This window comes from Ranitomeya variabilis, chromosome 1 (genome assembly GCF_051348905.1).
Source record: "Ranitomeya variabilis isolate aRanVar5 chromosome 1, aRanVar5.hap1, whole genome shotgun sequence".
Lineage (NCBI taxonomy): Eukaryota > Metazoa > Chordata > Amphibia > Anura > Dendrobatidae > Ranitomeya > Ranitomeya variabilis.
Genome location: NC_135232.1, coordinates 274,369,085 through 274,513,263, shown reverse-complemented (window position 1 = coordinate 274,513,263; position 144,179 = coordinate 274,369,085). Strand labels below are relative to the sequence as shown.

The 144,179-nt window shown below is 45.1% G+C and overlaps 2 protein-coding genes across 2 annotated transcripts; one reads left to right on the top strand and one right to left on the bottom strand.

The window, feature by feature from the left end:
* Positions 1-39,116: 39,116 nt before the first annotated feature.
* COQ5 (coenzyme Q5, methyltransferase) lies at positions 39,117-99,316 on the bottom strand. The gene is made up of 7 exons (XM_077294617.1): positions 99,074-99,316; positions 75,667-75,816; positions 65,941-66,165; positions 65,183-65,289; positions 61,399-61,487; positions 39,973-40,084; positions 39,117-39,358 (listed from the first exon to the last, which is right to left on the bottom strand). Exons 1-7 carry the CDS (start codon positions 99,225-99,227, stop codon positions 39,257-39,259), a joined length of 939 nt encoding a protein of 312 aa, XP_077150732.1. The 5' UTR covers positions 99,228-99,316; the 3' UTR covers positions 39,117-39,256.
* A 34-nt stretch (positions 99,317-99,350) lies between these two features.
* RNF10 (ring finger protein 10) lies at positions 99,351-137,047 on the top strand. The gene is made up of 17 exons (XM_077294605.1): positions 99,351-99,901; positions 102,973-103,157; positions 104,044-104,240; positions 105,841-105,931; positions 106,656-106,840; positions 116,397-116,533; positions 116,891-117,051; positions 124,352-124,468; positions 124,995-125,208; positions 125,282-125,415; positions 125,501-125,618; positions 125,761-125,862; positions 134,864-135,025; positions 135,129-135,214; positions 135,971-136,028; positions 136,226-136,378; positions 136,458-137,047. Exons 1-17 carry the CDS (start codon positions 99,793-99,795, stop codon positions 136,529-136,531), a joined length of 2,283 nt encoding a protein of 760 aa, XP_077150720.1. The 5' UTR covers positions 99,351-99,792; the 3' UTR covers positions 136,532-137,047.
* The last annotated feature ends 7,132 nt before the right edge of the window (positions 137,048-144,179 follow it).

Sequence of the window (144,179 nt, the reverse complement as noted above, 5' to 3'; positions counted from 1 at the left end):
GGGGTCCTCCCTGTGATGATGTCCTTCTGGGATCTGTGTCTGATGTTCTCCTGCTGAGCCTGTGCTACACCTGAGAGACCGTCCTAGTATGCCCGTGTCAGATGACCCTGGACTACATCACTCCTGCTGACATCTGTCTAAGGTGTCCAGCCTGTGTCCTGATGACCCCTGATGTCCTGATGTCCAGCCTGTCTCCGATGTCCTGATATCTAGCCTGTGACCCGATGTTCCCCGGGGTCCACCCAGTGACGACGTCCTTCCGGGATCGGTGTCTGTTCTCCTGCTGAGCCTGTGCTACGCCTGAGGGCTGAGAGGCCATCCTAGTAGGCCCGTGCCAGATGATCCTGGACTGCATCAACCCGTGATGACTCCTGCCATCATCTGACGTCTGTCCGAGGTCAGTGACTGATGCCCGTGCCAGATAACCTGGGACTGCATCAACCCGTGATGTTCTCCTGCCTTTGTCTGCTATCCTGAGATGTGTACCCTTCCTTGACGTGTGGAATCGGGATCCTGATATCATTATTTGTTATGTACTGTGCTTTCATTTGAGTAAACTCTGTTTCTTAATACCTGAAGTTGTGCGGCGTAATCTAGTTCTGCATAGCGCCATCTTGTTCACAAGCTCAGCTGCCACAGACCCTGCTCGCTGCCCTTCCCTAGTCTGGGTAGGTCCAGGTTACTCTGTGGTCCAGTGGGTCTACATTGCGTTCCTACTTGGGACGCTCGCCCATGTCGTCATGGTCAGGTGACACAGAGGCGTCGGCTCGGCCGCGTCTGCGGTCGTAGCCGTAACAGCGGTCATACCGCTGCTGTGTCCTGTCATTGGTGCGATCAATGATGACATCGATCGCACCAATCAGAGTTGGCCCTGGTGACACTGGCGTTGCCAGAGCACACCGTGGCTATCAGAGTGGGTTCAGCGATGCCTGGATCTGCCAGTCAGCAGCCTATGATCGTTGCTCTTGGAGCACTGATCATAGACTGGGACATCAGCTTTTCAGCCAATCTGATTGCCTGAAACACTGAGAAATGCTGCTATTGGCTGTCCAGAATTGAACAGCCAATGACAGCGATTGTGGTTGCGGGAGGGTGGCGACAACCCTCAGGATGATGACACCGTCTATCCAGAGATAAGATGGTGCCAGAATTTTAATGCGATCACCGCGACTTGTGTCGCATTAAAAAAAGATGTAAAATTCCGTCCATGGTCAAATAGGCCTAGGTGACATGGACGGAATATTACGTCCGATGTCAGAAAGGGGTTATAAAGTGCTGCAGAATATGTTGGCGCTATATAAATTATTAGGTGTCCTGCTTTCACCATGTATTTGGCAGGGCTGAGAAGTCTGGGGGATTGGCTTACAATTTCCCTGACTTCCGACTCCACAGCACTGCTTCACTTCTGAGCATGTACATAAAGTGCAACACAGATTCATCTCAATTAAAAGTCCCAAATGCTTATGAAAAAGTTTACAGTACATCCATCCTGCATTGAACTATATTTTCAGAGTCTATCCATTTTATATAGTAGTAGAGATTCACCGCACACTCTCTTTGATAATTATCAAGTGTATTCACACGATTTATTCCAAAGATAATATCATAAAAAAATTTTTTTACAAGCCACAAGCAGTGCAGAAGTATAGTCTTAATTCAAAACCCAACGTTTCGACCCTCCTGGGTCTTAGTCATGGGATTACTTGGTTTCAAGTATGAGAGTGGAGGATATATAGAGGGACCCTTAGTGTCTAGGATCCAGAGGCTGCTCCTGATGTTGTGACTAGGGTTGAGCGAAACGGATCGTTCATTTTCATAAGTCGCCGACTTTTGGCAAAGTCGGCGTCTCATGAAACCGAGCCGATCCTTGTGTGTGGTCTGCCATGCGGTACGCGACTTTCGCGCCAAAGTCGCGTTTCAATGACGCTAAAAGCGCCATTTCTCAGCCAATGAAGGTGGACGCAGAGTGTGGGCAGCGTGATGACATAGATCTCAGTCCCCACCATCTTAGAGAAGGGCATTGCAGTGATTGGCTTGCTTTCTGCGGCGTCACAGGGGCTATAAAGGGGCGGTTCCCGCTGACCGCCATCTTACTGCTGCTGATCTGAGCGTAGGGAGAGGTTGCTGCAGCTTCTTCGGAAGCAGGGATAGTGATAGGCAGGGTACATAAAGCTACAAACCGCTTGTGCTGTAGCGATTTCCACTGTCCAACACCACCTTTTGATTGCAGGGACAGTGGAAGCTACATTTTTTTTTCCTCAGCGCTGTAGCTCATTGGGCTGCACTAGAAGGCTCCCTGACCCTGATAGCTGCGTTGCTGTGCCTGTGTGTACGCCGCTGTGCAAACCAACTGCTTTTTTCAAAGCACAAATCCTGTTTTTCCTTCCTTTCTGCACAGCTATCTTGTGTTTGTCCACACTTTTGTGTGCAGCAGTCCTTTTTATAGCTGCCTGCCATACTTTTCTGAGATAACTGCAGGGAGATAAATATTGGCAAGTCTGCCTCCGTGCCATTGCTGTGTGTGGCATCTGTCTCTCATTGTGTGGCACCGAAAACACTGTGTAATACTTGGCCATTTTTTTTTTTTTTTTGTGTACATTCTCCCTTTTCCAAAAAAAAAATTAGTGGGAGATAAATATTGGCAAGTCTGCCTCCGTGCCATTGCTGTGTGTGGCATCTGTCTCTCATTGTGTGGCACCGAAAACACTGTAATACTTGGCCATTTTTTTTTTTTTGGGGGGTACATTCTCCCTTTTCCAAAAAAAAAAATTAGTGGGAGATAAATATTGGCAAGTCTGCCTCCGTGCCATTGCTGTGTGTGGCATCTGTCTCTCATTGTGTGGCACCGAAAACACTGTGTAATACTTGGCCATTTTTTTTTTTTTGGGCACATTCTCCCTTTTCCAAAAAAAAAATTAGTGGGAGATAAATATTGGCAAGTCTGCCTCCGTGCCATTGCTGTGTGTGGCATCTGTCTCTCATTGTGTGCCACCGAAAACACTGTGTAATACTTGGCCTTTTTTTGGGGGGGGTAAATTCTCCCTTTTCAAAAAAAAAAATTAGTGGGAGATAAATATTGGCAAGTCTGCCTCCGTGCCATTGGTGTGTGTGGTATCTGTCTCTCATTGTGTGCCACCGAAAACACTGTGTAATACTTGGCCATTTTTTTTTTTTTCGGGTACATTCTCCCTTTTCCAAAAAAAAAAATTAGTGGGAGATAAATATTGGCAAGTCTGCCTCCGTGCCATTGCTGTGTGTGGCATCTGTCTCTCATTGTGTGCCACCGAAAACACTGTGTAATACTTGGCCTTTTTTGGGGGGGGGTAAATTCTCCCTTTTCAAAAAAAAAAATTAGTGGGAGATAAATATTGGCAAGTCTGCCTCCGTGCCATTGCTGTGTGTGGTATCTGTCTCTCATTGTGTGCCACCGAAAACACTGTGTAATACTTGGCCTTTTTTTTTTTAGGGTAAATTCTCCCAGAAAAAAAAAAAAAATAGTGGGAGATTAAGATTGGCATTTCTGCTTGAGTGCTGGTCCTGTGTGTGCCATCTGTCTCAAATTATTGGGGCACAGAAAACCTAGTGTGTAACATTGGGCCTGATTTTCCTTTCAGTGTCAGGCACCTATAAAGGTATATATAAATCCTACAGAAGTTTGAGTTCACCTGATAAGTTGTTTTACAGTAACAAATAGCGTTACTTTGGTTACGTTTTGCAAACAATGAGGAAGTCTAGTGGAAGAGGTCGTGGCCGTGGGCGGTCATTGTCAGCTGGTAATGATGGTAGTGGTGGTGGAGCATCAGGTGGTCGTGGTAAAAGCAGTACAGCACCTAAGTCTCGAGTTGTTGAGCCAGGTTCGTTGTCTGGCTACACAAGGCCTCGAACGCTCTCTTTTCTAGGAGTAGGAAAACCACTTTTGAAGCCGGAGCAGGAGGAACAAGTATTGGCTTTCATTGCTGACTCTGCCTCTAACTCTTTCGCCTCCTCCTCGGAAAGTGCCAAATGTCAGAGCAGTGCATCGTCAGTGGATGCTCCCGGTCAGGAACAAGTCGCTTCCTTGTGTCCTTCACTAAAAACAACAGTTAAGGATGCGTCAGTCGACACAACAGGTTACTCCATGGAGCTCTTTACACATACCGTTCGTGGGTTAGACAGTGAAACAGTTAACAGGCCATGCCCATTAGAAGTTGAATCGGACATGGAGTGCACAGATGCACAGCCACAGCCAGATTACTATGCTGTTCCTTTGACTCAGACCAGAACATTGCCCTCGCAGTGTACTGAGGCAGAATCAAACCCAGCGGAGACTATGGTGCCCCGTCACGAAGGCTATACCACCGGCTTACACGGTGACAGACGAAATTGCACACGACATAGAAGAGGAGGTCATAGATGACCCAGTTGTGGACCCCGATTGGCAGCCATTGGGGGAACAGGGTGCAGGCGGCAGTAGTTCTGAAGCGGAGGAGGAGCCGCAGCAGGCATCAACATCACAACAGGTTCCATCTACCGGGCCCGTATCTGGCCAAAAACGCGTGGCAAAAACAAAACCAGTTGGAGGACAGCGTGGCCATCCGGTTAAAGAAGCTCAGTCTGCAATGCCTGAAAAGGTATCCGATAGTAGAAAGAGTGCAGTCTGGCATTTTTTTAAACAACATCCAAATGATCAGCGCAAAGTCATCTGTCAAAAATGTTCAACTACCTTAAGCAGAGGTCAGAATCTTAAAAGTCTAAATACAAGTTGCATGCATAGACATTTATCCACCATGCATTTTCAAGCCTGGACTAACTACCAAACGTCCCTAAAGGTTGCAGCACCCTCGGCCAATGAAGCTAGTCAGCAACGCTACATCCCTTCCCTCCCTGTAAGCCCACCATTTCCCGCGCCACCTGCAGTATCTGTGCAGCTTTCGTCGCCTGGCCAAAGCAGTCAGGGAATCACCAGGTTAGTAGTAGGAAACACTGCATGTAGGGCACCGGCAAGAATACCATCTCCAACCCTCTCTCACTCACCCATGTCCACCGGCACCACCGCTAGTTCCACGATCTCCAGCTCTCCAGTCCAGCTCACCCTACATGAGACTCTTGTTAGGAAAAGGAAGTACTCATCCTCGCATCCACGTACACAGGGTTTAGTCTAGCAATGTGGGCGTTCAATCTCATTAGAGATGATGCCCTACCTTGTTAGTTGAAAGCGAAGCTTTCAAAGCGCTGATGGACTACGCTGTACCACGCTACGAGCTACCCAGTCGGCACTTCTTTTCTAGAAAAGCCATCCCAGCCCTCCAACAGCATGTTAAAGACCGCATCGTCCATGCACTCAGGCAGTCTGTGACTACAAAGGTGCACCTAACAGATGCATGGACCAGTAGGCATGGCCAGGGACGTTACGTGTCCATCACGGCACACTGGGTGAATGTGGTAGATGCAGGGTCCACAGGGGACAGCAATATTGGGACAGTTCTGCCTAGCCCACGGTCAAGGAAAGAGTTGGCTGTAGGCGTTCGCCCCCCCTCCTCCTCTTCCTCCTGCAGAAGCGAGAGCTTGTCCACAGACCGCAGTCGCACATCCACTCCATCCGCAGCTGCCACTGTTGCACACCAGGTGTGCCATTATGGGACAGCTAGTGGCAAGCGTCAGCAGGCTGTATTGGCAATGAAGTGTTTGGGCGACAACAGACACACCGCGGAAGTTCTGTCCGAGTTCTTGCAGAAAGAAACTCAGTCATGGCTGGGCACTGTACATCTTGAGGCAGGCAAGGTAGTGAGTGATAACAGAAGGAATTTCATGGCTGCCATAGCCCTTTCCCAACTGAAACACATTCCTTGCCTGGCTCACACCTTAAACCTGGTGGTGCAGTGCTTCCTGAAAAGTTATCCGGGGTTACCCGACCTGCTCCTCAAAGTGCGCAGACTTTGCTCGCATATCCGCCGTTCGCCTGTACACTCCAGCCGTATGCAGAACTATCAGCATTCTTTGAACCTTCCTCAGCATCGCCTAATCATCGACGTTGCAACAAGGTGGAACTCCACACTGCACATGCTTCAGAGAGTGTGCGAACAGAGGCGTGCTGTTATGTATTTGTGGGAGGATACACAGGCAGGCAGTTGGATGGCAGACATGGAGTTGTCAGGTGTGCAGTGGTCGAAGCTACAAGACCTGTCAAGTCCTTCAGTGTTTTGAGGAATGCACACGGCTGGTTAGTGCAGACAACGCCATAATAAGCATGAGCATCCCCCTAATGCGTCTGCTGATGCAAAGTTTGACGCACATAAAGGAGCAGGCGTCTGCAGCCGAGGAAGAGGAAAGCCTTGATGACAGTCAGCCATTGTCTGGTCAGGGCCGTGTAGAGGACGCTGTAGCGGGCGAAGAGGAGGAGGACGAGGAGGATGATGGGGATGAGTACTTTTTTAATGAGGAAGCTTCTCCTGGGTCAACAGAAATTAGTGGCGTTGCAAGGCCGGGTTCTGTTTTTGTAAGGGAGACAAGTGACGTAGATTTGCCTGTAACTGCCCCTCAAACCAGCACAACCGCAGATTTGCCAACTGGAACTTTGGCCCACATGGCGGATTATGCCTTACGTATCCTCAAAAAGGACCCACGCATTATTAAAATGATGAGCGATGACGATTACTGGTTGGCCTGCATCCTTGACCCTCGCTATAAAGGCAAATTGCAAAATATTATGCCACATGAGAACCTCGAACAAATATTAGCAACCAAACAAGCTACTCTTGTAGACCGTTTGATTCAGGCATTCCCAGCACACAGCGCCGGTGATGGTTCTCACACGAGCTGCAGGGGGCTACAGGGCAGAGGTGTTAGAGGTGCACAGATCAGAAGTGGCGTTGGACAGAGGGGTTTTCTGACCAGGTTGTGGAGTGATTTCGCAATGACCGCAGACAGGACAGGTACTGCAGCATCTATTCAAAGTGACAGGAGACAACATTTGTCCAGTATGGTTACTAACTATTTTTCAGCCCTTATTGATGTTCTCCCTCAACCGTCATTCCCATTTGATTACTGGGCATCCAAATTAGACACCTGGCCTGAATTGGCAGAATATGCGTTGCAGGAGCTTGCTTGCCCAGCAGCTAGTGTGCTATCAGAAAGAGTATTCAGTGCTGCTGGTTCAATATTAACCGAAAAAAGGACTCGTCTGTCTACCCAAAATGTGGATGATCTCACCTTCATTAAAATGAACCACTCCTGGATTTCAAATTATTTTGCCCCACCTTTCCCGGCTGACACCTAGCTTTCCTATAAAAAGGTCTTGCTTGTTGACTGGTCTTACTGAGTGTTCAAATCTCTTAATTTGCAGCAGCTGTTTGACCAGCATACGACATGTTTACACATCCCCCAATGGGAAAACTCCCCCCATGGGGCCGTTGTCTCACTCTCGACACTTGGCGCAAGCACCCGTTAGTTACAGTGCTGTTTGTCAGAAGAGGCGGGTGTGCTCGCTTTTGGTCGACGGCACTGCCACTGGGTCCCTCATAGTACAATGTAGTGTCTCTGGCGGTGGTGGTGCGCACCCAACGTCAGACACACCGTTGTAACATGAGGGGCCCTGGGGCGGTACCGCCGGCCACAAGAGAGTTCCCCCCCCCCCCCAGCTCAAACTGTGCTCTACCACGTGCAAAATTATCTCGCACAGCTCCACCAATGTTTAGTCTATGCGCTGACATCATTCAATGCCTGGCACTGACAAACAATACCAATTTGTTGACATCTATGATGCTAGTTAAAGTAGTCTGGGTCAGTGTCCTATATTGACACCAGTAAATACTAATTTACTGCCAAATTACTTTGTCATAAACTCTGCAGATGAGCCCACCCCTGTACCTAAGCATGCCACCCTTTTTTTATTTATAGTTGTTTTGCGAGACATTAACATCTATTTATTTTTTGGGAGTACTAACTGTGTCAGACACTTCTTGCAATACTCCTCCACTGACCACAATGCTGCCTGCCTGTGTATCCATGTAACCGATTTAAAACTGCCATGCCTGCCTATTGTTTGTTATTTTAGGCCTTTGATAGCCTGTCTGCGGCCCCTACTTGCAATACTCCTCCACTGACCACAATGCTGCCTGGAGTGCCTGCCTGTGTATCCATGTAACCGATTTAAAACTGCCATGCCTGCCTATTGTTTGTTATTTTAGGCCTTTGTTAGCCTGTCTGCGGCCCCTACTTGCAATACTCCTCCACTGACCACAATGCTGCCTGCCTGTGTATCTATGTAACCGATTTAAAACTGCCATGCCTGCCTATTGTTTGTTATTTTAAGCCTTTGATAGCCTGTCTGCGGCCCCTACTTGCAATACTCCTCCACTGACCACAATGCTGCCTGCCTGTGTATCCATGTAACCGATTTAAAACTGCCATGCCTGCCTATTGTTTGTTATTTTAGGCCTTTGATAGCCTGTCTGCGGCCCTTACTTGCAATACTCCTCCACTGACCACAATGCTGCCTGCCTGTGTATCCATGTAACCGATTTAAAACTGCCATGCCTGCCTATTGTTTGTTATTTTAGGCCTTTGATAGCCTGTCTGCGGCCCCTACTTGCAATACTCCTCCACTGACCACACCAATGCTGCCCGTGTACCCCTGGAACCTATTTAAAAGTTCATAGAGCCTAGTTATATATTTTATTTACTATTAATAAGGCCATGATGGACTACGCTGTACCACGCTACAAGCTAACCAGTCGACACTTCTTTTGCGAGAAAAGCCATCCCAACCCTCCACCAGCATGTAAAAGACCGCATTGTCCATGCACTCTGGCAATCTGTGAGTACAAAGGTGCACCTGACAACAGACGCATGGACCTGTAGGCATGGCCACGGAAGATTACGTGTCCATTACGGCGCAATGGGTTAATGTGGTGGATGCATGGTCCACAGGGGACAGCCTACTAAGTCTGTCTGCAGTCCCTAATTCAAATTGTCCTCCAATGTCTAAATCGGAGCTTCCACCTTCTGGCTTTCAGCCTATAGTATAGTATAGTATCAGATATTAAACTGCATTTGGCCTTCAACTTTGGTTATGGCCTACTAACGGTGTCTGCCCCTGCCTGGTGTTTTCCCTCAACTGAATAAAGCTGAGCTTCCACCTTCTGGCTTTCGGCCTATAGTATCAGATATTAAACTGCATTTGGCCTTCAACTTTGGTTACGGCCTACTAACTGTGTCTGCCCCTGCCTGGTGTTTTTCCTCAACTGAATAAAGCTGAGCTTCAACCTTCTGGCTCTCATTAAGTGCTGTGTTTTTAAAAATTGGTGGTTAGGGCCTACTAACGGTGTCTGCCCCTCCCTGGTGTTTGCCCTCAACTGAATAAAGCTGAGCTTCAGTCTTTAGGCTTTTGGCCTAAAGTATCAGATATTAAACTGCATTTGGCCTATTAGTGTGTTTGGGCCCTTAAAACAGTGTCTGCTGCTCCTGGGTTTGCTACTCCACTGAACAAAGCAATGCCGCCTGTTTAGTCTTGTTACCAATTTTGAACTGCATTTAGCCTACTTTATTCTTTGGCCCTATATCTGTTTCCTCCTCATCCTGCCCATTGCCCAGCCACTGCTAGATGAGTCTGTTTTTGGCATTAAAATGGGCACTGTAGGTGTTTTCCTGGCCTCCACTCACTGCCGACTATGCTTCCCCATTGACTTGCATTGGGTTTCGTGTTTCGGTCGATCCCTGAATTTTAGCGATAATCGGCCGACTGCACTCGACTCGACTCTGGACAAAGTCGGGTTTCACAAAACCCGACTCGATCTTTAAAAAATGAAAGTCGCTCAACCCTAGTTGTGACTGGTTGAGGCTGATAAGCAGCGCTCCCGCGCCCTGCTGGGTGTGTGGCTGCTTGGCATTGGACTATCATAGTCCGTTCCACCTGCACCTCATACTATAGACCAGAGTGCACACCATCTTCTCCTCATCGATTATCCATTTTATATAGACACTAATTCCACTAGTCTTTGGTGTTGAAAGCTTGGCCCAAGAGCCCCCTTTTAGCAGGGTTTATCATTGGAGGCTGCATGCCTCTAAGTTTCTTTGCTGGAGTCGGCAATATTGGGAGCTTCATGGCTCAGTTCCTGGTTTTACAGATTTGAGGTCCAAAAATACTTATTTGGCTCCATGTTTGAAGGGAACATTTTTTTCTGTAGCATCTAAACAAAATGAAGGATGCTGCAGTAATAAAGAGGGCACAGAATCTCAAACACTAGATGCTTTCAACTATTTAGCAATCCTGGAAGTTAAAAAAACAAATTCTCATGTTCCTGCAGAGGAGAGGAAAATCTCTCCTAATCCTCCTTTTGTTTATGCCAAAGCCTCTGCTGTGCCCACCCCACCCCACGCCTGTGCAGTAATCTACTTCCAGGTCCTCCACCACATGAAAGTGCTCCTTACCCTACACTCTCAAAATATTTGGTTGATGCATGTTCCTCCTGCTACTTAGAAGAGCTTTCACCAATTTTAGCATGTTAATTAACCGCATTCTCGGACCATAGCTGAGTAAAACATGGGTTTTATTTAATTTCTCTCAGTAGCGGAGGTATTTGCTTGTAAAGTTTAGAATATTTATGTCCAAGGAAGCATATGGTTCTCCAAATGCATGAGATTGACCTATCAACGAGGTTGCGGCATATCGATGTGTGGACTCTGGTTGAAAAGGGAACAGTTCTTACAATCACATTTGTGCAGAGCACTGAATAGACTTTAGTATCCACAGATGTTACAATTTTTATGTTTATTGGCGATGAGCGAATAGTGAAATATTCGGATTTGTGAAAATTGGCACGAATAATTTCTAATATCCATGTATTTGCACCGAATAATAAATCCAATGCAAGTTAATGGGAAAGCCGAATATTTTTCTGCTAGACCAAATAAACAGGTCTAGGGAACGGAGAAAAAGGCTGAAATGGATGGGAAAGTGGTAAAACTAAATGGGAACAGCATGGAGAAGATGCCTGCTTGCCTTTCTGACTCACATATGGTGGTATCTGGGAATAAATGTCAGACTATTGCATCGGCTTTACAGATTTATAAGAAGACCTACCAAACCTAAAATAATGTTTAAATGGAAAAATGCTACACATTTTTTCCTTCATAATTACATGTACAGTTGTGGCCAAAAGTATTGACACCCCTGCAATTCTGTCAGACAATACTCAGTTTCTTCCTGAAAATGATTGCAATCACAAATTCTTTGGTATCATTATCTTCATTTAATTTGTCTTAATTGAAAAAACACAAAAGAGAATGAAGCAAAAAATTGATCATTTCACACAAAACTCCAAAAATGGGCAAGACAAAAGTATTGGCACCCTCAGCCTAATACTTGGTTGCACAACCTTTAGCCAAAATAACTGCGACAACCCGTCCGGGAACAATCAATGAGTTTCTTACAATGCTCTGCTGGAATTTTAGACCATTCTTCTTTGGCAAACTGCTCCAGGTCCCTGAGTCCCTGATATCTGAAGGGTGCCTTCTCCAAACTGCCATTTTTAGACCTTTCCACAGGTGTTCTATGGGATTCAGGTCTGGACTCATTGCTGGCCACCTTAGAAGTCTCCAGTGCTTTCTCTCAAACCATTTTCTAGTGCTTTTTGAAGTGTGTTTTGGGTCATTGTCCTGCTGGAAGACCCATGACCTCTGAGGGAGACCCAGCTTTCTCACACTGGGCCCTACATTATGCTGCAAAATTTGTTGGTAGTCTTCAGACTTCATAATGCCATGCACATGGTCAAGCAGTCCAGTGCCAGAGGCAGCAAAGCAACCCCAAAACATCAGGGAACCTCCGCCATGTTTGACTGTAGGGACCGTGTTCTTTTCTTTGAATGCCTCTTTTTTTTCTATAAACTCTATGTTGATGCCTTTGCCCAAAAAGCTCTACTTTTGTCTCATCTGACCAGAGAACATTCTTCAAAAACGTTTTAGGCTTTTTCAGGTAAGTTTTGGCAAACTCCAGCCTGGCTTTTTTATGTCTCGGGGTAAGGCTACGTTCACACTAGCGTTAACTGCATTACGTCTCAAAACGTCTTTTTTTTTTAAAAAACGCATCCAGCAAAAGTTTTTGCTGGATGCGTTTTTTCCCCATAGACTTGTATTGGCAATACGTCGTCGGCAAAAAACGTTGCTTGTAGCGTTTTTTGTGTCCGCCTAAAAAACGTGTCGCGACGCATCCTGCGGCATGCGTCGTTTTCTACAATGGAAGCCTATGAGCGACGGATGCGCCGGGACACGTCGTACGACGCAATGCAGCGCTGCAATACGTTTTTTTACACTGAGCATGCTCAGAAGCTGGATTTTGTTGCCAATTGGCCAGACACCCCCAAATCTATATAAACCTGGCCTGGGCCTTCAACCCCACATATATGGCCACGTATATACGTGGCACTTATATACGTGGCACTTATATAGGTGCCACGTATATAAGTGCCACGTATATAAGTGCCACGTATTTACGTGCCACGTATTTACGTGCCACGTATATAAGTGCCACGTATATAAGTGCCACGTATATAAGTGCCACGTACTATAAATACTATAACTACGTGGTTATACGTGGCACTGAAATATCGTGGCACTTAAATACGTGGCACTTAAATACGTGGCACTTAAATACGTGGCACTTATATACGCGGCACTTATATACGTGGCACTTAAATGCGTGGCACTTATATGCGTGGCACTTATATACGTGGCACTTATATACGTGGCACTTATATACGTGGCACTTATATACGTGGCACTTAAATACGTGGCACTTATATACGTGCCACGTATTTAAGTGCCACGATATTTCAGTGCCACGTATAACCACGTAGTTATAGTATTTATAGTACGTGGCACTGAAATACGTGGCACTATGACTGTCAGAAAATGTTCATTAAACGGTTAGGTGTGAGGTTAGGGGTAGGGTTAGGGTTTGGATCCCTTTATCATCATCCGTAGTTCATTAATCGGATGTATCCAGAGTCGCCTCCGTCTCCGTTGCTGCAGAAGCATCCTACGTCTTTCCGCTGCCGCCTCCTTCTCCCGCACTATGATATCCAGGCGATTCGTCTCAAAGATAACGTCGGTAACCAAACTAGCAATCCTCCCAAGAACACCTTCCATCGCTGCCACAAAACTAAAACCCTCAAAGATGGGCTGTAAAAACAGTAACTATATAGTTTTCCATATTTTCCAGTAGCCAATCAAATTTGGGAGCCTCCCATTTTAAAAACGGATCCGTCGTAAAAACGGATGCAACGGATGGTAAAAACGGATGCAACGTATGCAACGCATCCAGTATTTTCGACGGAAACGTTTAGCGGATTTGCGACGGATCCGTCGAAATGCTGTATGCGTTGCATACGTTTTTCACTTTTTTTGACGCATCCGTTTTTTCGGCAAAAAACGGATTTGCGACGTAATGCAGTTAACGCTAGTGTGAAAGTAGCCTTAGAAGTGGGGTCTTCCTGGGTCTCCTACCATACAGTCCCTTTTCATTCAGACGCCGACGGATAGTACGGGTTGACACTGTTGTACCCTCGGACTGCAGGGCAGCTTAAACTTGTTTGGATGTTAGTCGAGGTTCTTTATCCAACATCCGCACAATCTTGCGTTGAAGTCTCTTGTCAATTTTTCTTTTCCGTCCACATCTAGGGAGGTTAGCCACAGTGCCATGGGCTTTACACTTCTTGATGACACTGCGCACGGTAGACACAGGAACATTCAGGTCTTTGGAGATAGACTTGTAGCCTTGAGATTGCTCATGCTTCCTCACAATTTGGTTTCTCAAGTCCTCAGACAGTTCTTTGGTCTTCTTTCTTTTCTCCATGCTCAATGTGGTACACACAAGGACACAGGACAGAGGTTGAGTCAACTTTAATCCATGTCAACTGGCTGCAAGTGTGATTTAGTTATTGCCAACACCTGTTAGGTGCCACAGGTAAGTTACTGTTAATTACACTAATTAGAGAAGCATCACATGATTTTTCGAACAGTGCCAATACTTTTGTCCACCCCCTTTTTTATGTTTGGTGTGGAATTATATCCAATTTGGCTTTAGGACAATTCTTTTTGTGTTTTTTCATTTAAGACAAATTAAATGAAGATAATAATACCAAAGAATTTGTGATTGCAATCATTTTCAGGAAGAAACTGAGTATTATCTGACAGAATTGCAGGGGTGTCAATACTTTTGGCCACAACTGTATATAACACAACATAAAAAATGCATACCTCTCCTTTAGCATATGTTCACACACAGCGTTTTGGCTTTGCTTTTCCTTTAACACTCCTACATTTGGGGGGTCCCCCATTATTCCAAATTGTTAGCTAGCTACATACAGCTGCTTCTCACAAAACTAGAATATCATCAAAAAGTTAATTTATTTAATTTCTTCAATACAAAAAGTGAAACTCATATATTATATAGAATCATTACAAACAGAGTGATCTATTTCAAGTGTTTATTTCTGTTAATGTTGATGATTATGGCTTACAGCCAATGAAAACCCAAAAGTCATTATCTCAGTAAATTAGAATACTTTATATCACCAGCTTGAAAAATGATTTTAAAATCCGAAATGTTGGCCTCCTGAAATCTATGTTCAGAAACAACTGCAAAGGCGTTTAAACAGGTCCCTAAAGCTATGTGCACACGTTGTGGATTTGTTGCGTTTCCGCAGTGTTTTTTCCGAAAGGAAATGTTATAAATCCGCACTGGATTATTAAAGCAATGTTAATCAATGGCATTCCTGAATTGTTGTGCACATGCTGTGGAAATTTCTGTCTTTATTCTCAGTGTTTTATTTTCCGCAGAATGTCAATTCTTTTTGCAGATCTGCACCTATTGACTTTCATTGAGTCAGTCAAATAAGCAGCAAAACCGCAAGTGTAAAAAGGTATGCGAATTCGCTGCTGATGTGCTGGCAAAAATGCTGCAGAAAAGGAAATTATGTCAGAAGGAGAAAGAGTGTGTGAGCGGAGATTATGTGCGTCTCTGTCTGCGGGTGTCTGTGTGTGGGTGTCTGCGGTAACGCTACTGCTGGTACTGTCGGTCACAGCGCTGCGGAATCATGGTGGCAGATGTCAGCGTGATTCCGCAGCTGACTGTGACCCGCAGCGGTGACCTGCAGTAAAAAAGCAGGCGTGGGCCGATGAGACTACTGCTCCGATCCGGCTATGTCTGCTGTCACTAGTAAAAGTGACAGCAGGTACCGCTGATGGGAGAGTAGTATCATCTGCCGGCGCCTGTGCTCACAGTTTAAAAAAATAAAAAGTAAAATTACATACAGTACAGACCAAAAGTTTGGACACACCTTCTCATTTACAGATTTTTCTGTATTTTCATGACTATGTAAATTCTACATTCACACTGAAGGCATAAAAACTATGAATTAACACATGTGGAATTATATACTTAACAAAAAAGTGTGAAACAATTGAAATTATGTCTTATATTCTAGGTTCTTCAAAGTAGCCACCTTTTGCTTTGATGACTGCTTTGCACACTCTTGGCATTCTCTTGATGAGCTCCAAGAGGTAGTCACCAGGAATGGTCTTCCAACAATCTTGAAGGAGTTCCCAGAGATGCTTAGCACTTGTTGGCCCTTTGGCCTTCACTCTGTGGTCCAGCTCACCCCAAACCATCTTGATTGGGATCAGGTCTGGTGACTGGAGGCCAGGTCATCTGGCGTAGCACCCCATCACTCCCCTTCTTGGTCACATAGCCCTTACACAGCCTGGAGGTGTGTTTGGGGTCATTGTCCTGTTGAAAAATAAATGATGGTCTAACTAAACGCAAACCGGATGGAATAGCATGCCGCTGCAAGATGCTGTGGTAGCCATGCTGGTTCAGTATGCCTTTAATTTTGAATAAATCCCCAACAGTGTCACCAGCAAAGCACCCCCACACCATCTCCTCCATGCTTCACGGTGGGAACCAGGCCTGTAGAGTCCATCCGTTCACCTTTTCTGCGTCACACAAAGACACGGTGGTTGGAACCTAAGATCTCAAATTTGGACTCACCAGACCAAAGCACAGATTTCCACTGGTCTAATGTCCATTCCTTGTGTTCTTTAGCCCAAACAAGTCTCTTCTGCGTGTTGCCTGTCCTTAGCAGTGGTTTCCTAGCAACTATTTTACCATGAAGGCCTGCTGCACAGTCTCCTCTTAACAGTTGTTGTAGAGATGTGTCTACTGCTAGAAATCTGTGTGGCATTGACCTGATCTCTAATGTGAGCTGCTGGTGACTCGGACAAACTTATCCTCAGAAGCAGAGATGACTCTTGGTCTTCCTTTCCTGGGGCGGTCCTCATGTGAGCCAGTTTCTTTGTAGCGCTTGATGGTTTTTGCCACTGCACTTGGGGACACTTTCAAAGTTTTCCCAATTTTTCGTACTGACTGACCTTCATTTCTTAAAGTAATGATGGCCACTTGTTTTTCTTTACTTAGAATTTGTATTATGGCAAGAAAAAAGCAGCTAACAGTCTATTCAGTAGGACTGTCCGCTGTGTATCCACCAGACTTCTGCACAACACAACTGATGGTCCCAACACCATTTAGAAGGCAAGAAATCCCACTTATTAAACCTGACAGGGCACACCTGTGAAGTGAAAACCATTCCCAATGACTACCCCTTAAAGCTCATCAAGAGAATGCCAAGAGTGTGCAAAGCAGTCATCAAAGCAAAAGGTGGCTACTTTGAAGAATCTAGAATATAAGACATATTTTCAGTTGTTTCACACTTTTTTGTTAAATATTTAATTCCACATGTGTTAATTCATAGTTTTGATGCCTTCAGTGTGAATTTACAATTTTCATAGTCATGAAAATATAGAAAAAAATCTGTAAATGAGGTGTGTCCAAACTTTTGGTCTGTACTGTACATATTCACATAAAAATAAATCCCATTATACCCATCTCACACCAAATCCCTGACGCCCTAGTCTCCTAGAAATAATGTAAAGTAATAAACCAAAATATAATCCCTGTCCGCCGTCGTCCAGGTAATCCGAGTGTCCCATGGCGATCTCACGTGTAGAACAGTCACATCGGAAGATATGACCGTTCTACCCGGTATCCGGCGATACACCGACAGGAGGTAATATCTCTCACAGTGTATCAGCTCCGATGCTATCACTTACGGCACTACCGCTGTGTGAGAACTTTCCCACGCAGCAGTGCCGTGAGAGCACCGGAGCTAATGAACTCCGATGAACTCATGGTAGCGCAGTGAAACACTGCAGGAGCCATTACCTCCTGTATCGCCGGAGGCCGGGTAGAGCAGTCACATTGCCCGATGTGACTGTTCTACACGCGAGATCGTCGTGGGACACTCTGTAATGGACTACGTCAGACAGGGAGTATTATATGTTGGTTTATTATTTTATTTTTGCTGCAGGAGACGAGGGCGTCGGGAATTAGACATTCACTAAGTATGGTAAATTAAGATTCAATAAAGGAGTCTGTGTGATTATTTCAAATAAAGGACTTTATTCTTGCTGTGTCTTTACCATGTAACTATAGGATTCGTAATGGATACGTGTCTTATAGACGCCTCTCCATTACTAAGCCGTGGGCTTGATGTCACCTGACAATACAAAGGTGACATCAACCCCACAAATATGAACCCCACTTGACACCGCTACAGGGCAAGTGGGAAGAGCAAGGCTAAGTGCCAGAATTGGCGCATCTTAAAGATGCGCCTTTTCTGGGGTGGCGAGAGCTGATGTTTTTAGCCTGGGGGGGGGTACCAATATCCATGGCCCCTTCCTACGCTATTAATATCAGTCTGCAGCTGTCTGCCTAGCCTTTGTTCGTTCGATTTTATAGGGTGACTGTGAAGGAAGCCCAGTTCCTCCTACGTCACCAATCCGTGATGTCACTACACAGGCACAGCTCTCCGGTGCCCCCTTTGTCTCTCAGGTCAATAAGGGAACTGCACCTAGAGCAAATGGCCGCCGGGGAGACTGCCCCGTTACGCACGCTGGGTATTCTAAGATTCGCATTCAGAGTAAAAGGATCAACCCAAAATTAATTTATGATTTAATTGCCTTAAGGGCGCACTAGGTAATTACAAAAAGCCGGATTACTCACCGGTAATGCTCTTTTAGTGAGTCCACGACAGCACCCTACTGGAGAGAGGGATGCGCCCCGCAGGAACAGGAAACCTATTGAGAAATAAATGGGGGCGGTCCGCCTCTCCTCCTCAGTTTTGATTTCAGAGTACCCGGAGGACCGCCAGTATTAGGCAAATATCATTTATTTCATTGTTTAAACTTATTTGCTTATGATTAAAAGGATTTTACTCAAATAATATGTATTATATTAATCTAGGGAGGGATGTAAGAGGGTGCTGTCGTGGACTCACTAAAAGAGCATTACCGGTGAGTAATCCGGCTTTTTACTCTTCGCCACGACAGCACCCTACTGGAGATCTTTCAGAGACCATCACCTAGGGAGGGGACCACCGTGCTGAGGACAGTCCTGCCAAAGTCTAGGTCAGAAGTTGACGATAGGTCTAGCCTATAGTGGTTATAAAAAGTAGAAGGATTTGACCACGTTGCCGCCTTACATATAGTTTCAATCGGGACGTCTCCCCTCTCTGCCCAGGAGGATGCCATCGCTCTGGTAGAGTGTGCCGTTATGCCTTCCGGAGGGTTTTCTTTCCTCGCGGAGTAAGCCAGTCTGATAGCCTCTCTGATCCACCGGGATAAGGTGCTTTTTGTTACTCCATGACCCTTCTTGATGCCCTGGAAGGAAATAAACAGAGCCCTACTCTGTCGCCAGCTGCTGGTCTTTTCAATGTATTTTAACACTACTCTTTTAACGTCTAGAGTGTGATATTTTTGTTCTTCAGGAGTGGATGGATTACTGAAGAAAGTGGGCAAGATTATTTCTTGTGACCTGTGGAATTTTTTCGCTACTTTGGGCAGGTAGGAAGGGTCTGGTTTAAGAATTAACTTATCCTGAAAGGTTAACAAAAAAGGTGGATCTATAGAGAGTGCTTGGATGTCACTGATTCTCCTAGCTGAAGTCAGTGCTACCAAGAGGGCCGTTTTTAGTGATAGACATTTAATTGGTATTGAGTCTATTGGCTCGAATGGAGAGTCTGTTAGGGCTTGTAAGACTAAATTTAAATCCCAGGGTGGAATCCTAGGTATGTTAACTGGATTCATTCTTTCGCAGGCCGTAATAAATCTGGATACCCATCTATCCCCCGCGATGTTATGGCCATAGAGGGCTCCTAGTGCTGAAACATGAACCTTTAAGGTGTTTACAGTTAGACCTAGTTCTCTCCCTTTTTGAAGAAACTCCAGGATAGAATGTATCGGAATTTCTGATGTGTCGGTAGATGTATGGAATTGAAAAAATTTTCTCCATACTCTTGTATAGATTTTTGTGGTGGAGGGTTTTCTACTATGGAGAAGCGTATCAATTAAACCCCCCGAGAATCCTCTCGATCTTAACATCTGCCTCTCAAGTTCCAGGCCGTCAGGTGGAGATTGTCCACCTGAGGGTGGAAAAACGGACCCTGGAAGAGAAGGTTGGGCGTTGAGGACCCAAGGATCTGAGACCGACATGGTCTGTAACCATGAGAACCATGGTCTCTTGGGCCAGAATGGAGCTATCAGTACAACTCTCGCCCCTTCTTCCCTGATTTTGCGTATAACTTGAGGTAGCAATATGATCGGAGGAAACGCGTACGCCAGACTGAACTGCCAAGGGGCTTGGAGAGCGTCCAGAATGTCTGGATGATCCGCTGGAGATAGAGAAGCAAATCTCCGGACTTTTCTGTTTTTCCTTGTGGCGAAAAGATCTATCTGAGGACGGCCCCAAAGAGATATTATGTCCAGAAATATTTGCTGGTTTAGACACCACTCTCCTTGCCTCAGGGTGTGTCTGCTTAAAAAGTCCGCCTGCTGATTGCTTGCTCCCCTTATGTGCAATGCAGTAAGGGATGTTAGGTGACTTTCTGCTAGATTTAAGATTTCCGTAGCAGAAGACATCAGAGTCTCTGATCGCGTACCTCCTTGCCGATTTAGATACGCCACCGTGGTGGTGTTGTCGGACAGGACTCTGACGTCTTTCCCCCGAATCTGTGGGAGGAAATGGTATAAGGCGTATTTTACAGCATTCAGTTCTTTAAAGTTAGAGGAGCTGCAATTTTCTTCCATGCTCCATAACCCCTGGCAATAATCGTTCCCCATATGAGCGCCCCATCCATGAGGACTGGCGTCAGTGGTTATGGTGTGAGATGGCGTTATTACCCATGGAACCCCACTCAACAAATGGTTTGAGTCTAGCCACCACTCTAAGGAAGTTAAAACCTCCTGAGATAAGGTTATTTTTGTATTTAGGTGACCAAATAACCGTCTATCCTCTTGTAATATTTGATGTTGTAGTACTCGAGTATGGTGTTGAGCCCATCTTACTGCTGGTATACAAGAGATAAGAGACCCTAATAACGACATAGCTTGTCTTAGGGATATATGAGGATTATTTATTGCGGCTAGGACTTTGTGTCTAATCAGTAGGATTTTTACCTGCGGCAGGAGACACTTTTGAGATATGGAGTCTAAATGGAACCCCAAGAACGGCTGACGGGAAAGCGGAGTGAGTCTGGATTTGTCGGTATTGATTATCCAGCCCAGGTCCTGTAGAGAGGAAATTGCGTGAGCTAAACGATCAGCACATTGAGTAACTGAATTTCCTATTACCAAAAAGTCATCCAGATAGGGCACAATCAAAGTTTCCTTCTGGCGTAGGTATGCCATCACCTCTAGCATTATCTTGGTGAAGATCCTCGGCGCTGTTGAGAGGCCGAAGGGTAAGGCCGCATACTGGAAGTGACGAACCTCTTTGGTGATTTTTACCGCCACTCTGAGGAATTTTTGGTATCTGTTATGAATGGGGAGATGATAGTAAGCATCCTTTAGATCAATGCCCCCCATCATACAGTTTGGGAAGAGGAGTTTTATGGTGGACCTAATGGACTCCATTTTAAATGTATAATTTTCAATGAATGAATTGAGTTTTTTAAGGTTTATGATGGTTCTGAAAGAACCGTCGGGCTTAGAGATTAGGAATAGGGGAGAATAGAATCCCCTACCCTCCTGTCCCACCGGCACTTGGACTAGGACCCGTTTTGATATTAGGGTTTGAATTTCAAGCTCTAAAGCCTGTTGCTGTATAGGCGAGCTGAGAGTTGTTATAATATAAGACTCGTGGGGCACACGAGAGAATTTTAATTTAATTCCATCTCGGACGATATTTAAAACCCACGAGCTAGATGTTATCTTCTCCCATTGGGTGGTGAAAAATTTAAGTCTGCCCCCAACTGGTATGTCCTCAGTATTTGTCTTTTGGGGGGTTGGGTCTTCTAAACATGGTACCTCTCTGCTTGTCGTCCTTAGGGGTCCATGTTGTAGACCTATCCGTTTGCCTCCTTTTGCCAAACGGCCTCCTCTTAAAGGCTCTCCTGTAAAACGGAATAGAGGTTTCAGGAAAAGCTTTCTTCCTGTCCTTTGCCTTTTTGAGTATCTCATCTAAGGTTTTACCAAAGAGGTACTCACCCTCACATGGGATTGCGCATATTTTAGATTTAGATTGCGCGTCCCCTTTCCAACTCTTCATCCATAGGGCTCTTCTTGCGTTATTTACAAGGCCCGCAGATCTTGCTGCTAAACGGAGTGAGTCGGCGGAGGCGTCTGCCAGAAAGGCCGCTGCTCCTCGTATTAAAGGGATGGCTGCTCTTAGTTTTTCCCTCGAGCTTTTCTTTTCAATTTGCTGGTCTAACTGATCAATCCAGATGATCATTGACCGGGCCGCGCAAGTGCTGGCTACTGCAGGTTTGAATATTCCTGTAGCCGCTTCCCAGGAACGTTTAAGGGATGATTCAGCCTTACGATCCAAAGGATCGACCAATAGTCCCGCATCCTCCACAGGTAGAGTGGATTGTTTGGAGGTAGAGGCTACAGCTGCGTCGACCTTAGGGACTTTGGTCCAAGTAAGAAGCTCCTCGTCACTAAACGGATATTTACGTTTTGACGCTGAGGGTAGAAAGCCTCTCTGATCTTGCTTCTCCCACTCTCTTTTAATTAATGTTTTCACTGCTGGTATAACCGGAAAACATCTCCTCTTTCTGTCTGCCAAACCCGCGAACATTATTTCTTGCGCGGTTTGCGCACCCTTAGACTCCTCACACCCCATGGTATTTCGAATAGATTTTACCAAGTTGTCCACACTGTCCAAGGGAAAACATGAGCGTCCCTCAATCTCTGATGAGGATGATGACGCTGGACATGATGATAGGGAGGCGTCTGACAGTATCGGTTGGTCACTGTCGGAGTCTGACACAAGTGTCGGCGTTTTAGATTTAGAACTACGCGGTTTTTCCTGGGTCATATTTTTTAGTTCTTCTCTAATAATGGCCCGTAGGTCCGTAATGGACACTGCTGCTCCCTGTGTTGTTTCTTTAAAACAGTCCTCACAAAGTTTTTTGGGGTATGAGTCAGGGAGGGGCTGGTTACACAAGGCACATTCCCTGTGCTTCGTTTTTTGTCGTTTTTTGCTCTAAGCGTGTAAGTAGAGAGAGAAAGGGAAAAGAGAGAGATAGGGAGACAGCGTTAGCTTAATAGGCAGAGTTCACAACTCACCCAGTGAAGCAAATAATACCGGATCAGAAGGCCGAGATCCTGTTCTGGAACCGTCGCTTTTACGAGCGGTGTCCGAGGATCCTCTGGCGTGATCTTTGGCGGGGGGTACTGGAACTCCGGTTGTGGGGTCCATGGCACCTGGGGATGACATCTCTGCATCGCCGTTTCAGTGTTAGTGAGCGCTTTAAATAGAGCGCCAAAACGTTGGGGTTTTTTTTTTGGTTTTTTTTGCGCATGCGCAGACCAGTGCCGGCTCCCCCGCCCTGGATCCGGCCTAGGCGCCCCGGAAGTCCAAGATCCACTTCCGGGGTAGCCTGTATGTGCGGCGGTCGGCGCACGTGCGGCCCGGGATTCAACGCCGGGCCGTAATGGAAGGTCACCTTACCCGGCTCCTGCTGCCGTACCGCACGCTGGGAAGGACGCCGGTCGGCCTTTCCCGGACCCGGCCGTCTGCCCGCTCCATCAGACGAGGAGGGAGCCGTCTAACGGAACTCCCCCGACGCTGCTTCTGAGCCGCAGCCCCTGCCGTTCTCTCGGATACTGCGCAGGCGGCATGCAAGCCCAGGTATGCTTTCTCATTAAGAAGTCCTGTCGTTCCCGCAGGAACAGGAAACCTAAACTGAGGAGGAGAGGCGGACCGCCCCCATTTATTTCTCAATAGGTTTCCTGTTCCTGCGGGGCGGATCCCTCTCTCCAGTAGGGTGCTGTCGTGGCGAAGAGTAAAAATATACAGTAAAAATATATCAAGAGTTACAGTCAGAGTAAAATATAACAACAATAATACAAGGCTTAAAGGTACAACGCTGGAGGTCAATTTACCAGGTTGAAGGTTGCTTGTGGAAGCCGGGGGGCTCAGCGTTCCGCAGGTCCAAGACTTAGTTGCCGGGCAGCCCCCAGAAAGCGTGTGCTTGCTCCCCTCTGGCTGGCATATGCCCTTAGTTCCTTAGGTAGTCATCTTCCTCTGTTCTGACCCACTCTCCAAGTGTCCCAGCTCTTAACCCTGCTGTGTCCCTCCCCCTGTAGCTGGGTGGGCTTAGCAATCTCCACCCCTCTGCATCCCTGCAAGATTTATTCCAATATCTAATAAATGGGATAACTGCTCTCAGGGTGATCGGATCAGTACCCGGGCAGTACCAGCGCATGTGGTTTGTTCTGCCGGTCATACAGGGATCAAACCTGGACCCATTAGGTTGCTGTGGGAGGCTGATCACTATATCTCAGGTTTCAGAACTCCCACGGACCCGGGAGTCGCACTGTCAGATGCGCACTTTCTTTAGGGCGAGGGGGATATTTTTTATGAGCCTGTACCTCGGACGATGCGTCCATAATTCACGATTCCATGCTGGAGACGGTTCGACTCGAAGGCCATAATAGATGTGTATCCTGTGGCCACTTGACATGCGTGCTTTAATTAAGCCCCTCAGGCACCTCTCTGGTGTGGCTTCCTCACTCAGGCTTTGAAATGCCATCTGCCTGCTACACTGTGCTCAGTCCATTACCATACTAAAAGGAACTTTATTCATGAGAAACGGTGGGGGCCAGGAGCACTCCTCTCTGCAGACCTGTGAGCAGGAGACAAAATGGAGTCACGCCAATCTCAGTTAGTATGCCCATCCAAGATGGCGGCTGTTCCCTCATCACAGTGACCCCATGTAAATTTTTTTCTGGGGTTCCCCTGTAAAATAGCCAGTAAAGGCTAAGCACATAGATGTGAGCTGATATTAATAGCCTGGGAACCTTTACGGCTATTGGCTCCTTCCCAGAATATTAACATCAGCCCTCAGTCGTCGACTTTCCCTCTGCTGGTTATTAAAATTACGGGGGAGCCCACTCAATTTAAAAAAAAAAATGTTTTGAAAAATAACAGAATGCATTTCACGCAGATTTCTGAGGGTATGTTCCCACAGTCAGTAAACACTGCGGGTTGGATGCTGCACATATCCACAGCATCCAACCCGCAGCGGCCAGATGTTACAGCACAGTGGATGGAATTTCAAGAAATCCCATGTCCACTATGCGTGAACTGGCACCTGCGGCTTTCCTGCGGAGACGGACATGCAGCGCGTCTTTCAAGACCGCAGCATGTCTATTTAACTTGTGGAGACGCTCAGTCTCTGCAAGATAAATATCACCTGTCCAATGTATAGGGCGCGGTGATTCCGCATGGTTCAATGAACACCTGCGTTCAAAAGCCAGCAGCGCTTTGGTCACAGCGGAGATGTGCTGCTGATTACTGACCGTGGGGACGTAGCCTAATAGCAGTTGCTGTTCTGTTACAGCATATGTAGGTTAATTATGTTAATGCTCCTACATAGGCTGGTGACTGTGTGGGTGTGTGTCTTTATTTAATATTAATGAGGGTATCTGGTTGAAGAGGTTGAACAAGGAAATTACATCACTTTTTTTTTTTTGTTAATATATCTTTATTTAGCTTACAAATTTGCATGAAATTCTGCACCAAAAACGCATCAAATCCGAACGGAATTTCCACTGTGTTTTCTGCCAAGAGATGCCGAAACCGTGTAGAAATTTCCACAAGCAAATCCACAAAGTGCGCAAATAGCCTTAGTCTGTTTCAGTAGGCTCCACTATCATAGGGCAGCCTGCTGACTTGACAGATGTCCAGAAGGCAGTCATTGACACACTACACAATGAGGGTAAGCCACAAAAGGTTATTGCTAAAGAGGCTGGCTGTTCAGAGTACTGTATCCAAGCATGTCACAGGTTCCTTCTCCGCTACCACACAATCAACAGAGCCAGCGAAGAGTGAACAATCCCAAGACCTTTATTTAGGCAAAAGTACGAAAGGTCCATATACGATCCACCACACAAAGGATACAAATATCCTTTTAATAAATAAAGCAAATAAGCAGAAGATTGATAGCATCAGAGACAGTTTTGGTCAACAATCCCCGGAGCCCTTCCTCCCGACTTCCCAGCCCTCCACCTCCAAAACCAACTTCTCCACCATTACAGAAGATCAACTCTCCACTCTACTCTCAAGATCGCATCTCACCACCTGTGCACTTGACCCGCTCCCATCCCACCTCTTCCCAAACCTCACCACAGTCTTCATCCCAACCCTAACCCATCTCTTCAACCTATCACTAACAACTGGTGTTTTCCCCTCAAGCTTTAAACATGCCTCCATCACACCTATCCTCAAAAAGCCCTCACTTCTCCCTTATGCCTCCAAACTACTGGAACAACACGTCTACCTTGAACTGTCCTCCCATCTCTCTTCTTGCTCCCTCTTTGACCGCTTACAATCTGGCTTCCGGTCACACCATTCCACTGAAACTGCCCTAACTAAGGTCACCAACAACCTCTTAACCACCAAGAGCAAGCGACACTACTCTGTCCTCCTCCTCCTCGACCTGTCGGCTGCCTTTGACACAGTGGACCATTCCCTATTATTACAGACCCTCTCATCCCTTGGCATCACAGACTTGGCCCTATCCTGGATCTCATCATACCTAACAGACCGGACATTCAGCGTCTCCCACTCACACACCACCTCCTCACCTCGCCCCCTATCTGTCGGAGTCCCGCAAGGTTCAGTCCTTGGGCCCCTGCTCTTCTCCATTTACACCTTTGGCCTGGGACAGCTCATAGAATCTCATGGCTTTCAGTATCACCTCTATGCTGATGACACACAGATCTACATCTCTGGACCAGATATCACCTCCCTACTAACCAGAATCCCTCAATGTCTGTCCACTATGTCATCCTTCTTCTCTGCTAGATTTCTGAAACTTAACATGGACAAAACAGAATTCATCATCTTTCCCCCATCTCACGCGACCCCCCCCAATGAACCTAACCATTACAGTAAATGGCTGCCCACTCTCCCCAGTCCCACAAGCTCGCTGCCTCGGGGTAATCCTTGATGCTGATCTCTCCTTCAAACCACATATCCAAGCCCTTTCCACTTCCTGCCGACTTCAACTCAAAAATATTTCACAAATCCGTTCATTCCTCAACCAAGAATCTGCAAAAACCCTAGTCCATGCCCTCATCATCTCTCGCCTTGACTACTGCAACCTCCTGCTCTGTGGCCTCCCCTCTAACACTCTCGCACCCCTCCAATCTATTCTAAACTCTGCTGCCCGACTAATCCACCTGTCCCCCCCGCTATTCCCCGGCCTCTCCCCTCTGTCAAGCCCTTCACTGGCTCTCCATTGCCCAGAGACTCCAGTACAAAACCCTAACCGTGACGTACAAAGCCATCCACAACCTGTCTCCTTCATATATCTGTGACCTCGTCTCCCGGTACTTACCTACACGCAACCTCCGATCCTCACAAGATCTCCTTCTCTACTCCCCTCTTATCTCCTCTTCTCACAATCGTATACAAGATTTCTCTCGCGTATCACCCCTACTCTGGAACCCTCTACCACAACACATCAGACTCTTGCCTACCATCGAAATCTTCAAAAAGAACCTGAAGACCCACCTCTTCCGACAAGCCTACAACCTGCAGTAACCAGCGATCGACCAAACCGCTGCATGACCAGCTCTATCCTCACCTACTGTATTCTCACCCATCCCTTGTAGATTGTGAGCCTTCGCGGACAGGGTCCTCACGCCTCCTGTACCAGTTATGACTTGTATTGTTTAAGATTATTGTACTTGTTTTTAGTATGTATACCCCTCCTCACATGTAAAGCGCCATGGAATAAATGGCGCTATAACAATAAATAATAATAATAAATATTCCAGAACACAAATGCAGTTCAGTTACAGGATAAACGTCCAACAATCCAGCACAGAGGATAACAGTCCATATTCCCTTCTTTCTCTCTCTGACGTGCTGTGTTCACTTCATAGTTCCAAACAAGACTGATCTGTGTCTCACCTCCCCATTCACAGGTTAGGGGGGGGGGGGGGGGGTCACAGGGGCTCATTGTTTCAACAAGCTAGGTCAACATGTCATATTAGCAAACAACATTATTCACTGACCCTGTGGAGAGACAACAACACAGAACTGTGGGGAGAACACCAGATGGCAAATAACAACTGAACACCATGAAAATAAGTAAAATAGAAATACACACAAAATGATACCCACATAGCATATCACACCATCACCTCTCCCCCCTCATAATAAGTGAGCACGCCATTAGGTCTACACAGACCACTGGCCTGCTCACTTTACTCCTCCACTTTGCTCCACTGTTTATAGTTCCTTGTACAGTGGCAGGGGTTGCAATAATCATAAGCACTTGTCCATAAATTCCCGGGTCCTGGCTTTATGGTCCTACCAGGCTTTTTGACTGGACTGGGCCGTTAGCCGATGTTCATTAGCCAAGGTAGCTAGCTGGGCGAGACAGTCTCTGAACTCTAGAACGTAGGGAATAATGGGTGTTACGGTATCTCCCTCCAATTGTTCTTTCAGAAGAAGGAGAGGCCCACGGACCTTCTGCTCCCACAAAATGACTATGCAACTCCCCAATGTCATTTCCAAGGAGGATATCTGCTGGAAGTCCTCCCATAACGCCAATCCAACACAGTTTTTCTCCAAAACCGAAATCCAAACGTACCAAAGCTCTGTATATATTTGCGGACACCCCCCACCAGTACAATGGGAATTCCCGGGCCCTGGTGAATTGCCTCGGGTCGAACCACACGGGGGTCAGCGATAGTCAGGAATGCCCCTGTGTCTCTAAATCCCGACACTTTGTATCTATCAATTAAGACATCCTGCAGGTGGCAATGCCGTTGCTGTGTATTTCTGATGGACAAAGGCCGGAGTCCGTATACTCCAGGAGTAGTATCTATGGTGCCGTGGTCAGTGGTCCACTCTGGTGGGGGTGGTGGTAGCTCTTCCTCAGGCGGGATGGAGTGCACAAGATGCACTGGACGAGGTGGGGCTGCGTGGGGCTCCCTCCGAATCCTTGAGGGACAGCCAGACTGCAAATGTCCAGGTTGCCCACACCCGTAACATCTCCTCTCTGTGATACCCCCAGGTCGTGGTCGGAACTGTTGGGGCCCAGGATTGTGAGCTGTGATTGTCACCGGCCTGCGGCTGGGTGGAGGGGCAGATATAATCGGAGGGGGACTGGGCGTGGTCGAAGGCCGTGGTTCATTGTCCAGAAGCCTCCTCCATTGCGGTCGGATAGTAAGGGCTTCATCGGCCAGGGCTGCAGCTCTATCCACGGTGTATGGCGTGCGCTCACAGACCCATTCCCGTACCTCTGCGGGGCACTTGGCAAGAAATTGTTCTATAAGGAACGCCTGTATAACATCTTCCACAGTAAAGGCATTTTCTGCTTCCAGCCATCTCCGACATGCCCGGGACATCTTATGTGCATACATCCTAAACGATCCCCCCGTAGTGCATGGGAGGTCTCGGTACTTGGTCCTATATGAATCTGGGGTGATAGCATGGTAATCCAGAATAGTCTGCTTTACAATGTTATAATCCCGGTTCTGCTGTGAGTCAATGGTTCGGTAAGCCTCCGCCAGGCTACCGTTCAGGAGTCCCACTAACAAACGCATCCAGCCAGAGTGGGGCACCTCCATCACAGCACACTGCTGCTCAAAGTCCTTGAAGAACCCCTCCACATCTCCGGAAGCCTCATCAAATGGCTTAAACTCTGTCCGGGTGATCCGTACAGGCTCCCGGATCGTTGGGTTTACATTTCACATTGTGTTACTCCCTCTTTCAAGCTCCATTGCTTCTTGTCTCCGCTGTGCCCGGCGGGCAGCCTCCTCCTTGTACTCCTGAGAGACGCCTGGGCCCAGAACCGCCATCTCTTCTTCGTACCACACCACCCACTGGCTCTTTGGGGTGGGGTCCTCTTCTCCAGTGCTCGTCCTTCAGAAATATGGGAGGAGGTGTCCGGGCTGGCACCCACCAGTAGGTCAATTAAGGCCTCTTTAGTCAGTCCCTGGTAGTTCAGGCCCAAGTCTCTGGCTCTCTCCTGTAAACTGGATACAGTCCAATTTCTGTACTCACTCTGTGTGTGGTTCTCCATTAGGTTACGCTCTGTTGATCCCACTGCTGCCACCAGTTGTCACAGGGTCCTACTCCGGTATCACACAATCAACAGAGCGAGAGATGAGTGAAAAGATCCAAGAATCTTTATTTAGGCAAAAACACGAAAGGTCCAGATATACGATCCACCACACAAAGGATAAAAAATAGTCCAGAACACAAATGCAGTTCAGTTACAGGATAAACGTCCAACAATCCAGCAGAGGATAACAGTCCATATTCCCTTCTTTCTCTCTCTGATGTGCTGTGTTCACTTCATAGTTCCAAACAAGACTGATCTGTGTCTCACCTCCCCATTCACAGGTTAGGGGGGTGGGTCACAGGGGCTCATTGTTTCAATAAGCTAGGTCAACATATCATTAGCATATTAGCAAACAACATTATTCACTGACCCTGTGGAGAGACAACAACACAGAACTGTGGGGAGAACACCAGATGGCAAATAACAACTCAACACCATGAAAATAAGTAAAATAGAAATACACACAAAATGATACCCACATAGCATATCACACCATCACAAAGCATATTAATGGAAAGTTGAGTGGAAGGAAAAAGTGTGGTAAAAAAGGTGCACAAGCAATATACAGGGTGGACCATTTATATGGATACACCTAAATAAAATGGGAATGGTTTGTGATATCAACTTCTTGTTTGTGGCACATTAGTTTCCCCCCTCCCATATACTAATGTGCCACAAACAGGAAATTGATATCACCAACCATTCCCATTTTATTTACCGTATTTTCCGGCGTATAAGATGACTTTTTAACCCCCTGAAAATCTTCTCAAAAGTCGGGGGTCGTCTTGTACGCTGGGTACGGCACGTGCAGAGAGCGGTCCTGGATGGTTCCCAGGGTCTGGAGGAGAGGAGACCCTTCCTCAGGCACTGGGACCCATATTCATGTAAAAAAAAGAATAAAAATAAAAAATAGGGATATACTTACCTTCCGATGGCCCCCGGAGTTCTCCCGGCTCTCAGCGGTGCACGCGGCGGCTTCCGTTCCCAAGGATGCATTGCGCGAAGGACCGGAGAGGACGTTGCCGCCACGCGACCACAACGTCATCTCCGGTCCTTCGTGCAATGCATCCTTGGGAACGGAAGCCACCGCGTGCACCGCTGATAGCCGGGAGAACTCCGAGGGCCATCGGAAGGTAAGTATATCTCTATTTTTTATTTTTATTCTTTTTTTTACATGAATATGGATCCCAGGGCCTGAAGGAGAGTCTCCTCTCCTCCAGACGCTGGGAACCATCCGGAGCCCGGCGTATATATAACGACCCCCGTCTTATACAGCGAGTATATCTCAAACTCTATTTTATATGGAAAAGTTGGGGGTCGTCTTATACGCCCAGTCATCTTATACGCAGGAAAATATGGTAGGTGTATCCATATACATGGCCAACCCTGTATATAGATTACCGTATTTTCCGGCGTACAAGACGACTTTTTAACCCCTGAAAATCTTCTTAAAAGTCGGGGGTCGTCTTGTACGCCGGGAATCGCCTTGTACGCCGGGTGTATATGGTGGGGGGGGGGGGGGGGGGAGTGATCCTGATGACGACGAGGGGGCGTCTCACAGAAAAGTGAGTATCCCCCATTACCTTATCATAGCGCTGCAGCGTGGGGTCTCTGTGCTGGGAGCGGCGGCGGCTGCTGTGCTGTGTGCTGTGCTGTGGCGGCTCCTCTTCTGCAGTGTGGGGCCTCTGGTGCTGTGGGGCGGTGGCGGCGGCGGCGTATCTTCATGCAGTCGGGGCTCCTCCGGCATCTCAGCCTGGAAGCCCCGCCGGCAACTCCATCGGTACAATGCGCTGGCCTCCGGGAAAATGGCCGCTGCTTAGATTCAGATCTCGTTGAGATCTGAATCTGAGCATGCGCAGCCCCCAGCGGCCGGGCCACCGCATCGCACCTATTGAGCTGCCTCCGGGAAAATGGCCACTGCTCAGATTCAGATCTCGTCTCCCGAGATCTCGGGACGAGATCTGAATCTGAGCAGCGGCCATTTTCCCGGAGGCCACCTGACCGCATTGTACCCATGGAGTTGCCGGCGGGGCTTCCAGTCTTTGAGATGCCGGAGGAGCCCCGACTGTATGAAGATACGCCGCCGCCACCGCCCCACAGCACCAGAGGCCCCACACTGCAGAAGAGGAGCCGCCACAGCACAGCACAGCAGCCGCCGCTCCCAGCACAGAGACCCCACGCTGCAGCGCTATGATAAGGTAATGGGGGATACTCACTTTCCTGTGAGACGCCCCCTCGTCCTCATCAGGATCACTCCCCCCCCCCCCCAAAAGGCACATACTCACCGGCCCTATAAGACGACATAGGGTGTATAAGAAGACCCCCGACTTTTAAGAAGATTTTATTTTTTAACTGGTAAAGTTGGGGGGTCGTCTTATACGCCCAGTCGTCTTATACGCCGGAAAATACGGTACTCTGTTTGCAATGACTCTATATATGAGTGAGTGTTTCACTTTTTCTATTGAAGAACTGAAATAAATTAACTTTTTGATGATATTCTAAGTTGTGAGAAGCACCTGTATTCCCCATCACTTTACAATGCCAGCTAAAACATGACCATTTGAATTTTGGGCTTCACCTGCCACCAGCACCACATCCACCGCCATGTCATTATGCGGCCCTCGCTTGACATTTTCAGAGTGCGAGCAGGTGCCGTGAATCCTGAGTTTTGTGAGCTCCACAGTTCATTTTGGCCACTGAATCCCAATGGAGCCACTGTCATAGCAGGTGTGTGCCTTTCCAAATCAAGTCCTATCAGTTTAATTAAACACAGCTCGACTCCAATGAAGGAGTAGAACCATCTCAAGGAGGATCACAAGGAAATGGACAGCATGTGACTTAAATATGAGTGTCTGAGCAAATGGTCTGAATCAGAGGCGTAGCTAGGGTTTTGGCTCAGGGAGGGTGAAGCTTCTGAGTGGGCCCCTAACCAGGTAAACCTTGATTACAACTCGGGGATGCGCCCTAATAGTGGAGAACTTCAGCAGATGACCGCGCTATTACTGAAGATAATCTCTATATAAAGACCAATATGGATATTACCGCCATATGGTCAGTGGTAGATACCAGTCCTACAGAACATAGATCACAGCACAGTTACACATGACTTACCGCTGACGTTCTTTATGATGGAGTCGTTACTTTTCCCGTCTTTTCCATCTGGCCCAGACCGACATGACAACTTCTTCCAGCCAGGACTCGGCTGCAGAGAATACAACAAAGACACGTTTCACTTCTCATATTCCAGCCCAATCACCATCTATTCCCAACCTGCACAAACTCCTCATCCTGCCGATACCCCAATACTGAGCCGCTGCTGCTGTATATGTCCCTGTTACTGCCCCTGATACCCCAATACTGAGCCGTTGCTGCCGTATGTGTCCCTATTACTGCCCCTGATACCCCAATACTGAGCTGCTGCTGCCATATTTATCATACAGCACCTGATACCCCAATACTGAGCCGCTGCTGCCATATGTGTCCCTATTACTGCCCCTGCTGTGTGGTTCTGTGTCCCCCTAAATTCTAAGGCACCCCTCTATAATATAGCAATGCCAGGTGCAAGTGCCCTAGAAAACAGTGCCCATATTTTGCCCCCTAGAAAGTAATATTGTCCTGTGTGCCCCTTTGATAGTCACAGTAACCTGAGTTCCCCTATAACAATAAGTGCCCACTTTCCATTTAATAATGTCCTGAGTCTGCCCCCCTTTACAGCTCCCCTATACACAGTATGATGCTCTCTTATACACAGTATACTGACCCCTTAGTAGCCTCCAAACTGTTTGATGGCTCCAACTGTAATCCCCACACTGTATGATGCCCCTCTGGATAGCCTCCATATAGTATAATGCACCAGATAGTCCTCAATATAGTATAATGCACTCCCCATAGGCCTACTCTATATTGTATAATGCACCCCCCATAGGCAGACTCTATAGCACAAGGCAGCACCCCATAGGCAGACTCTATAGTATAAGGCAGCATTCCATAGGCAGACCCTGTAGTATAAGGTAGCACCCCGCAGGCAGACCCTGTAGTATAAAGCAGCACCCCTATAGGTAGACCCTGTAGTATAAGACAGCACCCCTATAGGCAGACCCTGTAGTATAAGACAGCACCCCCATAGGCAGACCCTGTACTATAAGGCAGCACCTCCATAAGCAGACCCTGTAGTATAAGGCAGACCCCCCCATACGCAGACCCTGTAGTATTAGGCAGAGCCCCCATTGTCAGACCCTGTAGTATAATGCAGACCCCCCAAAGGCAGACCCTGTAGTATAAGGCAGACCCCCTCATAGGCAGACCCTGTAGCATTAAGCAGACCCCCCCATAGGCAGACCCTGTAGCATTAGGCAGACCCCCCCATAGGCAGACCCTGTAGCATTAAGCAGATTCTGTAGTATAAGGCAGCACCCGTTAAAAAAATAAATACTCACCTTTCTTCTTCCTGGTTCCTGCGCTGCTCTGAGCTCCCACTTGTCTCCTGACAGCGGGCACCGGGCAGTGACTCATCGCGCCCTCTGTCAGCATCGCCGACGTCAGACGCTGACAGGGGGATGATGGGGGAAGGAATGCAGCGCTCCGTCCCTCATCATTGCGGTCAGCTGTATCGGCTAAATGCCGCTACAGCTGACCCTGTGATGACAGGCGGGGGGCCTACTGCTGGCACCGGGCCCCCCCGCCTGCTCAGGGGCCCCATAGCGGCAGAGCAGGGAGATCCCGGTGGGCCCCCTCTGAGCACCGAGCCCGGGGGGCCCGCACCCTCTGCCCCACCGGAAGCTACGCTACTGGTCTGAATACTTATGACCATGTGATATTTCAGTTTTTCTTTTTTTAATAAATGAATTTGCAAAAATTACTACATTTCTGTTGTTTTTTCCAGTCTAGATGTGGTTCAGAGCGTACATTAATGAGGAAAAAAAAATAACTTTTTGAATTTACCAAATGGCTGCATTGAAACAAAGAGTGAAAAATTTAAAGGGGTATGAATACTTTCCATACCCACTGTAAATCTGAGTGACGTGATTCAGATGAAACCCCCTGAGGGATCCATTCATTATAATGAGGCAGCAGAGTTACTCTGGACTCCGTCTGTCCTCTGTTCAACGGTGTCCTTTTCAGAAATGCACAAAACTGTGGCAGACGGCACCTTTATGGAATCCTAAAAAGATGGACACTGCCGGATCCCAGGTCAGACGGCGTCCACAGTGCCTCCATCTGTCTCATTATAGGGAATTTCCGCCCTTGCGTAAATGCTCAACGCTGAGTGCAGGATAAATGTGCGCTGAGCCTTACTGCGATCTTTGGGAGACAGAATTAACAAATCCACAGAAGGAGGAGAATTGGTTTTATTTTGTTTTTACGCCGTTCCTCGTGCAGTATAAGTGATTAGGCGACTTTATTACTTTTTTATATTTCCGCTGATGGAACTGTATGGCAGTTTGTTTTTGTAGGACTAAATTACGTTTTCATCTGTACCATGTTTACTTATATTTTTTTTATCGCGTTTTCTTCCACTTTTTGTTCAGTGGTATGATGATAAAGCATTGTTTTTTTTACTTTATTTTTTTTATTCTGTTTATTAAATTTAATATAACAGTACATTTAAGCAAATCATATAGCAATACCAATGCCCAAGTACCCTAACCCTCCCCAACCAAACCCTACCCTTCTCTGCATGCAACTAATATTTGAGTTGTACTATGGAATTGGTGTATGACCACCTATTCACTGCATTAGGTACCATTGGGCATTCTCAAATTGAGCTCGTTGTTTTTCTTTAATCCCTAAAGGAAAAGATGGAATAAAGAGAGACCATGTATTTAAAAATTTCCCGGACAATCTTTCCTTACTGGTCAACGCATCCAGCCAATCCATTTTAAAAAGGAACATAATCTTAGTGTGTATAAGGGATTGTGGTGGTATAGTCGGGCTCAACCAGTGGTGCAATATGCTTTTCCTAGTGGCCGAGGCCCATATCGTGAGAGTAGTTTTATTATGTTTAGGTAATTTACATTGAGTTTCTTCCAAAATATTAAAGATAGCCCACTGTGGTGTGAGTGAAAAGGTAATCCCACACATCTTCTGTAGCTCCGCATGTATGATACCCCACAACTCCTGTATTTTTTAACAACTCCACAAATGATGGTATATATCAGTGTTTCGTGTTTTACATTTAGAGCATGAATAAAGAGTTGAAAGAGACATTTTAGATTGGATATATGGGGTAATATAGGCCCTGTGTAATATCAATAGAGCCATGTCCGTATAGCTACTATACACCAAGATCTTTCTCTGTGCTGCAGTGGCATCAAGGAAGTCACCCGTCTCAAAGCCTGGAATGTCCTTTGACCATTTCGCTGATAAGGTATCCCTCCCCTCCCATGACCACTTTTTTCGTAGTAAAGAGTAAGGCTGTGTGCACACGTAGCATATTTTTCGCTTTTTTTTTCGCGGTTTTTCGCTATAAAACCGCAAAAAAAACGCTTACATTAAGCATCCTATGTAATAGAATGCATTCCGCATTTTTTGTGCACATGCTGCATTTTTTTCCTGAGCGGAATCGCATTCCAGAAAAAAACGCAGCATGTTCATTAAAATTGCGGAATCGCGGCGATTCTGCACCCATAGGAGTGCATTGATCTGCTTACTTCCCGCACGGGGCTGTGTACACCATGCGGGAAGCAAGCAGATCATGTGCGGTTGGTACCCAGAGTGGAGGAGAGGAGACTCTCCTCCACGGACTGGGCACCATATAATCGGTAAAAAATAAAGAATAAAATAAAAAATAGATCTATACTCACACTCTGATGGCCCCCGAAGTGTTCCCGCCTCTCCGGTGCATGATCTCTCTTCCGTTCCTATAGATGATGTGGTTCAGGACCTGTGATGACGTCACTGTCTTGTGATTGGTCGCGTGACCGCTCATGTGACTCACGCGACCAATCACAAGACAGTGACGTCATCGCAGGCCCTTCACTGCACTCCAGCTATAGGAATGGACGCCGCTGAGGTCTGCAGGTGAGTATAACCATGTTTTTTATTTATTTATTTTTTTTTAAACATTCGATCTTTTACTATAGATGCGGCATAGGCTGCATCTATAGTAAAAAGTTGGTCACACTTGTCAAACACTATGTTTGACAAGTGTGACCAGTCAGTCAGTTTTCCAAGCGATGCTACAGATCGCTTGGAAAACTCTAGCATTCTGCAAGCTAATTATGCTTGCAAAACGCTAGTTTTCTGTGGGTATATGCATGCTAATTCTGCATGCGATATACCCGCGGCAGGAGGCGCAGAATTGCCGCGGAAATTTCCGCGGCAATTCTGCAACGTGTGAACTTAGCCTAAATGCTACTTGTGGATGCTGACTGTAATCTTGCATTCCTGAGAAAACCATCCATACTGTTCCTCCCATCTCCAACACCTCCACTTGACAAGCATTTTTGTACAAAACTACGCGCCTGAAGGAAGAGAAAAGCATTATTAGTAAACAGCGGAAAGCGTGATGCTATATCAAAAGAGAGCACAGAAAATCTAAAGTCAATTAAATCTATTGCTTATGTGCATCCCTGATCTGCGAGAAGTCTATAAAACGACGGTGGAATGCCTTTTAAGAAGCCATGATTACCTATAAATGGTTGGAATGGGGATAGTCTGGTATGTAGTTTGCAAAGCCTTCTACATCGCCTCCAAGTCAATATTGTTTGCCACATTGTCGGGTGTTCCTGAACCGCAGCCGGACGTTCCTCACCGCCCAAATGCAATATAGCCGACAGTGAGATATGTGAACATAGTTGTTGTTCTAGGCTTATATTAGCGAAATGAGACACTCCCCGTATCCAGTCTATGGCGTACCTAAAATTATCTGCCAAGTTATACCTGCCTATATCTGGGAAGTTAATTCCACCCTCTGCCCTTGATGCCTGCAATTTTAATAGTACTATGCGTGTCCTGCCCATATCACCCCAGATAAATTTCCGAAAAGCTGTGTTTAACAGTTTGAGATCTGCTTGGGATAGTAGTAAAGGAAGAGTCTGAAAAGCGTACATCAATTTAGGAAACGCTATCATTTTAATCAGGTTTGACTTATTTGTTTTTTATTTTTTTTTTTCATGTTGTTCACTAAAGGGGTTAACTAGGGAGAGAGTTTTATAGGTCGGGTCGTTCCGGACGTGGCAATACCAAAATGTGTACTTTTGTTTATGTATTTTTTTCATACAAGTTATTTTTATAAAAATATTTTTACAATTATTGAATTTTTTTTTTAAACTTTTTTACTTTGTTCACTATGGGACTATCATGTTTTGCAGGCTGATCGCTTATATAGCATGGGGGTGCAGCAGCATCCCTATGCTATGCAAACTGTCAGCTCTGCACTGACAGAGAAAGTTGTTGATCATGCAATGTGCATGATCAAGCAATTTTCCTATAGCTCTGGTGACACAATGTCGTCTTGACAACATCAAGTCACCATGCTACTATCGTGTTTGATCGTAGCATTTAAGGGGTTAAAGTGCCGGAAGCGGCGAGGGCCCGCTCCTGGCATTTAGTGTCGGGTGTCAGCTGTCAGAATCAGCTGACACCTGGCTGCCAATGTGCGTGCACGATCGCGATGCAGTAATAATACGTCCCGCATCAATAAGGCCCAGGGCGCGTGGACGTGTTATTACTGCAAATGTCAGAAAGGGTTTAAAAGAAGTGATCAGTCCATTATTCAGGCGTCTTCTGCTCAGAAGCCGTTCACAAAAATTGGCCGGAAAGCTTCAGGATAAACAATGTTGCATTTTCCTGAAGCAAAACTTGGCGGGTATGCTGGCATCTAAAAGACGCATGCACTAACCTTACTGTTCCCATTCAAATACATGTCAGACTCTAATACACTAACTGAATCTGGAACAACATTTTCATGACTGGGGATGTTTGGGACTTTGATGCTTGGAAGATAGAATCCAGAAAGTGGACACTAAGAGGTAAAATCAAAAAGGCACATTGTTTTTAACTTTAGTTTCCACGTATTTTTTTTTTTCATAGACATAATTTTTTTTCCATTTCACCTTTTTTTTCTTTCATTTAAGAATAATTTTTTATAACGGGGGAGCAAATTATCTGTGTGTTCTCTGCTGCCTCCATATGCAATAACCGGAATCTGTTAACAGTCCACTAACTCATGGCAATCTGTTTATAGAGACATGCAGACAAGATGTGTATTGCAGCTTATAAGCATTTTTTATTATTTTAGAACGCCATTAATTTCAGGATTCTGTACATGTGTAGAGAGTGTAAATACATATGATACAAGTAAGTACAATAAACCAACAACTAACCATGACCCATTCATATAAGATGGCTGGGAAATGGTGAATGATCAATGCAGAATGGATTGGTTTTCACCACCTCATAGGACTATTTTTTTTCTCTTCATTTATTACAGAAACATTTAAAGCAGTAAACCTTTTAATAAAAAAATAATTTACATAATACATTTTTTTCAGAAACAAATTGTTTCCTCTCAGTCTTAACACATTGTGCCAATAATAGTTGCATTACATTATTACAGTATCTGTATCAAAACCGAATCATAATTTAAAACCTGAGTGCACCGCCACAACACCAGATGTCAAGTTGTGATAGGTGACCGGGAAAAAGCCTGCATCTTCAATCATTTCTTTAAACTCCTCCTAAAATGAAAGAGATTGAATCTTTGTTAGTTCTGACACTCTAAATCAGTCACCAGGGTTATACTGTCTCATTACAGGACAATATAACAATAGAGACACCTGATTCTAGCATAGGATGCCATGCTGTAGTTTCCATAAAATCACCCGTTATTAGGTGCAGCGTCAGCAAATCCACAGGATGAGTGAGAAATGTATGATCACTGGAAGAGAATGGGGATTCCAAGCTTTGGTTCCAGGGCAGTTTCAATAGAGAGGTGACCAAAGGGGCTGAATTCAATAGGGCAGCACTGTATTCTGCGTTCTCCCTTTAGTCTCAGATTATTAATGCACATGTGTAATCGCAGAGCCATTCAAACACCTACGGAACTGGTGCTCGGAAGCCCCATTCCAGTGATCGTGGGGGGTGCTGTAGTTACATACGAGAAAGCCCCGTGAGGTTCTCTCTTTTTTATCTTCAGGGCAGTTCCTTTAAAATTTACGTCCCAAGGCTAGTTTCTCCTGGGCTGTAGATTAGGGGCAAGGTGGTCAAGATATGTGACTACATTTACGCCTGTTAGCAATGCATGCTGTCTAAGGGAAGAGATGTATGGATTGACATCTGTTTTATGACTTACCTGAGGAGGAAAGCGTCGGATGCTCTCCACTAGGTATTGGTAAGACTTCCAGTCTCCAGCAATGACCTCCCCAAGAACTGGGATAACCTGGAAACTATACAAGTCATACAGACTGCCAAGAAAAAGAGAATATATTGAATGTATTACTTTGTGTATAATCAGGTCCCATATGCACACTTAGCTAAATTGTATTTCTCCTAAAATAAGAACTCATCAAAAATCAGCTTTTGGAAGCTAATGATTTTAGAAAAAAAAAAAAATCATTTCACAAGATGAACAGCCACAAAAAAAGTATCGTTTACTGCAGGTGCCAGGTATGAAGTGTGAACCCTAAATGTGTACCATAAAAAAAAATAAAAAAAATATATATATATATATAGAAATGGAGTCTTTGTATATGGTATCATATATGAAAGTAAACTGGTTGTGTAAACAGTGTACAACTTAAAGAAAAGGACTGTAGGAAATGCCCGCACTAGTAAGCACGTTCTCAATGTGCCAAGGTGTCGTCCAGCTATAGGTTGTTTACTGGGGAACGGACGTAAAATTGTTTAAGACTTAGCAAAACATAGACAAATACTTGAAATGTACAAAACAAGAAATCAAATGCTGTCACTGACGTTTAGTCTGGTGGGGGACTGCAGTGTCTTTGTAAAACTGTGGCAGTAGTCACATTCGCTGCCAATCTGTGGGTGTTGGCAACAAAAAAAAAGGTTCTGAGCATTTGTAGTAGGTGGCATGTGTCCTGGACTGGAGCACTCTGTATCTGTGTGTGCCTCCAGAATATGTGTTGTGAGTGATGGCTTGTGCTTGAAAGGGAGAATCTGTTCAATAAACAGTGTTTAATAACGGATACAATAATTCCAGCGTTAAAGGACTGTTCCAACAACAAAGTTATATTTAATACTTAATGTCTATTTAATATAAAAAAAACAAAACTTTTCTAATATATCATTAGAAAAATACCAGTGATTTAATATATCCAACTATTTAGAATCACTCATGCATAAACTATATAAAAAGGAGAACCAATAGTTTGCTAAATATAATCATTTATTACTTCAAAAGATTTAATACATAATAAAATTGGATAATATACATCAAATACATATCAGGTGAACTACCCAAGTGAGTACAACTGACCGAAAGTCCACAGAGGGTAACCAAATATACCCAAACAGGCTAATACATAAGTGTGGTAGGTGGTAACAGCTTAGTGTGATTTTTCTCAAAGTAAACTGTGACACTACAGCTAAATGCTCATTCTCTAAACCGTCCACCTTACTCCCATGCCTATATTTGGTATACCAGCCTGTTTACGTGTAGAAAATAACGGTAATAATTACCCATTCGTTGGTATCCAACTCCTGTGAGGACCCCGATCACCCCAACGCGCGTTTCGCGTGCTTGTAACAGCCTCGCTTCCTCAGGGGGCGTGGCTACATCTCAATCCCAGTGCCTTTTAATACTAAACCATTCCGGTCATGTGGTTCTGCAACAACCTATCCCTACCTATACAAAGTGCGCATGCGCTAATCTAAGCGCCCTGTAACCATAGAAACTCAGAGTTAACCCCCGTTACTGTGCAGAAAGTAATTGCAGTACTTGTGTTTATGTATAATAAAATCCGCGCCATACTGTCATAATAATCCATGACGCATGACCGCCGTGAATATATACTTATAAAATGTGTCTCTCCGATGTTCCACCAGCGTTGATCTTACATATTCCTGCTGCGTCTATCCACATAGTGTGGTCCCGCCCACCAGGTCACATGACCTGCACTAGTCTTGTTCTTTATGCTCCGTCTGTCCACACAGTGCAGCTCCGCCCACCAGGTCACATGAGCGGGCCGGCGCCAGGCCAACATCACGCCCCTAGAAGGACGGAGACTGCACAGTGTAGAGAGAACAGTCGCAGGTAAACATGCTGACAAAGTGCTTGTTAGTGCTTATACATAAACAAAAAGTGCTAAGTGCCAATTATCACATATCACAATGGTAACCAAATGTAACAGGTTACCCTCCAGAAGATAACAGCAACAGCTGTGGACTTTCGGTCAGTTGTACTCACTTGGGTAGTTCACCTAATATGTATTTGATGTATACTTTTCTAATATAGTTTTAATAAAAAAATTCCCTAATGTTTCCTCTCTTCTCCATAGAAGCTATATTATCCATTCCACTACGGTGTTCTTCTTTATACTGAAGATAGTTCTTAGAGTGGTTGTCTTGGGGTTCAAGTCTGCATTCACTCTGTATAAATGGTAGAGACGTGTGCACTACTGGTGAAGGTGCAAAGGTAGGTTCCCACACCTTACAGTAAACTAAAGAAAAACCTTGCACTCAACTTATGCTCTGAGACGAGCGGAGGATTCCGCGTCCATATGCGGCACCTCACCCCTTCTTCTAACGTAAGTGGATCTTATTCCCTGTCAGCCTACATTTCAGACGCTGCTATTTTGTGTGCCTAGAGACTCTATCTGTCTCTCCACTTTACTCCTCACGCAGTACGTTACTGATGAAGGTCCGGTGTGTTGGACCGAAACGTTTAAGTACTACATTAAATTTTCCTAAGAGCATAAGTTGAGTGCAAGGTTTTTCTTTAGTTTGCATTCACTCTGTGACTTTAGGCCTCAGAGTTCTTACAACACGCATGATTCTCTGCTACCGGTAGTGGGTGGGTGAATGGCTGCAAATATGTGATTTGCACACTTCCGGCCACATTCTGACTAGACGTGTTCTGCATCTCCCAAGTTGCTTGTATTGAGTGGGGTTGGGTACATCTAGTCGGCACGTAGCCGCATGTATGCAAATGATATACTTTCGGTCACATGCCCGCTGCTGGCACTGGAGAATACAGACAGCACATACTGTAAGTATTTACAAGTTTTCAATCACAGAGTGATTGAAGACTTGAACCTCAAGCCTGGACAACCCTTTTAACTACTTCTGGACAGCCCATAGACTAAACTTCTGGGAAGTCTACACATTACCCCACAATGCAGTCTAAGCATTTTACACAAGGTCGTGCAGCTGTGAGGCTGGAGAGCTGGCTGTCAGACACAGCCAGACTTCTCACAAAGAAGACAAACAAGGTTTATTACCACGTTTACCTTCTCAATTTCTTCATACAGGCACTAAACCAACGCTTGTATATATAAACTAGAAGCAGCCGCACTGCCCTTGCTTCCCCAGGATCCAGTGAACATGTGAGCTGGTTTTCGGTATCGAGCAGCAGCTGCCAGTTCCTCGGAGACACAGTCAGGTCTGCTATGCATGCAAGAGGCTGAAAATCTCATGTAATGAGGCTAATATATAAATGATTGGCTCCAAATTTATTCTGCAGCAGGTCAATGACCCCAAACACTCAGCCAATGTTATTAAAGTGGCTATCCACTACTGGACAAGCCCAGCTTAATCAATTCCAGGACCTCAATTTAAAAAAATAAATAATAAAAAAAAAAAAAATGCATATATTTACCTCATGCAGTGGCACCGTTCTTGTGATGTTGATACCGCCATTTTGTGTACAAGCCACAGCCAATGAGCAGGCACACATCAACTGCGGCCTTTACTTTTCCGTCAGAGAGGATGTCCTTATCGGCAGCTTGTAAATTACACATCACGTGACTCTCTAGAAAAGGCGTTTACTCACCCCATGTATAGTCGCAACTCTAGCTCATCTCCAGGGTGAATATATGTTGTTTTTACTAGAGATCCTAAATTGATTAAGCTGGGATATTCCAGTAGTGGACATCCCCTTTAAGAACTATCTTCAGTGTAAATAAGATCAGAGTCCTGGAAGTGACCGTATGGCCCCCGCAGAGCACTGATCTCAACATCGAGTCTGCCTGGGATTATATACAGACATAGAAAGAATTTGTGTAAAGCCTCATTCAGAAGTCCTAATTTAAACACATGGTATCGGTGTCAGTGTGTCATAGGTGCATGGTCCTTGTGTCCATTTTTACCATCAGTGTGTCATCCGTGATAAATTACAACACAAAGCTTCAAGCCTTTGCAAGTCTACAAATGGACAGCACATGAGAGCTATACGTTTGCTGCAAGTGTTTCCATCCTCTTCATACCAGGAAGGGTGTTCTAATCAGTCAATGTTTACGTACAAGACAGAACTGCACTCGATTTTTTTTGCATGAAGCCAGACAATTGACAGATCGACTTTAGTAAATGAGTATATCCAAGGAAAATCTTATCCACGGCCTCCCAGCGAGCCAAAGGTCACTCACAGAATTCCCTATTAGTACGAAGGGATCGGAATCAGGAAACGCATCTCCGTTTCATCACATTCTATAAGAATCAGTGGAATGAGACAAGGGGCGTTCTGGGGAAACACTCGGATATACTGAGGATAGATTCCCACACGAGGGAGATCGCCCCTTACTTACAGCCAAAAAAGCCCCTAATCTGGGTGACCATCTGACAAAAAAGCCATTTATTGAGACCTACCTATAAACTACAACGGGCGACTATACTTAAAGTCCCAACAGAGGAAGGAGCCCTTAACATTTGCCAATACATACCTCCTACCATAGACACCTTTATCAATCCTCTGGATGCTTAACGATATGCATTACAATCTTTCATTAACTGCAAAACCAAAAATGTTATTTATGCCTCATCTGTTCATGTAACAAGGTCTATGTTGGCCAAACCTCACAGGAACTCAGAAGGCAGATCCAGAAGCCCATTTCCACAATTCATCTGGCGATCACGGACGAATGAAAAGGGAAAAGCTGAACTACAGTGCCTTCGCATTATCGTTAAGGTAAGCCTGGCTTCCAAAAATCTATGTAGTAACATTCGAGGCGGAAACCTCTGTAGACAGTTATTACAGACAGAGTCAAAATGGATTTTGACTTTGAAGTTAACCTCACCTGAAGGACTCAATGAGGATTCACTATATACAGGTTTTCTGGGCTAAAACAATTCTTACAGACCCCTATGGATGGTCCACCATCCAAGCATATGCAAGATTATATAAAAAAGGGAGTATCATGTTGAATAAAGATAAGATGTAAGACTAGTCCTTCCAAAGAAGTTTGATGCTGTATGCTGATCATCCAGCCAGAAAGATTGCCCCTTGAGAAGAAGTTGGAACTGAAGAAATACCAGATAATATTTTCAAAAATCATGTTGCTGTTTAGATTGTGATAATTGGACCAGCTGGCTTGCGCTATCTATATAATCATTTACGTTGCAACATAAAAAAATAAAACATCAGTTGAGTACCAACTAAATTATTTCATTATCATTAAAACCTTTTCATGATGCTATATTGGGTGATTTTAACAGTGTGACTTTGCTTCTTGTTAAGGTACCTTCACACGAAGCGACGCTGCAGCGATAGCGACAACGATGTCGATCGCTGCAGCGTCGCTGTTTGGTCGCTGGAGAGCTGTCACACAGACCGCTCTCCAGCGATCAACTATGCCGAGGTCCCCTGGTAACCAGGGTAAACATCGGGTAACTAAGCGCAGGGCCGCGCTTAGTAACCCGATGTTTACCCTGGTTACCAGCGTAAAATCTAAAAAAAACAAACAGCACATACTTACATTCACGTCCCCCTGCGTCCACTTCCTGACTGACTGAGCGCCGTACAGTGAGAGCAGAGCGGTGACGTCACCGCTGTGCTGCTTTCACTTTCACTTTGCGGCGCTGAGTCAGAGGAGGAAGCAGACTGCAGGGGACGCAATGTGAGTATGTGCTGTTTGTTTTTTTTACATTTTACGCTAGTAACCAGGGTAAACATCGGGTAACTAAGCGCGGCCCTGCGCTTAGTAACCCGATGTTTACCCTGGTTACCAGTGTAAAATATCGCTGGTATCGTTGCTTTTGCTTTCAAACACAACGATACACAGCGATCGGACGACCAAATAAAGTTCTGGACTTTATTCAGCGACCAGCGACATCACAGCAGGATCCTGATCGCTGCTGCGTGTCAAACGAAACGATATCGCTAGCGAGGACGCTGCAACGTCACGGATCGCTAGCGATATCGTTATAATGTCGTTTCGTGTGAAGGTACCTTTAGAAGGGTTTCCACCTTTCCTGGTCTGCACATCTTATGCAGTCAGGATTTGATGCATATAGGTGATCTTCACAGATAAAGGGTGCTAGAGATTACATGCACCCTGTGTGTGCCAATTTACATAAGCACCTCTCATATCAGTGAGAGACGCACGTTCGCTGATAGAAGCCTATTGGATCTGTGTATCGCGTCCATGCTGATGGATATTCTGTTGGATCTGTGTATCGCGTCCATGCTGATGGATATTCTATTGGATCTGTGTATCGCGTCCATGCTGATGGATATTCTATTGGATCTGTGTATCGCGTCCATGGTGATGGATATTCTATTGGATCTGTGTATCGCGTCCATGGTGATGGATATTCTATTGGATCTGTGTATCGCGTCCATGGTGATGGATATTCTATTGGATCTGTGTATCGCGTCCATGGTGATGGATATTCTATTGGATCTGTGTATCGCGTCCATGGTGATGGATATTCTATTGGATCTGTGTATCGCGTCCATGGCGATGGATATTCTATTGGATCTGTGTATCGCGTCCATGGCGATGGATATTCTATTGGATCTGTGTATCGAGTCCATGGTGATGGATATTCTATTGGATCTGTGTATCGCGTCCATGGCGATGGATATTCTACTGGATCTGTGTATCGCGTCCATGGTGATGGATATTCTATTGGATCTGTGTATCACGTCTATGGTGATAGATATTCTATTGGATCTTTGTATCTCGTGCATGGTGATGGATATTCTATAGGATCTGTGTATCACGTCCATGGTGATGGATATTCCCATGGCCGTGACACTTATTTACCCAAGCGCCTCACATACTAATGCGAGACATGCTCTTGTTGCCAGGAGCTTACCGGGACTAAATCGCGTCCCTAATAAAGGACATTCCCGTGGCAGTGACATCACTTTCGGGTGCGGGACACATGCGCAGGCGTCCAGCATGGTGCACAATGTTTTTACTCTGGTCAGTGAGCATACTCATCTGCTGAACATCTGCCTCCTCCTCCCGAATACTTTGACAACCACTGGTAATTCATTACCCTAATTACTATTGTACATATAATTTGTATGCAACTCTCTTCCTCAAAGGGAACCCGTCACCAGGATTGTGCACAGAAACGTACAGACACTGTCAGGTTGGCGCCGTTATACTGATTAATATGATACCTTGATTGATGAAATCCGTCTTATAGTTGGTTAAGGTTTATTTTCAGTAAATGAGATTCTCGTGCTCTGAGGCGGCCTGTGAGGGGTTTTTGTGTGGTGCTCTGCTTACATATTCATACTTATGGCTTATGACAGTAACCTGCCCCTTATTTTACATAGTGCATATAATATGGTTTAAAAAAAAAAAAATCACATTCTTTAGGAAGGCGTCGGTGGCTGCGCTGTAGCATGATAGGTGGATAATATGCCTGTTTGCATTTAGTTATATACCGTAGTTTTGTTTGGAAAAAAAAAATCATTTTGGTAGGGGAAAAAAAAATTGGGCTCCATCAAGACGGTGCTGGCGGTGCCTGCGCAGTAGCATCCATCGGAACAATTCCACTGTGTAGGTGCCATCTAATTTTTTTTTTCTCTTTAGCAAAATGGCACCGGCACCTGCTCAGTAGCATCTATCGGATCGCGTTCCGTAAGATGCTACTGCGCAGGTGCTGCCGCCGCCATTTTGGTAAAGAAGAAAAAAAAAAAGGTTCCATCAAAATGATGTTGGCGGCATCTGCGCAGTAGCATCTATTGGAACGATTAGACAACTAGAAAAAAAAAGGAGTGCATGCTGAGAAATGGGGATCACCAAATGTGAAGCAAAAAAATGTGGATATAACGAAACCTGGGTAATGCATCAGTAAATCTGTGGGTGTAACATACCAAGCTAGAAAATTTAATAAACTAACAAGGTCAAGCAGCCTGTAGAAATAACGACCCATATCATAGCATCAAGTCAATGACAATAATAAAGCTTGAGACACATAAGTATAAACTGTATAAGTGCATGTAACATAGAAAAATAATTTTGCTGGGTCAGATTGCCAAATTAAATGAAAGCAGATGCATACCAAATAACGCAACATTTTTTTTCTACACCATTTTTTGTATCTGTGGGAACTGATTGGAAATCAAACCTGCACACCCCACGCGTATCGCCACGGACATCTGTGGTTTCTTCAGGGGAGGCGTCAAAACGATTTGTAAGGGAAACTTGTATCTTATTATGATCTGGCATATTTAATTTTCATGATAATAGTATGACATTTATAATAACGTCCTTGTTTAGGTTTTTTGTGTGTCTTATTATCATCTGACATATATTGCTATCTCAGTGTTCTGTGTATGTTATCTTGCGCACACTTAACCCCTTAGTGACGGAGTCAATTTGGCACTTAATGACCAAGCCAATTTTTACAATTCTGACCAGTCACTTTATGAGTCGACAGCTCTGGAACGCTTCAACGTATCCAACCGATTCTGAGATTATTTTTCTAACTCCAACCCGAACCTCAACACCCTCCTAACCCTAATCCCAACCCTAACCCTAGTCCAACCCTAACCCAACCCTAGTCCATCCCTAGCCCTACCCTAATCCTAGTCCAACCCTAGCCCTAGTCCAACCCTAGCTCTAGCCCCAACCCTAGCCCCCACCCTAGCTCTAGCCCCAACACTAACCCTAGCCCCAACCCTAACCCTAGCCCCAACCCTAGCCAACACTAGCCCTAGCCCCAATCCTAACACTAGCCCCAACCCTGGCCCAACCCTAACCCTATCTCTAGCCTCAACCGTAACCCTAGCCCAACCCTAACGGTTTATTTTATTATTTTTACCTAAGGGCGTAATAAAGGGGGGTTTGATTTACTATTTTTTAATTTTGATCACTGTGATAGGGTCTATCATATTATCATATTAGAGGAGAAAGACATTAAATGGGAAATCGGACTTTTTTTTTTTTTTTTGCAGTCACCGTTATTGTGAATAACTGTGATCCCAACACTGGGGTCGGTAAAAACCGACCCGAATTATGTTCTCCGGGATCTCAGCTGCCCCCAGTAGCCTAGACCCCGGAGAATTTCTGATGAAGGGGGTGCCATAACCTTATTTCTCAGCACCGTTAAAAAACGGCGCTGAGGAATAAGTACTCTTAACTGCCGCCGTTAAAAGGCGTATAGGCAGTCGTTAAGAGGTTGTCCACTACTAGGACAAGCCCGTCTTAAACTAAATGATCGACCCCGATAAAATAATAAAGCCTATACTCACATCTCATTCCGGCATCATTCCCCCGGTGTCGGCATTCGCTCTCCCCGTGGCTGTGATGCGGTGTTTTGCCATGTGATGCCCAGCACCCAATCAGCACTTGCATCACTGTCTCTGCTTTCGGAAAAACTGAACATGAATAGGAAGCCAGAGCTGCAGCTCATTCCGGACGTCCTTTTCATTTTCAGTTTGTCTGAAGGCGCAGACAGTGACACCAACGCTGATTAAGTGTCGGGCATCACGTGTCATTCCACCGTATCACAGCCCGGGACTTCGAGTGCCAACACCGCTGGAATGGAGCCAGCATGGGAGGCGAGTACAGTGTTTACTATTTTTACAATTTTTTTTTCCGTCCCCCTGCCATCTACGACATCTTTCTGGAAGAAAATGGAGGGTGCATGTGCAGTGCGCCACCGAGATCTGCCAGCCAGTACCCGGCAACAGGAGGAGATTTTTCCTATTGGTTCATTTTGATAACTGTGAGAGGGTCTATCACAGTGATCAAAATAAAAAAAATAGTAACTCAAACCCCCCTTTATCATCCTCTTAGTTAGGTAAAAAATAACAAAATCAAAAAATGTAGGGTTAGGGTTGATGTTAGAGCTGGGGTTTAGGGTTGGGATTAGGATTAGGGGTGTGCTGGGGTTAGCAATGGGTTTAGGGCTGTGTTAGGTTTGGAGTTAGAATTGGGTGGTTTCCACTGTTTAGGCACATCAGGGGGTCTCCAAACGAGACATGGTGCCCGCCATTGATTCCAAACAATTTTGCGTTCAAAAAATCAAACGGTGCTAGACCCCTCAAAGTCACTTCAAATGTGAGGTGGACCCTAAAAAAAAAAAATGGTTTTGTAAATTGAGAAATCGCTGGTCAATAAATAATTAACCCTTCTATCTTCCTAAAAAAAAAATATTTCCCAAATTGTGCTGATGTAAAATAGACACGTGGGAAATGTTATTTATTAACTATTTTGTGTGACATAGCTCTCTGATTTAAGGGCACAAAAATTTAAAGTTTGAACATTGCTAATTTTTTCCCAAATTTCAATTTTTTCCATAAATAAACGCAAGTCTTATTGAAGAAATTTTACCACTAACATGAAATACAATATGTCACGAAAAAAAAAAAATCTCAGAATCAGTGGAATACGTTGAAGTGTTCCAGAGTTATAACCTCATAAAGTGACAGTGGTTAGAATTGTAAAAACTGGCCTGTCATTAACCCCCTCCCAACCTGTGACGCCACGTAGGCGTCATGAAAGTCGGTGCCAATCCAACCTGTGACGCCTATGTGGCGTCATGGAGGGATCGCGTCCCTGCAGATCGGGTGAAAGGGTTAACTCCAATTTCACCCGATCTACAGGGACAGGGGGAGTGGTACTTTAGCCACGTGGCTACGATCGCTCTGATTGGCTGTTGAAAGTGCAACAGCCAATCAGAGCAATGTGTAATATTTCACCTATGAAAAGTGGTGAAATATTACAATCCAGCCATGGCCGATGCTGCAATATCATCGGCCATGGCTGGAACCCCTGATCTGCCCCCCCATGATCTCCTCCCCAGTCCTCCGTCCTGTGCTCCGCTCCCCTCCTGTCCGCTCCCCCATCCTCCTGTCCGCTCCCCCCGTGCTCCGATCCCCCCCCCCCCCGTCATACTTACCGAGCCTCCCGGTGTCCGTCCGTCTGTTCCATGGGCGCCGCCATCTTCCAAAATGGCAGCTGGCAGATTCGTTCCATGTACATTTTGATCACTGTGATAAAACCTATCACAGTGATCAAAATAAAAAAAAATAGTAAATGAACCTCCCCCTTTATCACCCCCATAGGTAGGGACAATAATAAAATGAAGAAAATATATTTACTTTTATTTTTCCACTAGGGTTAGGGTTAGAACTAGGGTTAGGGTTAGGGCTAGGGTTAGAATTAGGGTTAGGGTAAGGCTATGTGCACATGTATTCTGGTCCTCTGCAGATTTTTCCGTAGCGGATTTGATAAATCCGCAGTGCAAAACCGCTGCGGATTTACCGCGGTTTTTCTGGGATTTCACTGCGCTTTTACAACTGTGGTTTTCTATAGGAGCAGCTGTAAAACCGCTGCAGAATCCGCAGAAAGAAGTGACATGCTGCGGAATGTAAACCGCTGCGTTTCCGCACAGTTTTTTCCGCAGCATGTGCACAGCGTTTTTTGTTTCCCATAAGTTTACATTGAACTGTAAACTCATGGGAAACTGCTGCGGACCCGCAGTTGCGGAAACGCTGCGGATCCGCAGCGTTTTCCGCAACATGTGCACATACCCTTAGAATTAGGCTATGTGCACACGGTGCGGATTTGGCTGCGGATCCGCAGCGGATTGGCCGCTGCGGATTCGTAGCAGTTTTCCATCAGGTTTACAGTAACATGTAAACCTATGGAAAACCAAATCCGCTGTGCCCATGGTGCGGAAAATACTGCGCGGAAACGCTGCGTTTCCGCAGCATGTCAATTTGTGCGGATTCCGCAGTATTTTACACCTGTTCCTCAATAGGAATCCGCAGGTGAAATCCGCACAAAAAACACTGGAAATCCGCAGGTAAAACACAGTGCCTTTTACCTGCGGATTTTTCAAAAATGCTGCAGAAAAATCTCACACGAATCTGCAACGTGGGCACATAGCCTTAGGGTTAGGGTTGGAATTAGAGTAAAGGTACCTTCACATTGAACGATATCGCTAGCGATCTGTGACGTTGCAGCGTCCTGGCTAGCGATATCGTTGAGTTTGACAGGCAGCAGCGATCAGGATCCTGCTGTGCCATCATTGGTCGGAGCAGAAAGGCCAGAACTTTATTTCGTCACTGGATCTCCTGTAGACATCGCTGAATCGGCGTGTGTGACGCCGATTCAGCGATGTCTTCACTGGTAACCAGGGTAAACATCGGGTTACTAAGCGCAGGGCCACGCTTAGTAACCCGATGTTTACCCTGGTTACCAGCGTAAACGTTAAAAAAAACAAACACTACATACTTACATTCTGGTGTCTGTCCCCCTGCTTTCCGGCCGGAAAGCAGAGCACAGCGGTGACGTCACCGCTGTGCTTTCCGGCTGGCGCTTACACAGTGCAGGGAAGCGGACGCCAGGGGACAGACACCGAAATGTATGTAGTGTTTGGTTTTTTTTTACGTTTACGCTGGTAACCAGGGTAAACATCGGGTTACTAAGTGCGGCCCTGCGCTTAGTAACCCGATGTTTACCCTGCTTACCAGGGGACTTCGCATAGTTGGTCTCTGGAGAGCTGTCTGTGTGACAGCTCTCCAGCGACCACACAGCGATGCTGCAGCGATCGGGATCGTTGTCTAGATCGCTGCAGTGTCGCTAAATGTGTCGGTACCTTTAGGGTTGGAAATAGGGTTAAGATTAGGCTTGTGGTTAGGGTTATGGTTAGGGGTGTGTTGGGGTTAGGGTTGTGATTAGGGTTATGGATAGAGTTGAGATTAGGGTTAGGGGTGTGTTGGGGTTAGTGTTGGAGTTAGAATTGAGGGGTTTCCACTTTTTAGGCACATCAGGGGTCTCCAAACGCAACATGGCGCCACCATTGATTCCAGCCAATCTTGCGTTCAAAAAGTCAAATGGTGCTCCCTCCCTTCCGAGCCCCGACGTGCGCCCAAACAGTGGTTTACCCCCACATATGGGGTACCAGCATACTCAGGACAAACTGGGCAACAACTATTGGGGTCCAATTTCTCCTGTTACCCTTGCAAAAATAAAAAATTGCTTGCTAAAACATCATTTTTGAGGAAAGAAAAATATTTTTTTATTTTCACGGCTCTACGTTGGAAACTTCTGTTAAGCACTTGGGGGTTCAAACTGCTCACCACACATCTAGATAAGTTCCTTGGGGGGGTCAAGTTTCCAAAATGGGGTCACTTGTGGGGGCTTTCTACTGATTAGGCACATCAGGGGCTCTGCAAACGTAACATGATGCCCGCAGACCATTCCATCAAAGTCTGCATTCCAAAATGTCACTACTTCCCTTCCGAGCCCACGTGTACCCAAACAGTGGTTCCCCCCCACATATGGGGTATCAGCGTACTCAGGACAAACTGGACAACAACTTTTGGGGTCCAATTTCTCCAGTTACCCATGCGAAAATCAAAAATAGCGGACTAAAAAATAATTTTTGAGGAAAGAAAAATGATTTTTTATTTTCACGGCTCTGCGTTATAAACTTCTGTGAAGCACTTGGGGTTTAAAGTGGTCACCGCACATCTAGATTTGTTCCACAGGAGGTGTAGTGTCATGAATCCCAATGGCTAGGGGATAGCACAGGACAAGCAAGGTACAAATAAATAACGGACGAGCTCTAGGGTGATGGAACCTGGGCTGACCGCTGCCCTACACCTGACAAACGCAACTAGAGATAGCCAGGGAGCGTGCCTACGTTGGTTCTAGACGCCACGCACCAGCCTAAGAGCTAACTAGTACTGCAGAGAAAATAAAGACCTCACTTGCCTCCAGAGGAATGAACCCCAAAAGGTATAGTTGCCCCCCACATGTATTGACGGTGAAATGAGAGGAAGGCACACACATAGAGATGATATACATAGGTTTAGCAAATTGAGGCCCGCTGTAAACTAGAAAGCAGAACGATACAAAAGGGGTCTGAGCGGTCAGCAAAAAACCCTAATCAATAACCATCCTGAGATTACAAGAACCCATGTGCCAACTCATGGCACATGGGGAGAACCTCAGTCCACTAGAGCTACCAGCTAGCATAGAGACATAATAAGCAAGCTGGACTAAAAAACCAAACAACTGAAAATCAGCACTTAGCTTATCCTGAAAGATCTGGGAGCAGGTATGCAGGAACTAAACAGAGCACATCTGAATACATTGATAGCCGGCAAGGGAATGACAGAAAGGCCAGGTAAAATAGGAAACACCCAGCCTCTGATGGACAGGTGGAAACCAAAGGCCGCAACCCACCAAAGTCACCCAGTACCAGCAGTAACCACCAGAGGGAGCCCACAAACAGAATCCACAACAGTACCCCCCCCTTGAGGAGGGGTCACCGAACCCTCACGAGAACCCCCAGGGCGATCAGGGTGAGCTCTATGGAAGGCGCGGACCAAATCAGTCGCATGAACATCGGAGGCGACCACCCAAGAATTATCCTCCTGACCATAACCCTTCCACTTAACCAAATACTGGAGTTTGCGTCTGGAAACACGAGAATCCAAGATCTTCTCAACAACATACTCCAATTCTCCCTCCACCAGCACCGGAGCAGGAGGCTCAACCGAAGGAACAACGGGCACCTCATACCTCCGCAACAACGACCGATGGAACACATTATGAATAGCAAACGATGCTGGGAGATCCAAACGAAAAGATACAGGGTTAAGAATCTCCGAGATCCTATAAGGACCGATGAACCGAGGCTTGAACTTAGGAGAAGAGACCTTCATAGGGACAAAACGAGAAGACAACCACACCAAATGCCCAACAAGAAGTCGGGGACCCACGCGGCGACGGCGATTAGCAAACTGCTGAGTCTTCTCCTGAGATAACTTCAAATTGTCCACCACCTGATTCCAAATCTGATGTAGCCTGTCCACCACCACGTCCACTCCAGGACAATCCGAAGGCTCCACCTGACCAGAGGAAAAACGAGGATGAAACCCCGAATTACAAAAAAAAGGAGAGACCAACGTGGCAGAACTAGCCCGATTATTAAGAGCAAATTCGGCCAGTGGCAAAAAAGCAACCCAGTCATCTTGATCAGCAGAAACAAAACACCTCAAATAAGTTTCCAAGGTCTGATTAGTTCGCTCCGTCTGGCCATTCGTCTGAGGATGGAATGCAGACGAGAAAGACAAATCAATGCCCATCTTGGCACAAAACGTCCGCCAAAATCTAGACACAAACTGGGATCCCCTGTCAGAAACGATATTCTCCGGAATCCCATGCAAACGAACTACGTTCTGAAAAAATAAAGGGACCAACTCAGAGGAGGAAGGCAACTTAGGCAAGGGCACCAAATGAACCATCTTAGAAAAGCGGTCACACACAACCCAGATAACGGACATTTTCTGTGAAACCGGGAGATCAGAAATAAAATCCATGGAAATGTGCGTCCAAGGCCTCTTCGGAATGGGCAAGGATAACAACAACCCACTGGCCCGAGAATAGCAAGGCTTAGCTCGAGCACACACTTCACAAGACTGCACAAAGGTACGCACATCCCTAGACAAGGAAGGCCACCAAAAAGACCTGGCCACCAGGTCTCTAGTACCAAATATTCCAGGATGACCAGCCAACACAGAAGAATGGACCTCGGAGATGACTCTACTGGTCCAATCATCCGGAACAAACAGTCTTTCTGGTGGACAACGATCCGGTTTATCCACCTGAAACTCCTGCAATGCACGTCGCAAGTCTGGGGATACGGCGGACAATATTACCCCATCCCTAAGGATACCAGTAGGCCCAGAGTCTCCAGGAGAGTCAGGCACAAAACTCCTGGAAAGAGCATCTGCCTTCACATTCTTTGAACCTGGCAGGTATGAAACCACGAAATTGAAACGAGAAAAAAACAACGACCAACGAGCCTGTCTAGGATTCAAACGCCTGGCAGACTCAAGGTAAATGAGATTCTTGTGATCAGTCAAGACCACCACACGATGTTGAGCACCCTCAAGCCAATGACGCCACTCCTCAAATGCCCACTTCATGGCCAAAAGCTCCCGATTACCCACATCATAATTGCGCTCGGCGGGCGAGAATTTTCTAGAGAAGAATGCACATGGCTTCATCACCGAGCCATTAGAACTTCTCTGTGACAAAACCGCCCCCGCTCCAATCTCGGAAGCATCAACCTCAACCTGAAAAGGAAGTGAAACATCTGGTTGACACAACACAGCAGCAGAAGAAAACCGGCGCTTAAGTTCCTGAAAGGCCTCCACGGCCGCAGGAGACCAGTTAGCAACATCAGCACCCTTTTTAGTCAAATCAGTCAAAGGTTTAACAATACTGGAAAAATTAGCAATGAACCGACGATAAAAATTAGCAAACCCCAAGAACTTCTGAAGGCTCTTAACAGATGTAGGTTGTGTCCAGTCACAAATCGCCTGAACCTTGACGGGATCCATCTCAATAGTAGAAGGAGAAAAAATGTACCCCAAAAAAGAAATCTTCTGGACTCCGAAGAGACACTTTGAGCCCTTCACAAACAGAGAATTGGCCCGCAGAACCTGAAACACCTTCCTGACCTGTAGAACATGAGACTCCCAGTCATCAGAAAACACCAAAATATCATCCAAATACACAATCATAAACTTATCCAGATATTCACGGAAAATATTGTGCATAAAGGACTGAAAGACTGACGGAGCATTGGAGAGTCCAAAAGGCATTACCAAATACTCAAAATGGCCCTCAGGCGTATTAAATGCGGTTTTCCACTCATCACCCTGTTTTATCCGCACCAGATTATACGCACCGCGAAGATCTATCTTAGTGAACCACCTAGCCCCCTTAATGCGAGCAACCAAATCAGTCAATAATGGCAATGGATACTGATATTTAACTGTAATCTTATTCAGAAGGCGATAATCTATACAAGGCCTCAGGGAACCGTCCTTTTTTGCCACGAAAAAAAAACCTGCTCCCAGAGGGGACGAAGATGGACGAATATGTCCCTTTTCCAAGGACTCCTTAATATAATTCCGCATAGCAGTATGCTCTGGCAGTGACAGATTAAATAAACGACCCTTAGGGAACTTACTGCCAGGAATCAATTCTATAGCACAGTCACACTCTCTATGAGGAGGGAGCGAATTGAGCTTAGGCTCCTCAAAAACCTCCCTATAGTCAGACAAAAACGCAGGGATCTCAGAAGGAGTAGATGAAGCGATTGAAATCGGAGGTGCATGATCATGAACCCCCTGACATCCCCATCTTAACACAGACATTGTTTTCCAGTCCAGGACAGGATTATGAGTTTGTAACCATGGCAGATCAAGCACTACTACATCATGTAAATTATACAGTACAAGGAAGCGAATCACCTCCTGATGAACGGGAGTCATGCGCATGGTCACTTGTGTCCAATACTGCGGTTTATTCATAGCCAATGGTGTAGAGTCAATTCCCTTCAGAGGAATAGGAACTTCCAGAGGCTCCAGACTAAAACCGCAGCGTTTAGCAAATGACCAATCCATAAGACTCAGGGCAGCGCCCGAATCCACATAGGCATCGACGGAAATGGAAGACAGGGAAAAAAATCAGAGTCACAGACAAAATGAACTTAGGCTGCAGAGTACCAATGGCAAAAGATTTATCAACCCTTTTTGTGCGTTTAGAGCATGCTGATATAACATGAGCTGAATCACCACAATAAAAACACAATCCATTTTTCCGCCTATAATTTTGCCGTTCACTTCTGGACTGAATTCTATCACATTGCATAGTCTCAGGTGCCTGTTCAGAAGACACCGCCAACTGGTGCACGGGTTTGCGCTCCCGTAAACGCCGATCAATCTGAATGGCCATAGCCATAGACTCATTCAGACCTGTAGGCGTAGGGAACCCCACCATAATATCCTTAATGGCCTCAGAAAGACCATTTCTGAAGTTTGCAGCCAGGGCACACTCATTCCACTGAGTAAGCACCGACCATTTCTGAAATTTTTGACAATATATTTCCGCTTCATCATGCCCCTGAGAGAGGGCTAACAAAGCCTTTTCAGCCTGAATCTCCAGGTTAGGTTCCTCATAGAGCAATCCCAATGCCAGAAAAAACGCATCCACACTGAGCAATGCAGGATCCCCTGGTGCCAATGCAAATGCCCAATTCTGAGGGTCGCCCCGCAGGAAAGATATTACAATCCTGACCTGTTGAGCAGGGTCTCCAGAGGAGCGAGTTTTTAAAGAAAGAAACAATTTACAATTGTTCCTGAAATTCAGGAAGGTAGATCTATCTCCAGAAAAGAACTCTGGAATAGGAATTCTAGGTTCAGACATGGGAGTGTGAACAACAAAATCCTGTATATTTTGAACTTTTGCCGCGAGATTACTCAGGCTGGAAGCCAAACTCTGGACATCCATGTTAAACAGCTAAGATCAGAGCCATTCAAGGGTTAAGAGGAGGTAAGAAGCAGCTAGACAGCAATTAAGGGCTAGGCAGCAAAACTCTGAAGGGAAAAAAAAAAAAAAAAAAAAAATTTCCCTTAAACACTTCTTTTTCTCCTGCTTCAGCCCAAACAATTAACACTTTGTGGGCCGGCTATACTGTCATGAATCCCAATGGCTAGGGATAGCAAGGGACAAGCAAAGAATACAAAATATCGAACGAGCTCTAGGGTGATGGAACCTGGGCTGACCGCTGCCCTACGCCTGACAAACGCAACTAGAGATAGCCAGGGAGCGTGCCTACGTTGGTTCTAGACGCCACGCACCAGCCTAAGAGCTAACTAGTACTGCAGAGAAAATAAAGACCTCACTTGCCTCCAGAGGAATGAACCCCAAAAGGTATAGTTGCCCCCCACATGTATTGACGGTGAAATGAGAGGAAGGCACACACATAGAGATGATATATATAGGTTTAGCAAATTGAGGCCCGCTGTAAACTAGAAAGCAGAACGATACAAAAGGGGTCTGAGCGGTCAGCAAAAAACCCTAATCAAAAACCATCCTGAGATTACAAGAACCCATGTGCCAACTCATGGCACATGGGGAGAACCTCAGTCCACTAGAGCTACCAGCTAGCATAGAGACATAATAAGCAAGCTGGACTAAAAAACAAACAACTGAAAATCAGCACTTAGCTTATCCTGAAAGATCTGGGAGCAGGTACGCAGGAACTAAACAGAGCACATCTGAATACATTGATAGCCGGCAAGGGAATGACAGAAAGGCCAGGTAAAATAGGAAACACCCAGCCTCTGATGGACAGGTGGAAACCAAAGGCCGCAACCCACCAAAGTCACCCAGTACCAGCAGTAACCACCAGAGGGAGCCCACAAACAGAATCCACAACAGTGTAGTTTCCAAAATGGGGTCACATGTGGGGGAGCTCCAATCTTTAGGCACACAGGGGCTCTCCAAACGCGATATGGTGTCCGCTAACGATTGGAGCTAATTTTTCATTCAAAAGTCAAATGGCGCTCCTTCCCTTCCCTTCCCTTCATGTGAGGTATCGGTGTACTCAGGAGAAATTGCCCAACACATTTTAGGATCCATTTTATCCTTTTGCCCATGAGGAAATTAACAAATTGAGGCTAAAAGAAATTTTTTGTGAAAAAAAAGTACTTTTTCATTTTTACGGATCAATTTGTGAAGCACCTGGGGGTTCAAAGTGCTCACTATGCATCTAGATAAGTTCCTTGGGGGGTCTAGTTTCCAAAATGGGGTCACTTGTGGGGGAGCTCCAATGTTTAGGCACACAGGGGCTCTCCAAACGCGACATGGTGTCTGCTAAAGATTGGAGCCAATTTTTCATTGAAAAAGTCAAATGGCGCTCCTTCCCTTCCAAGCCCTGTCGTGCGCCCAAACAGTGGTTCCCCCCCACATATGGGGTATCGGTGTACTCAGGACAAATTGTACAATAACTTTTGGGGTCCGGTTTCTCTTTTTACCCTTGGGAAAATAAAAAAAATTTTGCTAAAAGATCATTTTTGTGACTAAAAAGTTAAATGTTCATTTTTTCCTTCCATGTTGCTTCTGCTGCTGTGAAGCACCTGAAGGGTTAATAAACTTCTTGAATGTGGTTTTGAGCACCTTGAGGGGTGCAGTTTTTAGAATGGTGTCACTTTTGGGTATTTTCAGCCATATAGACCCCTCAAACTGACTTCAAATGTGAGGTGGTCCCTAAAAAAAATGGTTTTGTAAATTTCGTTGTAAAAATGAGAAATCGCTGGTCAAATTTTAACCCTTATAACTTCCTAGCAAAAAAAAAAATGTTGTTTCCAAAATTGTGCTGATATAAAGTAGACATGTGGGTAATGTTATTTATTAACTATTTTGTGTCACATAACTCTCTCGTTTAACAGAATAAAAATTCAAAATTTGAAAATTGCGAAATTTTCAAAATTTTTGCCAAATTTCCATTTTTTTCACAAATAAACTCAAAAATTATCGACCTAAATTTACCACTAACATGAAGCCCAATATGTCACGAAAAAACAATCAGAATCGCTATGATCCGTTCAAGCGTTCCTGAGTTATTACCTCATAAAGGGACACTGGTCAGAATTGCAAAAAACGGCCAGGTCATTAAGGTCAAAATAGGCTGGGTTATGAAGGGGTTAAGGACAAAATTGGCTCGGTCACTAAGGGGTTAAATGGTTATTACTACGAGTTGTATTGTAAATGTATGATATATCATAATGTTATAACCATAACAGTGGCCCATGGTTGCACTTTACCGTATGGGTTTCAGGTTTTTGTAGTTGTTTTTAAGATTTTAATGAATGGTGCGTTAATAAAATTAGTTTATTTAAGGTGTTGGCATTGCTACTGTCTCTCTTTCCCCTTTTTCTTGAGTGTTTGTACAATAAAAGAATCATGAATGAAATGGTGGAACAGCGATTACTACATTGTGCACTGTGATCACACAGACAGATAATCTGGTGCATTTATGTTCAACATTCAAATTCTATAAATGATATATTCATAAAGTATTGTGCATTTCCACTGATGCTGTACAAAGAAAATATCATTAAATTAGCAAGGCGAACATTTTCTCCATAACCACGAGTATGTATTTGCTCCAACTGCTACTGAAGTATTTATTACTTTGGTGCACATTTGTCCCTATTTAGGAAAATAATGGACATTTACAGTACATTAAACAAGTTTTGAATGTCGAACAAGAATTTTTTTGCTATTTCACGCATGATGAACAAGCATATTTTGGACACATTTATACATTACATAATGGGTTGTTACCATTACAATCTGGCGGATTATTGGTCAGTGTAAATGCTGCTTTACTAAAACAGCCACTCTCAAATTAGAATAGAGATTATTATTATTTTGGTGAATGCTTAACTTGGTAATTAAGTAATTTAATTTAGTAAAGTTGGTTTCTATAGCTCTTTAGTGTTACTAATAATAATAATACGAAATAACAATACATTAATTACCGTGCTAGGATTGGATTGTTAACTTGACTGAATTCTAGACATAAAAATCTTCCTCCTGGTTTTAAAACACGGTAGGCTTCTTCAAGAGCCTATAGAAATAAAATAATTGTACAACATAAACATATGAACATATTAGGTTCTCACATTGAAACTTCCACTGTAAATGTTTCACTGCACAATGATATAGTTATGCCTACTGTTGTGCCCCTTAGAGTTGTAGGGACATTCACCAATCCTACAAACTGTCTATATGGCAGAGTATTAAACTGGCCAGATATCTCCTTTAATGAACAATGAGAGCATGATTGGTAATTGGTACACGTAAAACGAACCTGTAACACTATGCTAAACCCAATATTGGGCCTTAACCACTTAACGACTAATGATGGGTATAGCACGTTGTCAGAAGGTGTCAGTCCATGACCTGCTATGTCAGTCATGGATTTAAACTGTCACTGCATGTAAACACACAGTGACAGTTCCGTACCGGCAGCAGCAGTCATAGACAGCTGACCAGCATGGCTAGAAACATGGGGGAGCCAAATCTCCCAGCTCTCTTATTGCTGTGATTGGTCACGGTCAGTCTAACTAACTTGTCAATCACATCATGTGAGCATGTGACCGGCGGAGGATCTGAAACATCAGCACTTCCCTGCACAATTACCACCAGGAGCTCGGCTTAACTGACAGCCGAGCTCCTGCAGTAACAGCCGATGCCTGCATCGCAACTGGTTGATTAACCCACCAAATGAGGCAATTGATAGCGATCGCTATTGATCGATATTTTGAAGGTTATGAGAGGGAGTATGCTCCCAATCTCACCACCATTTTGAAATCACGGGGAGCAAATAGTGGTAATGGCACCCGGAGGTTAAACAATGGCCTCCTGGTGTGCCAGGTATGGCGGCTTGTTAACCCAGCCATAGGCAGGGCCTAACAGATGTTCTGCCAGTGTAATATGACAGGTCTCATGCATTGAACATCCAAGTAAAAAAATAAAATATAAGTTAAGAAAAAAATGCTAAATCCCCCTTCCCCCACAAAGAAATGTTATACCAATAAATACTCCTATTTATGTAAAAACAAAAATATAGTGCATAAACTTGGTATTGCCGTGTCCAGAATGGCATGATCTAAAAAAAGTCACACTATTTAATCCCTACAACAATGAGCATTGTTAAAAAAAAAAAAAAAAAGTGGAAAAAAAAAAACTTAGCTTTTTTATCATACCACCTAAAAAGAGAGGAATAAAACGCGATCAAAAGGACGAATGTAAAGAAAAATTGTATAACTGAAAAATATATCTTGTCCTGCAAAAACCAAGCCCCCACTCAGCTCCATCAGCAGAAATATTAAAGCTACAGCTCTTAGAATACAGCGATGCCAAATACATTCTGCCTCCCAAAAATTGGAATAGAAAGTGATTATGTTGGCAGAAATATATAAAAATTATAGCTTTCAAAATACTGCGATGCACAAACTTTTTAGGCAGATGAAGGCACTGTGGACGCCTTCTGGCTTATGATCCAGTCATGCCCGACTATTTAGCTGTGGTTTTGCAGCCAAAACCTGATCTCTTGATAGTAAAAAAGATCTGCCAAAACACAAGTTTTGAGGCTTTTTTTTTGCTGCATTTTTTAACCTTCTATTCCGCAGTTACACGAGTTCATGGAAAAAAATACACAACTGCAAATGTAAACAGTGGGGGAAGTTGAATTTGTAGGGAATTGAGTTGGTCAGGCATTGTTATTTTTGTGATATTCCCATGTTGCGTTTTTTTAATGCAAATTAAAAGCAACTTTTAACAGCTCCAGCAAAAGTTGTGAGATGTCAGAAATCTCATGCATACGCTTGTTTTTTTTCCCTGACTGAATTAGAAAACTGCTGCATTTTAGAAAATTGCAGTATGTCAATTCTTTCAGCGTTTTTGCAACGTTTTCACCCATAGAAAGCAATGTGCAAGTGCAAAAGCGCAGTAACAACTGTTATGACCCCAATGGCAGAGGGTCTCAGAAATAATTACTAAGTCTGCAAACACAGAAAACCAGCTCATAGGGCAGTGGTAACTGAGCTGACCATATATCTAATCCTAGCACCACAAATAGCAGCAGCCGGGGAACGTGCCTACGTTGGTTCTAGACGTCTCGCGCCAGCCGGAGAACTAACTAACCCTAGAAGGGAAAAGAAGGACCTTTCTTGCCTCCAGAGAAAAGACCCCAAGTGTTGGATACAAGCCCCCAACAAATAATAACGGTGAGGTAAGAAGAAAAGACAAACGTAAGAATGAACTAGGTATTTAGCAAAGAGAGGCCCACTAGCTAATAGCAGAATATAGTAAGATGACTTATATGGTCAGCAAAAACCCTATCAAAATATCCACGCTGGAAATTCAAGAACCCCCGAACCGTCTAACGGCCCGGGGGGAGAATACCAGCCCCCTAGAGCTTCCAGCAAAGTCAGGAATCACATTTAGTACAAGCTGGACAAAAATAAGAGCAAAGCAAATAACCAAAAAACAAAGAAGCAGGACTTAGCTTAATTTTGCACGAACCGGGACCAGCAGACAGGAGCAAACAGAAAGGATCTGATTACAACGATGCCAGGCACTGGACTAAGGATCCAGGAGTTTATATAGCAACACCCCTGGACTAACGACCCAGGTGGGTGCCAAACTGAGGAAAGACAATCCCAGAGTCATATCACTAGTAACCACAAGAGGGAGCCAAAAAGTCTAATTCACAACAAACAACGTTGCTATTCTCACATGAGCATGGCTGTTAGGGCTCATACTCACTTGCGAGAAACTCGGATGAGTCTCGCATGTTAATACCTGGCACTGCACCCGGCACTCAGATCGGAGCGTGCGGCCGCATAGCAATACATGCAGCCGCACGCTCCGCTCCTGAGTGCCGGGTATTGACGTGCGAGACTCAGAGTTTCTCGCAGGTGAGTATGAGCCCTTAGCATTAGTACAGTTTAACTAAATTTGTGATATTGTTAAAGTAATCAATGCCCTACCAATGAGTGAAAGAAAATAATGCCCTACCAACTCAACACCCTACCAGTTCAACATCCAGCACTGTTTTTAAAATGTGCAATTGTCTGTTTTTTCATGAACTCGTGTAACCTTAGGTTGGGATTCTGAGAAATACAACAAGAAAAGTAGCAAAAAAGGCAGAAAAACCTGCGTTTTAGCTTCAGCTTTTTACTGCCATGACATCAGGGTTTGGCTGCAGAAAAACAAACAAAAGAAGACGTATGAATAGTAACTGGCATGCACTAATGGTGATGTTTAGTGAAATTTTATCATGGGTTACAATATGTAACATAATGGTATTCCTTATTTGTATTTTTGCAGTATTTTTTAAAATCCAACATTGAAGAAACAAGAATTCTATACATTAGTAAATTTGTAAGTTTTTTTTAAATCTCTTAAGGTCTCAGATGTCGGTAATTTCTTGCATGCAAAAAATACACCACTTTTCATCACTGTTTGGATCAGATTTCCGCCAATGTTTTGTCCGTGTCATTCATTTTTTACTTTTACTTTTATGCAAACATGAAAGCACAGATGGCTGTCTTTTTTTCACAGACCAATAGACTTGCATTGGCGAGTTTGTGTAGTGACTTGGAACAAGTATGGACATGTCTCCATTTTGATGTGTGAGCAACACATACAGAACTTGTATGTGAAAAACTGAAGACTCAATGAGACCTTACTACAGGCACACAGATTTTAGAGTAAGCACATGCTACAGCCATTCATTTTTTATTTACTACCTACTTTGTCTATATGAGTTACATTTCGAATTCCAAAGGCAATTGTGTAGACATCAAATTTTTCATCAGCAAAGGGCAATTCCTCAGCATCACCAGCCACCCAAGAAAGCCCTTGGAAAGACAAAGTAATACATTTTCAATAAAATGAATTTTGGTAAGTTAAATATGATCATTCCTATATTCTAAAAAAGCCATCTATGATTTGAGCTTAAGGTTTTATTCACATGTTGCAATTTGTCTGAAGAACAGCTGGAATATTCTACTTCACAGCGGCGGACATACCATTGGTGCAACCTGTACAGCCGCAAAGGGGCTAAAGAGGTAAGTGGGCCTATTTTCACATAAGAAGAAATTGTGAAGTATGATGAACTATTGGACTGCAAGGGGCGCATATATTATTCTTGCACAGGGGCCTCTTCTGTACGTGTCCACCAATGCTCCTTCCTTTCACAGACGTTTACATTGTTTGTTTTTTGTCTGTTCGTTTTTCACTGTGCCCCGCTGCCTAGCAAACTGTTCCTTCTTACATACTGAAAACAAAGATAGGTCAATGCATTCCAGCCTAGCGTATGGAAAAAGAACACTGTTATGGCATGTACTAAGTTCCTATGAAGATGCTTTGCTTATATGCAGGGAGCTATCCATGCACACTTGCCAAATGTGAGCAAAAAGAAAAAGAAACTGAGCCATGATACCTCTGGGCAGCTTATAGCAGCACTGAAATAATAATCAAACAGTGAAAAACAATTTTAAATATGGTACCTTCAGAATAACCAAGTCGCAATGACTTCTCCTTCCCAACCTTCAGCATCTCCTTATTTATATCACAGATCACAGCCTTAGAGCCCATCAATGAGCCCTCCTGATGATGGCTATAAGATTTTGAGATGTCTGACCAGGACAGATTTGGTTGATTATCTAATTTATTACGGTTCATTTTGTCCCTCTGTGCTCGGATATAATTAATAAAGCGAAATGCAACATCTCCTGCAGAAAAAAAAATGACAAAATGGGATTTTAATGGCAACTTAAAGACATACAACTATTAGAAGAATGCATCTTTGTGCTTATAAACCTTGTACTACTTCTATATATACACATACACCCGTAAACTGTGTATTTATGTAATCATGCTAGGTATAAATTTATGGGGTCCTTCCTGCAATTTTAAGGTTGAAATCAACCAAATATTCGCTGTACAGTTTTTTAGATTCCATTTTGCGAATGTTGTGCTAAAGCTCAGGCAGATATATAGCAACACACACACACACACACACACACATATACAGGTCCTTCTCAAAAAATTAGCATATAGTGTTAAATTTCATTATTTACCATAATGTAATGATTACAATTAAACTTTCATATATTATAGATTCATTATCCACCAACTGAAATTTGTCAGGTCTTTTATTGTTTTAATACTGATGATTTTGGCCTACAGCTCCTGATAACCCAAAAAACCTGTCTCAATAAATTAGCATATTTCAACCGTCCAATCAAATAAAAGTGTTTTTTAATAACAAACAAAAAAACCATCAAATAATAATGTTCATTTATGCACTCAATACTTGGTCGGGAATCCTTTGGCAGAAATTACTGCTTCAATGCGGCGTGGCATGGAGGCAATCAGCCTGTGACACTGCTGAGATGTTATGGAGGCCCAGGATGCTTCAATAGCGGCCTTAAGCTCATCCAGAGTGTTGGGTCTTGCGTCTCTCAACTTTCTCTTCACAATATCCCACAGATTCTCTATGGGGTTCAGGTCAGGAGAGTTGGCAGGCCAATTGAGCACAGTAATACCATGGTCAGTAAACCATTTACCAGTGGTTTTGGCACTGTGAGCAGGTGCCAGGAAGCATGAAGTGCTCCAAAATCTCCTGATAGCTAGCTGCATTGACCCTGCCCTTGATGAAACACAGTGGACCAACACCAGCAGCTGACATGGCACCCCACACCATCACTGACTGGGTACTTGACACTGGACTTCAGGCATTTTGGCATTTCCTTCTCCCCAGTCTTCCTCCAGACTCTGGCACCTTGATTTCCGAATGACATGCAAAATTTGCTTTCATCAGAAAAAAGTACTTGGGACCACTTAGCAACAGTCCAGTGCTGCTTCTCTGTAGCCCAGGTCAGGCGCTTCTGCCGCTGTTTATGGTTCAAAAGTGGCTTTACCTGGGGAATGCGGCACCTGTAGCCCATTTCCTGCACACGCCTGTGCACGGTGGCTCTGGATGTTTCCACACCAGACTCAGTCCACTGCTTCCTCAGGTTCCCCAAGGTCTGGAATCGGTCCTTCTCCACAATCTTCCTCAGGGTCCGGTCACCTCTTCTCGTTGTACAGCGTTTTCTGCCACATTGTTTCCTTCCAACAGACTTACCATTGAGGTGCCTTGATACAGCACTCTGGGAACAGCCTATTTGTTGAGAAATTTCTTTCTGGGTCTTACCCTCTTGCTTGAGGGTGTCAATGATGGCCTTCTTGACATCTGTCAGGTCGCTAGTCTTACCCATGATGGGGGTTTTGAGTAATGAACCAGGCAGGGAGTTTTTAAAAGCCTCAGGTATCTTTTGCATGTGTTTAGAGTTAATTAGTTGATTCAGAAGATTAGGGTAATAGGTCGTTTAGAGAACCTTTTCTTGATATGCTAATTTATTGAGACAGGTTTTTTGGGTTATCAGGAGTTGTAGGCCAAAATCATCAGTTTTAAAACAATAAAAGACCTGACAAATTTCAGTTGGTGGATAATGAATCTATAATATATGAAAGTTTAATTGTAATCATTACATTATGGTAAATAATGAAATTTAACACTATATGCTAATTTTTTGAGAAGGACCTGTATATATTTGCCTAAGGGGTACTTCCATCTGTATGTCACTAACTTCCGTAACAGAAATCCTGGGTCGCTGATTGGGGAGGGAGTTAAACACCGCTTCACTTTTTATTATTGATGCTGCTGTCCTATATACTACGTGACCTGTGCTATATACTGCGTGGGCTGTGTTATATACTGCGTGGGCTGTGTTATATACTGCCTGGGCTGTGTTATATACTGCCTGGGCTGTGTTATATACTGCGTGGGCTGTGTTATATACTGCGTGGGATGTGTTATATACTGCGTGGGCTGTGTTATATACTGCGTGGGCTGTGTTATATACTGCGTGGGCTGTGTTATATACTGCGTGGGCTGTGTTATATACTGCGTGGGCTGTGTTATATACTGCATGGGCTGTGTTATATACTGCGTGGACTGTGTCATATACTGCGTGGGCTGTGTCATATACTGCGTGGGCTGTGTCATATACTGCGTGGGCTGTGTCATATACTGCGTGAGATGTGTTATATACTGCGTGGGCTGTGCAATATACTACGTGGCTATGCTAAATACTACGTGGGCTGTGTTATATACTACGTGGCTGTGCATTCTAGAATACCCGATGCGTTAGAATCGGGCCACCATCTAGTATAATATATTTCTCTAAGCATGCATAATATTTTACTTGTTTACCATACATAATATAACATGTCTCCTAAGGAAGGTTTTAGAAATGTTTTTACATATATTTTAAAATAGCTATACTTTACTCAAGGATATGAACAACAAATACAATTACGAATAAGAATGCACATACACACACTAATCTATCTATCTATCTATATTCTGGATTGCACTTTTATGGAAAAATTTGTGATGGTTGCACCTTTAATCTCATCACTGTTCTGCCAATGGATGAATTTCCTACTCTAGAACTGCTCTGGTTTCATATAAAATAATGCATCCTTAACCCCTTCACCCCAAAGCCTGTTTTCACCTAAGTGACACGGCCAATTTTTACAATTCTGACCACTGTCACTTTATGAGGTCATAACTCTGAAACGCTTCAACGGATCCTGGTGATTCTGAGATTGTTTTCTCGTGACATATTGTACTTTATGATAGTGGTAAAACTTCTTCGATATGACTTGCATTTATTTGTGAAAAAAACAGAAATTTGTCGAAAATTATGAAAATTTAGCAATTTTCAAATTTTTCATTTTTATGCCCTTAAATTAGAGAGTTATATCACATAATATAGTTAATAAACAACATTTCCCACATGTCTGCTTTACATCAGCACAATTTTGGAAACATAATTTTTTTTTGTTAGGGAGCTATAAGGGTTAAAAGTTGACCAGCGATTTCTCATTTTTGCAACAAAATTTGCAAAACCATTTTTTTTACGGACCACCTCACACTTGAAGTGACTTTGAGGGGTCTATATGACAGAAAATGTCCAAAAGTGACACCATTCTAAAAACTGCACCCCTCAAGGTACTCTAAACCACATTCAAAAAGTTTATTAACCCTTCAGGTGCTTCACAGGAATTTTTGGAATGTTTAAAAAAAATTTAACATTTAACTTTTTTTTCACAAAATTTTTACTTCAGATCCAATTTGTTTTATTTTACCAAGGGTAACAGGAGAAATTGGACCAAAAAAGTTGTTGTACAATTTGTCCTGAGTACGCCGATACCCCACATGTTGGGGTAAACCATTGATTGGGCACATGGCAGAGCTCGGAAGGGAAGGAGCGCCATTTGACTTTTCAATGCAAAATTGGCTGGAATTGAGATCGGAACCCATGTCGTGTTTGGAGAGCCCCTGACGTGCCTAAACAGTGGAAACCCCCACAAGTGACACCATTTTGGAAAGTAGACCCTCTAAGGAACTAATCTAGATGTGTGGTGAGCACTTTGAACCTCCAAGTGCTTCACAGAAGTTTATAATGTGGAGCCGTAAAAAAATTAATATTAATTTTCACAAAAAATGATCTTTTTGCCCCAAATTTTTTATTTTCCCAAGGGTAGCAGGATCAATTGGACCCCAAAAGTTGTTGTGCAATTTGTCCTGAGTACTCTGATACTTCATATATGGGGATAAACCACTGTTTGGGCGCATGGCAGAGCTCGGAAGGGAAGGAGCGCCATTTGACTTTTCAATGCAAAATTGGCTGGAATTGAGATCGGAACCCATGTCGTGTTTGGAGAGCCCCTGACGTGCCTAAACAGTGGAAACCCCCACAAGTGACACCATTTTGGAAAGTAGACCCTCTAAGGAACTAATCTAGATGTGTGGTGAGCACTTTGAACCTCCAAGTGCTTCACAGAAGTTTATAATGTGGAGCCGTAAAAAAAATTAATATTAATTTTCACAAAAAATGATCTTTTTGCCCCAAATTTTTTATTTTCCCAAGGGTAGCAGGATAAATTGGACCCCAAAAGTTGTTGTGCAATTTGTCCTGAGTACGCTGATACTTCATATATGGGGATAAACCACTGTTTGGGCGCATGGCAGAGCTCGGAAGGGAAGGAGCGCCATTTGACTTTTCAATGCAAAATTGGCTGGAATTGAGATCGGAACCCATGTCGTGTTTGGAGAGCCCCTGACGTGCCTAAACAGTGGAAACCCCCAGAAATGACACCATTTTGGAAAGTAGACCCTCTAAGGAACTAATCTAGATGTGTGGTGAGCACTTTGAACCTCCAGGTGCTTCACAGAAGTTTATAATGTAGAGCCGTAAAAAAAAATTAATATTAATTTTCACAAAAAATGATATTTTTGCCCCCAATTTTTTATTTTCCCAAGGGTAGCAGGATAAATTGGACCCCAAAAGTTGTTGTGCAATTTGTCCTGAGTACGCTGATACTTCATATATGGGGATAAACCACTGTTTGGGCGCATGGCAGAGCTCGGAAGGGAAGGAGCGCCATTTGACTTTTCAATGCAAAATTGGCTGGAATTGAGATCGGAACCCATGTCGTGTTTGGAGAGCCCCTGACGTGCCTAAACAGTGGAAACCCCCACAAGTGACACCATTTTGGAAAGAAGACCCCCTAAGGAACTTATTTAGATGTGTGGTGAGCACTTTTAACCCCCAGTTGTTTCACTAAAGTTTAGAATGTAGCGCTGTGAAAATAAAAAAATCATTTTTTCTTTCCACAAAATGATGTTTTAGCCCGCAATTTTTTTTCCCCCAAGGGTAACAGGAGAAATTGGACCACAAAAGTTATTGTCCAATTTGTCCTGAGTACGCTGATACCCCATACATTGGGGGGAACCACTGTTTGGGCGCACGGCAGAGCTCGGAAGGGAAGGAGCGCCGTTTGAAATGCAGACTTAGATGGATTGGTCTGCAGGTGTCATGTTGCATTTGCAGAGCCCCTGATGTACCTAAACAGTAGAAACCCCCCACAAGTGACCCCATATTAGAAACTAGACCCCCCACGGAACTTATCTAGATGTGTTGTGAGAACTTTGAACCAACAAGTGTTTCACTACAGTTTATCACGCAGAGCCGTGAAAATAAAAAATATTTTTTTTTCCACAAAAAATATATTTTAGCCCCCACATTTTTATTTTCCCAAGGGTAACAGGAGAAATTGGACAACAAAAGTTGTTGTGCAATTTGTCCTGAGTACGCTGATACCCCATATATGGGGGGGAACCACTGTTTGGGCGCACGGCAGAGCTCGGAAGGGAAGGAGCGCCGTTTGAAATGCAGACTTAGATGGATTGGTCTGCAGGTGTCATGTTGCATTTGCAGAGCCCCTGATGTACCTAAACAGTAGAAACCCCCCACAAGTGACCCCATATTGGAAACTAGACCCCCCACGGAACTTATCTAGATGTGTTGTGAGAACTTTGAACCAACAAGTGTTTCACTACAGTTTATCACGCAGAGCCATGAAAATAAAAAAAAAAATTTTTTCCACGAAAATTATATTTTAGCCCCCACATTTTTATTTTCCCAAGGGTAACAGGAGAAATTGGACAACAAAAGTTGTTGTCCAATTTGTCCTGAGTACGCTGATACTTCATATATGGGGATAAACCACTGTTTGGGCGCACGGCAGAGCTCGGAAGGGAAGGAGCGCCGTTTGAAATGCAGACTTAGATGGATTGGTCTGCAGGTGTCATGTTGCATTTGCAGAGTCCCTGATGTACCTAAACAGTAGAAACCCCCCACAAGTGACCCCATATTGGAAACTAGACCCCCCACGGAACTTATCTAGATGTGTTGTGAGAACTTTGAACCCCCAAGTGCTTCACTACAGTTTATAACGCAGAGCCGCGAAAATAAAAAATATATTTTTTTCCACGAAAATTATATTTTAGCCCCCATGTTTTTATTTTCCCAAGGGTAAGGCTGGTTTCACACTTGCGTTTTTATCTGCATGCGTTTTTTAAAAAAACGCATGTGTGAAAAAACGCATGTAATCGCGGTAAAACGCATGCGTTTTTTAGACGCATGCGTTTTTATAGAAAAACACAAGAAAACAAGAAAAAAACAAAAAACCCTAACCCTACCCCTAACCCTACCCCTACCCCTAACCTGAAATACGTGGCACTGAAATACGTGGCACTGAAATACGTTTATATACGTATATACGTATATACGTATATAAGTGCCACGATATTTCAGTGGCCACGTATATAAGTGCCACGTATATAAGTGCCACATATATAAGTGCCACGTATATAAGTGCCACGTATTTCATGTACATGCCACGATATTTAAGTGCCACGTATTTAAGTGCCACGTATTTAAGTGCCACGTATTTAAGTGCCACGTATTTAAGTGCCACGTATTTAAGTGCCACGTATTTAAGTGCCACGTATTTCAGTGCCACGTATTTCACGTAAATGCCACGATATTTCAGTGCCACGTGTTTCACTGAAATACCGTGGCACTGAAATACGTGGCACTGAAATACGTGGCACTGAAATACGTGGCACTATGACTGTCAGAAAATGTTCATTAAACGGTTAGGGATGAGTTTAGGGGTAGGGTTAGGGTTAGGGTTTGGATCCCTTTATCACCTTGATGGTGGTGGGTGACTTTTCAGTGTGTGTTCTGTTTTTTTTCTATAAAAACGCATGCGTTTTTAACGCAAACAAACGCGTTGAGATCGGACGCCATGTCGCGTTTGGAGAGCCCCTGATGTGCCTAAACAGTGAAAACTCCCCAATTCTAACTGAAACCCTAACCCTAGTCCTAACCCTAGCGCTACTTTCACACTAGCGTTTTTTTGCATACGTCGCAATGCGTCGTTTTGGCGAAAAAACGCATCCTGCAAAGTCATCTGCAGGATGCAGTTTTTCCCCATAGACTAACATTAGCGACGTATTGACACACGTCGCAAGCGTCGTGCGACGGTTGCGTCGTGTTGTGGCGGACCGCCGGCAGCAAAAAACGTTACATGTAACTTTTTTTGTGCTGACGGTCCACCATTTCCGACCACGCATGCGCGGCTGGAACTCCGCCCCCACCTCCCCGCACCTCACAATGGGGCAGCGGATGCGTGGAAAAACAGCATCCGCTGCCCCCGTTGTGCGGCGCTTGCACAGTATGCGTCGGTATGTCGGGCCGACGCAGCGCGACGGCCCCGTACCGACGCTAGTGTGAAAGTAGCCTAACGGGAAAATGGAAATAAATATATTTTTTAAAATTTCATTATTTTTCCTAACTAAGGGGGTGATGAAGGGGGATTTGATTTACTTTTATAGCGTTTTTGGGGCGGATTTTTATGGTTGGCAGCCGTCACACACTAAAAGACGCTTTGTATTGCAAACAATAGTTTTTGCATCACCACATTTTGAGAGCTATAATTTTTCCATATTTTGGTCCACAGAGTCATGTGAGATCTTGTTTTTTGCGGGACGAGTTGACGTTTTTGCTGGTACCATTTTTGGGTACATGACATTTTTTGATCGCTTTTTATTCCGATTTTTGGGAGGCGGAATGAACAAAAACCAGCAATTCCTGAAATTCTTTTAGGGGGTGCGTTTATACCGTTCCGCGTTTGGTAAAAAGGATAAAGCAGTTTTATTCTTCGGGTCAGTACGATTACAGCGATAACTCATTTATATAATTTTTTTATGTTTTGGCGCTTTTACACAATAAAAACTATTTTATATAAAAAATAATTGTTTTTGCATCGCTTTATTCTGAGAGCTATAACTTTTTTATTTTTCTGCTGATGATGCTGTATGGCGGCTTTTTTTTTGCGGGACAAGATGACGTTTTCAGCGGTACCATGGTTATTTATATCCGTCTTTTTGATCGCGTGTTATTCCACTTTTTGTTTGGCGGTATGAGAATAAAGCGTTGTTTTTTGCCTCGTTTTTTTTTTTTTTTTTTTTTACGGTGTTCACTGAAGGGGTTAACTAGTGATATAGTTTTATAGGTGGGGTTGTTACGGACGCGGCGATACTAAATATGTGTACTTTTATTGTGTGGTGTTTTTTTTATTTAGATAAAGAAATGTATTTATGGGAATATATTTATTTTTTTTTTCTTTATTTAGGAATTTTTTTTTTTATTTTTTTTACACATGTGGAAAAATTTTTTTTTTACTTTTTTACTTTGTCCCAGGAGGGGACATCACAGATCGGTGATCAGACCGTGTGCATAGCACTCTGTCTGATCACCGATGTGCCAGGCACATTGCAGGGGCTTGCCGGCGCCTGCTATGAGGATTCTCAGCAGACGCCGGCAAGCAGGGTCATCTTATGACCCGGAAGGAGTCCCGCGGCCATCTTGGATCCGGGGACTCCTTCCAGGTCACCGGAGCAGCGCGATCTCATCGCGCTGCTCCGGTGGGAGAGCGCAGGGAGCCCCCGTCCCTGCGCGATCCCCCTCTATGCCGCTGTCACTATTGACAGCGGCATCAGAGGGGTTAAATGCCCGCGATCGGCGACAGCGCCGATCGTGGGCATTGCTGCGGGGTGTCAGCTGTCATATACAGCTGACACCCGCACCCGATCACCGCGGCGCTCAGCGTGAGACCGCGGTGATCGGGGCGCCGTACTAGTACTGCGGCTGTCAGTAATGCAGTGCCGGCAGCGCAGTACTAGTACGGCGCATGTCGGGAAGGGGTTAAATATGGACGTGTACTACCATTCACCTGTCAGAGAAATGCCAAATGCTTAAAGTCTTTTTACACAAATTTTAATATGTAATATTTAATATTAAAGCACATCTCCAGTATCACAAGAAAATGACAATAATGATAGACTCTAATATAATAATATAAGACATGATAATTCCGGTATCATTTTACAAAATCACTATTAGCAATTTTCATTGATAGCCTGTATTACACACCACCTGAACTCTGTGTTGGGAGGGCACACTAAATAGCATTCTTCTCCTGCTACTAGGCTACCGTCTTCATTGTGGGACTGAGCGTCATAGGATTTTACAGCGCTCACTGAAGACAGTATCCAAGAGTGAAAAGCAGGATGTTGCACAGCTTAGTGTAGCCCCAGCACAGACTTTGGGCAATCGGTAGTGTGCGATATCAGCAGAAATCGCTAACACAGGGATTTAAAAAAAAAAAAAAATACAATGAAGAATCCTACACTATGATAACTTCTTTGTGAAGCTGTGGGTACACGTTAAGAAAAAGTTGACTATACCATAACACAAGTCCATTACCTGTTCCTCCTGCTACATCCAATAACTGAATCCCAGGAGTAGGGTTCATATAACGTACCAGCCAGTCCTTCCACAGCCGATGAATGCCCAAGCTCATCGAGTCGTTCATGACATCATATTTTTTAGCAACACTTTCAAATACATGATACACTAAAAAGGAGATAAACATTAAAATGATATTGAATCATCTGCAGTAATACGTGTGGAATAAATAAACCCATATGCCATATGTTATCACATAAAGATCCATGGAGGAGACACAAGTCATCAAACCCAGCACAAGGCAAACAGAACAGCGCCCCAAGGCCTCATTCAGATGTCCGTGATTCACAGCTAGAAAACAGACCCATTATAATCTAGTCAATGGGCCTGACCACAGGTCTTTGTTTTCACTGTGATATGTCCAATTGTGAGCAGAGTTACAGAGGGTAGAGGGGTAGGAGAGATGGATGGAGGGAGGGATGGATGGGTAGAGGGATGGATGGGTAGAGGGATGGATGGAGGGAGGGATGGATGGGTAGAGGGATGGATGGAGGGAGGGATGGATAGAGGGATGGATGGGTAGAGGGATGGATGGATAGAGGGATGGATGATGACGAATGGATGCACACAGCACAGTATACTCATCTATGTAGAACATAAACTAAAGGGAAGACACGGAGCACACGTCCCATTAAAAAAATATAAATATACGTTTATTGATTGATTTCAAGACAAAAAAACAACAAATACATATCTTAATAGTAATTAATTATTGTACACATATTGTGAACAGCAGGGGATCCTAAGGAAAACACTGATACATGCGATGGTGGCCCCTATGAAACTCTGCTAGTTTTTCCATTATAAAGTGCAAAAAATGCATGTCACGGCAAAAAGAGCAACCAAAAAAACGGTTCCTAACAGTCAGTCTACATATATCCCACAATGGGGTACCGAATACCGTTCGGCAAGTACCATGCACAGACCAGTTTAATAGCTCTTACCCATTGAGCAGATACACAGGGGACACCACCGGAGCCCCAACGCGCGTTTCGCATTGGCTTCGTCAGGGGGGCCCCCTGAAGAAGCCAACGCGAAACGCGCGTTGGGGCTCCGGTGGTGTCCCCTGTGTATCTGCTCAATGGGTGACACCACCGGAGCCCCAACGCGCGTTTCGCATTGGCTTCTTCAGGGGGCCCCCTGACGAAGCCAACGCGAAACGCGCGTTGGGGCTCCGGTGGTGTCCCCTGTGTATCTGCTCAATGGGTGACACCACCGGAGCCCCAACGCGCGTTTCGCATTGGCTTCTTCAGGGGGCCCCCTGACGAAGCCAACGCGAAACGCGCTTTGGGGCTCCGGTGGTGTCCCCTGTGTATCTGCTCAATGGGTAAGAGCTATTAAACTGGTCTGTGCATGGTACTTGCCGAACGGTATTCGGTACCCCATCTTTATAATGGAAAAACTAGCAGAGTTTCATAGGGGCCACCATCGCATGTATCAGTGTTTTCCTTAGGATCCCCTGCTGTTCACAATATGTGTACAATAATTAATTACTATTAAGATATGTATTTGTTGTTTTTTTGTCTTGAAATCAATCAATAAACGTATATTTATATTTTTTTAATGGGACGTGTACTCCGTGTCTTCCCTTTAGTTTATGCAATACATTGGTGGAGTGTCCTTGACTGAGATATACAGTATGATCTCTTGTTGCAAACACATGACTACTAGCATGTGGGAGAGATCAAAGGTAGTTTTTTCCATTGTGGTATGTCTTTATTATTTCATCTATGTAGAAGCCTTTTCCCTCCTGGATCCCCAATCAGCTGAGTTATCCCCTGCTGCCTGGCACTGTGTTTTGCATACGGAGGCTGGAAGAGGATGCCAGAGGGGGAGGGTCTGGCAGACATTGGCAGACTGGTCCTAACCAGTCCTAACCACCCCCAGACAGGAAAACTGTATTCAGGGAGTGAGCAGCTCCTCCGGAATCAGGAGACAGCTGCTCGCATGACTAAGGCTGGGTTCACATTTGCGTTCGGGGGCTCTGTGGAGGGCTGTGTAAGTCCTTCGTTAAGCCCTGCCTACTTCTGCATGCGTCCTGCGTACCTATCTTTATCACTGGGTACGGAGGACATGCGGATGTATCGTTTTGATGCGCTCGCCGTCCGCACAAAACGCAACTTGTTGCATTCCCGTGAGGTCGGCAGGCGCGTCAAAATAACGCATCCGCATGTCCTGCGTACCCAATGTTAAAGATAGGTACGCAGGACGCATGCAGAAGTATGCGGGGCTTAACGGAGGACGTATGCAGCCCTCCGCAGAGCCCCCAAACGCAAATGTGAACTTAGCCTAAGTGTGATACCTAGGACACCATGCAGAATGCTAATAAGGAGTATTATACATACTGTCAGCATTCTGCATCCTAGGTACACACAAAATATACAGAAAGCTTGGACAACCCCTTTAAGGTCATTCTTCACTATAAGAAGACAAAGACTGAAACCTCAACCACCAAAAGCATGGGAATAAGAGTGCTGTTATGGGTTTCAAATCAAATTACTGGTGTCAGGAATATGATGTATTTGATTGTCTATGATCACGCACACTGAGATCTGCTACGTGCACTAAAGCCGAGTACAGACACGCTGCGGGCTTTCCGACCCCCTTCCTCCCAGCACTTGCTTCCCGCTGACAGTACAGCTGTAACGTGAAACTCCAGTGTGGGACTCTGTCCCCCCTCACTCTCGAATGCAGGAGTGAGTAGAAAGCCAGTCCTTTGTATGAAACCATGTGCTCCTTTGTGTAACAGAGTTATTCAAGATAGAATAATTCCACCCCAAGTAGTGACATAGATCTGAAAGTTATATACTTGGTATGTGCAACAATCGGGCTACACACTCGTGCGTTTTCTAAGCGTAGCGCCTAGCAGAAATGGAGAAATGGGTTACTGCTTAAAAGGGGCTCATATCCACTTCATGTTTGGGCTCATATTAACTCCCAGCTCATGCCCGGAAGAATGGTAGTTCCGTGGTCACTATAAGTGGTGTCATCCCCGAGCTACGACGGCTAGGAGCTTTCAGTACACTTCAGTCCCTCTGAGAAAAGAGGAGTGCATTTCATAACTCAGCCCACTCAGCAATGTCACGACCAGAGGGTATATGTTAACCCTGCTGAGTTATGAGTCAGTCTTTGCCCAGGAAAAGAGCTAACAGCAGCTCTGCAAGCTGCTCTGATGCATTTTGATGTCGCCCCTCCCCCACCACATGGTTTGCCATGATCTGAAATGACTTAAGAACTGTGTTTTTCTTCCTTTAATCCCTGTTTATTTTGTATTTGTCTGTACATACGATACTTGTCTCCTTTTATAATATCTTTTTATACTTTTGAAAACACTGCCTACCTTTTGGAGTAAAATATATAAGATTACTAGTCTCATTTTTCTTTCTCTATAACGTACTTACATGTCCTCTGAAGTAAATTACACTACTAATTGAGTTGGCTCCTGACCCATTACCAATTCAGGAATAGGAGCTGGTGGCAGCGGAAAGTGTCCTGAGCCGTTGGGAAAACTGGTAGCGACGGACAGCGTTGTTCCCGCCTGAGTGGGAGTAGTTATATCACCCTCGCTGCAGTGTGCCCATTAGCCAGTACATAGTAAGGCAGCCTTTCTGGCGACTAATTATCCTAGGTGCAGTACCCTGTCTGACCTGGGGGTAAGGGGGACGCCAGAGAGCTGCAAGTTCCAAGCCGGAACTGGGAAGTGGGATATAGATAAATCCCCTTCAGAAAAGAATGGGGTCAACCAAACAACCCCGGTTCATGATATATTGGTGTCTGCGGTGGGGATGATAAAAATATCCTCCCTGTGATTTGTGACAACTGGTAATTATTTTCCCCTCACCCATGACAGCACCTGAGACAAAGAAATCCTCTAGGGAGGGAGCACCCCTTGGGCAGCACGGTGGCTGCAGCGCTGGAGTCCTGGGTTCAAATCCCACCAAGGACAACATCTGCAAGGAGTTTGTATGTTCTCCCCGTGTTTGTATGGGTTTCCTCTGGGTTCTCCGGTTTCCTCCCACATTCCAAAGACATATTGATAGGGAATTTAGATTGTGAGCCCCAATGGGGACAGTGATAATGGGTGCAAACTGTAAAGCGCTATGTAAAAAATAAACATTATTAATTATTATTATTATTATTAATAAATAAAGATTATCTTACACCCGAATAAAGATCCCAAGGACATCCCGGTTTAATGGATAGTGCTTAAAGGGAAGTTGCCATTAGAATTTTTGTGAAGCATAACTGTTTTAATTTTTTTGGTTATTATCATTTGTTTTTAATTAAAGGGAACCTGTCACCCCCAAAATCGATGGTGAGGTAAGCTCACCGTCATCAGGGGCTTATCTACAGCATTCTGTAATGCTGTAGATAAGCCCCCGATGTTACCTGAAAGAAGAGAAAAAGAGGTTATAATATACTCACCCAGGGGCGGTCCCGCTGCGGTCCGGTCAAATGGGTGTCTCAGGTCCGCTCCGGCGCCTCCTATCTTCATTCCATTACGTCCTTTTCTGGTCTCCGCGCCATGGCTCCGGCGCAGGCGTACCGGCGCCTGCGCACTGCAGTACTTTGCCCTCTGTTGAGGGCAGACAAAGTACGCCTGCGCCGAAGCAGCGGCATGAAGACCAGAAGAGGACGTCATGGAATGAAGATGGGAGGCGCTGTACCGGGCCTGAGACGCCCATCGGAGCGGGACCGCCCCTGGGTGATTATAATCTAACGTCTTTTTCTCCTCTTTCAGGTAACATCGGCGGCTTATATACAGCATTACAGAATGCTGTAGATAAGCCCCTGATGCCAGTGAGCTTACCTCACCACCGATTTTGGGGGTGACAGGTTCGCTTTAAGTAAAATATGATATTGATGATGTTCAGATGACTGGTTACTGAGGTTATTTTAGACTCATACATCCTTTCCTTTCAAAAACAGTTTTCAGAAGGCTCATTATCATCAGAGGCACATGCTCATTAAATCATTCAGTACAACACAATACAAAAGATAAGGTCACACCCTGTTCATTGAGGCTAATGTACATGTTGATTTCCTGAAACAGGAAAAAAAAACCTTCAGTGCTCAGTGTGAAAATTGTAAGACTTATTTTTACCCATTTTAACGTAAATGGTTCAGATAAATTTAAACACAAACCCGATTTTATCACGAGGTTATTTTCTTAGGACATTGTCATGGGGTTGACGTGACAGAGAGGAGTCAGAAGACTGCTCCTTCTGATTTCTCCTACTCCTGCACTGACTAGAAGCACTTCACCTTCATATTTCTTCTAGCAGTGCATGGCTTAATCTGCTCAGTTGAGAGCTCCTAGAAGCTTACCTGCCTTAAGGCTCTCAGCATTGCCAGAGCTAGGTTCATTGCTGCATGATTCAGGAGTTGGTGGGGTGTGTGAGAAGGCATTTGGTGGATTGATCTATGACTGTTTGGTTATGGTTGTGTGCAAATCCTCTCACTAGCCGGTGTCTCCCTCTGTTGTGTAAGAGCGCATTTTTGCATGATTGGTATTTTCCTTTATCCCTGTTCGCATTACCTTGTTAGTCTGGTTAGTATATAGCCATATACTACTACTACTACACTCTTCGCTGGGTGGGGAGGGATGGAACAGACTGAGGGCAGATTCAGGAGCTCAGCAAGGTACGTGGACCCGATGTCTTCACTATTACAAGTAATCCGGGAATGCCACAAGCATAACGAACAGGGAAGGAGCCCCTGGCCCCAGGATACCTGACAACAGAGTTGTGACATTAACTCTGGCTGAAATAGTTTTTTGATGCATCATGGATCCTATAACTGCAGCAACTCAGAATGGAGGTGCAATCTCCGCACTCTTGTTTTGTAGCACCCTAACTCAACCTAACCTAACAGTTTGGGAACTGTGATTCCAAGGCAGCCAAAAAGTCGAGCCCAAAATTGTTTTGCCTGACAGGTTCTCTGGGGGGGCTTGACAAGTTTGTTGTTTTCAGGGAGGTCTGTAAGCTATACTTCATATTACGTTCTTATTCCTCAGGAACCAAGGAGCAACAGGTGGGGATAATAATCTCTCTCCTTCAGAGTGACCCCCAAACATGGGCATTTTCTCTCCAGTCGGAGTCTGTCGCTTGAGATGGTAGAGGAATTTTTTCTGGCACTGGGTCATATATACGATGACCCCGGCTCCTCTCCTTGGCTGAGGCTACGCTATGCCAGCTTCAGCAGGGAGACCGGTCAGTGGAGTATTGTTCAGAGTTTCAGAGGTGGTCCACTGACACTACATGGACCAGGAATTGAAGCTCCACAGAGATAATTTATGCCGATTTCACATAAATTTGTTTTCTTCAACATGGAGAAGGAGATTACCTATATGGTATGCTGCAATATGTTCTATATGTTTACAGCCTTGCAAGAAAAAAAGACAAACTTTACATGCCAGAAATGCAAGCTTGTGATTCTGTTAGAGGAAAAGGTGCAAAGTCTTCAGGAGAGAAGAGCTACACAGATGTTCAAAGAAGATAAGGATTTCCTTGACAGAGCAGAATAATCTTTTCAGGATGTTGTAAGAGAAGAACTTTTCAGTGTTCCTGCAGAAGATAATGTCAGAGTAGAAATTACTATTCAGAATGTTGGAAGGGAAGCACCTTTCAATATACCTGCAAAACAAGAGAAATTGAAGCATGTGACCAAAAGCTGGAGGATGAGGATGCAGTCAGCACCCATACCGCTGGAGGACAGCTACCAGGCTCTCACGCAGGAAAAGTATGAAGATATACATAAAAAAAGTGCTTTGCCCACAAAGAACACCCCAGTAAGAAATCAGAAGACTCTTGAAGGAAGAAAAAGAAGACCTGTGAAGAAGAAAAGGAGAGTGGTGGTCGTGTGCGATTCCCTACTGAGAGGAACAGAAGACGCTATCTACTGACCGGACATTACCTCACGAGAAGGTTGCGGTCTTCCAGGTGTCCAAATCAAAGAAGTCTCTGATAGGGTATCAAGACTCTTCAGTGCTACAGACAACTACCCACAAATACTAATACACATAGGAACAAATGACACAGCAAGGACATGGAAACTATATGCAGAGACTTTAAAGGCCTAGGCCGTAAAGTGAAGGAACTGGGAGCGCAGGTTGTCTTCTCATCCATCCTCCCAGTGGATGTACATGGATCAAGAAGATTAGATAGGATTCTACAGGTGAACAACTGGACAACTGGCTACATCGATGGTGCTGTGATAACATTTTGGGTTTCTTCACCATAGAGTGAATTTCTTGTATGATGGACTACTTGCTAGAGAGGAGTTGCATCTTGAAAAACACATATTTGGTAGACGCAAGCTACACTCATCAGGGGAGTTTTAAACTAGAGCAATATGGGATGGGAAATATATGGCCAGGAAAAAATATGCAGCTAATGAATTCTTTTGAGAACCCTGCTATTCGAGGTGGAAATAAAGAACAAAAACAACAAGCCCAATGAAAATAGAGGAGCAAGAAAAACAGACTACAAACTAAGGGTACGTTCACACAGGACTTTTTTGCTGCTTTTTTTTGCTGCTTTTTTTTATGCTAATTTAGGTGCGTTATTTTGGTGCGTATTTGGTGCGTTTTTTGGGTACGTTCACACAGGACTTTTTTGCTGCAGATTTTTGCTGCAGTTTTTTGCTGCAGATTTTTGCTGCAGTTTTTTTTTTATGCCAATTTTCAGCTGCTAGGACACCTCACAATGGCTCTTCACACCTCACAATGGCTCCTCACACCTCACAATGGCTCCTCACACCTCACTACCAGGAACTCCCTCACAATAGATCACAATCAGGACACCTCACAATGGCTCTTCACACCTCACAATGGCTCACAATGGCTCTTCACACCTCACTAACCACACCCCTAAGCTCTTGGCTGTGAGACCCCTTCCTGCTGGCCATGATTTTCTGCACAAAAAACGCAGCAAATAATGCTACATGCGTTTTTGCAGCGTTTTTTTCATCACCCATTCAAGTCAATGGGTGAAAAAACGCTGCAAAAACGCAGCAAAAACGCTGAAAGAAGTGACATGCCCTATGTCCAAAAAAAGCAGCAAAGCAGAAAATACTGATCAAACAAAAAACCAACGTGTGTGCATGAGATTTCTGAAATCTCATAGGCTTTACTGGTACTGTAAAAAGCAGCTGAAAATTAGCATTAAAAAAAAGCAGCAAAAAAAAGCAGCAAAAAAGTCCTGTGTGAACGTACCCTTTAGGGTACGTTCACACAGGACTTTTTTGCTGCTTTTTTTTGCTGCTTTTTTTTATGCTAATTTTCAGCTGCTTTTTACAGTACCAGTAAAGCCTATGAGATTTCAGAAATCTCATGCACACACGTTGGTTTTTTGTTTGATCAGTTTTTTCTGCTTTGCTGCTTTTTTTGGACATAGGGCATGTCACTTTCAGCGTTTTTGCTGCGTTTTTGCAGCGTTTTTGCAGCGTTTTTTCACCCATTGACTTGAATGGGTGATGAAAAAAACGCTGAAAAAACGCTGAAAAAACGCATGTAGCATTATTTGCTGCGTTTTTTGTGCAGAAAATCATGGCCAGCAGGAAGGGATCTCACAGCCAAGAGCTTAGGGGTGTGGTTAGTGAGGTGTGAAGAGCCATTGTGAGCCATTGTGAGGTGTGAAGAGCCATTGTGAGGTGTCCTGTTTGTGATCTATTGTGAGGGAGTTCCTGGTAGTGAGGTGTGAAGAGCCATTGTGAGGTGTGAAGAGCCATTGTGAGGTGTCCTGATTGTGATCTATTGTGAGGGAGTTCCTGGTAGTAAGGTGTGAAGAGCCATTGTGAGGTGTCCTAGCAGCTGAAAATTGGCATAAAAAAAGCAGCAAAAATCTGCAGCAAAAAAGTCCTGTGTGAACGTACCCAAAAAACGCACCAAAAAAACGCACCTAAATTAGCATAAAAAAAAGCAGCAAAAAAAAGCAGCAAAAAAGTCCTGTGTGAACGTACCCTTAATGTGTCAATACAAATGCACAGAGCATGAGAAACAAACAAGGAGAATTGGAGCTGCTAACAGGAAGAATAGCAGATGGTTAAATCCAACTTGTATAATAAATATCAGCAATTTAGATTAATATATCTATTAAAAGTTATATTCTAAAGTACAAGTTGCAAAGGCAAAAGATAAATATCCTAAAAGTGCAAGGTGATAGGACAAAAAAAAAACAAAACACAAACATGGTGGAGTGCACACCAAAAAAAAAAAAAGAATCTATAAACGATCCAAGTTCATGACGGCAACTTGTCTGGCGACATGGTCGCATTGGCCCCATTGTACTCCCCTGATGAGCTATGATGAAATGCGTTGGGAGAAGCGGGGGGAGAGTGTCCACCATTGAACTTGGATAGAGTACTTGAGTGACTTCTTACTGGCTACCTCCGTATCTGGTGAGACCTCTCCTATTTATATGAATTTCCCTGGTTCACATGTCGCATTTGATCCTCTCATTGAGATTGGGAAGGGTTGTATTCAGGAGTGTTGTCCACCGCAGAAAGAATGTGTCTGCAGTATACAATGGTCTAATTAGGTGACACCTCCTCAGAATTATTTGTTGTCCATTGTGATCCTTTTAAGTATGTTATATGACAGTCCGCTGAGGACACATCATTTTATTAAGGGTCCGATTAGTGGCGAGCAGGCTGGTGGCATGGCTAATCCTATATGCAACCTGCTGTATTTATTGAGGTGTATATATTCTCATGGATTTGGACACCCATAATAAACCACCAGACGATACAAATATGATCTCAATCTTTAAAACCCAAAACCCTTCTTTCTATCCAGTTTATACGAGAACTGAATCTATGAAACGCTTCCAGGACAATGTGGAAAGGGATATTCGGAATCTTTTATTGGAGACAACTTCTAATTCTTATAAACACAACCTTTCTAAGATTGAATCTAATGCCATTTGAAAATAAAATCATATACTGACATTATAAAAATGTCAGATAAGGAAGCTTCCGAGGTGGTTCTAAAAGAGTCCGATTATGTTGCAGCCATAAATACAATGCTTTCGAATAATAATATTTATCTTTTGTCACAATCAGATCCTACCACAGAATATCTGATGGCTTGTAAAAATGTAATTGACGATGGTTTTTGCCAGGATTTTTTGACTAAAAAACAGGTTGAATATTTGTGTATTGAAAATCCGGTCATTCCAATATTACATGCCCTGCCCAAGACGCATAAAAATGTCTTTTTGCCCCCTATGCGACCCATAGTATCGGGGATAGGATCACTTAGTGAACATTTAGGAGAATGGCTGGATGTAATTTTATAACCTTTGGTACAGAGAGTACCTGGCTATTTGAAAAATTCAAAGGATGTATTGCAAATGTTTCATGAAGTCATTTGGGACCCACAGTGGACATGGTTGACTTGCGATGTAGTTGCTTTGTACACGTCTATTCCACACAAAGTTGCCTTATGCGCAGTTCAATTTCATTTAACAAATACAGTACCGACAATCATGATTTACATATATACATTATTTTGGTGCTTTCCTTCCTACTCACACAGAATTTTTTATTAAATAAAAAATAATTATTTCTCCAGAACAGTGGAGTTTCGTTGGGGGCTAAGTTTTCCCCATCAGTAGCTAACTAAAGGTACCTTCACACTAAACGATATCGCTAGCGATCCGTGACGTTGCAGCGTCCTGGCTAGCGATATCGTTTAGTTTGACACGCAGCAGCGATCAGGATCCTGCTGTGATATCGCTGGTCGTTGAACAAAGTTCAGAACTTTATTTGGTCGTCAGACCGGCATTTATCGTCGTGTTTGACACCAAAAGCAACGATACCAGCGATGTTTTACACTGGTAACCAGGGTAAACATCGGGTTACTAAGCGCAGGGCCGCGCTTAGTAACCCGATGTTTACCCTGGTTACCAGTGTAAAATGTAAAAAAAACAAACAGTACATACTCACCTTCGCGTCCCCCGGCGTCCGCTTCCCACACTGACTGAGCGCCGTAAAGTGAAAGTGAAAGTACAGCACAGCGGTGACGTCACCGCTCTGCTGTTAGGGCCGGCGCTCAGTCAGTGCTGGAAGCGGACGCCGGGGGACACGAATGTAAGTATGTGCTGTTTGGTTTTTTTACATTTTACGCTGGTAACCAGGGTAAACATCGGGTTACTAAGCGCGGCCCTGCGCTTAGTAACCCGATGTTTACCCTGGTTACCCAGGGACCTCGGCATCGTTGGTCGCTGGAGAGCGGTCTGTGTGACAGCTCTCCAGCGATCAAACAGCGACGCTGCAGCGATCGGCATCGTTGTCGCTATCGCTGCAGCGTCGCTTAATGTGAAGGTACCTTTAGTAATGGCTTGGTGGGAGGAACATTACATTTTCAGCACTGATAATCCCTTTTGTACACATTTAAAATAGTACTTTAGGTACATAGATGATTTATTACTAGTGTGGCAAGGTGATTTACTGTATTTTCTTTATATTCATTTATAGAATACATCAACAATAATCCATTTAATCTGGAATTTACCTACTCAGTGGACAAACATCCTATCATTTTGTTGGATCTCTGTGTCTCTCAGGAGTTCCTTTCCAAAAGGTAGATAGCTCTACTTACCGCAAAAAAAATTGCAGGTAATACCATACTTCATGCTCAGTTTTCATCCACCGCACAATATACAATCCATCCCTGTGGGCGAAACATTAAGAGCCAAAAGAAATTGTAGCAATGAATTGGCTTTTATTAAAGAAAAAAAGAATATTAAAAAACGCCTCCAGGATAGACAATATCCGAATTGGACTATAGACCGAGCATTTAACCCCTTAAGCCCCGAGGGTGGTTTGCACGTTAATGACGGGGCCAATTTTTACAATTCTGACCACTGTCTCTTTATGAGGTTATAACTCTAAAACGCTTCAACGGATCTTGGCGATTCTGACACTGTTTTCTCGTGACATATTGTACTTCATGATAGTGGTAAAATTTATTCGATATAACTTGCGTTTATTTGTGAAAAAAATGGAAATTTGGTGAAAATTTTGAAAATTTTGCAATTTTCCAACTTTTAATTTTTATGCCCTTAAATCACAGAGATATGTCACGCAAAATACTTAATAAGTAACATTTCCCACATGTCTACTTTACATCAGCACAATTTTGGAACCCAAATTTTTTTTTTTGTTAGGGAGTTATAAGGGTTAAAATTTGACCAGCAATTTCTCATTTTTACACCACCATTTTTTTTTTAAGGACCACATCTCATTTGAAGTCATTTTGAGGGGTCTATATGAAATATGAAAATACCCAAGTGTGACACCATTCTAAAAACTGCACCCCTCAAGGTGCTCAAAACCACATTCAAGAAGTTTATTAACCCTTCAGGTGTTTCACAGGAATTTTTGGAATGTTTAAATAAAAATGAACATTTAACTTTTTTTCACACAAAATTTATTTCAGCTCCAATTTGTTTTATTTTACCAAGGGTAACAGGAGAAAATGGACCCCAAAAGTTGTTGTCCAATTTGTCCTGAGTACGCTGATACCCCGTATGTGGGGGGGAACCACTGTTTGGGCGCATGGCAGAGCTCGGAAGGGAAGGAGCGTCATTTGGAATGCAGACTTAGATGGATTGGTCTGCAGGCGTCACGTTGCATTTGCAGAGCCCCTGATGTACCCAAACAGTAGAAACCCCCCACAAGTGACCCCATATTGGAAACTAGACCTCCCAAGGAACTTATCTAGATGTGTTGTGAGAACTTTGAACCCCCAAGTGTTTCACTACAGTTTACAACGCAGAGCCGTGAAAATAAAAAATCCTTTTTTTTCCCACAAAAATGATTTTTAGCCCCCCAAATTTTTATTTTCCCAAAGATAACAAGAGAACTTGGACCCCAAAAGTTGTTGTCCAATTTGTCCCGAGTACGCTGATACCCCATATGGTAGGGTAAACACCTGTTTGGGCGCACGGGAGAGCTCGGAAGGGAAGGAGCACTGTTTTACTTTTTCAACGCAGAATTGGCTGGAATTGAGATCGGACGCCATGTCGCGTTTGGAGAGCCCCTGATGTGCCTGAACAGTGCAAACTCCCCAATTCTACCTGAAACCCTAATTCCAAACACACCCCTAACCCTAATCCCAACGGTAACCCTAACCACACCCCTAACCCTGACACACCCAACCCTAATCCCCACCGTAAATGTAATCCAAACCCTAACCCTAACTTTAGCCCCAACCCTAACCCTAACTTTAGCCCCAACCCTAACCCTAACTTTAGCTCCAACCCTAACCCTAACCCTAGCCCCAACCCTAGCCCAAACCCTAGCCCAAACCCTAGCCCTAATCCTAATGGGAAAATGGAAATAAATACATTTTTTTTTATTTTATTATTTTTCCCTAACTAAGGGGGGTGATGAAGGGGGGTTTGATTTACTTTTATAGCGTTTTTTTTATATCGGATTTTTATGATTGGCAGCTGTCACACACTAAAAGACGCTTTTTATTGCAAAAAAGTTTTTGCGTCTCCACATTTTGAGACCTATAATTTTTCCATATTTTGGTCCACAGAGTCAAGTGAGGTTTTGTTTTTTGCTTGACGAGTTGACGTTTTTATTGGTAACATTTTCGGGCACATGACATTTTTTGATCGCTTTTTATTCTGATTTTTGTGAGGCAGAATGACCAAAAACCAGCTATTCATGAATTTCTTTTGGGGGAGGCGTTTATACCGTTCCACGTTTGGTAAAATTGATAAAGCAGTTTTATTCGTCGGGTCAGTACGATTACAGCGATATCTCATTTATATCATTTTTTTAATGTTTTGGCACTTTTATATGATAAAAGCTATTTTATAGAAAAAAAATAATTATTTTGGCATCACTTTATTCTGAGGACTATAAATTTTTAATTTTTTTGCTTATGATGCTGTATGGCAGCTCGTTTTTTGCGGGACAAGATGACGTTTTCAGCGGTACCATGGTTATTTATATCCGTCTTTTTGATCGCGTGTTATTCCACTTTTTGTTCGGCGGTATGATAATAAAGCGTTGTTTTTTGGCTCGTTTTTTTTTTTTTCTTACGGTGTTCACTGAAGGGGTTAACTAGTGGGACAGTTTTATAGGTTGGGTCGTTACGGACGCGGCGATACTAAATATGTGTACATTTATTGTTTGGGGTTTTTTATATTATTATTTAGGATTTTTTTTTTTTTTTTTTTTTTACACATGTGGAAAATTTGTTTAACTTTTTTACTTTGCCCAGGGGGGGGGGACATCACAGATCGCTGATCTGACAGTTTGCACAGCACTCTGTCAGATCGGCGATCTTGCTTTCATTGCTGCAGGCTTACCAGCGCCTGCTCCGGACCCGGAAGTAATCCCTGCAGGACCCGGATGCAGCCCCGCGGCCATTTTGGATCCGGGGCCTGCAGGGATAGGAGGTAAGAGACCCTCGCAGCAACGCGATGACATCGCGTTGCTCCGGGGGTCTCAGGGAAGCCCGCAGGGAGCCCCCTCCCTGCGCGATGCTTCCCTATACCGCCGGAACACTGCGATCATGTTTGATCGCAGTGTGCCGGGGGTTAATGTGCCGGGGGCGGTCCGTGACCGCTCCTGGCACATAGTGCCGGATGTCAGCTGCGATAGTCAGCTGACACCCGGCCGCGCTCCCCCCGTGAGCGCGGCCGATCGGCTATGACGTACTATCCCGTAACTGGGAATTAAGTCCCAGGTCACCTTGACGGGATAGTACGTCATATGGGATTAAGGGGTTAATATAGCAGATGCCAAAACAAGAGGGGAACTTATTGCAGTAGCTTCTCATTCTACAACAGTCCGAAAAAAATCAAAATACTAAAAATACTTTCTCAGATCAACCTGTTTTGGTATTAACAAATAGTACACATTTTAAATCAATCTCAAAAATAGTACATTGCAATTTAAATATTCCGAGAGATAACGATGTTATGGATTCTGTTTTAAAAAATGGTATTAAGATTGTGTCCAGACGTGCTGCTACATTAGGACATTTTTTGTCTCCCAGTCTATATAACCCCATGAAAACGAAAAATCCTTCGAATTGGTTGTCCACTACTGGTTTTTTTTTTTTAAGATGTGGTCAGTATCCTTGTAAAAGTTGTCTACGTTGTAAAAAAAAAAAAACCCTCAACTTTTTCTTGTTCCAAAAATCAAATTTTTTTTTTTAATTAATAGTTATTTAAATTGTAATTCAGATCATGTAATATACATAATCGAATGTTCAATATGTAGATTGTTATATGTAGGGTCTACTATCAGGAAATTAAAAGAAAGAATTAGAGAACACCTATATGACATCACCCAACCCACAATCGCAACGTTTCTAATGCATCCAGTCATTTTATTACTACCCATGACAGACAGTTCACATACTTCAATGTATTTGCAATAGAACAGATTTATAGAAACTTGCGTGGTTGAGATAGAGAAAAAAAACTACGTGACAGAGAGGCTTACTGGATATACGGTACTTACTAAATATCAGAGTACCTTTAAGAAGGAAATCATGTTGCAGTATTTATATTGTCGCTTTGTTGTATATTTTTGTACATTTATTCAGTGTTATACACATTTTTTGTGCTTTTTTGTATTCTCTTATTCTCTTTTGCATTCTTTGCATTGCACCTATGTCTGTGTTGTTTCATTACTCTCACCTGCTGAGGGTTTCTTTATTTTTCAGCCTGACTGCTCACAAACTTACTGAGGACTAAGAACACTAGACGTGTTCGAAATGCGTTCAGTTGTTTCAGGCACTCTTCCTCCGGTAATTTACGGGCATCTATGTCCAGCAGCTACCGGTATATTTTAACACTATCAAATAAAGACTTTTTGATTTTATCTCCGGAGCTGGATACCCATCTCCTTTCTTGTGCATATATTCATAACCGGGCAGGGGTTTTGGTTGGATGTTAATAAGCTATCGTTGTCATACGGTCTATAAAACCTGCTATATTACGGTCCTAGATTAATGCATGATTGTGGAGTTTGCACAAAGCTTGGCTTTTTTTTTGTACTCATCGAGTAGTGTAATTGTGTACTATCAATGTTGGTTGTCAACTAATAGGATGCCAACAACTGCTAATGTTTAGGCTTATATGGACCAAGGTTCTCTAGTAATCATTTATAGATTACTCTTTTTTTTGGTGTGCACTCCACCATGTTTGTGTTTTTTTGTCCTAGCACCTTGCACTTTTAGGATATTTATCTTTTGTCTTTGCAACTTGCACTTTTTAACATATCTATTAAAAGTTATATTTTCATCTAAATAACACAGGAAGAGATATGATGTCATAGGAATCACTGAAACTTGGGGGAATAATACACATGATTGGAATACAAAGCTTTAACGCTTCAACTTATTTATTAGTAACAGGATTAACAAGACAGGATGAGATGTTGCATAATATGTTAGGAAAACGTATATCTCCACAGAGATCCAAGCTTCAGAGAATGGTAGCTCTGTCGAAACTGTTTGGGTAAGAATACAAGGGGAGAAGAACAGAAAGGACACCATTGTAGGTGTTTACTATAGGCCATCTGAACAAACTGAAGTTATAGATGAACTATATTTACAACAGAGGATTCTGTTCACAAAAAGTACAACATAGTGATCATGGGAGATTTTAACACTCCAGATATTTGTTGGAAATATCTCTCGAGCAAAAGTAATAAGTCCAGAAAATTCTTATCTTCTCTTGCTGACAACTTTATCTTTCAAAAGGTAGAAGAAAGAACAAGAGGATCTACAATTTTAGACTTAATTCTTTCCAACAGGGAGGAAATAGTTAAGGAAGTAAAAGATGGCTGGGAATTTAGGAGGCAGCGATCATGCTATCCTCAAATTTTGGATCACAAGAGGAGGAAGACCAATGAGGACTCGGACTTTAAAGGACCACTGTCACCCCCGCCAGCCGTTATAAACTAAAAGAGCCACCTTGTGCAGCAGTAATGCTGCATTCTAACAAGGTGGCTCTTTTAGTTTTTGGTGCATGTATTCCCAAAATAAAGCGTTTTATAACTTCTCCAAAATACCTGTCTTTCGCTATGGAGGCAGGTCCTAACCCCCCTGCTTGAAACGCCACACTGCCGTCACTCAATTCTTCAGGGGCTCCAGGCGACGCCCCCTCCATGCTGTTTTCGCATGGAATCCGGCGCCTGCGCTGTGTAGTACTGTTTGGTGCAGGCGTAGTGAGCTCTGGCCGTCTGACCTCCGATGCAGTCTTGCAGACTGCGCCTGTGCGGCCGCCCTGCTTGTGAATTCCAGCCCCGCACTCTGCATAAGGCATAACACACTGTGGGGTGGGGATTCAGTAGCTGGGTGGCCGCACTGCACGCACAGGCGCAGTCCGGAACCCAGCAGGTGAGATATGACGGCCAATGCTCAATGCGCCTGCCCCAGGCAGAAGAGAACAGCGCAGGCGCCGAATTTCAGAGGAAAACAGCGCTGAGGGGGCGGCGACCAGCGTCGCAGAAGATATGACTGACGGCAGTTGGGCGCTTCAAACAGGGGGTTCAGACCTGCCTCCATGGCGAAAGACAGGTATTTTGGAGAAGTTATAAAACGCTTTATTTTGGGAATACATGCACCAAAAACTAAAAGAGCCACCTTGTTAGAATGCAGCATTACTGCTGCACAAGGTGGCTCTTTTAGTTTATAACAACTGGAGGGGGTGACAGTGTCCCTTTAAAGCTGGACTTCAGATAGGCAGATTTTAATGGATTCAGAAAGAGGGTAGGAACGGTCCAATGGCTGAATGTTCTAAAGAAATTCTCACTGCACAAATCCGTAGCAATCCCAAAAAGAAGGAAGAATTGGAAGCATTTAACAAGACCAGGATGGATGAACACAGAACTTAATCACTTGTTAAAAAGGAAAAAAGAAATGTATATTAAATGGAAAGAGGAGGACACATCTAAAGAAGAATATAATTGTCACGGGGTTACTGCTAGAAGACCACAGCTTCCAATCTCTTCTACTCCTGAACTGAATTAGAAGAACTTCTGTTGTGAATTTGGTTTCTGGGCTCCCCCGGTGGTTTCTGGTGGTACTGCACTTATGTGCTTCATCTCCTCTGTTCACCTGTTTCCATCAGGATGTGGGAGTTGTCTATTTAGCCTTGCTCCTCAGTCATTTCTATGCCGGCCAACAATGTTACCAGAAGCCTTTCTGTTGCATGTTCCTGCTCCTAGACTACTGTCAGCTAAGTTGGACTTTGAGTCCTAAGTTTGTTTTGCATTTTTGTTCCAGTTCTCTGTGTTTGAATATTTCTGAGACTGGAAGCTCTTGTGAGCTGAAATTGCCACTCTGGTGTCATGAGTTGATATTAGAGTCTTAAAGTAATTTCAGGATGGTGTTTTGAAAGGGTTTTCAGCTGACTGTGTAGTTCCCTTTTCTGTCTTCCTACTATCTAGTAAGCGGACCTCAATTTGCTAAACCTATCTTCATACTTCGTATGTCAATTTCCTCTAAAATCACCGACATTATATGTGGGGGCTACTGTCTGCCTTTTGGGGAAAATTTCTCTAGAGGTAAGCCAGGTCTGTATTTTCCTCTGCTAGGGTCAGTCAGTTCTCCGGCTGGCGCTGGGCGTCTAGGGATAAAACGTAGGCACGCTACCCGGCCACTGTTAGTTGTGCGGTAGGTTTAGCTCACAGTCAGCTCGAGTTCCCATCTTCCAAGAGCTAGTCCTTTGTATGCTTTACTACGGTCTCTTGCCATTGAGAACCATGACAAACTTCACTTTCATATTAGATGGTGTAAAATTTATTTTAGTAGTGCAGGTGTTAATCTGCTCAGATGAGAGCTTGTTCACTGTTAGCCACTCCCATCTCCTATATAATCTGGGCTCTGGCTAGCACTCATTGTCGCACAGCTTTTGTTGCACGGCTGGAGGTTGTTACTGGTTATTGTTGGAGAAGGCATTTGATGGATTTATCTGTGACTGCTCCTAGGTTTTGAGTGTGATAATTCCCTTTCTTCTCCTACATTGGTTTAACCCCATCCTCAACACCCCGGTGTTTACCTGGTGTTGTTTATGTGTGTATATTTGTATGATTGGTATTTTCCTTTATCCCTGTTCATATTACCTTGTTAGTCTGGCTAGTGTATTACGGTACACTACTATTCCCCTCTTTCCTGGGAGGGGGAGGTTACAGACTAAAATGAGGTACGTGGCCCCTGCATTTTCACCATCAGAAGTAATCCGGGGAACAGGGCAAGCTAGGGCGCCAGTAGCATTAGGGACAGGGAAGGAGCCCCTGGTCCTGGGACAGCCAACAACAGAGTTGTGACCTTAGCTCTGACCAAAACCATTTTTCTTTATCCATTATGGATTCTATCACTGCTCTGACAGGGCAACTGCAGCAGCTCAGCCGGGAGGTGGCAGTTCTACACACTCTCGTTTAACAGCACCCTAACACATCAAGTTTGGGGACCGTGACTCCCAGGCAACCCTTAGTGGAGCCCAAGATCTGACAGGTTCTCTGGGGGGGGGGGGGGCGTGACAAGTTTGTTGTTTTCAGGGAGGCCTGTAAGCTATACTTCATATTACGTCCTTGTTCCTCAGGAACCGAGGAGCAATGGGTGGGGATGATAATCTCTCTCCTTCAGGGTGACGCCCAAGTATGGGCATTCTCTGATATATACGACAATCCCGACTGCATCTCCCATGTCCACACTACGTCAGCTTCAGCAGGGAGGCAGGCCGGCAGAGGAGTACAGCTCCGAGTTTTGGAGGAGGTGCACTGACACGGTAGCCAATTCTGTGAAAGGCCATCAGTGAGGGTGAAGGATGCCTGAACCCTGTATGAGACTCCAATTTCCCTTGAGGTGGCCATTTCTCTGGCTATCCGGGTGGATAGTAGTCTTTGCCAGAGACATAAAGAGACACCCCAATGTGCCAAGGGAAACCTGGTCCAAGCTGTCCGAGGAACTTATGCAGTTGGGTGGGGAAACTGGTTCTGGAAAGCAGTCTGTTGTTCGGCAAAAAGGGGGAGTATGTTTTTACTGTAGTAGAAAGCCATTTCATGGGCACGTGTCCTTCCTTATCTCACTGTAAACAGCTGCCGGAAAACTAAGGCTACTTTCACACTAGCGTCGGGCTCGGCCCGTCGCGGTGCGTCGGGCCGAGGTCCCCGACGCTAGCGCTGTCTCCGCCGCACAACGGGGGCAGCGGATGCATTTTTCCAGCGCATCCGCTGCCCCATTGTGAGGTGCGGGGAAGTGCGGGGAGGTGGGGGCGGAGTTCCGGCCGCGCATGCGCGGTCGGAAAAAGCGGACCGTCGGGAGCAAAAAACGTTACATGTAACGTTTTTTGCTCCCGACGGTCCGCCACAGCACGGCGCAACCGTCGCACGACGGTTGCGACGTGTGGCAATGCGTCGCAAATGCGTCGCTAATGTTAGTCAATGCTCAAAAAACGCATCCTGCAAGAACTTTTGCAGGATGCGTTTTTTCGGCAAAACGACGCATTTGCGACGCATTGCAGTTAACGCTAGTGTGAAAGTAGCCTAAGGAGCCTGGGTTGTGAGGAGGTTAGCAACCTGGGTGCACATATCTCCTCCGTGGGTAGGACACAATGTTTTTTGCCTGCTGAAATAAATCTGGGCAAAAAAAATAAATTGGTTGATTCTGCCTTTCATGGCAGTGGAGCGGGGTTTAACTTGATTGACACTAGGTTCGTCCAGGACCAGGGCCTCAAACCACATACACTGTCCAGACCTATACCCATAATGGCCATTGACTCTGCACCCTTGAGACAGGGGTATTTTACTCAAGTCGCCTGAGGGTTATATCTACAGGTAGGGACCTTAAAGAAACCCTTCTATTCTTTATGACAGTGCTACATAATGCATTCTTTAGCAATTTCCAAATTAATTTTAACCCCTTCATGACCTTGGGATTTTCCGTTTTTGATTAGGTTATTTTTTATCTAAGTGGTGAAAAAAAATTCCAAACTTTGCTAAAAAAAAATAAATTGCGCCATTTTCTGATACTCGTAGCGTCTCCATTTTTCATGATCTGGGGTCGGATGAGGGCTTATTTTTTGCGTGCTGAGCTGGCGTTTTTAATGATAGCATTTTGGTGCAGATACGTTATTTTGATCGCCCGTTATTGCATTTTAATGCAATATCGCGGCGACCAAAAAAACGTAATTCTGGCGTTTCAAATTTTTTTCTCGCTACATCGTTTAGCGATCGGGTTAATGCTTTTTTTTTATTGATAGATCGGGCGATTCTGAACGCGGCAATACCAAATATGTGTAGGTTTTTTTTTATTATTGATTTATTTTGATTGGGGCGAAAGGGGGGTGATTCAATGATTCAAACTTTTATATTTTTTTTTATTTTTTTCACATTTTTTTTTTACTTTTGCCATGCTTCAATAGCCTCCATGGGAGGCTACAAGCTGGCACAACGCGATCGGCTCTGCTACATAGCAGCGATCTGATTTTCGCTGCTATGTAGCAGAAATGCAGGTGTGATGTGAGCGCCGACCACAGGGTGGCGCTCACAGCTACCGTGGATCAGTAACCATAGAGGTCTCAAGGACCTCTATGGTTACAATGTAGAGGCATCGCCGACCTCCGATCATGCGCCTATGCAGCATCAATAGTAAAAAGATATAATGCTAAAAATAATAATAATAAAAAAAAAAAATTGTGCTATTCTCACCTTCCACCGTCGCGCACGATGCTGCCGCCTGCTTCCGTTCCCAGTGATGCATTGCGAAATTACCCAGATGACTTAGCGGTCTCACGAGACCACTAAGTCATCTTGGTAATTTCGCAATGCATCACTGGGAAAGGAAGCTGGCGGGAGCATCGCGCGCATCGGGACAGCTTAGGTGGACGCCGGAGGGTGAGTATATAACTTTTTTTTAACACGGATATGGTGCCCACACTGCTATATACTACATGGACTGTGTTATATACTGCGTGGGCTGTGCTATATACTGCGTGGGCTGTGCTATATACTGCGTGGGCTGTGCTATATACTGCGTGGGCTGTGCTATATACTGCGTGGGCTGTGCTATATACTGCGTGGGCTGTGCTATATACTGCGTGGGCTGTGCTATATACTGCGTGGGCTGTGCTATATACTGCGTGGGCTGTGCTATATACTGCGTGGGCTGTGCTATATACTGCGTGGGCTGTGCTATATACTGCGTGGGCTGTGCTATATACTGCGTGGCTGTCCTAAGCGCGACATACATACATAATCTAGAATACCCGATGCGTTAGAATCGGGCCACCATCTAGTACTATATAAACATATACATTCCTATCTACTACATTCACATATGTACAACTATATACTATACAGACCATGTATACGCCCCTACCTACTATACAGACCATGTATACACCCCTACGTACTATACAGACCATGTATACGCCCCTACATACTATACAGACCATGTATACGCCCCTACTTACTATACAGACCATGTATACGCCCCTACGTACTATACAGACCATGTATACGCCCCTACATACTATAAAGACCATGTATACGCCCCTACACACTATAAAGACCATGTATACGCCCCTACATACTATAAAGACCATGTATACGCCCCTAAGTACTATACAGACCATGTATACGCCCCTACGTACTATACAGACCATGTATACGCCCCTACATACTATAAAGACCATGTATACGCCCCTACACACTATAAAGACCATGTATACGCCCCTACATACTATACAGACCATGTATACGCCCCTAAGTACTATACAGACCATGTATACGCCCCTACATACTATAAAGACCATGTATACGCCCCTACATACTATAAAGACCATGTATACGCCCCTAAGTACTATACAGACCATGTATACACCCCTACGTACTATACAGACCATGTATACGCCCCTACATACTATAAAGACCATGTATACGCCCCTACTTGCTATACAGACCATGTATACGCCCCTACACACTATAAAGACCATGTATACGCCCCTACACACTATAAAGACCATGTATACGCCCCTACGTACTATACAGACCATGTATACGCCCCTAAGTACTATACAGACCATGTATACGCCCCTACGTACTATACAGACCATGTATACGCCCCTACTTGCTATACAGACCATGTATACGCCCCTACTTGCTATACAGACCATGTATACGCCCCTACTTGCTATACAGACCATGTATACGCCCCTACTTGCTATACAGACCATGTATACGCCCCTACTTGCTATACAGACCATGTATACGCCCCTACTTGCTATACAGACCATGTATACGCCCCTACATACATGTATACCCCTATACACACCCCTACCCCTATGCCATCTATGTGCCCACTGTTTGCCCGTACTCCCGTTACCTCGCTCTCCCTTCTCCTCTTCCGGTACCGTCTGGAAACCGAAGTGCGTCTCCCTCCCGGGGCCCTGAGTGTGGAGGGGTCGCTGCCAGCCGAGTCTCACATTCCGCCATGATGACAGGCACCGGCGGCTGGCACACTTGATAGGAGCCGCCATACTCGTGCCCCCCAGCCCTGGTGACCTCTGCAGCGTGTTAGTCTCTACCACAGAATAACAGGCCTAAAAACTACACGTCCCAGAAGTCCCGGTGCCGAGCCACACCCCCTGGTATAAAAGCTCGTCATCCTGGGACGTGCCACTGTCAGGCGGCCAGTCGCCATTACTGAAGCGGCCACGGTTGTCTGCCCCTTCACGGGAGCAGGGGGAATCCTCCACCGAGCAGCTCAGCGAGTCCCCTGAGGACTCCCAGCACCCGGGTCCACCCGCTCCCTGGGGCTCCGGACTCTCCTCCCTCCCCCACACTACGAGCACAGCTGGGCCTGAGTCGCGGTGAAGCGGGGCCCGCAGCGCCCGACTCCTGTCCGCCACCGGTGGGGCCCGCGCTCCGCTCCCGCCTCCTCCCTCCGTCTTCCTTGTTGTTGTTTTTTTTCTCTTCTTTTCTGGGTTGGATATCAAGATGTCGCCATGAATCCCGCTCTCCGTTCCCCGCCGCTTCTGAACGCCATGCTCCTGGCCCCTAGCCGGCCCCTGCTCGGTGCTCTCCCCGCTGTCCGTGCGGCCTATGCCTCTGAGCTCAGCCGCAGACATGGATCCCGGATCCAACAACACCGGCAAAACCCAGAACCGTGCGGGCTCTGCCGGGCCGTCCGGGGACTCTAAGGCCAAGAACGGTAATGAGCCTGTGGCCGCCTGTGTGCGGACGGTCCTCCGTCCTGGGAGCCGCCTGTGCCCGGCCCCAGTGCTATGTATGTGGGAGAGCAGGCTGACAACCAGTGCCATATATGTGCCCTGACAACCTGCGTCAGTCGCTGTGTGCCATGTTGCTGGGAGGCGGCTGATGCCCTGTGGCAGTGCTCGGCCAGACGGCCTGGACTAGAATTGGTGGGAATCGATTTGCAGGACCCGGATGGACGACTCGGTAATCTGTGACCACTGACAGAAGCCCAGAGACCCGGCTCCTAACTCCGCCAGCCGATTAGCCGGCCCGGTGCGATGTCACGTGATAATGGGGCCCAGGTCGGCTAATGAAAAGGGCAGGCTCTCCGGGGCCCTGTCCAGCGGCCGCAGATTACTGACCTGATCGATTCGTGCCAGCTCGGGACCCTAATATACTATCCATAATGCACACGTGATCTGTAAAGGGCCATATGGGGTCTGCCCTGTAGATGTGGGGTCCTGAGCACCATATGGGGTCTGCCCTGTAGATGTGGGGTCCGGAGCGCCATATGGTTTCTGCCCTGTAGATATGAGGTCCTGAGCGCCATATGGGGTCTGCCCTGTAGATGTGGGGTCCTGAGCGCCATATGGGGTCTGCCCTGTAGATGTGAGGTCCTGAGCCCCATATGGGGTCTGCCCTGTAGATGTGGGGTTCTGAGCGCCATATGGGGTCTGCCCTGTAGATGTGAGGTCCTGAGCCCCATATGGGGTCTGCCCTGTAGATGTGGGGTCCGGAGCGCCATATGGTTTCTGCCCTGTAGATATGAGGTCCTGAGCGCCATATGGGGTCTGCCCTGTAGATGTGGGGTCCTGAGCCCCATATGGGGTCTGCCCTGTAGATGTGGGGTCCTGAGCGCCATATGGGGTCTGCCCTGTAGATATGAGGTCCTGAGCCCCATATGGGGTCTGCCCTGTAGATGTGGGGTCCTGAGCGCCATATGGGGTCTGCCCTGTAGATGTGGGGTCCTGAGCACCATATGGGGTCTGCCCTGTAGATGTGGGGTCCGGAGCGCCATATGGGGTCTGCCCTGTAGATGTGGGGTCCTGAGCCCCATATGGGGTCTGCCCTGTAGATGTGGGGTCCGGAGCACCATATGGGGTCTGCCCTGTAGATGTGGGGTCCGGAGCACCATATGGGGTCTGCCCTGTAGATGTGGGGTCCGGAGCGCCATATGGTTTCTGCCCTGTAGATATGAGGTCCTGAGCGCCATATGGGGTCTGCCCTGTAGATGTGGGGTCCTGAGCCCCATATGGGGTCTGCCCTGTAGATGTGGGGTCCTGAGCGCCATATGGGGTCTGCCCTGTAGATATGAGGTCCTGAGCGCCATATGGGGTCTGCCCTGTAGATGTGGGGTCCGGAGCGCCATATGGGGTCTGCCCTGTAGATGTGGGGTCCGGAGCGCCATATGGGGTCTGCCCTGTAGATGTGGGGTCCGGAGCGCCATATGGGGTCTGCCCTGTAGATGTGGGGTCCGGAGCGCCATATGGGGTCTGCCCTGTAGATGTGGGGTCCGGAGCGCCATATGGGGTCTGCCCTGTAGATGTGGGGTCCGGAGCGCCATATGGGGTCTGCCCTGTAGATGTGGGGTCCGGAGCGCCATATGGGGTCTGCCCTGTAGATGTGGGGTCCTGAGTGTATATGAGGCAGTGGGAGAATGGGATGTGATATTATGTAGGAAGTACAGTGATGGCGGATGGACTCTGGCCCGCTGTGTTACCCTGGGTAATCTGATCCTACATGGGCGAGCCGAACTACTCCACCCTGTCCTGCTGTCACACAGCGTCACCACGCTGTCTGTCCCTCCTGTCACTTGTTTACCTCAAGTTAAGGGAACTTGTCCTAAAATAATGCTGGTAATCTGCATGTTAATAGCGTCCTGACGGTGCAGCCTCTGCATGGAGGGCCCTGTACTTCATGGAGTTTTGCTTCCGTTAGGTCTGGTGGTATTTTTCTCTCTTGAAACACAATATATCCTTTTGTACAAGGATGTCGTCACCAAGGTAAAGGAAATGCTGGACGAGCGATCTCCGCTGTCTGCCTCTCTGTAATCCTGCAGTAGATTTTTGAGAAGTTGATGTTTGCGGCAGACATCGAGCTCTGCCAGTTTGCTGTGGTCATGATACATGGGCCTCCTCCAGTCACAGTATTCGGTAGAAAGCAGTGGGTCAGGAATACAGTAGCTGAAATATCAGGAAACCATTACCTCTTCTGTACAGAGGACTCCTATATGGCTGTCTGCCATGAGGCCACGTTCACACTCCAGTATTTTACCTCTGTATCTGTAAGGCTACTTTACACTAGCGTCGGGCTCGGCCCGTCGCGGTGCGTCGGGCCAAGGTTCCCGACGCTAGCGTTGTCTCCGCCGCATAACAGGGGCAGCGGATGCATTTTTCCAGCGCATCCGCTGCCCCATTGTGAGGTGCGGGGAGGTGGGGGCGGAGTTTCGGCCGCGCATGCGCGGTCGGAAAAAGCGGACCGTCTGGAGCAAAAAACGTTACATGTAACGTTTTTTACTCCCGATGGTCCGCCACAGCACGGCGCAACCGTCGCACGACGGTTGCGATGTGTCATTGCGTCGCTAATGTTAGTCAATGCAGAAAAAACGCATCCTGCAAGCACTTTTGCAGGATGCGTTTTTTCGGCAAAACGATGCATTGTGACGTAATGCAGTTAACGCCAGTGTGAAAGTAGCCTAAGCAAACACCAGGAGTGGGTGATAAATACAGAAGTGATGTGTTTCTATTATACTTTCCCTCTGTTCCACTCCCATCTTTTTGCTTACAAATACTGATGTCAACTACTGAATGTGGCCTAAACGTGTAAATTCTCAAACTATTGCTTATTAATACTTTAATGAGGTTGTTCAGGTTTAGAAAAACACTTGTCTTCTAAAAAAAAAAAGTGCTACCACTTTCTACAGGTGATATTTTGTCTCCCACTGGTTACTAGTCATGTTCCTGTTTTAGCTGACTTGTAGCTCGTGTTTTCCATGTTACTAAACTTTCATTGTTTCTACATTTGCAGATGGAAAAAATGGCAGTAGCTCAAAGCCACGCTATGGCAGCCGCAAGCGTGAAAATTCTTACCCCAAAAATGAGAGCTTTGCCAGTCAGACCCGCCGCCCCGGTCCACAGAAAAGCAAGACTTTTAACAAGGTTCCCCCTCAAAGAGGAGCCTCCAAACAATACACATATGGAAGACGAGAAGAGGTAGGAAGCAGGATGAGGTTTTATGCATGGAGAGGCCAAATGGGGGTTATCGGGGGTCTTTAAAATTGATCTCTCATTGGTATATCAGTTGGGGTACAAGGGTTAGTATTCTCTCTGATCAGGTATTTTTGGTGAGGCGAGCACTGTGCCCTTCATTATTTAGCAGTCACCACTACGTGTTGTGGGGTGCATAGGATTAGTTTCTCATTTAAAGAGGACCTGTCACCAGGTCAAGAGTTTTGCTCTTTATTTTATACCCACTGCTCCCCTGGGTATTGTTTTTAGGCTTTTGTTTTTTTGGCATATTTTTTAAATCTGCCATACTGTCCCAGAGATATGAGACTTTATTTAATGCTAATGTTTATGGTCTTTTTAGGAAGGAGATGTGGCCCATAAGATTCTCGGGTGTGTCTTTAGGCTGCTCTGCATAATGACTGAGCCATGCCCCTTTGTAATAAACTGGGCTTGGTCTCTGGAACCGTATGGTGGATTTTGGGGAGGGATATTATGGAGAGCAGCAGGTATGAAATGAGGGCAAAAACTGTCCACTGGTGCCAGGTCCTCGAAGTGGATTGGACTGACCTGTAATACCAACCACTGCCATAGTAAATGTGCCAAGTCCTCTTCAAACAGCTGATTGGCGGTGCTAAGGACAGGCCATCAATTTTAAAGTTCCAAATAACCCCTTTAATCACCTTGGCCTCCATATTTCCAGGTTCAGTTCCTAGGTATACAGCAGGGGTGAGGAACCTCAGCGCCATTTACAGCCCACAATGACCTTTTATCAGGCCCCCCGGGCAGATTCTCAGGGACCGCATTCTTGGGCGAGCTGTATTTTTTGATTACAACCATATTTCAATCTGAAAACTGACGCTATTGTTGGCAGGTAGCAGAAACTCAACGGGCAGAGTTTAGCCCAGCACAGTATTCAGGACCTAAGAAAATCAGCTTGAACCACTTGTTAAACTTTACGTATGAACCACGTGGTCATCCTGGCGCACATAGAGATGGACCCGGAAACTGGGGCAGAAGAAACAAATGGGGCCACAAGCCATTTAACAAGGAGTTGTTTTTACAAGCCAAGTAAGTTCTGCCAGCAATTAAAGTTTCTCATGTTGATTAAAATAAAACACTGGTTCACGCCTGTTGGTTGTGCGCACATCTTGGCGGTTGTGTGACACCGTGACTTCATTAAGACTGCTCACCTCCCAATGTGGAAGTGAGGAGTGCTGGAAAATTCCTTTAACTAGCACGTCTGACTTTTTCTTCTATATTTTAGGATCCTCTTTAACTTCTTCTTTCTCATCTGTGACTTAAATTTTCATCAAGTGATGTTGGCTTCCTGTATAATTGTGATTACGTGGGTCTGACTCTTGGCCAGCATGATCACAGGTCGCTTGGCAGCTTTGGTCACAGCTCTAACATCAGAGATGAAGGAGAATGTTCAATTCTTATGTTGTGATGAAAGCTCATACGGGCAGGAGTATAACGCACTTTGATCACAGGCATACCTCTAAATTTTCTTGGTCTTTAACATGAGCATACACTCACATGCATATACTGGGCATATACTCTTCTTTGGTCAGACCACATCTGGAATGCTGTGTCCAGTTTTGGGCACCGCATTTTAAAAAAGACCTCAACAAACTGGAGCAAGTTCAGAGAAGAGCGACAAGAATGGTGACGGTCTACAAACAATGTCCTATGAGGAACAGTTACACAACTTGGGAATGTTAAGTTTGCAAAAAAGAAGGCTTAGAGGAGACTTATTAGCCGTCTACAAATATCTCAAGGACACTCGCATTGTAGAAGGATCATCTTTATTCTCATTTGCACAAGGAAAGACTAGAAGCAATGGGATGAAACTGAATGGGAGAAGACACAGATTAGATATTAGAACAAACTTTGACAGTGAGGGTGATCAATGAGTGGAACAGGCTGCCACGAGAGGTGGTGAGTTCTCCTTCAATGGAAGTCTTCAAACAGAGGCTGGACAGACATCGGTCTGGGATGATTTAGTGAATCCTGCTTTGAGCAGGGGGTTGGACCAGATGACCCAGGAGGTTCCTTCCAACTCTAACATTTTATGATTCATTTGGAGAACCCCAGGTCTGTATGCCTATTATTGGGACATGCCTAAAGGAGAAAACGAGAACTTGCTTATCAGTGGGGGTCTGACTTCTGGGACTTGCACTGATGGGCAGAATGGGGAAATATTCCCCAGCAAGCGATTTTTAGCCCAATCTACTACTGCTCCTCCATTTATTCTTTATAAGGTTGCTGGTAAAAACAAAGTGCAATGCTTGTAAGGCTCATAAGATAAAAATGGAGCAATGATCAAGATTGTGCACTGCCGCTTCATTTGAACAGTAATAAAAGTTCATTTCTGCCAATTGATGATGGACCCCCCCTTATCACTTATAGCTTATAACTTGATTTCACCTGACACCCCCTTAAATGCTCTGCTATAACCTGGGCATGGATTTTTATTTTCTTAAATTTAGCAAAATGTATTCATCTTGTATTGTATTCTGGTGACGCAAAATCCAGCTGTAAATGGTAAGATTACCCAAGACAACTTTTATCTGTGTTGCCAGCCAGTTAATTTCCTGCTTTCTGAATTTAGTTGCTACCTGTAGACTCTCTGCTAATCTAGCTACATGCATTCATGCTTTTCTTATAGCTGCCAGTTTGTGGTGTCGGATGATCAAGATTACAGCGTACATTTCACGGATCCAGACACCCTTGTTAGCTGGGATCTGGTGGAGCAAGTGGTAAGTAGTATTATATGCACTGGTGTATTTCAGCATATTTAAATTAAACCTATATCTGTTATATTATACTAGATGGTGGCCCTATTCGAACGCATCGGGTATTCTAGAATATGTATGTAGTTCATTTATGAAGATTTAAGAATAATGCAATGAATACACAGGATTTTCCGGGTAAAATATATACATTATAATTACATTTTATTGCTCGTAGAACTTAATACAACTGAATGAAATTATTAAACGGGGACCGTGACGATAATGTGTGCAAACTGTAAAGCGCTGCGGAATATGTTAGCGCTATATAAAAATAAAGATTATTATTATTAAACAGATCATCAAAATATATAAACCATTACATGAATATCTAACTGTATTTTAAATAAATCATCGGACGAAAGAAGTACATCGACACTAATATATTTGTTAACAATATCAACCCAAAATATTTTTACACCCCATTGACTGAACGTGTTCAGTAAACGTGAGTAAACTGCATGGCACTGTGACTGACAGAACGTGTTGGTTGCAGACTATATCACAAGTCTAGACAACCCTGTTAAGGTGTTAATAGAAGGAAGTTTTCAGCCGATGACCTGTTTCTAATTCACTAACATCTGACTTCGTATTTCAGTACTTTTTGGAGTGGCCTAAGACTGCTTGTGTAAATGCCACACCAGCCATGTACAGACTGATAACTTCATACACTGTTTTGTCTGTTTTTCAGCGCATCTCCAGTCATGAAGTGCCATCTTGTCCTATATGTCTGTATCCCCCTATTGCTGCAAAGATCACTCGCTGTGGACACATTTACTGCTGGGCTTGCATATTGCACTACCTATCGCTGAGTGAAAAGGACTGGAGTCGCTGTCCGATATGCTACAGCTCAATTGTGAAAAAAGACCTGAAAAGGTAGTAATTATTGATGGCACAGAGGGCTGGAACTGTAGATGTACTTGATATTCTGAATAGAAATGTAAAGTTAAGCTTTTTATGCATTATGGACACACTGTATATAGTAAATGTATACACCTAAACACTATATAAGGTGTGGACGCCTATATATAAATGTATACGCCAGGGCTGTGGAGTCAGTAAGCCAAACCTCTGACTCCACAGCACTGCCCCCTACTGGGCATGTACATAAAGTGCAGCACAGATTCATCTCCACTAAAAGCCCAGGTCCTTAGATCAGGAACAGAACAAACATTTATAGGACATTCCATATCTTACCCAAATTCTTATGAGGATTTACAGCTCATCCTGCATTGTACTACTGTACCCAATTTAAAATAAAATATATATATATATATTAGAGCTTAGTTATATAAAAAAGTTTGGGCACCCCTATTAATCTTAAAGGGAACCTATCACCCCGTTTTTTAAAGATTAGATAAAAATAGTGTGAAATGGGGGCAGAGCTGGGCTTTACATTAGTTCCTTTTTGGTGCCTTTATTCCCCCGTTAGGCTGCCGAAATACCTTTTTTGAAGTGGCCGTTTTGTCCTGTCACTCAAGTTGGTCAGGTCGGATGGGCGTGGTTAAATAGCGGTTCCTCCCCCACCTCTTGCGTTTCTCTGCGAAGTTTAGTCCCGCCGTTGTCGTTGTGTTTAGCGCCTGCGCAGTGAATTTGCCTCCGGCGCCTGCGCATTATGTTTTGCCCAACTGTGGGCATAGCATAATTACCATCACTGCGCATGCGCGGGTCGTAACTTTAGCCTTGGTGCCCCGGAAGTGATCATATGGGCACAGTGTTTATCTGGATGCCGTGCCGGTAAAATTTTCTCAGCCCGAACTGCGAGCGTAAGTTTGGTGCCAAAAACGGCATCCAGATAAACACTGTGCCCATATGATCACTTCCGGGGCACCAAGGCTAAAGTTACGACCCGCGCATGCGCAGTGATGGTAATTATGCTATGCCCACAGTTGGGCAAAACATAATGCGCAGGCGCTGGAGGAAAACTCACTGCACAACTGCTAATAAAAAGCGCGATCTGTGCCATTCACAGATCGCGTTTACGAAAGAAACACCGAGAAGCAGGGGGGGGAGGAACCGCTATTTACCCACGCCCATCCGACCTGACTAACTTGAGTGACAGGACAAAACGGCCACTTCAAAAAGGTATTTCGGCAGCCTAACGGGGGAATAAAGGCACCAAAAAGGCACGAATGTAAAGCCCAGCTCTGCCCCTATTTCACACTATTTTTATCTAATCTTTAAAAACGGGGTGATAGGTTCCCTTTAAGCTTAATGTTTTATAAAAAATGTTTTTTCTCCTACGCCTCATTGGGGGACACAGGACCATGGGTGTATGCTTGCTGCCACTAGGAGGACACTAAGTAGACAGAAAGATTAACTCCTCCTCTGCAGTATACACCCCATCACTGGATACAATTTCAACCAGTTCTTGCTTAGTGTCTTAGGAGGCACTTGGGTCTTTTTTCCAGACCCCAACTTTATTTATTTTGATTTTTCATTTTGAATTTTCTGTAAATTTTTAATTTTTTATTTAACGGAGTGAAGGGGGTGACGGGTCCTTTTTTTCATAAGGTCCGCTCTCCCCCGAACCAACAACAGGCGAGCACGGCGAGTATACCTCCCCGTCCCTCTCCTGCGACGTATGGCGCACAAAAGGTTTGCGCCAGGGCAACGGTTCCTATACGGTCCCGCTTTCCCCCAATCCCCTCCAGGACCCTGCTTTACAGCAATGTAAGAAGAATGCAGTCCGGAGGGGATATTGTGCCGCAGTCCCCTCTGCTCATGGATTGAGTGCACATCACTGCAGCGTGATGCATCAGGGGCCTCTCCATCCCCATCCTGGGTGCATGGATTGAGTGCACATCTTCACAGAGGTGTCCGCTGTGAGAACCGGGACAAGGGGCTGTAAGTACCTTCAGGGGACCCCCCCTGCTCCTTCTTAGCGGTAGCGTTGCGGTCCGGGTCCCCAGGGAGAGGCACCGCCGACCGGGGGTCGGTGGTGCTCGGCGGCGCTACGTCGCGGCCGCCGCCGCACATTCGTCGGCAGGCCCTAAAAATTTAGTCCCCGGCTTCTTCAGCCGGAGTAGGCCGCAGGGGAAAAATCTCCTCCCACGGCCGTAGCTCCGCCCCCTACACCGGCGCTTCTCGTCTGGGACGAGAAGCGCTCTCCAAATCTCGGGGGCCATATTCTCACTCTCTCTCTGTACGGAGCCCACGCTTCTGCAGCGCTCAAAGGAGAATTCCTGCAACAGAACCGCCATCTCTCTCTGGGGACACAGAAAGGACCGTGGGTAAGCTGCTTCAAGAAAGCTTAACCCCTTCCCTGCGCATACTGCCCGCTCTGTCCCCAAGGCACTATGTCTCAATCTAAGGAGACAAAAAAGGGTAACAAGAAGCATACAATGTTTTTCACTGTATGTGCCACTTGCAATGCGGCCCTGCCCCGAGCCCACACTAACCCTTTGTGTGTAGACTGCGTCTCACCCTCTGTGCAGCCGCCCCCTGCCGACGCCGGTACCGTCGCCGATGCCGCTCCCGTTGATCCGGTAGAGCCTAGCCCCCCTGAGTGGGCAACCTCTCTGTCACGATCTGTGGCTTCCCTAGCCAGGGCAATTGACTCCCTCCGGGGCCCCCCTCCAGGTCGGACCGTGGAGGATTCAGACGACGATATGGATTCGTCTACCAGCAGGGGGCGTAACCGGTCACTTTCCACCCGGGGCTCTAAAAAACGTGTTCGCGTTTCATCCCCTGACCATCAGCTAGCGGGCCCTTCAGTACCCGCAAGCTCTGCTTCTCGGTCCCCTTCTCCTAAATCGGATGACTCTGAATATGAGTCCGACATTTCCTACGTTCAGGAACCCCCCTCCTCCCAGGAGTCTCTCGACTCTCTCATTGAGGCGGTAAATCAGACCCTGAAGGTGACTGAAGACTCCGCATCGGAACCCGAATACGCGGTGTCTTTCAAAAAAACTAAACGGGTTAAAAAGGTTTTTGTCACTCACCCTCACTTCAAGGAGGTTGTACAAAAACATAGGGATCGTCCAGATAAACGCTTCATAGGTCAAAAGTTCATAGAGGCCAAATACCCCTTTTCTCGGGAATTAGTCAAAGACTGGCTACAGTCTCCCTCGGTGGACCCTGCTGTGTCACACCTCGCGTCCAAGACCATCCTGTCTCTTTCGGACGGTTCCTCAGTTAAGAATCCCTCTGATCGCCAGATTGATCATCTGGCTCGTTCCGCCTTCGAGGCCACAGGAGCGTCTCTCTTCCCATCCTTCGCCGCCTCCTGGGTGGCTAAGGCTATGGTCTCTTGGACTGAGACTCTTTCCTCTAACATCCAAGCCAGTGATTTACCTCCAGAAGCCAGCATCCTGGTTAACCAGATAGTGCAGGCCGGAGACTTCATAGTCAATGCCTCTATGGACGCAGCTAATTGCGCTGCACAGGCAGCCGCCAATGCAATCTCCATCAGGAGAGCCCTGTGGCTCAGGGATTGGCGAGCAGATTCGGCTTCTAAACGTTCTCTAACAGCCCTGCCTTACCAGGCTGGTCGGTTATTTGGAGAAAAATTGGACCAAATGATTTCGGATGCTACCGGAGGGAAAAGTAAATTTCTCCCCCAGCAAAAGCCTACCCGGCCCTTTCGGTACCAGCAGCAACCTCCATTTCGGCCGTTTCGGCCCAATACCAACTGGTCTTCCTCATCTCCTACCCCCGCATCAGGCCGAGGTTCGCGCGGTGGCCGAGGCACCCAGGTCTCTTACAGACCTAATCGTAACTGGAGACCCAGGCCTAAACCTCCCGGATCTAAGGGATCAGCATCCCAGGGATCCTCCGCCCAATGACTCCTTGCACCATCCGGTGGACTCCGACAAAGTAGGCGGACGTCTACTTTTGTTCCATCAAACCTGGCTCTCAGTCGTTTCCGACGAGTGGGTCAGAGATCTGGTGTCCACCGGATACAAAATAGAATTTTCCTCCTTCCCCCCTACACGCTTCTTCCAATCTTGCCCTCAAAGGTCAAAGACCACGGCATTTCTCCAGGCAATACGGGCACTACAAAGGGACGGAGTCATCATTCCGGTCCCCCTAGAACAAAGATTCAAGGGTTTCTATTCGAATCTGTTCGTGGTCCCAAAGAAGGACGGATCACTTCGTCCGATCCTAGACCTGAAGCTACTAAACAGATTCATAAAAATCAGACACTTCAGGATGGAATCCCTCCGTTCTGTGGTCGCGTCTATGGAAAAGGGAGAATTCCTGGCATCCATAGACATCAAGGATGCCTACCTGCACATACCGATTTTCCCTCCGCATCAGCAGTTCCTTCGCTTCGCCTTTTGCGGGGAACACTTCCAATTTGTGGCCTTGCCCTTCGGTCTCGCCACCGCCCCCAGAGTTTTTACGAAGGTCATGGCGGCTGCCATGGCCATTCTTCATTCCAGGGGAGTGGTGGTAATTCCGTACTTGGACGACCTCCTAATAAAGGGTCCTTCCTACCCGGCGTGCGAAGAGTCCGTCGTTCTCACGGTGGATACTCTTTCTCGTCTGGGATGGAAGATAAATTTCGAAAAATCTTCTCCAATTCCGGCTCAACAAATCTCCTTCCTGGGGATGATACTAGACACTTCCCGCGGTCTGGTCATACTCCCTCAAGACAAGGTTTTGGCCTTGCAGCAGGGAGCCCAGCGTCTTTCTCGCCCAGTATCCCACTCCATTCGCGCCAGCATGCGAGTTCTCGGACAGATGGTAGCGGCCATGGAAGCGGTTCCATTTGCGCAGTTTCACCTCCGTCCTCTGCAACATGCACTTTTGTCGGCTTGGGACGGCAAACCGTCCTCCCTCGATCGCCGATTTATCCTGTCCCCTCGGGTCAGGAAGACCCTAAGGTGGTGGACGCTGAAGTCCTCCCTAACTCAGGGAAGGTCCTTTCTCCCAGTACGATGGCTGGTGGTGACCACCGATGCCAGTCTCATAGGCTGGGGAGCGGTCTTCAACCATCACACAGCCCAGGGGCGGTGGTCCGCTCAAGAGTCTCGCCTTGCCATCAACATCCTCGAGATTCGAGCTATCAGGCTAGCACTGTACCAGTTTCACCGTCTTCTGGCAGGTCATCCAGTCAGAATCCAGTCCGACAACGCCACGGCCGTGGCGTATATCAACCGTCAGGGCGGAACCCGCAGCAGGACGGCCATGCTCGAGGTGTCTCACATCCTCCATTGGGCGGAGTCGAACCATTCGACCATCTCGGCGATCCACATTCCAGGTGTGGAAAATTGGGCGGCGGACTACCTCAGCCGCCAGGGCATCGCCTCCGGAGAATGGTCCCTCCACCCGGAGGTCTTCCAGCAGATTTGCCATCGCTGGGGGACTCCGGATGTGGATCTCATGGCTTCCAGGATGAACAACAAGGTTCCTCAGTTCCTTGCTCGGTCCCTCGACCCACGGGCCCTCGGAGTGGACGCCCTGGTCCTGCCTTGGCGCCAATTCCGACTCCCGTACATTTTTCCTCCTCTTCCCCTACTACCGAGGGTCATCAAAAAGATCAGGGCAGAGGGGGTACCAGTGATTCTCGTCGCGCCAGACTGGCCGCGTCGGGCATGGTACGCCGAAATGGTTCAGCTGGTAACCGACGTCCCTTGGCGTCTTCCAGATCGCGCGGATCTTCTTTCACAGGGCCCAATTTACCATCAGAACTCAGGGGCCCTGTCTTTGACGGCCTGGCTGTTGAGTCCTGGATTCTAGGCCAAGCGGGTTTCTCTCCCAGGGTGTCCTCCACCATGATCAGAGCTAGGAAACCTGTTTCCATGCGTGCTTATCACCGTACCTGGCGAATTTTTTTCTCATGGTGCGAGGCACAGGGACGGTCCCCTCTAGTGTTTTCTGTTCCTTCCATACTGGAGTTTCTTCAGTCCGGACTAGAGTCGGGACTTGCCCTTAGCTCCCTAAAGGGTCAGGTTTCGGCATTGTCAGTTCTTTTCCAGCGGAAGATTGCCAATAGGTTGCCGGTGAAAACTTTTTTCCAGGGAGTCTCCCGTGTGGCGCCTCCCTACAGGTCACCCTTAGATCCGTGGGATCTCAACTTAGTTCTCGGAGCACTTCAGGAGGCTCCCTTCGAACCGCTGCAGGACGTTTCCTTAACCCTCCTTTCTTGGAAGGTAGTCTTCCTGGTGGCCGTCACGTCCATCAGACGGGTCTCGGAGTTGGCTGCGCTCTCTTGCCGCCCTCCCTTCCTAATTTTTCATCCGGACAAGGCGGTATTGAGGACCTCTCCCACCTTTTTGCCCAAGGTCGTCTCCTCTTTCCACCTAAATGAGGAGATTGTTTTACCTTCGTTCTGCCCGACACCTGTCCATCGCATCGAGAAGGCTCTACACACTCTTGATGTGGTGAGAGCTCTTCGTCGGTACGTCTCGAGGACGGCTCCCTTTCGTACGTCAGACGTCCTGTTCGTACTTCCAGAGGGGCCCAGGAGGGGTTCTCCTGCTTCAAAAGCCACTCTGGCAAAATGGATTCGGTCAGCCATTCAAGAATCCTATCGTGTCAAGGGGGTGCCTATCCCAGCTGGGATCAAGGCTCATTCTACTCGGTCGGTGGGCGCCTCGTGGGCCATTCGGCATCAGGCGTCGGCACAACAGGTCTGCAAGGCTGCGACGTGGTCCAGTTTGCACACCTTTACCAAGCATTACCACATTCATTCTATTTCTTCCGCAGACGCCGCCCTTGGCAGGCGTATTCTGCAAGCGGCAGTTCCTTAAGCCGTAAGCCAGTGGTACATGGGGTATTAGCATATTGCTCCCCACCCAGGGACTGCTTTTGTACGTCCCATGGTCCTGTGTCCCCCAATGAGGCGTAGGAGAAAAGGAGATTTTTGTTTACTTACCGTAAAATCTTTTTCTCCGAGCCATTCATTGGGGGACACAGCACCCACCCTGTTAGCCTGTTTTGGCTTGTTGTTACTTCTTGGTTTTGACATAGTTGTCTTTGTTCATGCTCCTACTGCTTTACTACCGAACTGGTTGAAATTGTATCCAGTGATGGGGTGTATACTGCAGAGGAGGAGTTAATCTTTCTGTCTACTTAGTGTCCTCCTAGTGGCAGCAAGCATACACCCATGGTCCTGTGTCCCCCAATGAATGGCTCGGAGAAAAAGATTTTACGGTAAGTAAACAAAAATCTCCTTTTTTTGTTTTTTTGCAACAGCTATTTCAGTTTCATAGATCTAATAACTGTTGGACACAGTAATGTTTCTGCCTTGAAATGAGGTTTATTGTATTAACAAAAAAAGTGCAATCTGCATTCAAACAAAATTTGACAGGTGCATAAGTATGGGCACCCTTATCATTTTCTTGTTTTAAATACTCCTACCTACTTTTTACTGACTTACTAAAGCACTTTTTTGGTTTTGTAACCTCATTGAGCTTTGAACTTCATAGCAAGGTGTATGCAATCATGAGAAAAGCTACAAAGTGGCCACTTTTCCTGTTTGAATCTCCTCTGAAGAGTGGCATCATGGGCTCCTCAAAACAACTGTCAAATGATCTGAAAACAAAGATTATTCAACATAGTTGTTCAGGGGAAGGATACAAAAAGCTGTCTCAGAGATTTAACCTGTCAATTTCCACTGTGAGGAACATAGTAAGGAAATGGAAGAACACAGGTACAGTTCATGTTAAGGCCAGAAGTGGCAGGCCAAGAAAAACATCAGAAAGGCAGAGAAGAAGAATGGTGAGATCAGTCAAGGACAATCCTCAGACCACCTCCAGAGAGCTGCAGCATCAACTTGCTGCAGATGGTGTCACTGTGCATTGGTCAATTATACAACGCACTTTGCACAAGGAGAAGCTGTATGGGAGAGTGATGCGAAAGAAGCCGTTTCTGCAAGCACGCCACAAACAGTCGGCTAAGGTATGCAAAAGCACATTTGGAAAAGCCAATTTCTTTTTGGAAGAAGGTCCTGTGGACTGATGAAACCAAGATTGAGTTGTTTGGTCATACAAAAAGGCGTTATGCATGGCGGCAAAAAAACACAGCATTCCAAGAAAAACACTTGCTACCCACAGTAAAATTTGGTGGAGGTTCCATCATGCTTTGGGGCTGTGTGGCCAATGCCCGCACCGGGAATCTTGTTAAAGTTGAGGGACGCATGGATTCCTCTCAGTATCAGCAGATTCTTGACAATGCTCATGAATCAGTGACAAAGTTGAAGTTACGCAGGGGATGGATCTTTCAGCAAGACCATGATCCAAAACACCACTCCAAATCTAGGCATTCATGCAGAGGAACAATTACACTGTTCTGGAATGGCCATCCCAGTCCCCAGACCTGAATATCATTGAATATCTGTGGGATCATTTGAAGAGGGCTGTCCATGCTCGGCGACCATCAAACTTAACTGAACTGGAATTGTTTTGTAAAGAGGAATGGTCAAAAATACCTTCATCCAGGATCCAGGAACTCATTAAAAGCTACAGGAAGCGACTAGAGGCTGTTATTTTTGCAAAAGGAGTATCTACTAAATATTAATGTCACTTTTCTGGTGAGGTGCCCATACTTATGCACCTGTCAAATTTTGTTTGAATGCAGATTGAACATTTTCTGTTAGTACAATAAACATTTCAAGGCAGAAACATTACTGTGTCCAACAGTTATTAGATATATGAAACTGAAATGGCTGTTGCAAAAAAAACCCAATTTTTATAAAACATTAAGATTAATAGGGGTGCCCAAACTTTTTTTATATAACTGTGTCTTTCCCTGGGAGGATCCGACCCGGTGTACTCTGTTCTGCTGCAGTATATTGGTAAGCGCCGCTCTTTACTGCTACCTTAGGCTGTGGGATACTATATGACCCACGGGTTGACTGTTATATAATACTTTGGGCTGCTTTTCCTTCCCTATGTGATGCATGTAGCGGCATTTTACACCGAGGGACACTCGCCTTTTTTTTTTTTTTTTTACCATCCTTTTGCACCTTAATACGTATTTTTATGCACTTTATGCCTGTAACTTTAATAAAATTGACTATTTTTCATTACCTTATGCTCCGTTGGTACTCCTTTTCTAGTGTGTGTGTGTGTGTGTGTGTGTGCATATGTATATATTTTAAGAGAAGGCAGCACTCCATTTTCTTAGTAAATGTGCAGGATTTATTCAGATCCACTTGTCTGGGCAACGTTTCGGCTCCAAATGAGCCTTTCTCATCACTGGGTGTTTGTTCAAATTCCTTATCTCAGTGTGTCGACTCTGAGCAAAGCACTGATGGCTGAATGTACTACAGCAGAACTTGTGCTGAGCTTTATAGTTCTACTAATACTACAGTTCTCAGAGGTCACCCAAGGAAGAGAGATGGTCTTGCTAGAAACAAGGAATCAAAGAGAATGCATGCCTCTGACTGCTCTAGAGACAACTTAAGAATACTTGCGTTTTCAAATGTTTGAAGCTACTAAGGACAAAGATGCTCTTGACTTATTATTTTGATTGTTTGCAGCGTTGTTGCCACAGAGCGACCACTTTATTCTGTCGGTGACACCATTACAATGCAGCTGATGAGGAGGGAGAAGGGTGTGCTGGTGGCTATGCCCAAGTCTAAGTGGATAAAACTGGATGAGCCTGTTCATTTGGGAGGTAAGAAGTCTGCATGGTCTGAAGACACTAAGGGATATTTATCAATTGTTCTTACAGTATACTGTATACTTAGACTAGGCTGTCTCAAAATCTGCACGATTTATCACGTTGGGTCATATTTGATAAATTGTTGCTTTTTTAGACTTTTAGACTCTATTCTGTATTTGTTGCTTGCTTTGTGACAAATGTGCTAAAACTTTAATTCAGCAGAAGTTTCAAATGCATGTATCTAATACTGAGACCGGTTTGGAAGTTGTGTGTTTTTTGCTCTTTCTGATGTTCTCCAACCCCCTTTCCACAAGTGTAATTGCCAAACTATCAGATTTTTTTGTGTTTAAATTATGGTTTTTTCATTAGATGAGGAACATGTCATGTTCTCCAAGCTTCTGCTGGCATCAAGAGACCAGATCTTCAATCAAGTGATTTCAGAGGAGAAGGCTGCCCTGCTAGAGCAGCACAGAATCGAGGGGGACACCCCCGAAGCCTGTTTTATAGAAGCGGCCATTCAGGAATTGAAGGTGTGAAATGAGATATGCACAGAAGTTAGTAGGAGCTATTATTTGTGAGGGGGTGGGGAAAGGTGGGTGTTTTTAAAGGAAACCTGTCAGCAGGTTTTTATTTATTTTTTTTTTTTAAATCCTGAAAGGTTATTTAACCATTAAAATGTTGCTCTTGATGGAGAAAATGATTATACATATACGTATTTAACCCCTTTCTGACATTGGTCGTAATAGTACGCTGTCGGACACCCTCCCTATGATGTGGGCTCACTGCCAGAGCCTACATCTTTCTGGCACATGTCAGCTGTTTTGAACAGCTGACATGTGCCTATAACAGCCACAGATTGTGATCCTCCTGTGGCTGTTAACCCATTAAATGCCATTGTTAAACTTTTAACGGCGGTATTTAACATGCACTTCCAGTAAGCGCACTGGAAATCCACCCATCAATGATCCCTGTCACGTGATTGTGGGTCACTGATGGGTTGGCATGACATCCAGGTCTCCTGCAGACCTCTATGGTTGTCACTGCCGGATTGCTATGTGCGCCGCCTGGTGGTCGGCGCTCATACCAAGTGAGTAATTCCGCTGCATATAGGCGATCTGATCATCGCCTGTATGTAGCAGAGCCAATCAGGTTTATAGCACCTTTTAGTCTTCCATGGAGACTATTGAAGCATGCAAAAAGTGGACAAAAAAATATGTATAAAAGTTGAAATCACCCCCCTTTCGCACCATTTAAAAAAACAAAACAAACATACACATTGGATATCGCCGCGTTCAGAATCGGCCGAGCTATCAATAAAAAAAAAAAAAAAAAATCCTGATCGCTAAACGGAGTAGCGAGGGGGGGGGGGGGGGGGGGGGGGGGGGGGGGGGGGGGGGGGGGAAGTAAAAATGCCGGAATTGTTTTTTTTGGTTGCCGCGACATTGCATTAAAATGCAATAAAGGGCGATCAAAAGATCGTATCTGCACCAAAATGGTATCATTAACCCCTTACTGCCTTCAGATGTACCATTTAAGTTTAACCTTCAGGTGATGGCTATTTAAATATAAAGGTAGATGTACAGTCCAGACCAAAAGTTTGGACACCTTCTCATTTAAAGATTTTTCTGTATTTTCATGACTATGAAAATTGTACATTCACACTGAAGGCATCAAAACTATGAATTAACACATGTGGAATTATATACTTAACAAAAAAGTGTGAAACAACTGAAATTATGTCTTATATTCTAGGTTCTTCAAAGTAGCCACCTTTTGCTTTGACTGCTTTGCACACTCTTGGCATTCTCTTCATGAGCTTCAAGAGGAATGGTCTTTCAACAATCTTGAAGGAGTTCCCAGAGATGCTTAGCACTTGTTCGCCCTTTTGCCTTCACTCTGTGGTCCAGCTCACCCGAAACCATCTCGATTGGGTTCAGGTCTGGTGACTGGAGGCCAGGTCATCTGGCGTAGCACCCATCACTCTCCTTGGTCAAATAGCCCTTACACAGCCTGGAGGTGTGTTTGGGGGGTCATTGTCCTGTTGAAAAATAAATGTTGGTCCAACTAAACGCAAACCGGATGGAATAGCATGCCGCTGCAAGATGCTGTAGTAGCCATGCTGGTTCAGTATGCCTTCAATTTTGAATAAGTCCCCAACAGTGTCACCAGCAAAGCACCCCCACACCTCCTCCTCCATGCTTCACGGTGGGAACCAGGCATGCAGAGTCCATCCGTTCACCTTTTCTGCGTCGCACAAAGACACGGTGGTTGGAACCAAAGATCTCAAATTTGGACTCATCAGACCAAAGCACAGATTTCCACTGGTCTAATGTCCATTCCTTGTGTTCTTTAGCCCAAACAAGTCTCTTCTGCTTGTTGCCTGTCCTTAGCAGTGGTTTCCTAGCAGCTATTTTACCATGAAGGCCTGCTGCACAAAGTCTATTAACAGTTGTTGTAGAGATGTGTCTGCTGCTTAGAACTCTGTGTGGCATTGACCTGGTCTCTAATCTGAGCTGCTGTTAACCTGCGATTTCTGAGGCTGGTGACTCGGGTAAACTTATCCTCCGAAGCAGAGGTGACTCTTGGTCTTCCTTTCCTGGGGCGGTCCTCATGTGAGTCAGTTTCTTTGTAGCGCTTGATGGTTTTTGCAACTGCACTTGGACACTTTCAAAGTTTTTTTTTTTTTTTTTTTTTTTCCAAATTTTTCGGACTGACTGACCTTCATTTCTTAAATTAACGATGGCCACTCGTTTTTCTTTCTTAGCTGCTTTTTTCTTGCCATAATACAAATTCTAACCGTCTATTCAGTAGGACTATCAGCTGTGTATCCACCAGACTTCTGCTCAACACAACTGATGGTCCCAACCCCATTTATAAGGCAAGAAATCCCACTTATTAAACCTGACGGCACACCTGTGAAGTGAAAACAATTCCCGGTGACTACCTCTTGAAGCTCATCAAGAGAATGCCAAGAGTGTGCAAAGCAGTCATCAAAGCAAAAGGTGGCTACTTTGAAGAACCTTGAATTTAAGACCAAATTAAGACATAATTTCAGTTTTTTCACACTTTTTAAGTATATAATTCCACATGTGTTAATTGATAGTTTTGATGCCTTCAGTGTGAATATACAATTTTCATAGTCATGAAAATACAGAAAAATCTTTAAATGAGAAGGTGTCCAAACTTTTGGTCTGTACTGTAGCTGACATAGAACTGATATCAAGCCACCTGTTCATTGCTGTGGCAATTATCTATTTTAATGTTAACGATCTTAACCTTGAGTTATACATTACATACATGACAAAGTTGCAATTGTTATGTGGAAGATTGTACTCAGACTGTTAGTTTAAAACTTTTGAATAATCAATCACTCAACATTTGAGTTATTGTGAATCCCCGTGTCTTCCCACTTATTAAAGCCTTATTTATAAACTAGATGGTGGCCCGAATCTAATGCATCGGGTATTCTAGAATATGTATGTATGTATCAGCCACATAGTATATAGCACGGAGGCCACGTAGTATATAGGAGCCATGTAGTATATAGCAGACAAATACTACGTGGCCTGTGCTATATACCATGTGGCTGATACAGACAGACAGGACTGTGCCCGTCGCTGATTGGTCGCGGCAGCCATGACAGGCAGCTGGCGAGACCAATCAGCGACGTGGGATTTCCGTGACGGAAGTTGCAGACAGAAAGACAGACAGAGACGGAAGTACCCCTTAGGGTATGTGTCCACGTTCAGGATTGCATCAGGATTTGGTCAGGATTTTACATCAGTATTTGTAAGCCAAAACCAGGAGTGGAACAAATACTCATGTAAAATCGTGACCAAATCCTGATGCAATCCTGAACGTGGACACATACCCTAAGACAATTATAGATAGATAGATAGATGTGAGATAATTTGGGGTTGTGCCATAGAAGAGCATAGATTTTGTCTACGAAGACTAAGAATATTTTTCTCTATCCCAAACGTTGTATATCATATTTGGGGTGGGGCATGTAAGGTCCTAGTGATGAGCAAATGCGCTAGGGTGTTATCGTAGTATCTGGGCATGCTCGTATATTGTGTTCGAGTACCCACGGCTGTTGAATACAACACATGGGGGGGTCTTTGCCTGCCTGCCTGTTAGGAAGTCCCATGTGTTGAGTCCGTCTAACGGCAGCAAATCATGCAGCTGCAGGGACTCTTAACATAATATACAAGTACGGCCAGGATACCCTTGATCACACCTGAGCATGTGCGGATAAGACTGAACAGCTAGGCCACCATCATCTTCACTCCTTTGCAGAGTTTCACACAATGTCCACACAAAGGTATTATGGAGAAGGTAGAAAGTTGGGGTATGAGAATCATCCTCCTGTTCAGCCGAAAGGAGTGGAGATTTATTGCTGCTGTTGGCCGTCAGACCTCAGAATGTGTCTGGATCGGTGGTAGGCTCGGTGCAGTTGCAGGTAAGTATTCTGCAGCTGTCTTTCCTCCAGGCAGCATCTTTCCTCCTCAGCACAGTATGGCACCACACATAAAGATGGCCGGTGTTTTCCCACATGTGGCAGTTTCAGGGTTAAGAGTTTTCCAGTACATGTCACCCCCAGTGCCTACTTATTGCCCTGTTGCTTCCTCTCTCAGGCCCCTTGGGGTGTTTATTTGTATAATAAGTGGATTCACTGCCGGATATTAGACAGGATTGTAAGAACTTCATTGAACCATGTCTGATCAGCTCCAGAAATTAACCACGTCACCCCGTCGGCAGGTTGTTAGAGCTCAAAGTACTGTCATCATTTGGGCATACACAGACTGACAGTCCGGCTCTAGCAAGGTCACTGGGACATTACTGTGCATGTCAGCTGGAGGAGCAGGTCACAGAGCAGAGTCACTTGTCAGCCACTGACAGGAGGAGGGAAAGGGACCGGAAAGTTTTAAGTGGAGGCCAAGCCCTGAGTTTGAGCTCATTTTGCATAAGAATTTGCCAATGGATTACAAGACAATGGAGACATGAACTTATAATACAACCCCTGGCAAAAATTATGGAATCACCGGCCTTGGAGGATGTTCATTCAGTTGTTTACTTTTGTAGAAAAAAAAGCAGATCACAGACATGGCACAGAACTTAAGTCATTTCAAATGGCAACTTTCTGGCTTTATGAAACACTAAAAAATCAAGAACAAAAAATGAGGTAGTCAGTAATGGTTACATTTTAACCAAGCATAGGGGAAAAATTATGAAATCATGAAAAACAAACAAAAAAAACACTCCAACACCTTACTAGTATTTTGTGGCACCACCTCTGGCTTTTCTAACAGCTTGCAGTCTCTGAGGCATGGACTTAATGAGTGTTAAACAGTACTCTTCATCAGTCTGGCTCCAACTTTCTCTGATTGCTGTTGCCAGATCAGCTTTGCAGGTTGGAGCCTTGTCAAGGACCATTTTCTTCAACTTCCACCAAAGATTTTCAATTTGATTGAGATCCGGACTATTTGCAGGCCATGGCATTGACCTTGTGTTTTTTTTTTTCATGGAATGTTTTCACAGTTTTTGCTCTATGGCAGGATGCATTATCTTGAAAAATGATTTCATCATCCCCAAACATCCTTTCAATTGATGGGATAAGAAACGTGTCCAAAATATCAACATAAACTTGTGCATTTATGGAAGATGTAGTGACAGCCATCTCCCCAGTGCCTTTACCTGACATGCAGCCCCATATCATCAATGACTGTGGAAATTTGCATGTTCTCTTCAGGCAGTCATCTTTCTAAATCTCATTGGAACGGCACCAAACAAGTTCCAGCATCATCACCTTGCCCAATGCAGATTTGCGATTCATCACTGAATGCCTTTCATCCAGTCATCCACAGTCCATGATTGTTTTTCCTTAGCCCATTGTAACCTTGTTTTTTTTTTTTTTCTGCTTAGGTGTTAATGATGGCTTTCGTTTTAGCTTTTCTGTATGTAAATCCCATTTCCTTTAGGCGGTTTCTTACAGTTCGGTCACAGACGTCGACTCCAGTTTCCACCCATTCGTTCCTCATTTGTTTTGTTGTGCATTTCCTGTTTTGGAGGCATATTGCTTTAAATGTCCGTTCTTGACGCTTTGATGTCTTAGTCTACCAGTATGTTTACCTTTAACAACCTTCCCATGTTTGTATTTGGTCCAGATTTTAGACACAGCTGACTGAACAACCAACATCTTTTGCAACATTGGATGATTTACCCTCTTTTAAGAGTTTGATAATCCTCTCCTTTGTTTCAATTGACATCTCTCGTGTTGGAGCCATGATTCATGTCAGTCCACTTGGTGCAACAGCTCTCCAAGGTGTGATCACTCCTTTTTAGATGCAGACTAACAAGCAGATCTAATTTGATGCAGGTGTGTTTGGGTATGAAAATTTACAGGGTGATTCCATAATTTATTTTTTTTTCCCTCAGAATTGAGTGATTCCATAATTTTTACCCTATGCTTGGTTAAAAAAAAGTATCCATTACGGACTACCACATTTTTTGTTCTTGATTTCTTTTAGTGTTTCTTAAAGCCAGAAAGTTGCCATCCATTTGAAATTACTTTAGTTTTGTGCCATGTCTGTGATCTGCTTATTTATTTTTTTTCTACAAAATTAAACTGAATGAACATCCTCCAAGGCCGGTGATTCCATAATTTTTGCCAGGGGTTGTATAAAGGTATGGGAGTAATCATTACAGGTGCATTTTGGTTGATTACTTTGGAGTCTAATAACCTGCTTAAGGGTATGTTTCCACGGTCAGGAAACGCTGCTTGTTTGACGCTGTGCAGAGCTGCAGCGTCAAACAAGCAGCGTCCAGATGTTCCAGCATAGTGGAGGGGATTTTATGAAATCCCGTCTCCACTATGCGTGGAAACCCGCACACGGCGGCCCTGCGACTCCAGACATGCTGCGCGTCTTTTCAGATCGCAGCATGTCCGTACACCTTGCGGGGACGCAGTGTCCCCGCAAGGCATATCACAGGGCGCTATGGGAGAGAGCGATCATCCCGGATGTGAAGAGTTAACACATCCGGCATGATCGCGTCCCAGAAAGGGGGCGGGGCTTAGCGCCGAGCGGCTTCGCCGCTGCGGCGATCCCGCCGGCCATCCTGAACGTGGAGACATAGCCTAAGGGTTCACTTTAATCTTCAGCTTTAGTTAAAGGCAATCTCGCCAGATTTTTTGCTTCCCCATCTGAGTAGTGTAGTGTAGAGGCAAAGATCCTTAATCTAGCAATGTCCCTGAGCTGCCTGCTGTCACTTTGATAATCACGGTTTGTCCTGCAGATCTATTAGTTCTTTGAGTGCTAAGCTCTGTATAACCCCACCACTGATTGTACATGGACAGAAAGCTGCCAATCGGTGGTGGGGTTATACAAAGCTCATGAATATAAAGGACTGCCTGGCAGCAGGTTTACTAGTCCTCTAATTTGCGAAGAGTGATTTTATAAAAACTACAGCAAGCAGCCCACTAACTGGCACTTCACTAGAATCTGGTTGTGTCTCTATATTATACTGCTCTCAGATTAGGTGATAGATTCCTTTTTAAGATATTTTATCACAGGACATATCTGTATGTAAAATACTCAATTATCAATTGAAATTTCACACTTTAACTTTTTACCTTTGCAAGGGCTGAGATCTGTCATAAAATGACACTGCAGATTTCGAATCCACAGCTGATCCTTTTTTGCTACAGGATTATTTTCCTCAGACTATGGATGAGATTGTGAAGTCCCGCAACCACATTACTGTTTAAAAAAAAAAAAAAAATCTGTGTATAATAAACTTCCCCTAAAATTCTGCTCATACTCCTGGCAGGATCGTCGGGAAAGTCTTCAAGCTCCAAGGCATCAAGTTATAGCAGTTGCAGCTTCAATGGAGACTTTAAAGTTGGAGACAAATACAGAAGAAGCAAATCCATGCTTGGATAGTAAGGTAAGTGGCTACTAAAGTGTTTGACTATTAACTTTTCTCTAAATATCTATCTCTATATCCATATCCATTTTTGGCATAACATAACATGTAAATCGTAAAACTGAGCTCCACAACATAATGTTCATGACTTGAGTTCAATTGGCTCAAATGAATGGTAAAGGCTTTTGTAGGTGACAAAAATGGGAAATGGAGTAAATGATCATAAAGAGAGGTTCTAAAAAAAAAATTGTAGAAGGGAGGGCAGGGGAGCTATATCAGGGGATGGAGGGTGCAATATGGGAGTATGACGTAATCTAGAATAACCAGCACAGGATGTCAATACTTTTTGATATGGTTTATTTAGTTTTGGAGCTACCTTTTCCATTCAGACATGGCTAAATTCAGATTTGGTCATGTTCTGTCATTGGCATGAATCTGCCAAGTAGCATTTGAGAAGAATACCAATGAAGTTTAACTTTTCTAGAACAGTAAAATACAAAGCCCCTAGTAAGTATTATTGAACACCTCCTTTCATAACCTTTCTCAGGTGCTGCAGTACCGCTCCGCTTTCGATGATGAGATCGTTGATCCAGTAGATGAGGAACTTTGTGCAGCCCCAGTTCATGCAGATGTGGAACCATTGTCTGCCGAGGACTGTGACTATGCCCCTGCAGATGATCCAGCTCCAGACAGTCCTCAAGAGGCTGTTCCTTCAGAAACTGGGCAACTTGCAAACCCCTATTACTACTACTTTTACCAAGGTGTGTGCAGGGATATGTTTTAAGAAATTGTGTGTTCCTTGGCAAATAGAATGTAATACTGTTGTCTTTGCAGCTGTGGATGGGCAGCACGTGTATCTCCACCCTGTCAATGTACGATGCCTGATTCATGAATATGGCAGTCTTGAGCGTTGTCCTGATACTATTACAGCTAATGTGGTTGAAATCGACGGCTTCACAGTGACTGAGGTAAATTTAAAAAAAATATACGGAGAAGAAAATGTGTGGTAATGGTTTGGCGCTGTTGACTGATAAATGTTACGGTCTCTTTCAGGAGGTGCGTAGGCGACACCGTTACCTGTGCCATCTTCCACTTACCTGTGAATTCAGTATTTGTGAGGTATCACTCGGACCCCCAACTGTTTCACTAGAAACTCTAAGCTACTTTTCTGGTAAGATGTTAAAAAAAAAAAAAAAAAACCTCCTAGAACAGGGAATTCATTAGAAACAAATGCAAGGAAAATGAATGTTAAAAAGACGGGCCCCCATCTTAAAGCGCTGAACATGAACATTGCATATTTTACAATTGTCTAGCTGAGGTGGAAAAACGAAGGAGGCAACGTCGGCGAAAAGAGCGAGACGAGCAACGCAGAGAGAAAAGGATTGAGATTGAAGAGAACAGAAAGCAAGGGAGATGTAAGCGGAAATTTTTATTTTTTGCTTCGGGGGTGGCTTAAACAGTAAAAATAAATGTTGCCAATTTTCATTGAATTTAAAATGTGACATTAAAAATGAACCTCTATTAAATACTCAAATGGTTGGCATGAGCTTGCAAGGTGGGGGGTGCAGTATGAAGCACTGCATTCTGTGTATTAAAAAGGAAAAGTCTATTCAACCACACTGAAATTTTTCCCAATTGCAATTATTGCAGGGCAATTCCCAGATAAAACACACGTGACACACTGCAGTGGGTTGTCCGGGCACACCTCTCCACTTCACACTAGGCAGCTGTCTGCCACCCATCGGGTATTGTGTACTGGTCCCAATAATTACACCATCTATACACAACACTCGCTGAGTCTGACCTACCCGGCATACAGTGACATCGCTCCACATAGGATGTGAGATTGAGGGGATAGTATTCCGACAACGCCTCCTTTTTATGTCAGATACTGAAACGTACTAAAGTTTTCCGGTCTACATAAAGAACTAGCTTTTCTCTATCGCCTCTCATTGGGGGACACAGGAACCATGGGGTGTATGCTGCTGCCACTAGGAGGCTGACACTATGCAAATAAAAAAGTTAGCTCCTCCTCTGCAGTGTATACCCCACCGACAGGAAGTAGGATATTCAGTTTAGCTTAGTGTCAGTAGGAGGTGGACACGGGTCTTTCATTAGACCCTTATCTACCTCAATGTGCGTCGTTCCTTTTCAGATTTTCCGGAGGGATACAGGGTGAACAGTCACACCTGTAATCCCACATACGGACTATGAGTACGGCGTGTACTGCCACCCCGTATCCTCATAGATCCCTCTCCAGGACCAAGAGCCTAGCACACAAGCGTGCTTAGAAGTCCGGTCCTGGCTCCGTCCCCCACCCACTCGCCCACCAGAGCCTGTCGGTTGGAGGAGACGAGGACGTCCATTACAGCTCCCTGGACGTCTGATATTTTCCCCGGATTGAGGTTAGTAAGGACGGCGTGGGATGTTTTAGGTGAGTATCCCTTCATACCACTACCCTCAAAGTGTCTTTAAGTCCCTCTTCAGTTCCGGGGTGGTCGTTTAGGGGTCCCTTGGGATTTTTTTCCAGGCTGCCTTGGCCTGGTCAGCGTTTTCCCGTTACTTCCAATTGTGTATTGGCCCCCGGGGACACATGGGGGGTTGTCGCTCCGTTCGCGTGGCGGCCGTGCTCCTTCGCCGGCCGCACTGTTCTCTGGCGCAGTGGCCTTGCAGGCGACCGCGCTGCTCCTTCCCCCATGGCCGCACTGTGTTTGTCCCGGCGCGGCGGCTGTGCAGGCAGCCGCACCGCTTCCCCCTGCGGCCGCACTGTTTCTGTCCCAGCGCGGCGGCCTTACAGGTAGCTGCGACGCTTTCCTTTGTGGCCGCACTGTGCGTCTTGTCGCGGCGGCCGCGCCGTTTTTTCCCGGCGTTCCGCGCTTCTCCCACCGCTGCGGCCCTTTCCGGTGGCCACCGGCCTCAAATTTAGGCCCCGGCTTCTACCCGGGCCTACTTCCGGTGCCGCGCTCCATCCACTTCCGCTTTCATCAGGCGGGCTTTCTCCCGCCTGACAATCTCTTTACTCCCCGCCCACAGGCGCCATCTTGGTGCTCCCGGGCCCATGACTTCTACGCCGCTGCTTGGCGTCACTTTGCAGCAGGGCACACGTTCCAGGAGCCCTTTTTCAGCGGTCACCATCTGCGGTTCATCCAGACTGCAGCCGGGCCCTTTTTTCCCCAGCACACGCTCCAGCGGGTCCCCTGCATCCTTCTCATCGCTGGTGCCCTGGACCTGTGCCATGATGCCGGTCGCAACTACAGCCGGGAGCAGTCTACAGGACTCTGCCATTACTGTGAGTAGCTCTGCTGTGCAGCATATTACTCCCCTCTCCTGTTCCCCTAACCTTCGGGCACATTTAGTGGGTCTGCTCCCAGGCCTAATCCTGTAAGGAGAGCATCCCTGTCCTCCTGCTTCCTCTTGTCAGCTGCAGCGACTCCCCGTCCAGGAGTCCTTACCCCGCGTGAGACTGAGACCCCTATCCCCGGGTGGGCTTTTCCTTCTGTCTCAGTCTGGGGCCGACTTTACCAGGTTGTCACGTCCTTGGTGTCCGTGCCTGGCCGCAGTTGCTAGTGGGTCACAGGTTTTCTCCGTCCAGACTTGTTCAAACCAGGCCACATGAGATACAGAGCAAGGGATACAGGGTGAACAGTCACACCTGTAATCTCACATTATGGACTATGAGTTCGGCATGTCCTCACCCGTATCCTCATAGATCCGACAGCAGGACCATGATCCTAGCACACAAGCGTGCTTAGAAGTTCGGTCCCAGCTCCATTCCCCACCCACTCGCCCTCCAGAGCCTGTCGGTTGGAGGAGACGAGGACGTCTACCATCAGCCCCATGGACGTCTGACACCTTTATTTCCCGCTCCATCTTGCCCTCCAGTCTGGACCGGTGGGATCCCTCTTTCTGATCCTCCTCCCTCTCGAGAGAGAGATGGGCTTCCTCGGTCATGTTTGCAGAGGAAGTTTCAGACTTAGTTTCACTTACAGGTACACAACCTTATTGTTAAGGTCTTGGCCCCACACACTGAATTTGTGGCGGTACTTGCCAGGGGTAATGCGAGCCATACCAGATGCTTTCAGACAGGGAAGCGTCTCGGCAGCCTATATTCCTTTTCCCCTGAGCTCATTGCGAACTGGACTGATTCCTTGGCAGGAAGCGGGCAATTCTGGACTCGTCAGTTCCCAGTCTGTCTACAACTTGGCAGGGGTTCCAAGGATACAATTATTGAATCGCTGGATAAATCAGCCTTTGAAACGGCTGCTTCTACTTTGTGCTTCGGCCATTGCCTCTACCTGGGTCTCAAGGTCCATAGATAGATGGACCAAACAGCCTTGTAAGAGCACCCCGGCTGCAGCTCCTCCGGGGGAGCTAGCTGACCTGTCGGACCAGATTTCCTGTGCAGGGAAATATTTGGTATCTGCCTCCCTAGATGCGCGGCTTGTGCATCTCATGCGTCCAGCAATATGGTGGCCATCCGACTGAATATTGGGCTCTACACACAGCAGGCGGACTTGTCTTCAAGAAGTCCCTTACCAACCTCCCCTTCCAAGGGGCCTGTTTCTTTGGCCACATGCTGGAACAAATTATTAATGACGCCACGGGAGACACGAGTTCCCTTTGTCCTTTCGCTGTTTTGCGGCGTCGGAAGTTTCCTCTAGCTAACACAGACTGCGATCTCATTTGGCTAGAAAAAAGGCTTCCTTTAAGCCTACTCCTTCCCGGCATTCCCGCAACTCCCATGGTTAGTCCACCAAGTCTAGACCTGGCAGATCTTCCTCGGCATAACTCGTGCTAATGGCTCAACGTTTCTTCCAGTTTTGGCGGGCATCTCCTGCCTTTTTCAGGGATGTTTGGACTGGCTTCGATGGAGGACGCTTAGATCAGTGAGGTGGTATCCTCTGGATACAAGATGGGGTTCACTTCGCGACCCGGAATCGCTTCTTCGAATCCTGCCCTTTAAAAATCCTCCTCTGATCCCAGGTTTCTTCGCGTCCATTATCTTCCTTCTTTGTTCGGACGGTTATTGTTTCCGTCCCACGGCAGGTATGCTTCACAGGTTTCTATTCAAACCTGCTTGTAGTGCCGTAGAAGAGCGGTGCAGTTTGACCCACTCTGTCTCTGAAGTTAGTGAACAGAGGGTTCCGCCTGCGGCATTTCAGGATGAAGTTCCTCTGTTCAGTCCTGGCTTCCATGGACCCACAGGAATTCCTGTGCTCCATGGATATCCAAAATGCCTTGCTCCATGTCCTGATTTTCCTTGAGGATCAGGGGCCTAGTGCTCATTCCATACCTTGAAGTCATCCTCATCAAGCCTCTGCCCCTCTCTCAGGCCCAGGAGAGTCTGACCATCGTCCTCGACTCCCTGTCCCGTTTCTGGTGGCTGGCCAACAGAACAAAGTGTTGTCTTGTTCCGAGTCAGCGTCTCGTCCTCTTAGGCATGTTGTTCGACTCCGCCGGGGTTTTTCTTCTTGAGAAGCGGGCAATTCTCCATACGGAGTTCGCTCTCTGCAGGGCCCTCGGCTGTCTTCCTTCCGTTCAGCTATGACGGTCCTGTGATGCATGGTGACAGCTCCGTAAGCGTTCTCTTTTGCGCTGTTTCACTTGAGTCCTCTTCAGCAGACCATCCTTCCTCAGTGGGACACGTCTGTACTGTCTCTAGATCCTCCGATCCGACTTTCCGTCCGATTCCAATAGCCTCTCAACTGGTGGCTGTCATCCCCTCTCATTCCCCAGGTTCGGTCCTCCCAAGGCAGGTGGTGACGACGGTCACCAGCCTTCCTGGCTGGGGTGCGTTTTTCTCGCCATCCGTCTTTGAAGGGGGCGTTGGTCGGAGCAAGAGTCCTCTCCACCGATCGACACAGGAGGTCTTTTGCCTTTGATGAGGAACTCCGAACACGGATCTCCTGGCAATCCAGCTACTTAGGAAGGTTCCACCAAGTCCGCGATCCTCTTGTTGTGGATACCGATACTTTGACCATTCCTGGGTCGCAATTTGTATTTCCCTTTCTGTTCATCCCTTCCCTTTCTTCCCAGGCGGTTGAATATCAATACGGAGGGGGTGCCGGTCATTCTGACCGCACCAGATTGGCCCAGAAAGTTCTGGTTCGCTGAGATCGTTCATCTGCCGCAGAGTTCTTGGTGGCTCAAGTTAACAGCTTTGCTGTTGAAACCTTCCATTTTGGCTGTTTTCTCTAGGTGGGACTTGATGCTGGCCTTGCCCTTAGTTCTCTGAAGGGTCAGATAGCAACCCTTTCCACTCTTTCTGAAGTCCCTTTCAGAAGTCCTTAGCTACTGGCTATCACAGTACGAAGATTTATATCCGTCCCGTTCTCAGATCAGATCTTTTCTTCAAGTGGCGCATGCGGCTCTCCCGTACCGCACTCCGTGGATCCCTGGGACTTCAATTTGTCTGGAGGCTCAGTGGAGTTCCCTCCTTGAGCCTCCCCATGAGCCTCACTGTCCTGTCCTGCAAGGTGGCGTTTCTGGTGGCCATCTCCACGCGTCTCGGAGTTGGTGGCTCTCTCCTGTCGCCCCATTTCTTGGTTATTCACCAGGATAGGGTAGTTTTACGGCCTTCGTCGCCTTTTCTTCCCAGGGTGGTGTCCTCCTTTTACTTGAATAAGATCGTCCTTTCCGCCTTTGTCCTGCTCCGATTGATTCTCTGGGGCGTTCGCTGAACAGGCTAGACCTGGTCAGGGCGGTGAGGATCTATTTGTCTAGGCCCGCCTTCTTTAGGAAGACGGACTGTCCTTCTGTCATTCCAGACGGTACGCCAAGAATCCTGCCGGCCTTCAAGGTTACGATTCTTCTCTGGATCAGACCTGCCTTTCTGGAGGCTCACCGGGTCAAGAACAGAGTGACTCCTCCTGGTGTTAAGACTCACTCTGCCCCGGGCAGTGGGCGCCTCCTGGGCGGTACACCATGGGGCATCCGCCCTACATCTTCGTTATGCGGCAACCTGGTGTTGCCAAAGGTTATAAGCTCCATACCTGTGCTTCAGCAGTTGCCAGCCTAGGCGGAAGGATCTTGCAGACGGCAGTGGTGATTCCTCCGACCTGAATGGAGTTTTTCTGCTGTTCCCACCCCAGGGACTGCTTTGGGACGTCCCATGGTTCCTGTGTCCCCCAATGAGAGGCGATAGAGAAAACAGGATTTTTGGTTGCTTACCGTAAAATCTGTTTCTCGGAGCCTTCATTGGGGGACACAGCTCCCTCCCAAGTTGAACAGCTCTGTTTATTGTGTTATACTGTTATCGTTTGCGTTCTTTGAACGCTCTGAGTGTTTTAAACTGTTAAACTGTAAAGCGCTGCTTAAATTTTGTTGGCGCTATATAAATAAAGATTATTATTGCTATTATATTACACAGGCCAACAAAAAACAACTTTTTTTATGTTTCTTTGATGAAAATAGGCAAATATTACTAATTTTGGGTCGAGAAACTCAAATATACCCACAGAATTGTTTAATTAGCTCTCGTTTTTTAGATACACGCCATGGAAGTATGTGCTGTAGGTAGCGAGAAGAATTCATTACAAGAGTATAAATTGCACAGTACAGTACACATATTTAGTATCGCCGCATCCGTAACGACCCAACCTATAAAACTGTCCCACTAGTTAACCCCTTCAGTAAACACCGTAAGAAAAAAAAAAAAAAAACGAGGCAAAAAACAACGCTTTATTACCATACCGCCGAACAAAAAGTGGAATAACACGCGATCAAAAAGATGGATATAAATAACCATGGTACCGCTGAAAACGTCATCTTGTCCCGCAAAAAACAAGCCGCCATACAGCATCATCAGCAAAAAAATAAAAAAGTTATAGTCCTCAGAATAAAGCGATGCCAAAATAATTATTTTTTCTATAAAATAGTTTTTATCGTATAAAAGCGCCAAAACATTAAAAAATGATATAAATGAGGTATCGCTGTAATCGTACTGACCCGACGAATAAAACTGCTTTATCAATTTTACCAAACGCAGAACGGTATAAAGAAATTCATGAATAGCTGGTTTTTGGTTATTCTGCCTCACAAAAAACGGAATAAAAAGTGATAAAAAATGGTCACGTGTCCGAAAATGTTACCAATAAAAACGTCAACTCGTCCCGCAAAAAACAAGACCTCACATGACTCTGTGGACCAAAATGTGGAAAAATTATAGGTCTCAAAATGCCACGTATATAAGTGCCACGTATTTAAGTGCCACGTATAAGTGCCACGTATTTAAGTGCCACGTATAAGCAAAGTAATGATGGTAAGCAGTCTTCACAAGTGGAGTAATTGGTCTTCTTTGGTTGGCAAATGTCACATAACCACACACGTAACAAAAATTGTTAACAATATTTGCACATTTACGAGGCATTTTCAAAGTGTAAATTCTCTCCACAAAATTACTGCAACAAGAGAAAGAGACTTCAATTAGTACAAACTATGCAGACACAATTTATAAAATGGCTGACATTGGTTCAACAGGTCTGTAATCAGGTTTACCAATACACATTTGTTGAAAATTCAAAATTTCCCTATTTTCCTGCATAATAATCTTAAATGACCTGTATCTCAGCAACAAGAGCTAATAATGATTTTTAAGTAACATATTCGTTTTTAGGATGCTAAAATTATTACAAACCAGCTATTTTCATTTCAGAAACATTTTCACTGTTGGCCAGTGTTATTCTTCCGTTGCTTCTCCTACTGCTTTCTCACTAACTGAATATCCTACTTCCTGTCGGTGGGGTATACACTGCAGAGGAGGAGCTAACTTTTTTATTTGCATAGTGTCAGCCTCCTAGTGGCAGCAGCATACACCCCATGGTTCCTGTGTCCCCCAATGAAGGCTCCGAGAAACAGATTTTACGGTAAGCAACCAAAAATCCTGTTTTTTAAATTCTCATAAAGACATTGACTAGTTTTAGTTCCATAACTGGCATATACATGACAGAATGGAGATGCTCTACTCTACATCCAGGGCCGTATTTAGAGTTTCTGCTGCCCTAGGCACTTTTAGTGCTGCCTCCCCCTTTGGTGAGTATGACACTATCGGCAGTGACTTTGGCAAGAAACGCTGATGTGAAAGTCGCCTTTTGCAGCAGATCCGGCAGTTTCTCTGCATCTGCCACGTAACGAATCACTTACGGCAACACTGCGTTCGGCTTCATTCATTCCCTATGGGATTTGCGGCACTTGCCATGATCTGGCAAATGTGGTACCATACCTCCCAACTTTTGAAAAAGGGAAGGAGGTATAAAGTTTGCGGCGCGTGTAGTGTGCCATGGCAGATTTTAGGCCACGCCTCTGACCACACCCATTTCACAACTAGTCACACCCATATCCACATCCCAACCACAGCCATTTAGCACTGCTGATCACACTGTTTTATATACAATAATTAACAAAAAAAAATATGGCCACAGTGCTCCATACTGTATAATGGCCACACATGATGCTCAATACTGTATAATGGCCACACATGATGCTCCATAATGTATAATGGCCACACACAGTTCTCCATATTGTATAATGGCCACACATAGTGCTCCATACTGTATAATGACCCCCCCCCCTCCTGTATGCATGACTCATCTCCCTCCCATCCCATATACATGGCTCATATCCACCCTCCTGTATGCATGGCTCATATTCCCCCTCCTGTATGCATGGCTCATATTCCCCCCCCCCTATGCATGGCTCATATTCCGTTCCCCCCCCCCCCCCCCCCATATGCATGTCTTATCTCCACCCCCCGCTCGTTCCTGCTCCCAACTTGCATGGCGCGCCAGCTTATGTCCTCCTTCATTCCCCCCGTCCCTCATACTCGCCTGTCCCACATCGAGCGGCCGCGCCGACATCCTCCTCGCTCTGTCCCGACTCCTGGCGCAGCACCTTCCTGCGTGAGCGGTCATGTGACACCGCTCATTAAGGTCATGAATATGCACATATTCATGACCTTAATGAGCAGTACCACGTGACCGCTCATTCAGGACGAGCTGTGTACGCCAAGACCAGGCATCGCTGGAGCAAGGTGAGTATCGTCTTCAAGTAGGGTGGGTGGGTGGGAGGCGGGGGGGGGGGGGGTCGGTCGGGAGGTGACCCAGGACTTATATAAAAAAAAAAAAAACCTTGCTCAGGTGCCGCCCCCTGCATTGTCCCCGCCCTAGGCACGTGCCTCAAGTGCCTAGTGGCAAATACGGCCCTGTCTACATCCCACCTGAACACTTGGCAGACTTATCTTAATGGCCAACATGTAATGCTGCTATAACCTTACAGCAATGACTAGCCAGATGAGGCTTGCCCTGGCCATTACCCCTGATCACCAGAGTGATGCATTCCTTTTCATGTGATGTTCTAATGTATCTGCCTTGTTGGCATTGATATTTACATTGAATTTACCAATGGATTTATTGATTACAGATCCAGAAGTGCATATCGCACTTGAAAATTTGCACCAGTTCCCTGCAGTGAGTTCGGCTACAGACTCCCCAGTGTCTGGCTCGCTTTCTGTGCTGCCCACTGCCGACACTCAGAGCCCTATAACATCGCCTTCATTAAGCTGTAGCCCAGTGTCTCAAAACAGTAAGGATTGTGCACATTTTTCCCATATTTCATTGCCTTTAACTTAAAAAAAAAAAAAAAAAAAATGTTGTAATCTTCTCATTTATGCTCTTGCTTTATGAAGGCTCTAGTTTCAGCCAAGGTGCTGAAAGCCCTAGTGATTTCCATGGACACCTTGAGGATGATGCCAGGTCACCTTCCTTTGCTCAGGTATGTGTGTGCAGTAGCATTGAGCAAAATGATTTGCAGAACTGTGGTCCAATGGCCATGTCAGTAGTCCACAGTATGCCCAAGAACTTGGCACTCCAAAGGTATAGTTGAAACAAAAAGGTAAATCATTTCCACAATTCCCCCATAAATTCACAAAGTAATGTTGTGGTCCTGTTTAACAGACCTCTTTCAAACTGTGGAAATGGTGTCAAGCAGAACATGTTCCTGTTCCCTGCCCATTTTGGCACAATCCATGGTGGTTACATGTCCTAAGTGCCTGATACAATATCTTCACTTTCTCAATCTATTTGTCTGAGAGGTGTCAGTTATTCTGGACTGAAACCTCAGTTTGTCAATTTTCTGGATTGTGAAATTCATTATGGGACAACAATTTGGAGTGCCAACTTATATTCCAAACAATTTTACTTTGGCACCCAAGAGAATCTGAATGCAGTGTAACCAGGTAGTAGTTCATAGCTGTCGGACCAGAACCCTGCAAGCCTTCTCTTACCTGACGGTCTCCCTGGCGCCTCTGGCAGATCTACGTGACATCAAGCCACAACTAAGATGGGAGGAGGTTCAGAGCTCTGTCCGGCAGCCAGACATGCCAATTTGTAAACCTTGCTAAATGCTAATATATAGGCTCCAATTTCTAATAAGTACTTGACATGGCTGTAGGAAATTCCACTTGATGACTGGAAATGTAAAGAAATATCTCCATCCCAACTTTTTTTTTTTTTTCCCCCCCTCTTGTAGATGCTAAGGGTTGGTAAGGCAAAGCCAGAGTTGTGGCCGAAGGTTGCTGTTAAGAAAGGTATGCAAGTCGTGTCTTAACACATGGAAGAGCACTCAGTAAGACACAATGCTAAAGGATAACATGTCGGCAATACCATAGCTGTTTTGTTTCTTCACTAAAATCCAAAATGTGAAAAGGAAGGGAGGTATTGGAGGATTTAGGTGATGTATACTGCAATTTACAAATGTAGTGACCATTTTAGTTTTAATACACAGAAAATCCAGTTAAGAGCACAGCTCCTGCAGACAGTGATGGGGAGAGTGACTGCTCGGAGCGGGTCCCAGTACCAAGTTTCCAGAACTCTTTTAGTGAAGCCATGGAAGCAGCCTTTCTAAAGCTAGACACTGCACTGCCACCTGCACCATCTGGTAAGGTCTTTATTTCCGCTCTGGTGTCTAATCCACATGGCCTAGCTTGGTTTATTCAATTCATGTTTCCCTTTTGCAGTTGAAAAAGGAGGAAAGAGAAAGAAGAAGCAACAGAAACTTCTATTCAGTACATCGGTGGTTCACACAAAATGAGCAGACTACTTCAAGAAGTCATTTTAACTTCCCTTCATTATTTTTGCGCACATTGCTTGGTATAATGAACTTTTTGCAGTATTTATGGTTGAAGACTCTTCATTTGTCGCCTCCTAAAAGTGGGGCTTTTCAATTTTTGTTTTACTAGTAGTTCATCTGGTCTAAGCCAATTCTACCTACAGAGTGCTAATCCAGGCTTCTGGGTTGTATAGCATGGTATAATCCTAATCTAGTGTCTGAGAGGCAGGCTTGTCCATGCTCAGCCAGCTATAGAATGGATAGGCTCACTTCCATGTTGAATGTACCTGCACTGCCTTGCCTATCTGGCATAATGAAAAGGATGGACCAGTGAATTAATTATCACAATCTTAACCACTTTTTTTTTTTTTATTATTATTTTAATGTTTTTATCCCACCCTCAGAATCAACTTCACTCTGGTTGTGGCTTCTATGTGAAGGGAGATGAGGTGTTTTCTCCCCCTATGTACTTTAAAAAATAAATGAAATTGGAAGTTAGCGCCTCCAGTCTTGTATTATTTCTCTTCATATCTGTGCCTCTCATGACTAATGAGCTGTGACAGTATCTGTGTAATTAAAGTAACCGAATTATAGGTAAAGATTGAACCAAGGGGACTATTATACTGTAGGGCACTATATGGGTCCACTATACAGACAGTAGCGTGACTCTGATGATCGGTGTAGTTACTGACAGTCACTCATTACAGCTGCCATGTCTCGAGTGCAGTGGGACCCAGAGTGGCTACTGCTACAGCTGATGGAGCTTCGCTCTCTGAGACTCCGTAGCCTTTGGACGATGGAGTCGGGGAACGCCATGGACTGTCGGACCTGCATGGGAACTTTTTGTTTTCTAATTGGAGAACGAGGGACAGTGTTGTTTTTTTTTTTTTTTTTTTTAAGGTTTCAATTTGTTGTCTATGGCAGATTCCCTAGACTATAACGGATGTGCATGGGTTTTTTTTTTCTCAAGAATAAATTGGTGAACCAGGGAAAGTATAGTGGAGTGTTACTTCAAATAAAATGCTGTGGGCTTCAGGAAAATGGCCACCGGAGACCATGCATGCACAGATTCATATCTCGTCGGACCACGGCTTCAGGAACATGGCCGCAGGAAAATTGGTGATGCATTTGACTCTGCTCACTGCGGACACCAGACCGCAGCGTCGCCACACTTCTGCCACCGGCATCCTGTGGAAGAGACCCTGCTCCATGCTCAGCCTCACCGCCGACACCGGGACTGCAGCATTGCCCCACGTCTGCGACTGCCAGCTTGACCATGCCTTTTGTGACCCGACTCTGCCACCGCCGGCCCTCAGGTAACATACCTTAAACTCGGACAATAAGACTGTTGCATTCCCAATGTTAAAGATGGGTATGCAGGACGCATGCAGAAGTTGGCGGACCTAAACGGAAGACGTGCTCAAGTGGGCAGGGCTTCAGGGAGGAAGTATGCAGCCGTCCGCAAAGCCCCTGTACGCAAGTGTGAACGTAGCCTTAGTGTCCGTAGGAGGCACACAGGTCTCCTATTCAGACAAAAAAATCATTTTTATTTTAAGAATTTTTACCTGGACGAAGGTTTTAAACAGCTGACGTGCCCGGTACATCCGCAGGTGGAATTGCGATCCACTGGCGTCTATTAACCTATTAAATGCCGCTGTCAAATGCGGACAGCAGCATTTAACTCGCACTTCCAGCCATCGGGCTGGAAATCTGCCCACCGGTGACCCAGTCACGTGATCGCAGGTCACCAGTTCGTTGGCATAGCAACCATAGGTCTCCTGGAGACCTCTATGGTTGTTATTGCCAGCCTGCTGTGAGCGCTGCCCGGTGGTCGGCGCTCATAGCAAGTGAGTAATTCTGCTACATAGAGGTGATCTGGTCATCGCCTGTCTGTCTGGGATTGCACTTGGAATTTTTTTTCCCCGTTTTCTAGTACACGACATGGTAAAACCAATGGTGTCGTTCAAAAGTACAACTTGTCCCGCAAAAAACAAGCCCTTGCATGGCCATTTTGACAAAATAATAAAAAGTTATGGCTCTGAGAACAAGAAAATGCAAAACCAAAAACACCACTCGGGTTGTTAAAGGGTTAAGTAGTGAGGTTTCCAATATGGGGTCACTTTGGCTTTCTAGTGATCTGGCATCTCAGGGACTTGACTAATAGAGCCCACAATCTGTTCAAATGGAATCTGTTCTAAAAGCCAAGTAGCACTCCTTCCCATCTGATACCTGCCATGTGCTCAAACAGTAGTGTACAAAATATGGAGCACTGTGTTCGGTAAAACACATTATGGGGTCAATTTTCTCCTATTATTCCTCATATAAATTTGGTGCTAAAACAGTATTTTAGTGGGTAAAAAAGATTGATTTATTTTTTCACGTCTATTATGTTTTGTGAATCACCTATAGGTTAAACATGCTCAGTACACTATTAAATTAATTCCTTAAGGGGTCTAGTTTCCAAAATGAGGTCACTTTTGTGGGATTACTGCTGTTTTGGTATGTCAGGGACTCTACAAATGCAACATGGCAGTCAGAATTTTCGAGATAAATTTTATGCTCCAAAATTCAAATGGCGCTCTTTCCTTTCGAGCCCTGCCATGTGCCTAAACAGCAGTTTCTGACCACATAAGGGGTATCATACTGTTTGTGAGAAATTGCGTAACAAATTATGGGGTCTGTTTCGCTTACCAATTGTGAAAATTACAAATTTAGGGACAAAACAACATTTTAGAGGAAAAAAAATACTTTTGGTTTTTACATCCACATTTGCTTTGATGTATCTATGCATTCAACATGCTTAACAAAGCCCTAGATTAATTGCTTGAGTTTAGTTTCCAAAATGGAGTCACTTGTGTAGGTTTCTGCTGTTTTAGTACTTCAGGGGCTTTGCAAATGTCTGCAATCTATTCCAGCTAAACTCGCATTCTAAATACCAAACGTTACTACTTCCCTTCTGATCCCAATCAGAAGTTTTTGACTAAGGCTACGTTCACATTTGCGTTGTGCGCCGCAGCGTTGGCGCCACAACGCAAACAAACGCAGCAAAACGCATGCACAACGCTGCGTTTTGCGCTGCATGCGTCCTTTTTTTCATTGATTTTTGATGCAGCAAAAATGCAACTTGCTGTGTCCTCTGCGCCCAGACGTGGGCGCCGCAGGGACGCATGCGGCGCAAAACACAAGTGCGACGCATGTCCATGCGCCCCCATGTTAAATATAGGGACGCATGCGGCGACGCTGCGGCGCCTGACGCTGCGGCGCACACCGCAAATGTGAACGTAGCCTAAGTGTGGGGTATCACAGTGCTCAGAAGAAAGTGAGTAACAAACTGTGGTGTCCACTTTTCCATGCTACTGCTTGCAAATGTTAAAAATTTGTGGCTAAAGCAACATTTCTGTGAAAAATAATAACCTTAGGGAGTCAGATTGAAAATGATCAAATTGTGTGGGTTCAAAATGCTCACGATACTCCTTAGTAAAAGTTGTGAGGGCTGTAGCTTCCAAAATGGGGTCACTTGGTTTTTCTGCTGTTTTAGGCACCTTTTTAGCCCTACAAATTTGACATTGCGCCAGCAATCTATTACAACCAAATTTGTGTTCCAAAACGCAAAAGGTGCTACTTCCCTTCTGAGACCTGACATTTACCCAAACGGAGGTTTCTGATCACGGAATCATTAAAATTTTTATTTTCATTCCACTTTGCATTAGTTCCTGTTTAGCACCTGAAGGGTTACTTTTTTATTTTTTACTGATGGCAGTTTTGATGTATTTGAGGGGTGCGATTTTTTTTTTTTTTTTTTTTTTTTTTTGTATCACTTTTGGGGAGTTTCCAAAATAGACTCCTCAAAGCCCATTTTAAATCTGAACAGGTCTCTAAAGAAACAAACAGGTTTTCTAAATTTCTTAAAAAAATTAGAAATCTCTACTAAACCTTTCTCCCTAACATCTTAACAAAATAGACATATAGGAAATGTTATCTATTAACCCCTTCACCCCCAGAGCTGTTTTTGTTTTTCGCTCCCCTCCTTCCCAGAGCCATAACTTATTTTATTTTTCCGTCAATATGGCCATGTGAGGGCTTATTTTTTGCGGGACGGGATGTACTTTTGAACGATAAAATTAATTTTACCATGCCGTGTAACAGAAAACTGAAAAAAAATTCCAAGTGCGATGAAATTGCAAAAAAAGTGCAATCCCACACTGGTTTTTTGTTTGGCTTTTTTGCTAGGTTCACCAAATGCTAAAACTAACCTATGATTCTCCAGGTCATTATGAGTTCATAGACACCAAACATGTCTAGGTTCTCTTTTATCGAAGTGGTAAAAAAAAATTCCAAAGTTTGCTATAAAAAAAAATAAATAAAAATTGCGCCATTTTCCGATAACCGTAGCGTCTCCAATTTTTGTGATCTGGGGTCGGGTGAAGGCTTATTTTTTGCCTGCCGAGCTGGCGTTTTTAATGATACCATATTGGTGCAGATACGTTCTTTTGATCGCCCATTATTGCATTTTAATGCAATGTTGCGGCGAACAAAAAACGTAATTTTGGCATTTTGATTTTTTTTCTCGCTACGCCATTTAGCGATCAGGTTAATCTTTTTGTTTTTATTGATAGGGCGATTCTGAACGCGGCGATACCAAATATGTGTAGGTTTGATTTATTTATTTTGTTTTATTTTAATTGGGGAGAAAGGGGGTGATTTGAACTTTTATATTTTTTTTTTTTTATATTTTTAAACACTGGTAAACACTTTTAAATTTTGGCATGTTTCAATAGCCTCCATAGGAGGCTAGAAGCATGCACTACACGATCGCCTCTGCTACATAGAGGTGAAGCACAGATCACCTCTATGTAGCAGAAATGCAGGGTTGCTTTGAACGCCGACCACAGGGTGGCGCTCAAAGCAATCGGCCATCAACAACCATAGAGGTCTCAAGGAGACCTCTGGTTGTTATGGCAATGCACCGATGACCCTGATCATGTGACGGGGGGTCAGCGGTGCGAGCACTTCCGGCCGGGAGCGCTAGTTAAATGCTGCTGTCAGCGTGTTTGACAGCTGCATTTAACTAGTTAATGGGAGCGGGCGGATCGCGATTCCCCTCGTGCTCATTGCGCGCACATGTCAGCTGTACAACACCGCCGGAGCCCACCTCAAATCGGGGGTTCTGCCAGCTGACGTACTATTCTGTCAGCTGGCAGAAAGGGGTTAACAATTTTGTACAGCATGACTGGCTTAAGGATACAGAAATTGAAGGTTCAAAAATTGCGAAGTTTTCAAATCTCAGAATCAGTGGAACATTTTGAAGCATTTCAGAGTAATTACCACAAAGTGACACTGTTCAAATTTTAAAATATTTGGCCTGGTTAAGGTCAAAATTGGCTCAGTCACTAAGGCTAGGTTCACATTGCGTTAGGGAAATCCGTTAAGCGCATAGCGCTAACGCAATGTTTCTTTAGGGTTCGGGTTCATCGTTCCCGCTAGCGCAGATCCCCGATCTGCGCTAGCGAGGTCCGTCACAAAAGAACGGCACATCGCCAGCGCGTGCCGAAAATGGCATGCGCTAGCGATGCGCTACAGAGACAAATCACATTGCTGTCAATGGGTGCGCTAATGGACCCGTTGCAGGGCGTTAATTGCGACAATTTTGCCGTGCAACGCAGTCCGTTAGTGTTAACCCATTAACACAATGTGAACCTAGCCTAAGGGGTTTGAAAAAAAAAAAAAAACCCTGATAACACACAAAAAAAAAAATTGAGAAAGTTATGTCTAAAAAAAAAAAAAAAAAAAAAAAAAAAAAAAATTTGGTGATGAAGTATAGCTTAGATGGAGCACGTCTAGACACCACTTGGCATCCATTATTGATGATTTTAGCTACGCCCTCATCTTTCAAAATAGGAAGGTTTCTAAGAAAAATATTTTTGATCCTGGAAAATTGGTTAATATAATGTAACACTGAAATGAATTAAGTTGTAACATAACATAGTAACCTAGTTATTAAGGTTGAAGGAAGACTTTAACCCATTACTTGCCAATTTAAAATTTTTACAAGTACGGATTTTTCAGAAAAGGGCGTCCAAATATTCAATTAAAAATGATAATGACATGATTTCCTATTTTGAAAACATTCATTTTACAAACACAACACAAAAAATTGGACCTAATTATAAAATCTTAGTTGCTAGAAGCTAAAGATTAGGCGTCCCAAAAAAAGGACATTGGTAGATAATGGGTTAGGTCCATCTACTTCAACCCATAGCCTAACCTAACATGTTGATTCAGAGGAAGGCAAAAAAAAAACATGTGGCAAAGAGTAAGCTCCACATTGGGGAAAAAAATCCTTCCCGACTCCACATACGGCAATCAGACTAGTTCCCTGGATCAACGCCTTATCAAGGAATCTAGTGTATATACCCTGTAACATCATACTTTTCAAGAAAGGCATCCAGTCCCCTCTTAAATTTTAGTATATGAATGAATCGCTCATTACAACATCATACGGCAGAGAGTTCCATAGTCTCACTGCTCTTACAGTAAAGAACCCGCGTCTGTTGTTATGCTTAAAGAGGTTGTCAACTACTTTCAATTTACCCCCCAATGTATCCCCCCGGGGCCCCTAATGAATTGTGTAATTACCTTCCGTTGCCGTTTTCGCCTGTGAGCGGCTGAGTCCGGGTCACGTGAGCCCCAGGCTGCAGCCGCAGCTTATTTCCGCTGACGTCACGTCAATTTCCAGACTCTGGAAATTGACGTGATGTCATGAGCAGGTGTGACCCAGCCGCCAGACAGCGGTCACTCATCAAGAGTGGGCTGTGTGCGGCGCTGGGTGCTGCCTGTGGGGCTGTGCTGGGGGCGGGTGGGGCTAGGTAGTAGGCAGGGATGTGAACGCTGTGTTCTGGGAGGGGCGGGCACGGAGGAGTCTGCGGGATTTGCCGTGGTGCCGGCATCTGCCGGTGCCTGCGCCGGGATGTGCCGTGCGGTGGGTCCCCTGGCCGTGCTGGGGTCTGCGGTGGGCGGGCGTCATTGCTGTGTGTCTCTGTGTGCAGGCATCGTCCGATGGAACTACAAGTCCCATCGGACGATGCCTGCTACAGTGACAGTACAGTGAGTGACACATTAGCCAATGATGGGACAGTAGTAGTCCCATCATCCGGCTAATGTGTTGAATGTAAAAAAAAAAAACCCACATATACAGTACATAAAACATGCGACATGTGAAATGTTACATGCAACAACATGCGACATGTGATATGCGACATGCACCAAGCTACAACATGCGACGACATGCAACATGTATCATGTGACATGCGACAGCATGGGACATACGACATGCAACATGCCACATACATACATACATACATACATACAGACATACAGTACATAAAACATAGAGTACATACTCACCATCACTTGTCACTTTGTTCACCGAAGCCAGTGTCACCTGTAAAAAATAAATAAAAATAAAATAATAAACAAACACTATACTCCCTGATCCGCAGAAATCCAATTAAAACGAGGGTTCCTTGCTGATCTTCCGTGGAGAGCAGGAGCATCAGCTCATGCGACCGCGCTCCAGGAATACAATGATGGAAGGTATCCTTCCACAATGTATTCCTCACAATGTATTCCT

What these genes read in the sequence shown, in the direction of transcription:
- COQ5 (XM_077294617.1), bottom strand. Translation starts at nt 99,227, where the DNA reads ATGGCGGCTCCTATCAAGTGTGCCAGCCGCCGGTGCCTGTCATCATGG. An exon ending in GGATGTAGCAGGAGGAACAG is followed by an intron (nt 66,166 to 75,666) that starts GTAATGGACTTG and finishes TTTTTTCTGCAG; the next exon opens with GAGATGTTGCATTTCGCTTT. An exon ending in TCCGACGCTTTCCTCCTCAG is followed by an intron (nt 39,359 to 39,972) that starts GTAAGTCATAAA and finishes CTTTCATTTTAG; the next exon opens with GAGGAGTTTAAAGAAATGAT.
- RNF10 (XM_077294605.1), top strand. Translation starts at nt 99,793, where the DNA reads ATGCCTCTGAGCTCAGCCGCAGACATGGATCCCGGATCCAACAACACC. An exon ending in TGAGCCTGTTCATTTGGGAG is followed by an intron (nt 116,534 to 116,890) that starts GTAAGAAGTCTG and finishes TTTTTTCATTAG; the next exon opens with ATGAGGAACATGTCATGTTC. An exon ending in AACTCTAAGCTACTTTTCTG is followed by an intron (nt 125,619 to 125,760) that starts GTAAGATGTTAA and finishes ACAATTGTCTAG; the next exon opens with CTGAGGTGGAAAAACGAAGG.